This window comes from Trachurus trachurus (genome assembly GCF_905171665.1).
Source record: "Trachurus trachurus genome assembly, chromosome: 5".
Lineage (NCBI taxonomy): Eukaryota > Metazoa > Chordata > Actinopteri > Carangiformes > Carangidae > Trachurus > Trachurus trachurus.
Window position 1 is genome coordinate 20368826 of NC_139896.1, and position 135163 is coordinate 20503988.

At 42.4% G+C, this 135163-nt stretch overlaps 8 protein-coding genes across 12 annotated transcripts; 2 read left to right on the plus strand and 6 right to left on the minus strand.

Moving 5' to 3' along the window:
* The first annotated feature begins 733 nt into the window (after nucleotides 1–733).
* Nucleotides 734–48156, plus strand: ripor3 (RIPOR family member 3). 4 transcript variants are annotated; one of them, XM_083971571.1, is made up of 26 exons: nucleotides 734–1355; nucleotides 16783–16870; nucleotides 28521–28619; nucleotides 30447–30599; nucleotides 30897–30975; nucleotides 31070–31093; nucleotides 31207–31260; nucleotides 31910–32059; nucleotides 35705–35768; nucleotides 35903–35946; nucleotides 36324–36449; nucleotides 36736–36881; nucleotides 38478–38604; nucleotides 40137–40300; nucleotides 40607–40846; nucleotides 41011–41107; nucleotides 41993–42259; nucleotides 42373–42518; nucleotides 42606–42771; nucleotides 42977–43106; nucleotides 43225–43389; nucleotides 43473–43637; nucleotides 44405–44607; nucleotides 45319–45402; nucleotides 45604–45694; nucleotides 46590–48156. In XM_083971571.1, the coding sequence occupies exons 3-26, from the start codon at nucleotides 28522–28524 to the stop codon at nucleotides 46688–46690; spliced, it is 3084 nt and encodes a 1027-aa protein (XP_083827697.1). In that variant the 5' UTR covers nucleotides 734–1355; nucleotides 16783–16870; nucleotide 28521; the 3' UTR covers nucleotides 46691–48156. The 4 variants fall into 4 exon arrangements, with proteins under 4 accessions (XP_083827697.1, XP_083827695.1, XP_083827698.1 ...); XM_083971569.1 differs by lacking the exon at nucleotides 46590–48156 and having other exon boundaries at nucleotides 45604–46264; XM_083971572.1 differs by lacking the exon at nucleotides 46590–48156 and having other exon boundaries at nucleotides 40637–40846; nucleotides 45604–46264.
* Nucleotides 48157–49648: 1492 nt separating this feature from the next.
* Nucleotides 49649–54389, minus strand: blcap (bladder cancer associated protein). Of its 2 annotated transcripts, none has more exons than XM_083971582.1 (2): nucleotides 54317–54389; nucleotides 49649–51671 (listed from the first exon to the last, which is right to left on the minus strand). In XM_083971582.1, the coding sequence occupies exon 2, from the start codon at nucleotides 51396–51398 to the stop codon at nucleotides 51135–51137; it is 264 nt and encodes an 87-aa protein (XP_083827708.1). In that variant the 5' UTR covers nucleotides 51399–51671; nucleotides 54317–54389; the 3' UTR covers nucleotides 49649–51134. The 2 variants fall into 2 exon arrangements, with proteins under 2 accessions (XP_083827708.1, XP_083827709.1); XM_083971583.1 differs by having other exon boundaries at nucleotides 49649–51697; nucleotides 54317–54387.
* Nucleotides 54390–57981: 3592 nt separating this feature from the next.
* podxl2 (podocalyxin-like 2) lies at nucleotides 57982–75154 on the minus strand (the record flags this gene model as incomplete). Its single annotated transcript, XM_083971296.1, has 14 exons — nucleotides 75105–75154; nucleotides 65459–65802; nucleotides 64749–64985; nucleotides 64592–64661; nucleotides 63809–63921; nucleotides 62678–62891; nucleotides 62395–62577; nucleotides 62038–62282; nucleotides 61851–61925; nucleotides 60691–60847; nucleotides 59657–59718; nucleotides 58628–58807; nucleotides 58199–58360; nucleotides 57982–58041 (listed from the first exon to the last, which is right to left on the minus strand). The coding sequence occupies exons 1-14, from the start codon at nucleotides 75133–75135 to the stop codon at nucleotides 57982–57984; spliced, it is 2133 nt and encodes a 710-aa protein (XP_083827422.1). The 5' UTR covers nucleotides 75136–75154.
* Nucleotides 75155–76234: 1080 nt separating this feature from the next.
* On the minus strand, nucleotides 76235–86138 carry mcm2 (minichromosome maintenance complex component 2). Its single transcript, XM_083971573.1, has 19 exons — nucleotides 86122–86138; nucleotides 85002–85195; nucleotides 84740–84912; nucleotides 84334–84461; nucleotides 83983–84121; nucleotides 83794–83891; nucleotides 83576–83697; nucleotides 82797–83139; nucleotides 82498–82689; nucleotides 81885–81978; nucleotides 81702–81780; nucleotides 81143–81314; nucleotides 80928–81054; nucleotides 79169–79281; nucleotides 78901–79065; nucleotides 77977–78051; nucleotides 77693–77875; nucleotides 77041–77196; nucleotides 76235–76885 (listed from the first exon to the last, which is right to left on the minus strand). Exons 1-19 carry the CDS (start codon nucleotides 86125–86127, stop codon nucleotides 76775–76777), a joined length of 2670 nt encoding a protein of 889 aa, XP_083827699.1. The 5' UTR covers nucleotides 86128–86138; the 3' UTR covers nucleotides 76235–76774.
* A 3740-nt stretch (nucleotides 86139–89878) lies between these two features.
* Nucleotides 89879–97804, minus strand: pigu (phosphatidylinositol glycan anchor biosynthesis, class U). The gene is made up of 12 exons (XM_083971578.1): nucleotides 97663–97804; nucleotides 96132–96196; nucleotides 95581–95640; nucleotides 95224–95286; nucleotides 94665–94774; nucleotides 93512–93612; nucleotides 93196–93293; nucleotides 92946–93100; nucleotides 92254–92397; nucleotides 91988–92112; nucleotides 91388–91530; nucleotides 89879–90437 (listed from the first exon to the last, which is right to left on the minus strand). Exons 1-12 carry the CDS (start codon nucleotides 97790–97792, stop codon nucleotides 90324–90326), a joined length of 1308 nt encoding a protein of 435 aa, XP_083827704.1. The 5' UTR covers nucleotides 97793–97804; the 3' UTR covers nucleotides 89879–90323.
* An 847-nt stretch (nucleotides 97805–98651) lies between these two features.
* Nucleotides 98652–105541, plus strand: psmf1 (proteasome inhibitor subunit 1). Its single transcript, XM_083971581.1, has 7 exons — nucleotides 98652–98849; nucleotides 99561–99713; nucleotides 100924–101006; nucleotides 101252–101452; nucleotides 103515–103571; nucleotides 104351–104512; nucleotides 104939–105541. The coding sequence occupies exons 1-7, from the start codon at nucleotides 98721–98723 to the stop codon at nucleotides 104988–104990; spliced, it is 837 nt and encodes a 278-aa protein (XP_083827707.1). The 5' UTR covers nucleotides 98652–98720; the 3' UTR covers nucleotides 104991–105541.
* Nucleotides 105542–116200: 10659 nt separating this feature from the next.
* Nucleotides 116201–118014, minus strand: tmem74b (transmembrane protein 74B; the record flags this gene model as incomplete). The annotated part of the gene is made up of 2 exons (XM_083971297.1): nucleotides 116201–116830; nucleotides 117784–118014. The coding sequence occupies 2 exons, from the start codon at nucleotides 118012–118014 to the stop codon at nucleotides 116201–116203; spliced, it is 861 nt and encodes a 286-aa protein (XP_083827423.1).
* A 5244-nt stretch (nucleotides 118015–123258) lies between these two features.
* On the minus strand, nucleotides 123259–134355 carry rbl1 (retinoblastoma-like 1 (p107)). The gene is made up of 22 exons (XM_083971568.1): nucleotides 134083–134355; nucleotides 132341–132474; nucleotides 131965–132168; nucleotides 131789–131853; nucleotides 131273–131401; nucleotides 130939–131102; nucleotides 130731–130795; nucleotides 130463–130637; nucleotides 129739–129905; nucleotides 129385–129497; nucleotides 129033–129136; nucleotides 128258–128395; nucleotides 127577–127741; nucleotides 127347–127491; nucleotides 126633–126833; nucleotides 126249–126436; nucleotides 125806–125982; nucleotides 125542–125613; nucleotides 125253–125340; nucleotides 124881–125029; nucleotides 124609–124773; nucleotides 123259–123608 (listed from the first exon to the last, which is right to left on the minus strand). Exons 1-22 carry the CDS (start codon nucleotides 134242–134244, stop codon nucleotides 123411–123413), a joined length of 3168 nt encoding a protein of 1055 aa, XP_083827694.1. The 5' UTR covers nucleotides 134245–134355; the 3' UTR covers nucleotides 123259–123410.
* Nucleotides 134356–135163: the final 808 nt, after the last annotated feature.

Here is a 135163-nt window from a genome sequence, read left to right on the forward strand (position 1 = left end):
TACACTTTTATCCTTTCAGCATGTTTCTGTGCAGCCTGAATGAATCTGGATGTGGAGGGTCTGTAGGATAAACAACCAGGACAAGACCAATTTCTGAAAGCCAAATAAAACCAAAAAGTATTTGCATGTTTATTATTTAAAACATTAAAACAAAGAAAAGGAAATAAAAACATGTAACATGCACGCTACAGAAATAATGTGAGTTAATATTTACACATTTAAAACTTCACCCAGACAAACTAAATTCTTAAACTCCTTTCCTGCCGTTCATTCACTTGACTGAGTCGTCCACTTGCTCTCTTGTGCTTTGCTAATAAAGTTTTCCAAACACACAGATGTGACTGAGTGTGTATCCAGTGTGCACTGTTTATTTTCACAGATGTACGTCCATCAGTCGGGACGTGAAGCAACACAGTCACTGATGTACGTCTCTGAGCCCCCGCCAAGTTCTTCAGCTTAAAGCCAAACATGATACTCTCGAAGTGGAGAGGGGGGGAGGGGAGGAAAGAGAAAGGGGGGAGGAGGAGGATGAAGAGGAGGAGGAGGGCTTCAGAGACATTTTCTGTTACTACTGCACTAAAAGGAAAAAGAAACAAAATAGAAAAGGGAAGCAAAGAGAGAAGGAGTGGGATAAAGAGGGGAGCAAGGAGAGGAGGCATTAAGGCGACTGAGGGGGAGGAGAAGGGGGAGAAAGAGAGAGGATCCCCAAGGAAGAGAATAGAGACACAGAGACGAAGGGGTTTTAGTTGAGAAAAAGAGAGAACGATAAGAGGGAAAATGACAAATTAGACATGACAGAGTGAAACTGAAGGAGGAGGAGGAGAAGGAGAGGCATAATTAAGAAGAACAAAAGACAAGAGACAGAGCAGAAATCAAGACAGAAAGAGGAGCAGCAGAGAGAGAGAGAAGAGATGAAGACGACAAACGACTGACAAAGTTTTAAAAAGTTTTTAAAAAAGCAAAAAGAGGAGGAGAGAAGGAGAGAGAGAGGAGGAGAACAGAGGAGAGTAGAAGAAATCGGGGGAAGTTAAGTTTCCACTCTTTCTGGCGTTGTTGTGAAACCCTCTGGAGCTGCAGCACTGAACGCTATCAGGACCGAGCAGGCAGCTGCCAAGCCCACTGACACACACACACACACACACACACACACACACACACACACACACACACACACACACACACACACACACACACACACACACACACACACACACACACACACACACACACACACACACACACACACACACACACACACACACTCATAGGAAGTGAGGGAGCTCCCCAGCAGTGTTGGATATGACTCGGCAGCGGTAGGACTGACAGTTGGAGGAGCCGGTTCTTGTCCTGGTCAGGTGAGTTTAATCTGCTTTTACTGACTCTGATGGATCAGTGAGAGTTTTATTATCTGTTCATTATTTAACTCAGACTCAAAGAGGAAATGTAATGTCTCATTAGAGCAGACAGAGACAGAGTGAGAAGCCTGAAGTTTTATTAAAACGGGGGAAAGTCTGGCAAAACAGTAAAACAGTCTCTACTCGTGGTGTTGTTGTTGTTGTTGTTGTTGTTGTTTCTTCTATCACTGGACTCAAACTACAGTCAGGACATTTGAGTGGTTGCCATGACGTTTAGAGGCAAACTGACTTCACCTGGTGGTGGTGTTTGTTTGAAGAGGAAGATACAGTTTGCAGAGAAGTGGACTCAGTTGTTCACACACACACACACACACACACACACACACACACACACACACACACACACACACACACACACACACACACACACACACACACACACACACACACACACACACACAAAGTGTGGACCTTTAGCCATTTTGAAAATCCAGAAAAGAAAGGTTTCACTTTTACTTCTGCCTTCTGACATACCTGTAGAACTGAAAGCTGCTCAATTGATCACAATGTAGGTACATTGAAATCACAATATGGCCAAGTGTAAAATCCAAATAAAAGAAGCAATTATTTTTTCAGACAAAGGTAAAATGGTTCACAACATTGTCGTCGTGTCCACCAAACGCGCTTTTTGCACTCACAGCGTTTACTTTCTACACAGATCCTCTAAAGTTCGGCGTTCACAGCGCTCAGCGGAAAAATCGCGACTGGTTTTTGCAGCTGCGCTCAGAGCCCTTGGAGTAGAAATCTGTTCAACAACAGCACAGCATTCGTCAATGTCACTTGTCTCACACACCAATCAAAATCCAAGAAGGGGCAGGACATATGTTACCAACAACAATCAATCGGCGACTCTTGCCCAGCTGCTTTCTGGCTCATGCACCCACGCTCGTTTCGAAGGTAGCCTATAGGCCAACCTCAGGGTTTATGTTGAAAGCTGCAGCTAATACTAGCTTATTATTTCTTATGCTCCATTGTATGCAAAGTCAATGTTATGTGGATCTACGTTGAAGTGTTTACATTAACAAGTACGCAGTGTTGGGCAGTTTGTCTTACAGATTTATTGATAGATAACAGTGACTCGGAATCAAGTTGGTTTGATGTTTAAAAAAAAGCTACTTTTGTAATTTTATTGCAGCTAAGTTTGCTACATTTCTCTGGTGGGTAGCTTTAGTGTAGAACGTGATGTGATGATATGTAGCTTAGTTTACAGTAATACACCATAGAAACATATATTCAAGACATAAAGAGACATTATCAAGCAAAAATGACCATTCACACTGAAATCATAATATACTGTTAGTTAGATAGTTCACAATCTGAGGCATGTTGGTACTTGGATTGGACGGGCAGGAAGTCAGACTGAGCTGAACTCTGGGAGACTGAGGGAAGTGGCAGGTGATTATGGGGTTATGGGATGGGTTATGATTGGAGCAGGTGCACAGGTAGACGTGGAGATCAGGCGCAAGAGTGGAGAGGGTTGTAGTGGGAGGGGTCTTCACAATGAAGATCCCCTCCCCTCATCCTCCATAGTGGACCTTTGACTTTTCAAAGTGTTTTCTTAAAGTTTCAGTCTCTGGTTTATTCAGACGTGTGACTTGATTATTTCTGATACGAGGTCGCGTCAACCCTCATCTCTTCGTCCCGTCTCCCCTCCCCTCCCCTCCCCTCCCTTCCTTCCCCTCCCTCCCTGTCGCTCGGCCTTGCTCTCTGAGCCACGTGAGCGTCAGTTTCTCATGAACCCCTGAGCGAGTGCAACTCCAACTGTCGAGCTGCCAGAGAAAACATCAGCACAACTAGTCGGGCCGGGGTCTGCTGCTCGCTCGCCCTCACCCTCACCCGCTCTCTGCACCCCCCCCTTCTCCTCTCACACCATTGGCTCTTCAGTCCGGCAGCAGTTCACGGTTCCCTGAGTTCACGATTCTACTGGGGGTCAGTGAGGACTCAGTGGGGGGGTCACAGGCTCATTGTGGTTGAATTACATGCAAACACATTTCCCCTGAGGAGCGTGTGTGTGTGTGTGTGTGTGTGCATCGACACACTCATAACAATGGGAGATCTGTAGTTCAGCGGAGTGTGAGTCCAGTGTCTCACTAACAAGTTCAGACGTCTCTACAAAGACGACGACCTGATATAAGTGACTGTGACCACAGTCAGATTAATGTAATTTGTCTTTGTGGTCTAATGAAGCGTGCAGATGCTCTGTCATCGTGTTTATGGTTTTATTGTCAGACACACGCTGACTCTGTGTGTGTGTGTGTGAGGATGTATCCTTTGCACTTTAATGAAGTGTGTAAGTGCTTCTGAAAGGCGAATGGCACGGTGGGTTAAGTCTAATAAAACACAGTCGGAAGGTGTTTTGTGTCGACTGCACAATGTGACACATCCACTCTCTGCAGCTCTGATATTTCTATAAGTGTCATGTATTCATTATGTACAGTACAGTTGGTTTGATTGGAATGCACGATCAATCAAAATAATAAAAACAGACGTCCGACCACAACAAACAGCTGAAAAAAAAGCTTTTAAGAAGCACATGAAGCAACAATTGCTACCAAAATATGTTTAAACTTGAGTTTAAACCCTTTAAATCAATATAGTATTCTGCAGGCTAATGGGACAGATGTTTTTGGTTATTCCTTTTGAGATTTTAGGTATTTCATGGCTGAAAATGACACTTTGGTACCTGCAGTGACTGGATCCTGCTGACAAGCTTTGAAGCCTATTGGGGTGTCCCATTTTCAGGCATCATGTTAGTACAATGACCCAGAGGGCTCAACACACTCTAACTTAATAAAACTTCAGCTCAACAAATTCAGAAAACAACTTTATCAATTTGACAACACAAGCTCTGCAAAAACTCAACAAAGGTGTTTCCGGGGACACAAAAAAGTGCCGCAGTGAGTTGAGCTCTCAGGGCCACCATAGTTTTGAGTCTGAAACAGGGAATAAACAGACCGGGGATTTGACCTCTACTGCAGGACGTGTGGGCTAGTGTGTGTGTGTTTGTGTGTCCAGGTGTAACAAGATCTTTGGTCTAATTAATGCTGCTACATGTGTTTACATCAACAGAACCACCACCTCATTAATTCAGATTCATTAGCATAATAGCCTAACTGTAAACAGACAAAAGCCTGCTGAGAGGACTCGTCCTGTCGTCAGCTCTGCTCAGCAGTTCACCTGGACTCTAATGGGACCACGTTCAATAGGAGTGGGTGTCTGTTGTTCACGATGGCAAGGCAAGGCAATTTTATTTGTATAGCCCGTTCTTACAAACAGTTTGTCTCAAAGGGCTTTACATGGCATCACAACAACATCCTCTGCCCTTAGACCCTCACATCGACTGAGGAAAAACTCCATAGATGGTGTTGAAGGGAGGAGATCAAACAGGTGCTGACAGAGAGAGAGGTGGAAAGAGACACAATGACAAACTACAGGTTTAACAGGAGCCACCATCGTCTCCAATATTCCTCGTAAACATTTTTGCAATGATCTTGCATGATCTTTTGTATAGTTGGAGGCTAAAGATTTGACTTTTAACAATAGATAACTTTTTTTTTGTTCGATGTGGCCTATATTTATTGTTCATAAAGTAAACTCTTTGAAAATGGAAATAAAATAAATAAAAGTAACTACAAAAAAGTCTTAAGCCTAGAATATTTTTCTTTACAAGCCTGTGACTCCTACAGCGTTGTGTGGAGCAGAATGTCCAAAAACTGAATGAACATTAACATTATTTTTTATACAGTATTACAGTAAGAAACGTTTAGAGGATGAACATGTTTCCTAAGTTTCTCTGAAGGTCACCATGGAAACAACCTCTAGACCTGGATTGTACTGTTACTGTGGGAACATCAGTGACTGACTCAGGCCTTTGTCTCTGAGATTTCTGACGATACCTGAGGACAGAGGAGGAGCACGTCGTGTGAGACTGTGGACAGTTTAACTGGGTTCTTCTGTGGTGTTGGCAAATTGAACCTTTTAACTGAGGGCAATAGGTTTAATGGTGAAATGTAGACATAAGTAAATAGTCACAAGTTCGTTTTGGCATGTGTGTGTGTGTGTGTGTGTGTGTAAAAAAGTATTTTTATGTTTGTTTGCATGCTTTGTCGGTCCTGTTGCGCAATGTTCAGTGCATGTACCTGCATTTTCATGAGTGTGTGTGTGTGCGGACACTAAAACAGCTGTTGGGTGAATCATCATTTCTTTACAAAAAAAGGTGTGCTGCATTAAGCTGAGGTGGTTACTTTGTGTGTGTGTGTGTGCGTGTGTGTGTGTGTTGCTAAGATTTACATCCTTAGTGATTTATAGCAACAAGTTCATCCTTTCAACAAAGCAGGTCTATTCCCTGGTGCCATCCACTACACACACTCACATACATTACATACACCTTTGCTGCTTCCAATTAGTCACATGACATCATCGGACACACGCACACACACACACACACACACACACACACACACACACACACACACACACACAGCTGATCTCGCCCTGTGACCTACAGGTCCACGAACCCTCTGGAGAAAAAAAGGAATCTGCAGCCAGATGAATTCAGACCAGAGCTCTCGATTCAGGACCTGCACATTTCTCTCTAGACTTCATGTGTTCAGCTGTGGTGAAAAGATGCGTCACAAAGTGATTAATCTACTAACAAAAACATCAGGTGTCTGCTCAGAACAGATGTGATGGCAGGACTGACATGTACAGTAGACGACAGAGGAAGATCCCTTTGGATCTGGGCCAAGTGTTTGTTTAGATCACAATCACACAAGCTGCTCACAGCCCACAGGTAACTCTGTAGAAATGAAGATTTATTGGAGCGGATATTTTTCTCCAAGATAGTGAGACGTCCCAGAAAAGATCTTTGAGCATGTGATAAACATGTCAAGCCTTTCAACTAGAGGTAAAAACTCCAGAGGGTGGGGGGTGGTTTTATAACTGATTTTGACTGCTTTTTACCTCCACATCGTAATATAAATTTTGCTTCTGCAGCAGTAAAGGGCAGCAACAACGATCAGTTACAGCTGGATCATATCTGAAGGATTGCTACTGGAAAATACTAAAAAGTTGTTTTACAAGTAAAAACCATAAACTACATTTAATCTGCATATCCCAGTGCAAGATCAAAAATATAACTGTATTACATCCAAGATGTGCAAAGTATTACGTAAATCAAGAAAACAAGGTATTATCAAGTTCATGATACTTCATTCATCATTTCAACAGAAATGTAACTGATAAATTTCCAACTTAAGTTCCAACTCAGTGTCAACACACATTGGTTTTTAATGTCGAGTCAAAATTTATTTTTACAGATTGGACGGTTAGTTTGAGTAACAACACCTGTGAAACAGAAAATATTCAAAATATCATTCATTTTAAGGATCAAGTCTGTAAAACTTTTTTTTATTTTTGAGAGGATATAAAAACTATCTCAGTCTTAGTTTCACATCTGGAGCTCTGGTAACAAGAGGACAGCCAATCAGAAGAGAGGAGGCTCTGAACCAATCAGAAGAGATTCTCTCTCTCTCTCTCTCTCTCTCTCTTTGTGAGAGTAAGTAGTGGGATTATTTAGATTTGTTACGTTGGCCAGAGTCAGGCTGTTTCCTGGTTTCCAGTCTTTATGTGAAACTAAGCTAAGGTGAGCCAAGTTAAGCGAAGCTAGGCTTACCAACTAGCTTCAGCTCATCTGACTGTGTAGGCTAACAAAGAAATTTCAAACTTCTTTTTTGACAAGTAACACTGACAGAGGAGTAGTCAGATATTCTTTGACTGAAACATGCTCGATTGATTAATTGATGATTGATTAATGATTGGTTATGGTCGGAGACTTGGTGCGATTGCAGGATTTAAAAACCAGATGATGACTGTCCTGATTCTCGGCCGTAAAATCTCCTGTACGTCGCAGAGAAAAATGATACGTTCAAGAGTAGGAGTGAGTTGGAAATCAGATTTTTGGACTGAAACTTTTCCATTGTTTCATGACGGCTGCAGAGAAAATGACAATATGTTTTTGGTTTTTCAGTGGGAGTGAGGATGGAGACAGTCTTTTATTAAACATAAAGGGACTTTTGTATCCGGCCTCTTAGGAACCTAAGTAGAAGAAGAAAACTTCCCACTCCCTTACTGGTTTAATCAGCTCGACTGGTCCTTCAACTGGTCCAAGCCCAGTGAAACAAGTCTGAACACATCAGGATCACTTGACACATTTATACACCCAGGTGCATCATATTCAAAAGCTTATAACAGTGACTGTGCAGGGGCCTCATCTACAGATCAGGGACCAGCTCAACTATAACCAGCTGTTTTTCTAGTTTTCTGTTTTGTCCTTTAAAATGCACATGACAGCTGCTGACTGAGCACAAATCTGAAGCTGCAGTTCCTCTACTGACCACTAGAGTGAGTCTCCAACAGTGAGTTAGTCCCTTACCTGATTAATTAATTCATTAAAATGTCCTACTTAACTGCAGAAATAAACTATAAATTTACTGCCTGGTACAAACAGTTTTGGTCTCTACAGCTCATTTCCTCCTTCATGACGACTGGTTACAGAACGCACTTGTTTACATTTTATTAACCACTGAAAGTATGGTGGGCTGAGGCGCTGCCAAGATGGCAACAGTGGAGCAGCTCACTCTGAGCTTCAGACGCCTGTGGGTGGGTTCAAAGAGGCAGCGTCCATCTTAACTTGCAGTATGTTTTCTGCTCGTATTGTTGGACGACTAATTCTCTGGAAATCCTTACATGTCCAGTCAACGACATAAGGCTTTGCAGGTCAGGACACCAAATTAAAATCTAAATTACAGAAACTTTATTTTATTTTACTTTTGGATGAAACTCGTTCATCTCTGTTTCTAAACCAAACTGTAAGGGCTTTAAATTGAGAGTCTGTGAAAATGGTGTGAAAATAATTGTAATGTCAGGTTTATGACTTCCTGAGTAGACGCACACACTGAGAGACCCTGACTACTCTCTTACAAATTTCCTGCTGCCTAATAAAGCAAGAATGCAGTAGACGTACTGTATTTATGACCCCCTTATAGGCATATATAAGGTTTTTTAGTTCGTTTTTTTTTTTTCTTTGCACAGATTGGGGTGGGGTTGGTATTGTCCCACTCAGACATAGACCTCAGTTATTGCCTGGTTATTACTTCACAATTAAAGCTGTCTTCCCTTCATATGATAATTAGGCCTATACAATATCTATTTCCCAAAGGTGAAAATATTCATTAACATACTGTATATACATAAAGTAAATTTCCTCAAATACACCAAGCCCAGTTTTTCTTGATCTATCTTTACATCTGACCCACCACATCTTAAAGAATATTCATACTTGTCCTCCACTGTGTTCACTTTACAGCTGTTTACAGAAGATTTTTAAGAAGCTCAAAATGTCAAAAACTAAACTAGTGTCTCATTTCATCTCTTAAATCTGAGGCTCCAAAAAGGCAAAAAAAAAAACATCCAGGATTTCACCAAAGTGTAATTTAATAATATGTAAATACAACATTTTGACCTTGTTCTTCCCATTAGTCATTTCACAAACACTCAGATTCATCATGTGAAGCTCTGAATTAAACCCAGTGAAAATATTGTCGTCAGGTAAACCTGACCGCTGCTCCACTAAATCACTGCTCTGTGTTTTCATATTTGGCTGTTACCCCCGTGTTACTCTTCTGTTTTAGTTAAATGTTCACATTTAAGGTTCAATAAGATGTTTTTAATGATTTAAATGATAAGGTCCAACCAGAGACGTGCAGTAGCTCGCCAGATAATCCTCTTTGTTTTCATTTGGCCAGGAGAAATTAACAGCAGAATGTGTTACTGTTGTGAGTTACTGCTGCTGTGTGTTACTACATTTCATTGGCCGTATGTGTTGCAGGTGTTGTGTGGTGTTGAGTGTTTTCTGTGGTTGTGGCTCTGTAGTGAGCAGGCCTCCTTCTGTGCAGAGCATCAGTCAGAGTTTTATTGCTGTCATGAATCAGTCGTAAAGAAATGAGCCAAACTCTAGGTTCTGGACTAACATGTCTTAATTTATTATTAAAACGAGTAACTACAAACTGTGTGTGAACTTTAGAATAAACACTTTCTTGTACTCTCTGATTGATAATGATACTTTGATTTAAGTCCTGAAGATTAACCGAGAAAGCTACATGAGTCACAGTTGATGATCCATCAGGTTTGATGAAGATCTGCCTGTTAAGTTAAGTTGTTTAAATGCAGTTTTGGGCAGGAAAAAGGTTTGAAAGAGATGGTAAAAACAAATCTGAGAACATATATTTTAAATCTTGATCAGATGAGTTACTACAGTTGAATTCGCTGATCACTCTGATCAGGACCCCCCCCCCCCACACACACACACACACACACACACAGTGAGGACAAACACATGATGTAAGTCTGAAACTCCAGAGGGTTCATCCAGGATCCATCGTGATCTACAAGCCCCACGAGTCCAGTCTGACAACGCACACTGCACCGCCTTAAACACAGCGAGCCACCCAGGGTCAATGGTCAAACCCATGTTCTGATCCCTGACAGGTCGGCAGCAGCAACACGTGTTCAGACACACACAAGACACACGGTCAAGTCGAGAAGATGAATGTGAGGGACAGAGTCATGCTGGGGTATTTTAAAGTACTGTGTGTGTGTTCATGTTGTTATTATCAGTTCATAGCACGCATCCTGCTCCCCTGTATGATCACTGGAGCTTCTCCTCTGTTCACTACTGATAAAAGACAACACACCAAAATACACCACTGAGCTGAACTGAACTGAACTGAATGAATCAACAATATACAGCCCATCTGCAAATGAGTCGTTTAGGACACCTGTAAACAACAGCATCTACCAAACATCTGCATGTGAGGCATTCAGGGGACATTTGCACATAGCAGCATCTAGCAAGTAGCCTAGAAATCTAGACGCACCCTAGCGGCAGCAAATATTTGCTCCGTAGGTGGGTCTAGAAACGAGCCATAGGAACTTTTTGAGTCTCGAACACCATTTGTGTTCACCAATCACAGCGCTCTATCTGTTTAGAGAGTCGTTGGGCGGGATTAACGCGATGACGACATACATTTTAATTGGCTTGTCAGGCTAACGACATCCTGCTCTTTGCTCTGATTAATAGTCGTAGCGCTACCCTATTGCGTGCAGAGGCAGTTTGAAAGACAGCCTTCATCCCGCCCCCTGGATTGAGCCGAGGTCTACCGGTCGTTGCCAGACTATACATTTTAATGATATAGTCTGGCTTGTCAGGCTATCTAGCAAGGTGACTGGAGACCAAACTATCAATCAAACTTCCGACATAAAGTTTGATTCATTTGATTCATTTGTAGCACGACACTAAGACATAAAACACAACAGAGAGTAACACACAGAACCACTTCACTGGTCACATCCAGTGGGAGCTCGTCGTTATGCTGCTCGATCACTGCTTCATGTGTTCGAGTGCCAGGACGTCTGTCACTGGTCAGAACCAGCTTTTTGTTTTTATACTACCTGCTGAGGAGAGAGGGAAAAGAAACTCTACACCGCAAATCACTGCTGATCTGTCTGAGGTTAAACACATAATGCTGTATTTTAGGCTGGGGTTTTATGAGCTGTCGCTGAGCCGGGACGCCCCCCACCTCCCCCACCTCCCCACCCCCTGCAAAGTGTCATTTAGTCACAGTAAAACTTTGGAGGCCTCAGGAGGCAGAACAAGAATTTCCATTTCACACTTGGGTGAAAGCTCCAGATTGGCTGAGCTCAGAGCACCGGCCGCATTCAATGGCCAACATTATGCCAAGTGAAGTCAATCATGTGGAGGGAAAAAGCTCCTCACATATACGGCAGGCAGCTTTACATTTATGTTTCAGGCTGTGGGCCGGGTTTTAAAACATGAAAAAAAAACACAAGAATAAATCAGGATATTCCTCGTCCAAGTGGCCTGATAACAAGAGCAACGGGCTGCAGCGATATGTCAGAGCATGTGGAGCGTTCACACTGTCGGACTCTTGGCAGAAGTTTTCATCTGCACTGCTCTGGACCCCCACCGTCCTGCAGCAGAGCTGGTTTGGAGCCAGATCTTCCAAACTGGGCCCTGCTGAGCCACAGGGAGTCTGGTCTCTGTGCTGCAGTGCACATACATGCATCTGCTCATTTTCACATCTCAGGTTTCTCTTCATGAGTAGACGCCGGCTGAACTAATGCACAGTGATATCTGGCTGTTGGACAGAAATGTAGGAATTAAAGCAGCATTATACGGACACAGGGGTTAAAGGAAGTTGAGGGGGGGTGTAGGTCCGAATATAAAGGACAACATCTACAAACCTCAAGTTTCTCTAGATAATCACAGCAGCTCAGCAGCTCAGAGAGATGACAGTATCAATGAGACCTGCAAAGTGTCCTCAGACTTTCCTCTTTAAGACATTAAGGAACAGTTTGTTGTGAGTATTTGTTGTATTGTTATGTGTATTTTGTACCAGTTAACGCATTTGTCTGCTGTTGTAAATGTCCAATGTTGAAGGCGATTGTTTAGACACTTCGCATTAGAGTGTGTTCATCTATCAGTCACTCACATCCTATATCAATAGCTATCAAACATGTCAACAGCGACTTAGAGGACCTGAATTCAAAGACATGGTTCTTTTGATCTTTAAAATGGCTTCATATAGTGGTTGCAGTTACAGGTCATAGTGACCTGCCGCACATGGACCGACACAATGACAACTTTGTGTAGCATTAATGTAAACACCAACTCTGTTAGTTTCACCATTGATGTTGTTCAGCCTGCACTGTAACGACTTTAACTGCGTTTTGTGGATAATTGGCGATTAGCGAAACGATTGAACACAGGATGTGAAACAAAACCTGTGTTCATGGAATAAACTCTCAGCTCGTGTCGGCCATGTGCAGCTAGTAGCAACTGTTCATGCTGAGCTAAAGCAGATAATGTCAAATTATCATCACCTCCAGCTCCCACAAAGGCAGATAACTGCTCACACTGAGATTTTTAATTTTTTTTTTTTCACCGTCAGTGTTAGTGGAGAGCAGGTCTGTGATTAAGCCACTCCCACAGAAAGAGTGGCTGCCAACTGCAAAGGTTGGCTCAAATTGTCATGAGAAATAATATTACAGTGTGTGTGTGTGTGTGTGTGTGTGTGTGTGTGTGTGTGTGTGTGTGTGTGTGTGTGTGTGTGTGTGCGTGCGTGCGTGCGTGTGTGTGTGTGTGTGTGTGTGTGTGTTGGCATATTGTACATTGTGTTTCATCAGGTGGAGATGAGACTTTCTGACTCCTCATTGTTTAACCTGATGTTTCTGAATCACGTCACTGTAACATTTCTGTTTCCTGTTGGTGGCTATTGTTATTTTTCTGTTGACACCAACAACTCGGTTCTTGTGTTTACTCTAAACCCAACTCAGATGTAAACTGCACAGCTTCCTGAAAAAACCACATACTGTAAATACATATGGAGCCACAGGTGTCTGAAGCTCAGAGAGAGCTGCTCCAATGTCACCATCTTGGCAGTGTCTAAATCCACCCCTCACTCCTAAATAAAAAAATACGGGCAAAGAGGAGTGGCCTGTGTGGAACTGAGTTTTCGCGTTTTAGCTTCAGTTCTTCACACCGTTAGTTGTTAAAAAGGTTTGGTGAGTTCAGATGAGTTGTATAAATAGTCATCATGAAAGGAGACATTGTTTTTGTACCAGCTGTGAATGCATCTATTCCTGTTTTTACGGTGGACATTTTAACTTGGGAGTCTTTGGGGACTGTTAGGTGAGTAGAGGAACTGCAGCCTCAGACTTTGGGAGAAGAATAAAACAGTCGAAAACCTGATTTATACTTTTCCAGATACCTTCTTCTACGTATTTCTTTTTCTCTTTAAAGGGGACATGTTATGGAAATATCCGTTTTTGAAGGCTCTTTAACATATATCTGGGTGTTTGTTTTGCCTTCTGACCCCCAAAACGTGAGAATTAACAAAAAAAAAGTAAAGTAATTTGCAGGCTCCCTATAGGTTAAAATCCACGTGGTTTTACAAGCTGTTCTCTCAGTTGTCTTCCAGTGATGTCACTAGGATTCGAATTTGCATAACATCACCCCTACCTGGGACCGGTAGAAGGGGTCGGGCAGGCCAAGCATTTAAAGGGACAGGCTCTGAAACCAGCCGTTCTGAACAGAGCTGTTTTGAGAGGATGAAAAGAGCTGAGATGTTTGATCCTTGGGGTATTTTGACCGAAGCATGTCTTTAAAACACCTGGGAACTATTTTAATTTGTGGAAAAGGGCCATAATATGTCTCCTTTAAAAATGAAAGATTTAAAAATATATATTTGTCATATAACCAGCAAATTATCAGAAATATCAGACTAATAATCCCTAGTCACATCAGGCTCAAAAGACTCATTGCACAAATTTGGAGAGCTCAGGCTGTGATGCAGCGAGATACTTGACAAACTGGACAACCCAGAAGCACGAATCACAGATCTACCATGACCATACAAACAGCGTCCTCTTGTATCAACTGATTTGAAGGGATTTAGGTTGGAGCAGAACTGAAATTAAGATATTAAAATTAAATGTGAAAACTTTATTTGAGTGACACGAACCACCGACCTACTCAGGTCCCATCAGTGACTGTCAGGCAGTCGTTTAAAGCCGTGTGAGTCTCAAACTGCAGTAACAGCTGTGAAACCCTCTGGTACCATAACAGCGTGTCCTTCCTCATCCTCTGCTGAAGCCATCAGACGCTGTTTCCACAGGGCAGCTCAGGTTTTCAAGGTAAAAGTCAAACAAGTGCCTCAGGGAAACTCTGGCCACATCCACGATAAGAGACTCCAGCAGTGACATGTGCTAATATTTAACATGCAACAGTGCAGATTTTAAATACTACTCTGGGACACAGATTTTCTGATAGATTCTGTTAATGTTGTGAGGATCTCAGAGCAAAGTGGTTATGTTTCTGTATGTCTTAGTGGCAGCAGTTGTAAGACACTCAACTCTGAATGGCTGTTTTCTGAAATGTGCACTATTTGTTGGCGTGCATCCACCATGGCACACAGCTGCCTTCAGTTGTCTGCCAGAGCGTGGCCACATCTAATGTTTTGAATGTACTGGTGATGAACTCTGATAAACTGAGGGAAGAGGTTTGTACAAACACTCATTCATCTCTCTGTCAGTTAAACTCATCAATGTGAAAAATGGAGAAAGAGAAACACAGTTGTGGCAGCAGATTGAGAAACACGAAGTCATTCGTAATTTGTACAGCACATTACACAGAACACAGGCTAATGCTAACAAGCTCACACGTGTCCTACTTAGTGTTTTATTGAGTGTGTTTTGAGGGATTCCCTATAGATCACAAACTATTTTCTCTCAGGGGAGACAACGCCATCGTGTCCTTGACCTTGAACTTCAGGTTGAGACCACAAGTGTCTCTGTATGTGGTTTACAGTAATTGTTACTGGGTGACAGGTGTATACAGCATTGGCCTGTAGGGGGCGTGGCTTTTCAGGAGGGATGACAGGCAGGTGAGCAAACAGCTGCGAAATGTACTGAGTTTGCAGATGCCATAGTTTGATCTGACAAAAAGTGAAATAGGATACAAAAGTGTACTATTCTATTATTGGAGCATTTGTGTTCATCTTATATCTCATCCACTTAAATTCTAAGAGGCAACAAATTAAGAACCTCATCAATTTACTTTGTATCTCATCCAATAATGTGGATAGTTTGACTCAGTGAGAGGGGAAAACTGTGGGTATATGAATAGAAATAATGATGCTTGTGACTAGAAATGAAAATCTGTTAGATGTCAGTACCAGCCATCAGGACCTCTGTGACATTGTGATGTCACAACAAAGGAGTCACCAAGTCTACCCACCTACCCGCCTACCATCCAACACATACAGGATTTGTTGTATTTCCCCTGAAGTCTGCTCTATTTTTATTGAATCCTCAGAAAAACAGTCAGCCAATCATCATCTCTTCTGATTGGTTGACAGCTCCAGAAAGAAGCTGAGAGAGGAGATATGAAACTACACCGATTTGTTTTTAAACACAGGAGATGAGGAAAATTAATAACGTTTATGTTGTTGCCTGGCTTTCTGCATATCAGCACAACTCTGTAAATTAGTTTGGAGGTGAAGGTTTGGATGTAAAGTTAAATTGCGGTGCTGCTAATCTCATCTCAACATCGTCGTATATCACAGCTTTAAATCCTAACGAGCTTTCATTCAGTGGTTTAGACGAAGCCCAGTCTGCAGTAACAGGACCCTAAGGTATCGTATCCTACATCTGCTCTGAGCATCTTCTGCTCCAGGTTCGGCTGAAACTATTCGTACCTTAAATCAACAGTTTGATGCCGCAACTCATGGATAGAGAAAAACCTACACATCAACAGACCGAGGTGTTTCAGGCTGTGTCTAAACAGCTGTAATTTAAAGTCAGACATTAATGTCCAATGCATGATGTTATCATCATGTTATTCAACAAAAATCAGGGTTTAGATGCTATTGATTTATCTAATATAACAATCTGAATACTGTAAAATAAATCAACTGATCATCTTCATTACACATCCTATCAAATCTAAATATGTGGTTTATTAACAAACTTTGTTCACTTAATACAATAAGAATATACATACAGGAATCCTGCTGAATGTTCAAAAACAGGATATTTAATTGATTGATAGATTGATTGATAGATTCCGCTGTATAAAGATATTTCTAGAGCTCAAATACAAACCGAGTTGAAGATGGAGGACGGTGGAAAACACTGGACGGCAGAAAAAAGTGCAGTTAATTTGTGCGTGGTGTGTTTGAAAGAGGAAGATAGAGAGAGAGAGAGAAGAGAGAGAGAGAGAGTGTGTGTGTGTGTGTGTGCGTGCGTGCGTGCGTGCGTGCGTGCGTGCGTGCGTGCGTGCGTGCGTGCGTGCGTGTGTGTGTGTGTGTGTGTGTGCAGTCTGTTTGGGGCTCAGTTTAAGCGGTGTTGACAGCAGGGCTAATCGAGGCGAAGACCGTGGAGAGACAGAGTGATTACAAACCCAGAGCTCTCCTCCTCCTCCTCTTCTAAGTTTCCTCCTCATCCTCTTCATCTCACTCACATCACACACACACACACACACACACACACACACACACACACACACACACACACACACACATAAAAAAAACACCAGGAAACAGACAGAAACAAACAAATCAGGAGAGAGGAGGAGAGAGTACTGGAGAGACTGAGTTTAGAAACAACAGAGGAAGAGATGGATGAGGAGACAAAGAGGAAGAGGGATTCCCTTATTCTTTCCTCCAAGATGATAAAATAAAACAAACTAAAAACTAACAAGCTCCATCTCTGTTTGCCTTGGTTTCAGCGTCATGTGAAGAAGAGGTGACACCGGAGTCCGAACGAAGGGGTCGTCACAGCTGTTCATGTTTCATCGCACAAAACACAACAACAGAGTAAGTGCCTGTTTTTCCGTTCAGCTAAGTGGGCGGAGTCAGAGTTTGAGGCCACACCCAAACAGACGTGACGAAAACAGACGTGGTGATTATGACAGGAGTAAAGTGATGTAGACAAAGTCCACGTCAGGAGGAGGTTTGATTCCTGTCTGAAACCAGTTGTCTATGTGGTGTAGCCTCGTAAACCAGCCTCTCCCGGGAATGCATTTCATGTCATTTCACAGGGAGAGTCTGGACTCATTCCCCCTGTAAGCGTTTGGGGTGGGCGGGAGCTGGGCGGGAGTAGTAGCGTTGACAGACAACCCCATTCAGCCAATCAGCAAGTTGGTATATCAAACTTTTGCCAAATCCAGTTGGAATAACAGCGAAAACGTCTTTTCCTTCAAGAAACTCAACAAGTGTCGACTCTTGCTCTCGTTTAATTGCTGTAATGGATGGTATTTCAGTAAGAACTTCCCTTGTTGCTGTTTTTAGGCTGCTACTGCTAGATAGCTCCGCCATGTTCGTTGTGGTAAGAGTCGCGCAGTGTAGTGACGGGGCTTTGCACCAGTCGGTCCCTGATTGGCCAACACGCTGTGTCAATCACAGAAATCTGAGCGGCGACGCTGATTGGCTCGGCCCTCTGAGGGTTTCAGGCCATGGATGAGGCCAGGCCCTCCCTTAGAAATGAAATGAAATGCATTTCCAGGAGAGGCTGGTTTACGAGGCTATATGTGGTGGCCATGACTACCAAGGTGCTGTACACCCGACGTTGTGCCGACAGTAACACTGTGACATCACCATGTTGTGTAATCACTGATCGTCAAGGCCTATCAGAGCCAATCAGGAGCCGTCATGGGCATCGTCATCAGCATCAATGTGAGGGATGAGTTTCATAATAAAAAGGTATCAGTGTGGACACAGACTGAGGACAAATTCCTGCCAGTCTCACGAGATTTTCTTACTGATTATGATGATGATGATGTGATGATGAGTGTCTCTTTGAGTCGTTCTGTGTGGACGCTGCTGCTCTGATGAAACTCGTAAACATAAACAGGCTGGATGTTAGGTGTAATCCACATCTGGATGCCAATGTGAACAGCACATTGCTCACATAGTTCCACACTTGACTGTTTATTGATGAACATAATCAGATAAGGATTATGTTCAGTACACACAGATGTGTACAGTCACTCTGAACCAGCCAGATGTTTCTCATCTTTGTAAAGGAAGATGAATGTGTAAGCAGCGTGTGTGTGTATGTGTGTGTGTGTGTGTGTGTGTGTGTGTGTGTGTGTGTGTGTGTGTGTGTGTGTGTGTGTGTGTGTGTGTGTGTGTGTGTGTGTGTGTGTGTGTGTGTGTGTGTGTGTGTGTGTGTGTGTGTGTGTGTGTGTTGGAAAGTACAGATGTTTGTATCTTTTGAGAAGCCAGAGGAGGTGTGCGTGTGTGTGTAAGCATGTGTGTGTTTGTGTGTGAAGGGCCCAGATGTTTGTATCTCCTCAGGAAAATAGAGACGTACGCTGCGTGTGAACGAGTTTATGTCAATAGATTTAAGAGATTATGTTACCTTTGAGTCTTTTAATCTTTGCACTGGCTTGGCCTGAACACACAGGAACCCTGGATGTCACTGCATAACACAACACACAGCAGGGAGGAGGGGGGGCAGGGGGGTGGGCGCTGGGCAGGGAGAGAGGGGTGAGGTCTGCAGTAAGGGTTAATGCTGTAACAGAGAAAAAAGAGGAGAGAGATAAACGAAGTGATGGAGACGGGAAGAGACCGAGATAAAGAAACCTGAGAGGTTGGAAAAAGAGGAGACTCAGCAGAGTTGAACGACGGCCAGAGAAACATGAAGCCAGAGAAATGACAACACACACACACACACACACACACACACACACACACACACACACACACACACACACACACACACACACACACACACACACACACACACACACACACACACACACACTCTCTCTCTCTCTCTCTCTCTCTCCCTCTCTTCCCTCCTTTAACCTGCTTCTTTTTTTAACATCATTTCCTGTGGAAGAACTGAAAGTTTAGTTTGTGTCTGTTTGACAAACGAGTAAAACAAGCAAGTAAACTACAAAATACAAAACTCAAATCAACAAGTTAAATTAATATTGTTTATAGTTATTAAACTGAGTTGTGATTCACTGCTGCTTCAATAATAGTGTTTGCATACTGCAGCATTTAAATGTTGACCATTCATGAAAAGTAACTGAGAACTTCCCCTCAATTAAATATGTTTATTTTTGTTCTTTATGTGTCAATGTGTATTTTTTTCTCTGTAACTGGTGTGTCAGAGCTGTGACATCAGTGTTGTTGGTATGGTTACACCTGCTACCACACCAATCGGTGTAACTCTCAATATCGGAGTTGCTTAACAACCTGAAGTTGATTTAATTTTACTCTTAATTTCAAAAGCAGGACTTTAAAATAAAAATGACACTGTTTATTATGAGTGAGTATATGAGTATTATTTTGTATATTACAATATTTCTCTTGTGGAATTACTTTTAAATTGAGCTAAATGCTACTTCTGTCTTGAGGGGGAGGAGATATTTTTCTGGAGTATTTCTTACTGTATTGTTTTAAACCCTCTTCAAACCCCAATCGCAACCAATTAATTAAATACTTTTTCACAAAAATGAAAAATGTCTGTCACCTGTGGAACGGACAACCCTGTAAAAACACCATCCAATCATTTTGAATGCCACTAACGAATTCATTGGATCGTGATGCGTCAATCAGAATGCTACCTGGCCCTCCCTCCCCTCTCTGTGCGCTCCCCTCTTCATGCACTTATCGTACGTGTCCTCAGAGTCTTCAACGATTTACGATACAGAAGGTACAACCGTTGAGTGGCGTGTTCCTGTGCTCTGGAGGCGTGGAGAGAAGTCTGAAAAAAAGGGGCTTGGACTTTTGGATCGTGTAGGTTTTTAAAATGTGGCCTTCTCGAACCATTTTTCCAGGATCTCCTGCTCTACCTTTAATGTCTGAAATTTTCACATCCAATGTGCAACAGTTCACTTGTCTGGATTCTGTTTCAGTAGTTGAATAAATAATAATCAATACACATTAAGTAATTGTTGCTCTAGATTGTGAGGAATATCCACTTCCTTGTCATGAATGAAATGTTCGGACCACTACCACCCTCACATCTGTATCATAGGCTATCATAGAGTGGGAACAGGGGGAGACAACTCGTGATTAAAACATCATGTCCTGTTTGTTTGAAACTGAGAAGCATGAAAATGAGTCATTAGAAATATTTTGGCACATGAACAACAAACTGTCACACACTTTGTGCAGATTAAACAAACTCTTGTATTATGGCGTAAACATGTATTAGTGCAACTGTTTTTCAGCATCTGATGTACGGCATGTTCTGCTTTTTCCTCTGATTCAACAAAAATTCTTAAAATATTCTCGATCACATTTTCCCATCAACCCGAGCATTTCACCTCCCTTCCTCTCTTTCTTGAAGCGACCCTCCCTTCTCTCCAATCCAAACTAAATCCAAACATTTTGACAGAGCCGACTGTTGACAGCCGGTGTTAACACAACTGCAGCCCGGTGCCAATTCACACAACTTAAGACAAAGATCGATCCAATGACCTGAAAACAAAACTTCAGTATGGGGTGTACACAGGCACACACACACACACAAGGATTTGTTTTTTGCGAAACCACTGAACATCATTGGTCAGAGTGGGTTGTTGTGTCAGTGCAATGTGTCATCACCAGTTACATAAAAGTTGCTTTTAGGTGTTTGGTTTGTCGAGCAGCCATTTTTTTGGAGGTTCAGGTCACATTTAACAGCAGGTCGACCCCGTGAACTGTCATATATTAATGTCTTCCCTTTGTCCTGTGGTTGAGTGTGTATGTCAGAAGTTGTCATGACCCACTTCAAAACGTCTCCTTGAGGAGTAATAATTTAACCCCCATCCTCCTCTCTCCTACAAAACAGAGACTCTCACACTTCAAACTGAGTCATACCCATTAGACACAGGCAGAGAGATAAACAATAGAAAAGCAGTGATGCAGCATTAAGCTGGATGAAAAAGAAGAACACAAACTTGTTGTCCACACCCTTGTTCTAAGTGTTTATACCCAAACTTCTCTGTGTGATTACAGCAACTACAAAGAGATGCTCACAGGCTTTTGTTTCTTTCAGACCAAACAGGAGTCACAAGGAGGTGATTTATGTGGGTCAACAAAGACCAAGGATCTGGGTTCATGTCTTGTACATTCCCATATGTTGTCCAGTTTAGGCTACGTTTATGTTCAAAATAGGGAAAATGTTAAACACTTCAGAAGTCAATAGATCTTTTCTTGACATGAAGCAGTTCAAGCAAGTTCAACTGAAAACAAACAAGTTAGTGTGTCAATTTATGTTTTCATACCTGATCCAAATGGCCAGTAAAGGTAACACTCCACCACAAGAGCACCTCAGACCAGAACAACATGTCACTACACAAGAAGCACTACTGAGTAAAGATACTGTGAACCCGAGATCCAACCAAAAACAATCCAGGCACAACCATTAGCTCACACTGTGATATGCTCTACAGCAATACTAGCTACCAATAGCAACATCTGGTGACCACATACTGGTCACGGGAAGTTAGCAAACGTTAGCATTGCTTGTGTAACATCACTAAAGCATCACGTCAGTGACACATGGAACAGGTGGAGCCTCTAGCAGCTTGTAGGATCAACTCTTAAGTGATCCACACAGTGAGACTCGGACAGATGTTCAGCATCACACTGATACTCTGACCACACACTCCAACATCACTCAGTACGTTTACATACACAGCTTAATCGAGCTATGCTCAGAATTCAATTTTGGCGTCTAATCAGACTTCTGACCTTCGCCCAGTTTATATGCTACTGAGAAAACCGAATAACCGACAGGAACGTCCTCCTCCTCCACATCAGGTGGCGGTAATGCGTTGTTTCAGCAGGTTAATACGGCCCCTTTTCTGGTTGACCTATTGTGCGCGATTGTGCAGATAAGGTGCATGCTATCCCTCGTGGTCATGTTGACTTCCTAAACCTAAACCTAACTCTAAACCTAACCGGTTGGTTATAACAGTGCTCCTGGGCTGTTAATTACTTGGTGATATCAGATCATGCGACTTTGAGAGGCAGACAAAAACGCCGTAACGCTACAACAATAGCTTCTGCGACTGGCTTTCCTATATGTTTTTGTTCCAGGGTCTTACGCCAGCACGGGGGGTGTGGAGCATGCGCACATGCGTTGTCTAGTTAAACTCCGATTAAGGCGTATACATGCCAGAGAAAGTCAAATTCCAATAGTCGGACTAACGCGTTTACATGCACTCAGTTGTCCAGTTATAGTCGGATTAAGGAAATAATTTGGTTTTCTCAAGTGTCATGTAAACGTACTGACTGATGGAGGTGGAGACACTCATGGGGCAAATAATGGAGCCAGTAGCAGATAAATGACGAATATTCTCCACATGTGAAAGTATCTCCGATTGATTACTTGAGTAAAAGTTTTTAGTTACTTTGACAACAACTGGAAAAACAAAACACTAAACTTCAAACGGACGAATAAAAACTGATGAACCACATCAGACACTGCAGCACATAAACCATCAACTACAGCTGCTATTTTAGGAGTGTGCATGTGTGTGTGCGCGTCCATCCGGAGCAACATAGTTCTTCACCCTGGAGGGCGTGAGTCATCTCTGACCTCTGACCCCTCCACAATGAGCCAATCACATTTGAGCTGGCGCTAAGCCATAAGTGAGGACGGAGTCAGTGATGATCTAAAACTGCAGCAATATGAAAAACACACTTAACATCAATTTAAACAAAGATAATTAAAAACTCTCCCGCACTCACATACCACAGTTACAGTTACATACACAAACACACACACACACACACACACACACACACACACACACACACACACACACACACACACACACACACACACACACACACACACACACACACACACAGTGCTCTTGCTGAAGAATCTCTTTGAGGCGACTATTTACAGCCAATAAGTTTGACACAGACACAGATATGTTCTGTGGGTCGGGCTTCCTTGGAAATTGGACAAAGTCTCCGAGGAGCATTTAATGTAATTAAAGGCGGTCGTCTTAAGAGAGAGAGAGAAAAAGAGAGAGAGAGAGAGAAAGAGGCAAGGGATAGAGGCAAATAAAAAAGGAAACAAAAACAAGAGGACAGATGGGAAGAACACAAGCAAACAAAAACATGTTTTCACTAACAGAGAGATGCAAGGCAGGCTACAAACACACAGACACACACAGTGACCCATGAGACTGAAGATGTTCAGAGCGTTCCTCAGTCTTTCTTTTTTTTTTGCGTTTCACTAAACACACAGAATCACTCAAGTTGTTTCCCATTTGGTCAGTTCACACACTCACACACACACACACACACACACACACACACACACACACACACACACACACACACACACACACACACACACACACACACACACACACACACACACACACACACACACACACACACACACACACACACACACACACACACACAAAGTAAGTTGTGTTGATATGACATCACAAAGTCACAGAAATCCAGAAAGCTGGTTTTAAGGCTCAGTTTCTAAATACAGGCTGTGTGCATTTCTCTGCAGACTGAGGCTTTGATCCTTTCACAGTATTAATATAGAACCTAGAGCTGCTTTATAATCACACTACACATCCACCTTTATACTGTATGGAGCTTTACAGTAATATCAGCCCCGCCCAGACCTGCTGCAACGTCACATATCAATATTATAGACACAAGAATGCAGCAGCATTTCTTTATGTAGTTTTTTATGTATTTTAAACATATTTTAAACAACACACTCTCCACACTTTCCTTCTTTCTCTTTTCTTTGATATTTTTGTCATCATTACTACTGTAGTGTATGTATTGTGTATGTATGCATTGCATGTACAAAGCAGCTTTTACGACGCCACTTGTCCAAGACAAATTTCCCTTGCGGGACAAATAAAGTTAATTTTGATTTGATTTGATTTGATAGTTTCACATCCATCTTCAGAAATATGAGCAGACACAAAGCTATGACGACGCCATGACAACCGCAACATCTCCTCTACAGTGACCAGCATGTGCCACTAAAGAATGTGTTCATACAAGGAGGCGTGCACGGTTTAAGGGCCCCTGACTGTTCAGGGTTTCCCAGGCTCTCTGGGTTTGAATCAACCCTCACCAGGCGAATGTGGAAGTAGAAACGAGGCTCATTATGTGGAGCTGGAGGAGGAAGATTAACAGTGAGACCAGGGAAGCCACATTTGAAGCTCATGGTCACAAGGCTCACACAAGAAGAGAGGAGGGGGAGAGGAAATCAGTTCCTTCTGTCTCTATGTGTGCGTGTGTGTATGTGTAAATGTAAACCTTCAAGTGTATTCTGTGTCCACTTTTGTGCAAATGTGTGTACTTGTACGTGTGTGTGTTTGTCACCACAGATGATGTACGGGCCCCTCATGAGGGTCTGCTGCATGCGAACATCTTTGTGGCCAGACACACACACATACACACACAGGCCCCAACCTCCCGCCTCTTCACCACATGGGACCCCGTAAATCACTTTCAGGTCAAGGCTAATTTTTTAAGAGCAGATCTCACCCCAGCTTTTCTCCAGACACCACTCAAAAACACTGTGAACACTCACACACACACACACACACACACACACACACACACACACACACACACACACACACACACACACACACACACACACACACACACACACACACACACACACACACACACACCTCTCCCACCCAGAGTCCATCACTCGAGGAATGTTCCTCCCTCTTCTCACATTTGAATCACATTCCAGACATTATTTATTTTGTCGTCTATGCATCAGTAAAACCTGTAATTAGATCATTAACTCTCTTATTTACTTTACATCTTATTCACATGTTCTCAGTTGCATTAACTCAATAGCTTCTCAGTCAGTTCTAATCACGGTGAAACAAGAAGACGCAAAGTTTTGAAGCTGCAGCAGCTGCGCTCGGTGACGTCCACACACCTCCGGCCAAACCAGCAGCTAATTAATCACCAGTGAAATCAGCTGGCGGGACACTGCTGGGTTTGCAAGAAATTAAATCTGCACATAAATCGTCAAAATGTCCAGGAATGCAAATAATGATCTTCATGCACAGAGAAAAAGAGAGAGAGAGAGATGGGTGTTAAAGACGGATCGTGTGGAAGACAAATGTAAAAGCTCGTCTGAAGCATCAGTGGAAAGAACTTAAGTGGAGGTTCCAGGCACAGTCGACTTGAACATTTTCCTCTGGTTTAATCATGACCCAAAATCTACAGAGCTTCACTGACCAAGTGAAAAGATTTTCCTGGTTTATTGCACCAGTGCCTCTGGATCTTATTTGTGCCGCCTGGTTTCTGTTGGCTCTGACTCCACACAGTCAAAGAAACATCACAACCTTTAAATTGAGTCAAAGAAAGTAAATATGAACAAAACATTAGACTTTGTTCATATTTCACCTCCACTGACGCAGAGAGACGTACACATGTGTCGTGTGCACAGTTTCCCAGAAATGAAGGACGAAAGCCATTTTGGATGCTCTCGCTATCTCCTAATCAAGTTTTAAGACAGTTTGTGTTGTCTTGTTTGCAACTTGTCCAGAGTGTTACTGGACTCGATTGTGAATAATGCTCAAAACTAGAACCCATTAATGACTCGTGTGGAAAAAAAAAACTGTCAACTTCCCTGAAACTAAATCCACTTTAATGAGGATTTGCCTAAAGTCAGACTTGAAAGTCTGAACATTAATTCAGAGAGCTGAAGCCTAGAGCCGAGCATCTCAGGGGAACTGTCTGAAGTCTGGACAGGGAGGGAGCTGGAGACCCAGACTGGTGAAGCTGCCCCAGAGAACGGACTGGAGACTGGGCAGACGGACGAAGGCAGAGACAGAGGCAGGACGTCCCCTGAGGCCGAGCAGAATGGTGACAGAGATGGAGCACCTCAGGAGGTCAAACAAAAGGCCAGCGGAGGAGACTGAGAAGATAAGGGAGGAAGGAGGAAGGAGAAAGACTATAGAGCACTGATCTGGGATCAACATCTCTGAGACCAAGACTTCATTTTGGGGCTCTGACCCCAAAATACCCATGGTCTTAAGATCCATGATCAGACCCAAAGGTGATCAACTTTGGGGAGCTGCAGGCTCAGGAGCTAGCTCACTGGCTGACTGGAGACTGTTAATATACTGGAGATCAGCATGGTGGAGGGTAGTATGGTGAGGAGAGGCATTTCTAAAGCTCACAGACTGATTCCATTTCCATGTTTTCCTATCTTCCATGTTGCAAACTGTTTTCTTGTCTGCAACATCTGCTGCACGTCTGTAGCAACCCAAAACGTTATAATGGCCAATAACGTAATAATTTTGGCCATTTTAAATGTAATAAAGCCAATTATGTAATAAAACTTAACAAAAACAAAAAGTTATTACATTACTGGCTCAAAGGTTTTATTACATTATTGGCTTTATTACATTTAAAATTATTACGTTATTGGCTGTTATTACGTTTTGGGTTGCTACACACGTTTACCCATCCTGGGTGAGGAATCCCTCCTCTGTTACTCACTCTGAGGTTTCTTCCGTTTTTTTCTCTGTTAGGGTTTTTTTAGGAGTTGTTCCTCAGTCAATGTTAGGGTCTAAAGACAGAGGATGTTGTTAAAGCCCTTTGAGACAAACTAAATGTGCTATACAAATAAATTTGCCTTGCCTTGGATACAGACAAGAAAGTTAGGAGGAGTTTAAAATCTTAGCAAAACATTTACTACTATGACGACTGTGGCAATGATTGTCGTCCTGCTTCTGCTCGTCTGCCTTCTGTCAGATTTGACTTCTTCATCCTCTTTTTCCTTCAGTCTGTCAACATGTAAACACCGGACCTCTCTGTGATCTTAAAACTGGGAGTCACAACATCCAACAACCTCAGCTGCATGTGTGTGTGTGGCCTAGAACCTGATCTGCTGCATTATACGTCTCTGTGTTTACAGTTATTCATTAATTTAATCAGTAACATCTGACCCTCACAACCACATGAGCTGGTGACTCAGTGGTTCAGAGGACCCCCCCCCCCCACACACACACACACATCCTTCTCAACAAACACAAAGTTCAGAGGAAAAAAGTGTAACATTAAACAAAATCCCAGTTTCTTTTTGCAAACAGGTGAGTTAAGTGTCAATGTGACAGTTAAGCAAGTCAAATAGATGCACAATGTGACTGTAGGAAGCAGCTGAAGCTTCTTACGATCAGAGACGGAGCAGGCAGGGTGGAGACGGGCGGAGGTGGATATCGTCTGTTTGATAGTCGATTACAGCTGCTCAACATGGCCCTCGGCCAAGACAAGACTATGTCAGTCTCTCAGCCGACGCCCCCACCCTCCACCCACCCCCTGTCCGGGTCTGGTCTCTCTTATCATCACCGTTCAGTAGTTAATAATAGTAATGCAGCAGTGTGGCTCATGATGTAAATACATGAAACCACATCAGTGCAGCTCTCGTGGTAACGAACTTCCTGTTGTGACAAACAACAACAATAACACAAACACACACACACATATTAAAAAAAACACACACCACAAGCACAGAAAGGAAACACAAAACGTTACATATAATGTAACATACCGGTATGTTATGTTTATTGTAACTAATGCTGCATCAGTCAGATGTAAGTAGCATTACATGGAAATACTTTGAATTGTTTCCCTCCACTGTGTGTGTGTGTGTGTGTGTGTGTGTGTGTGTGTGTGTGTGTGTGTGTGTGTGTGTGTGTGTGTGTGTGTGTTGTGTGTGTGTGTGTGTGTGTGTGTGTGTGTGTGTGTGTGTGTGTGTGTGTGTGTGTGTGTGTGTGTGTGTGTGTGTGTGTGTGTGTGTGTGTGTGTGGTACATTAGAAGTGCTTACTTAGCTAACTTTGGTTCAGAGTGATCGTCCCTGGTCTCCTCATCCCAGTGTGTTGTGTTATGTGTGGTTGCTAGGCGACCATGTTGGTTCTGGCATCAGGACCACAGTGCGTTTCTGGGTCAAACTCCAAACTGGGTTACTCTAAACCACTTGCACTGGCGGCACATTTCGGTTTAAATCCTCATCGTGGGGGTGTTTAACTGAGCGTGGATGGTCTTGGTTCAGCTCGACTGCTGAAGTGCTCATGAGCCAGACGATAAAGTCTGGACCAACTCAGAGTTTTAACTACAGAGAGAACAAACAGGGGGAAGTACGGACCCAGATGTTCACATTCTGCACCTCGTCATCAACACCTGAGCTGCTGAACAAAGACGTCTTGACAGTGACTCTGCTGCACATGCTCCACACTGTGACTATATCTGTCCCGTGTGTGAACTATGATGAGCAGGGGTGTCTGTCTCAAGATCTTTGTTCTTTGTTATGGTCTCTCAGAGACAATGATAATGATGATGCTGGGGCTCTGTTTCCTGTTTTTGTTTGTCCTGTTGATTAAGTGATGGCATGTGTGTGTGAACATATAAGAAGAAAAAATATTTAAATTTTACATCCTTCTCTTCATCAACTCAAATAAGCATCTCTCTCTCTTTCTCTCTCTGCAGGATGTCGGTGAAGCTGCGATTCGACTCTCCATCAGACGGTGGTCTGGTCCACAGGAGCCGCTCCTTCACCGGGTTCAGCTCTCTGACTGGACGACGACGGTCAGTGACGTATAAACACTAACAAACCACTCAGGTTCCTTTAAAGGTGACATATTATTATTATAATTGACCAAAAAATCTGTAATTTGCAGACTCCCAAGGTTAAAAACCATGTGGTTTTACGAGCTGCTCCCTCAGTTGTCTGACAATGATGTCATTAGTTTTTGAATTTGCATAATACCACCCCTACCTGTGAGTACCAAGTGGGGCGGGACGGGATGAGAAGTGGCTAATTTGCATTTAAAGGGACAGGCACTGAAACCAGCCATTCTGAACAGGGCTGTTTTGAGCAGATGAAAAGAGCTGTGATGTTTGATCCTTGGGGTATTTTGACCGAAGCATGCCACAGACACGTCTTTAAGACACCTGGGAACTATTTTAATTTGTGGTAAAGGGGCATAATATGTCTCCTTTAAATGAACTGTTAAGACTTGTTACACCTCTGTCTGACCTCTGACAACACTGTTTCTGTTTCTTAACCGTATCTAAAGCACACAAAGGCAAACTGAAAAATGTAAACTGAAAGGTAACTATGAACCCTGGTCAGGTTTTGCTAGTTATCATGACAGGAACATGGGAAAGTGTAGTGTTGTGTCAACCAAAGTCCTCTACCTGGTATCGCCATTAATGCAAGTCAAAACGTTTTCAACGCCAGAGCGTACTCTGTCTTCTGTCTGAACCAACTAAACAAACAGAAGGACGAAGAAATGAACTGTCAGGACGAGCAACAGGAAGCTGAGTTGCCTGTAACAGATCGTGACTGTGTGGACCTCTGTTTTTCGTTCTGTGAAACAACAAATGACATAAAATAAAATCTGGTGTTGTTGTTAAAGATTTAAAACAATCAAAACTAAAATGTCTCCTGACGTGTGGAGGGAAAGCCTCAGACGAGTCAGACAGACAATGAACGCACCGCAGACTTCAAGATGTTATTTGTGAATGAAGAGAGAGAGAGAGAGAGAGAGAGAGAGAGAGAGAGAGAGAGAGAGAGAGAGAGAGAGAATAAAATGTCATGTCAAAGAAAAAGAGCTGGAATGTACTTCCTGTGTGTGAGAGCACCGAAAAACATGTTTCTACACACACACACACACACACACACACACACACACACACACACACACACACACACACACACACACACACACACACACACACACACACACACACACACACACACACACATATACATTATTCTTCATTATGGAGCATTGATGGTGACAAGAACATGACACAACCCAGCCATACACATATCACTCTCTCTCTCACACACACACACAGTCCATCAGTACAGAAAATGCATTCTTCATCTGAGTAAACGCTGCTGTGAGGAATGTGGACGATAAAACACTGCAGATGTGTGTGTATGTGTGTGTGCCGTGGACACAAACACCCGAGGGACAACTTCAGGATGGACGTATGGTCCAAGCTCATTTACCACACATAAACCAAAACAATGTCAGATCATGAACCTGAGTTATTTGCCAACACTGGTTTATAATAGACTGTGACCTGAGACCCAGGACCACACACACACACACACACACACACACACACACACACACACACACACACACACACACACACACACACACACACACACACACACACACACACACACACTAATGTCAGGCTCAGGCATGACATCTGTAACGTTTTTCAACACCTCACAAGCAGGAAATAGGTAGAGGTGACTACACCACCATCTTCATCGCCCCACTAAGCAGTGTGTGTGTGTGTGTGTGTACAAATCCCCAGTTTGTCTCTGGGAGTGAAATCTATGTTGGATAATCTTAGTGAAAACAATCTCTCTGTCTTCATCTTTTTCAGACCGTCCTCTGCCCGTAACTCGCTCCGCTCCAAAGCCATCACAGGAGGAAAATCTCCCAGGACTCTGTCTCCCAGCAGAGGGGGAGGGGGTATCTGGACTATGCAGCCAGACCAGGTGGACAGGGTTTTTCAGGCGTTACGCAAAGGACTCAAGTACGTACTGAACACCAGTCTGATCCTGTGCCACAGAGTAAAAATACTCTATTACAAGTATCAACAAGTACTGTTCAAAAGTACTAACTACTACCGGATAAGCACTTAGCTAGTTTAGTCCAGGGGGTTAGGCCCCTGCATCTTGTATCAATTTGCACATCTTGCGCATCTTTGTTGTTTGTTGTGGAGGTGAAATATCGAAGAAAAAAAACAGTTAAATGAAACTCTGAGAAGCTGAGAGGGGAAATGTCTCTTTTGTAAAACTGCTAAAAAAAAGACACACAAAAATGTGTGCAGGGAGTACCTGGAGGGTCACCAGGTGGAGATGGATTTCCTGTCGTCACAGCAAAGAGAGACCAAGAGGAACTCCAGACTGGTGAGGACAGACTCAATGTGTATGTGTGTGTCAATTCAAAATATATATGTCAGTATGTATGATGATGACTGTGACGCCTGCTCTGTGTTTCCAGGCCTTCCTCTACGATCTGGAGAAGGTAGGATCTGTGCACCACAGTTGATCCACTCTTCTTCAACCTATTCTTTCATATAGATCAATATATAATGTTATAAACCAAAACTAAAAACTGTCTCAACGTTGCTCTCACAGGAGATCAGAGCTCTGAAGCGATACATCAGACGACTAGAATTTCAAATCAGCAAGGTAAAAGTTTACGCGCACAAAAAAAAACTTGAACTTGAAATGATTTGGTGGATGAGTGAGTCGTGAAGAAGGGATGAACCCAACCATTCACAGTGTTTCTTGTCATGTCAATTCTCAAGTGAGAAAAAACGCTTTCAAAACATTAAGCTCAAATCTGTGAATAATTAGTTTGTTTTGTTTCAAATGAGAATTCCTCATCCATATAAGTGAATTGTATTGTTCTGGCGCACGGGAGCAAGAATGTATATCACCTACATGTGTCTCACTGATCAAAACCGATCAGTTGATTGTCTGAAAAAAATGTCAAATTGCTTATAAACACTCCAATAGTCTGAGCATCACATGCAAAACAATGTGATGTCTGCTAAATAAGTGATTTGATTTTGCTTTTTATGTCAATCATAATCATGATGTAATTTGTGACTATGATAATTGATGAAAAACATCTTTACATAACATTACAAAACAACTTACATACGAAAAGAAAACATACGATAGGGTTTTGATGAACCATGGAAATGTTGTGATAATACAATAGCTCTTAAAAAAAACTATAAACTGTAATCTGCATGATTTAGTCTGAATTTTGACTTTTTCTGTGAGGTGTGGTGGATATTGTTTTGTTATGGTCTTATTGATAACCCTGCAGGTGGAGGAGCTGTACGAGACGTACTGCATCCAGTGGAGGTTGTGTCAGGGGGCGGTCAACATGAAGAGAGCCTACTCGCTGTCCCCGTCCACCAGAGCCTCCAGGGACAGTCTGCTGGAGCTCAACCGCAACCACAGACACAGCCTGCAGGTACGGCACAGGACACAGCATGTGTCCGTGGGACTTTACATGTGATGTTAAAGAGCCAACGTGTTACCATCAACATATATTTATGAGTCCTTTCAAGTCCGTTTCACATCGACAGGTTTTAAATGTGACGTTCACAAATCAAACACACAACATGTTTTATTCTATCTGCTGCTGATTTAAACTATGAATCAGTGCTGTAACTAGGCATGTGTGCAGCAGACCGACGTCACAGACGGACGAAACATAACTAAACACAGTCAGTCACACATAAAATCCTCATCTGTGTGATGAATGCACAACTTCCTGTTTGTGGCACTGCCTCAGAGATTTTATGTTTCAACAGCTTCAGCAACTCAGGAAAGTTCATAAACACCAGTAAGAAAATTGTGCTTACTTTGTATTTTTAAGTCATTTGATGGATTTTAGACATCAAAAATAACTTTGTTTATAACTGCTGGTATTTTCATGTCGCATCTGCTCAGCAGATGAATTCATTGAACACTGAATAACTTTCTGCTGCAGGTCAGAGGTAAAAAAGATTGTTGGTATTTTTCTTGCTGCTAAAAACTTCCAGAGCCTCAAAGCTGCATGGCAACGTTTGGCTTTTATCAAGTGTTTGTTAGTGTGAATGAAAGAGAGGAGAAACTGCAGTTGACTGCTGTCGCCAGCAAGATAAACATTTTTTTCTCTGCCCATGGCTGCTTTACCTACGGCTTATTTTATTTACCTGGAGGTCAGAGACGCCGCCTGTGAGGGGGCGGAGCATTTAGAACTCGAGTGGTTGGTTTTTAAGGCCCTGCTGCCATATTTAGAGTTTCTTGCTGGAGGCGCTGCTACACAGGACTACAATGTCAAAAACATAAAATTAAAAGAAAAAATGTTTTGAATGTCATTTGAATATTCACAAGCATATGCATTAAAAAATACGAACACATCATTAACTAAGGTAACTAAGGATTGTTTAGCTTTAGTTCTGGTGACAAACACAGAGATCTTTGTTTCTCCTGAATTCAGATTGTCACTCAGTGTCTTTACTGTCAACACAGAAACACGGTCCGTTATTTCAACAAACAAATGTCAAAGTGATTATACAAAATAATAATGAATAACACTATTTGAGGAAGGTCACTGGTAGATGTGTAAGAGCAGAAGTGAACTGTGTTTCAATCTCTAGCCCTTTTGTGGTCTCATCAACTGAATGATATGTTCCGATGAAAATCATCAAAAAGTAAAATTATAAAAAGATAGAAAAGATAGAAAAACATGAAAAGATATTTTGTTATTTTGATAATAAGAGTAAGACATGCCATAATGATAAAAACCACTGAAGACAGAACACAAAGAATGATCTTAAAACTGATCCATCAAACAGGAGAAAACCTTCCACATACTGGACAGTGAATAATGACAAAAGCATCCTGGACAGGCTGAACGATGAAGAACGAAACGTAGCATTTTATACACAGAGCAGAAACTCTGTGTCATACTGTGTGTGAACTGGGACACGGCCACTGAGACGTCTGGACAAAGATTCAGACAAACAGTTGGATTAAAAACGATCGGAGAGAGAAAACAGCTGCGCTGGAAGAAGCTCTCTGACAGAGACGAATGGATCTGCTCCGAGATGCTTGTCTGTGATTGAAAAATGTCCTCGAGCTGGACGTGGGCACACTACTTGTCCACCGTCTCCAAATTCGCCCCCGACAGCGGTAATGAAGAGATCTGGTGTGATTGATGGGCGCAGTGTGACCGTGTGTTTGCAGCCGCAGGCTACGAGTCATTAACAGACAACTGAAGACTCATTCACAGACTCTGTCTCTCTTTCTGTCTGTTGTTTATTATCACAGCTTATTATTTATACAACATTTATTCTTGTCCTCTCTTTCCATCTTCTTCTTCCCAAACCCTAACCCTAAACTATTCACTCACTCATCTTTTCACACGGTCACTTCCTCTTTCAGTGTAGAAATCTGTCTTTGACTGATTAACCAGTTTCCTCCTCTGACGTTTTTCTCTCTCACACAGAAACACACATGTGCTATAACACACGCTAACAGACGTGTTTTTGTCATATATGACATATATGTCCATTCAGGATGAAGCAGAGTGCCTTTGTCAGAGAGGTCACCACCTCTGCCTCTAACACTGGCCTCTGTGTGTCTCAGCAGCCACACACACACACACACACACACACACACACACACACACACACACACACACACACACACACACACACACACACACACACACACACACCACACAAGCACCATTTCTAACTACTCCTGCTCACTGAGGAAACTACTACGGATATGGATGAGAAATGTATGAATGTATCATTGTACGCAGAGTTATCTACAGTAGCAATTAATTTGTGTATGAGCCTGAATGCAGTTTGCAGATTGGCTGTGGTAGTTTAAGAGGTTAATTTTATACAGTTACTACAGTATTGATTACCCCGTATGTCGTTGTTGTTGTCATTGTGGTTGTTGTTGTTGTTGTCTTGTTGTTGTTACTGTTTATGTTGTTGTCATTGTTGTTGGTAATGTCGCTGTTTGTATTGTTCTTTTCCTGTCCTGTCTTGTGTTTTTAACTGGACCCAGAGTCTGTACTAATAAATTATCTATCTATCTATCTATTGAATGTTTACGAAATCCTACACCACAATAATATTTTGAAATATATACAGTTTAATTTGTTACATGTGGACCATAGGTAATGAGTTACTATGGACAATGTTCTAATCTCTTTTATAATTTTTGTCTGTGTTGAAGTAAACATAGGGATGAATAACAGCATCAATGAGATGAGAAAACAAAGCTTGACCAGAGATACTTGCACAAAATCTCAGATCAGCGTTTACACTGAGAGTTGTTGACGGCTCAGGAAGCACAGCAGCCATCGGCTTCTCCTCCGTCTCCATAGTGTCAACGGTGGAGTTATCTCAATGCCAGGAGGAGGCTACATGACGCATCTGACCGCTTTAGGCTGGTACAACGTCTTACTGCATCAGAAAAGCTGCCATCATCACGGATCATTGGCCAGTGTGTTAATGAAGAACGAGTTACAGACACAGAGTCAGACTGTAGAGGGAGGAGGGCCGACAATCACCCACACACAGTGCAGACAAACACAATATAAACAACACCTGTCTCCATCCCAACAGGCTGCATTTTAATGAGCTCAGTGTTGGTGGTCCTCATCATGCGGACAGACACTGAACGTATCACAGCCTCTTTAAGGCTCATCAATCGGCTCTTTGTTTCTCAGTTTGGTCGTCTGCTCGACACAAACGGCTCCACCTGCTGTTCTTTGTCATTACTCAAGCTTTTTTTTTTTATCAGGAATTCATTTCTAAAATAGTTTGGGGGGAATAATCATGACCTTTACTTTCATCGCATTAAAAATAAAGACTAAGATGAATAAGAAGGACCATGTTTGTTTTAATGTCTGTAGCATCTGAAGTTACATCTGAATAAGATTTAATTCTTTTTGTCCTGTAAATCAGCCAGGGTAAAAAGTATCAATTTTCACATGTGACACTAACCTTGCCATTAAATCACACAAAAATGTCTGACAACAATAGGAGGAGTTAAGATTTATCTTTTCTGACTAAATTTCCACATTAACCCAGTTTCTCCTCGGCAGGACATGTCTGTGATGGAGGGGGAGTTAGAAATCCTCCTCGGAGAGCTGCACATCAAAATGAAAGGTACACACACACACACACACACACACACACACACACACACACACACACACACACACACACACACACTCCTAAAGCAGGTTACATGTGATCAGTGACTCATTGTCCAAACATCTAAGTTGTGTTTTCACCCACAGGTCTGATTGGCTTCGCTCGACTCTGCCCTGGAGACCAGTATGAGGTCAGATTTTTCTCCTCAGCAAAAACATTTATAAAAACAGAGGAAGACGCTCCAGAAAGTGAAATAAGCACATTTTCAACTGATAACGTGAACTAAATACACAGACCATGATACTAAGCCTTGTTTATGTCACCTGAACAAACTGTGACTCGAACTAAAGACAGTAAAAGTAAACTTGGAGTATCTCGCCATCTGTCACAAAGGACCAAAGTTCAGATGTTTCGTTTCCTTCTGACAACAGACCAACACACTACCTAGTATGTTGATCTGGTTTAAACTAACCCTGAGCTGACTGAGGGACTCACCTGCTGCTTGAGTTGTTAGGGCGAGTCGTTGGTTGGTGATGTCATGTCTTGATGATGATGTCACACGAGCAGGTGGTGGTGCGACTGGGCCGTCAGCGCTGGAGGATCAGAGGAAGGATCGAATCAGACGACACGCAGACCTGGGACCAGGAGGAGATGGTCTTCCTCCCACATATACACCACAACTTTGAGATCAAGGTTAACACACACACACACACACACACACACACACACACACACAATCAATAAAAATAATTGTAATCATCAAATAATAAATACACAATATGTCAAGGGTCACCTTACATAAGTTTAGAGGTATGTAAGGTAATGTGTGTAATAGCACACAGTGTTTCCATATCACTGTTTTTCATGTAACCCTGAACCGCTTTGACACATTAACAATTAAATAGAAAATAAAGGTGTTTACTGTATACCAGTAATGGGATGTCTGCAGGTATCTCACCTGTCAAATCCTCTCTCTTAGGTGACGGAGGCAAAGGGCCTAGGTTGGTTGCTGGTTGGCATGGTAACGTGTGCAAGTGCAGACTTCTTCGTGGCGAGGTCTCAGCTGATGCAGGTGGACATCACGGAGCTGGGAACCATCAAACTGCAGCTGGAGGTCACCTGGAAGTAAGAACACACACACATGTCTCTCACACACACACACACAGACACACGCTCCAATCAACAGAAAAACATGATTTCCTTCTCTAAGGACAGGAAAAGATGAGGAGTGAAGTCAGGGGACCGGACAGTAATTGAGTGTATAGGTGCGGACAGCTGAGTGAGAACAAACATGAGAACATCCTCTGTGAATTTTTGTCCTGACCTCAGACCTGCGGCCTCTCGTTCTGCTGCAGATATCGTATTAATGATGAATCACATGACTGACAGGTGCAGCTGGTTCACACAGTCTTCAGATCAGAGAGCGATACAAAACCTTCTCCTGTTCTTTTTCCATCATGCTCTCTCTCTCTATATCATTTCATTACATTCTGAAATGTCAGCCTGTCACTTAGACACATGTCCTCAGCAGAAACACAACACAGAACAAACAACAACAACATGTGATGTGTTGGGTTACTTTAGATTCAGTGTCTGTGGTTCATCTTTTCTTCAGTCTCTGTCTTGCACCTCTAACCTAAGCCAGCTGCCGCAGAGCTGAGTGAATACAGAGCATACATCACACACATACGGTACACATGCATATACTATACACGTACACACTGTGCTGTGCCCTTTGCACCATGACAGATCACATTTCAGGCTTTAGTGCAGCCAGGTGGAGGACGTTTCATGGATTCTATCCAGAGAGATGGAAAATTTAAGTCACACAGTCACACCTACAGTACAAAACAAAAACTCTGCAGGGGCCTGCACATTCACACAACACATAGACACATCTCTGTGGAGCCTCTTCCACTGGTTTTCACAAGATGAAAAGACTGAGTTTAGAAACAGTGAAAGTACAACTGTGTGGCAGCAGGAGGAGATGAAAATGTGCTGGTTTAAACATCAGACTGATGGGAGGAGAAAATGTGGACCAATCTGGCAAAAGCGGTCGATAAAGAGGATACATGCTATGATAACCAGCCAACCAACCAAAGGCCCAACATGTGAGTTTACAGACACATGGGAAAAAATGGTGATTTACTGTATGCACTGATTATGTGTAAACAAAGGTTGGTAAAGTGAGGAGAGGTGAAGGGACAGAATAAAAACTATGAGAAAAGGCTGGAAACTCACACATGAAACAAACTGCAAATAGCTTGAAAATAAAGCTATAACAACATGCTGGTGTAAAAGTAAGTCAACTAATGGATGGACAGAGTGAAGGAAATGTGTTTAATGGAAAAGATGACTTTCTCTCTCAGATCTAGAGGAGCGACTTTTCCCAGGAAATGGGAGAAATTGATTGCTTTTATCAAAACAATAGAAGATGCTACACATTAGCAATTAAAGACATTGGACATTAAATATGATAATATTATCAACAGAGGAGGCCCCATGTTTTTGTCTGTTTTTTCCCCCTTGACAGCTTGTGGTCAACTTGTTTTCCCTTAAATTGAAAATACTAAATAAAAAGTTTCAAAAAAGAAACATCTGCAAATATTCTACACCAAAATCCATCTCTACAGTCAGATACTTTACAATAGTGTGGGACAGTTGTGACATTTTGTATATTTGTGTGTGACATACAGCATCTGTGTGTGTTTCCACCTTCAGTCCTTTTGACAGTGCTGAGAAGATGAGGCCTCTGTCCGTCAGCAAGCAGTCGGTGTCCAGCAGAAAGAGCTCAGTTTACAGCTGGACGGCACCGAACACCCCCTCCTTCACAGAGAAGTATTTTATAGTGAGTGCACACACACAAATACACACACCACAGGGAAAGACAGACAGAGAGAGATGGAAAGACCGTGTGTTTGTAGCAGCAGAGTTCATCACAGGTCACAAATAGGGTGTGCATTGTATTATGATCATGGGAGGGTCAACTGTATCTCTATGGACAAAGGAGGCCAACAGACCTGTGCAGCACAGACACTGCAAACTGATGTGTTGGCCGCACATGTAATTTAAAATTGTTTAATTATCTGACCAGGTGAAACTGCTTAAGTCCTCAGTGAAATCAAAGAGGGTGTGTAATATAAAAACTAATGTCAAACCAACATACACTTGAAATAATACATCATATCTAATTATAAGATCATTTCCCACTGTCTCACTGGTCATGACTGAGCATCAGTGTTTGTTAACATTAGATTAAATGTGACATTTCAGTGTTTCCCCGAGATTTAGTGATCTGAGCAGTCATTTTCTGTGGCTAGCCAACTGGAGACTGTTTACAAAGTGATATCCTTATTTAATATGATGTCAAGATTATTTGTAACGTTAGCTAACTTAATATAATGCATTTTATATTGGTAATGAAATTAAAAGACACAATACAAGCACTGGTAATATCAGTTAGCTAAGTCCAAAGGTAGAACTATCTAACATTAGTTAGCTAAGCTGTGTTGTCATGTAAGTTAGCCTAATGTGCTTTAGTCAGTTAAAAGAAAGTAAAAGAAAGCTAGCTTACATACATTAGCTAAACTGTAACTTTAGGCTAAAGGTAGAAAGAAACACCGTTTTACTAAACTGTAAATTACGGCAAAAGGTTAAAAAAAAAACAAAAAAAAAAAACAAGTTAAAATCACCTGTGTGGTCCATGGGAGCACAAGCTTGTTTTTTCTTGCACATCCCGGCTTCCGTCTGTGTTTATGATCGAGTCCCCTCGTTTGGCCTGCCTTGGAGTGACATCGCGAGGAGTAGGCTAGTCGGTGAGAAAACATAGGGGGAGCAGAATATAGACATGGGGCACATGAGGAGCAACAAACAAACAAACAAACAAAAAAACTATAACTCATGAACAAATAAACATAGAAACTTCAAATCACCTAGGCTATTATGAACAATCCAGTTTTCTGAGGCTCCACTTTTCGTTCTTTCCTAAAGTTTACAGAGGTCGTGCTGAGTGCTGAATACTGATCCTGAAAATGTGCATAAAATGGGCAGTGAAATCCTCAAATAAAATGTAGCCTATTAATCAAGTTGTGTCTGTGCAACACTTTCAGCATGAGGACAGAGGTAGGCTACAAAGTGAAACAGGCAGATGAGGTGTTAAATAACACAATCATAGAACACAATGCACATGTAGGCTACATTTGTATTGGTGAAACTCTTAACTGCTCTTAAATCTTTATAGGCTATTGTCATTTTGACCATATTTCCATCGGTCTAATCACCGTGATCTATCTCTTTGCATCTAACTGTGAAAGGAGGGCATTGTGTTTCTTGTGCTGTGATCTGCAGTGACTCTAAAGTCTGATTTTGTGTCCTCTGCAGTCGATGGTGCGTGACCTGAAGGATGGAGAAGGTTCCCTCCCGTCTCTGGTGCCTAAAAGTCGTCACAACAGAGGAGGCGTGTCCCTGCTCAGCTACCTGTCCGACCCCTCACACACCTCTGTTACAACAATCCCACACAGCCCCAGAAGCCTCTACACCCCGAGGTATGACATGTAGGACATTTAAGCAAAGATTGATTTGATTTGATTTTAAACAGTGGCCACAACACCAATAAATGAAGTAACTGCTGGTTTTCAGTCATTTTGGCCTTTAGTTTGGCCTGATTGTTTGACATTTTTCCCAGTGTTTCACACGGTTAATTACAGAGAGGCTGTAGCTGCAGTGAATATCTGACCTCCAGGTTGAAAACCTGTATTTTTTATGGACCGTTTTCAGCACAAAGTCATAAAGTGAAAGTTGTCGGTGTAGATTTATGTTTATGCTTCATATGAAAATTGATTCCTCCTCAGTCTGACACGGGCTCATAGCTTCCCCTCCAGCCCAAGTCAGGGCACCAGTCTGGGAGGAAGCCAGACTCAGCTGTCCTACGGGGAGGAGGGATCCCTGGAGGTGTCCATCGAAGAGAGGGAGAGGAGCAAGAGCATGGGTGAGAAGAAGGAAATGGAAGAAGAGGAGGGATGGAGAGGAGTGTTGAAGACTCCCTCTACACCAGTGAAGAGTAAGCCAGGATCCCTGCTGGCCCTGCAGAGGTGAAAATAAACTCACAAACCACTAAAAATAAACTGTAATGTCATTTTATCCAATGACAGTGTCTGTAATTAAGTTTTACGTCATCTCCTCTGCCTCCAGGGCCCTGACATAGTTCAACCTCTGCTCTTTGTTTGTGTGAATAAACATGACATGTTTGTTCCAGGTCCAGTACTCCAGACATCCTGAGGAAGAGCACAGCTGGAGAACCAGATGCTGAGACTCACAGTGCAGTGCTGGGCCAGGACGCTGTCAGTGTGCAGGTGAAACAAAACACCTGAAGCAATCACTCATAACATACTGTACATATTCAGAGTGAGAGCTGAACAGGTCCAGATCCAGGTCCATGGGCCCTGATAAAGTGTCACAGATTAGAGAGCAAGAAAAATCAGGTTCATTGTTTTATACATGTGAGGTCATAGCACGGTGGTTACACCCATGATTAGTACATCCGACCACCCCGTAAGTCCCCGACCTGGTCCTGGTCCTGGACCTAGAGAAGCTAGTGTTTAAGATCTGCATCTTGCACTAATTATAATTTTGAATTTAATTTGTATGGCACTTTCACTTTCAAAAAAATCTAACTGTAATGAATAGTCACACAATAAAAAAAACTGAATATAAACATAAAAATCTCTCCTAACCTCTTCTAATGAAACGATTGTGACAATGTGATTTGTTCTTGGTAGATAGAAGTGTATATCTTGTGTATATCTCAAAACTGATCAATCTCTTCCAAAAACAATATCACTGTGAAAATTAAACCACAATTAACCTTTATAATAGGAATGAAAACAGGAATGTGTCTGAAAACAAAATTATTCCAACTTTATGGGCAACAGTGCATAAAAAAAAATCAGTTATGCCTTCTTTACATGGTCATGGTGCAATTTTAGCAATCTTATAAGACTATTGCATGACACACTATGCAACGTGGATCTAATAAACTTTGGTACGACGTCAAGAATGAATTAAACTCAGAGTTTAATAAGTTTTAAATGTGTCCACTCTCAACTTACTCATCTCTTCATCTCTTTACTCCTCCTCTCATACCTCTTTAAATATCCTCTTTAAATCACTGCTTCTCTCATCAGGTCTGACCCTCATTTCCTCTTTTTCTAAATTCACTCTTGCCTGTTTTTCCCCAGGACTCTCCAGACTGTCAGTCGTACTCTGCCCCGGCCTCACCCACATTCGTCGACACCCAGCCTCCACCTGCAGAGCCGTCCTCCACCACAACAGCCGCCGCCATCACGGGGAGGTCGGGCGTTAGCGGCGCCCAGCGAAGGGCCCAGGCCCTCAAGCTGGGGGCCCTGATGGTGGAGCTGGAGAAGACGCTACAGAACCAGAGTTTGTCTGAGAAGGAGCTGAGGGCCCTTGACCATCAGATCCTGCACCTGGCCACCATCCTGAAGGTAAACAAACATCTGCAGATAAAACAAACATCTGTAGGTAAACACCCGGAGGTGAAGATACTGCAGGTGAGTTTTATCCCTCGTCTGAAGGACTGTGGTGTGCTCATCCTCAGAACGACCTCTCCCTGATGAAGAGCTCCTCATCAGAGGAGACTCTGGCTGTCGAGGAAGTCCTGGGCAGCTTCGACTTCCTCTCACACGACTTCAATGCAGATGATGACACTTCCTGTTTGGGCAGCCTGAGACTAAAAGACAGTGGGTGAGTTAAGTTCCCAGGTGCAAAGATTCGGTGCAGCTGTTAACTGTGGTAAAACCTCACCTCCACCTTTTCTTCTCTGTCCATCAGCATCAGCTCTTTCCAGCAGAGCACGCTCAGGAGCCTCGGCCTCTGCTCCCATGACAGCCAATCAGCTTCTGAGGACGAGTTGGTCATTGCCCCACTGACTTCTGGGAACTGGGGTCTTGACCAGGCCGTAGAGACTCACCTGGATATTTGTCTCATCCTGCTACAGGTACAGGAGCCACATCAGCGTTAGTCTGTCATGTCATCAGATCATACATCTGTCCATCAAATGGACATGTGTCTTCCTTCCTTCCTTCCCTCCTTCCTTCTTTCCTCCGTCAGCAGTTCTGTGACGAAGCTGGAAAACTATTTTATCTTTATTGTTAATTGTCTTAATGAGAGAATGAGACAGATGTTCTTCCACGTCTCCTCAGACGATTCGAACCACAGACTTTAACTCATCTCGGAGGGAGCTGCTGGAGGAGATCTCTCGCCAGGCTGAGGTCCTGGACAGAGTCAGCAGTCTGCTGCTGGAGAGGAACGATGAAGTCTCTACCCGTGACCGTCAGTATCAAAACAACACGTCTGTAGTTGATAAGACATCTACAGCAGGTTTGATCAGCTGAAGCCTGAGCCGGCACTTCACTCGTCTTCTCCTCCTCCTTTCTCCACCCCCCTACAGTTTTCCCTAAAGCCCAGAGAACGAGGGATGTCCTGTTGTTCTGGGATGACTGTGTGAGTGACAGCAGTTCTCCCTTCTGCTGCCACTCCAGCAGCTTCTCCAGGACGCTGAAGAAACGATACACCCACAAGGTGAAGGCCAAGCAGCCGGGCCAGTCAGAGAAAGGTAGGTGAGCACTTTGTTTACACCTTTGTCTCCTGCAGTGCACACTGATTCAGGACTGACCGGACTTCTTCCTCTCCTTGCAGTGTTCGCTCAGCTTCTCCAGCAGGTGCAGACGACCTGCCGCATGGGGCCCAGCCCTCGGCCGCTCTGCAGCCCAGACAGAGTCACCATCTTCCAGCTGTCGGTGTATCTGAAACGCTGGAGCATCCTGGAACTGGGAGAGCACATCTCTCGCCTCTCCAAAGAAGGTACAAACACAGTTACTTGAAATTCAATGAGTAAATGGTTTAAACCTATATTTACGAGGAGGACATTTTTATAGGTTGTTTATTCTTAACTTTAAAATAAATCTATCTAATCCTGTCACATAGCTTCAGTTTTAACATTATTACGTTTATATAAAGGCCTATATATTCATGCAGCAGGAGCACCAACATATATCACTACAGACTACAGCTATATATTTTTTTTCCACTGTTACATATGACAGGTGTCCACAGCATTTGTTTCAGTGTGTGTGTGTGTGTGTGTGGAATGGTATGTTGCTGCAGTTTAGGATTAGAGAGCGTTCCAGAAATTCCAGCATATGAAAGGAATCTGGACCATCTGTCGTCTGAGTGTGTGTGTGGGGCTGGGGAGGGGCACAGTTCTCCTTAAAGAATCTTTAAAGCTTCAGCAGCCACCTTCCTTCCTTCCTTCCTTCCTTCCTTCCTTCCTTCCTTCCTTCCTTCCTTCCTTCCTTCCTTCCTTCCTTCCTTCCTTCTTTCTTTCCTTCATTCCTTCCTTCCTTCCTTCCTTATTGTCAATTATGTTTGAGTCAGTATGGGTGGAATATTTCCTAGCTACTTTCCTAAACTTAAACCTCACTAACGAGGTCAAAGGTCATCATCAGCTCCATGTTCATCAGCTGATGATGACCATGTGATCTGGTTTTGAGCTCAACATCAGCTACTAAATGGACCTTGGAGACTGAGACTGTTGTGTTATTTACTTGTTGTCCCCTGCTGTGTTACAGAGTACATCCTGTCAGCCCTGAGGAGTCCCAAACGCAGACGAGCCTTAAATAAACTCAGGGGGCGGAGCATAGCGGAGCTCCTCCCACTGGGGTGCACGCTGCAGACCCTGGCCGCCCTGCAGATCGACTCCAACCACAAGGTCTGCAAAGCAGCTGCCAGCTGCCTGGGCAGAGCTGCAGGCTGCAAGGCCTTCAGGAGCAAGGTGTGTTTACCTGCGTCAGCACCTCCACTGAAGGTCAAAGTCAGGGGTCACTTGAGGTTTCTACTGGAGATAAAAGCAAACTCAATGCAACATGCAAACATGAATTAGAGAAGTAGCAAATAAAAACTGCCATAAGAGTAAAGTAAAAATTATTATTATTATCACTGAATTTTATTTTTTACTCCTCACTGAAAACATTTTAACCCTGTACCCATCAGTGATCATGTCAGATGTCTATGATCCTAATTCCCTGTTCATGCAAACCACAGACACACAGGTAGTTAGCTCAATTAGCTCAGTTAGCAATTGGTCATTGATCACTCTGATAATACCAGGAAGCATTTGGAGATCAAAGATTTGAGCTGTTTAGTCTCACATTTGACTGGTGCTGGTTTAATACATGTGGAGATGAAGTCAGAACAGGAAGTGGCAGAAAAGTAAGTGACACCTGTCTTAAGTCATGCTGAATTTTCAGCTCATGTTCATTAAAAACTCATTCACACACATTAGTTAAATATATATATATATATATATATATATATATATATATATATATATATATATATATATATATATATATATATATATATATATATATATATATATATATATTTAACTTGGGTATTCCTAAATTACAAGGCCAAACTAAAACATAAATACAGTGGAAATCTTTCATCTCTGACATACACTTCCCCTCCTTCGTTCCTCCAGGCGCTCATTCACTACACAGAGAGTCTGAAAAGCTCCAACGTTCAAATCCAACATGGCTCCTGTCTTGCTCTCAAGTGCCTCCGGGTGAGTGACATGTCACACACAAACCTGCAAGTACAAAAACACAAACACACACACACAGGCCAGGTTCTTATCACCAAATGTGTTATCAGTTCTCTGGTGGGCTAAGATTGTGTATGTGTGTGGGCCACAATTTACAACCTTAGAGGATCTTTTAAGTTTCAGCAGCCACATGATTCCTCTTCCTTCCTTCCTTCCTTCCAGGCGACAGAGAGTGTGGACCACATAGCAGATTTGTGGAGATCAGCTGATGAAGATCTTCGCAGCGCCGCCAGAGAGACCGTCCTCTCCTTTGGTACCAACATCATCATCATCCCTCTGCATTCACTCTCATTCATTTCTGCTTATATGATTCATCCCTCCACACTGGCAACAGCAGCAGTCATATTGTTTTCAGGTTGTCCATTTGTCAGTCCATAGATATCGTTTCCATGAGAATCTGTCCCAGTCTTGTGGACACAATATCTCAAAAACATTTTAAGGGATTTTCTTTAAATTTGGTCCAGATGTTCACTTGGACTCAAGGACAAACTGATTATATGTTGGTGGTCAAAGGTCAAGGTCAGTTCGACCTCACAAACTGCAGCTCCAGTCTTGTTGCTTTATTATGATTTGAGTTGAAAGTGTCAGAGCTCATCTCATTTGACGTCATTAGTGCTGTTTTAAAGAGGAACTATGCAGGATTTGTAGCTTAATGCTACATTGTTACCTTAATTAAACAGCTTTGGAGTAATTGTAATGGTTTAATCAATGGCTTAACTTGTTACGAGGGAGAGTGGAGGCTCTCTGCCTTCAACGTGCCCGTCACTTATTGCATCTCTTGGCTGAAAAACAACTTTGCAAGATCAGCGCCACCGCCCCAGTGTCCCAGCTCCCGTCTCTTCGCACCGTAACCCGTAATCTGTTGTTTATGACATATTAAACTACACAAATATACACGTCGTAACATCGTATATGGATATAACGTTATCTACCACTCTTGATTGATTTCTGGCCGGCTTCATTGTAAACAAATGCACATGGCCAGGACGAGGGTTAGCAAAACAGCAGAAAAGCGACCAGACTTACTGTACATAGTTGCCCTTAAAATGACCTGCAAACAGTGCTATTTTATTTTAACTGCATCCACAGCACATGTTGTTAAAAAAAAAACATTGTGTAAAATATTCTCTGTTGTGGTTTGTGTGCAGGTAAGAAGGGCTTCCTGGCCTTCCAGAGGATGGACCAGCTCTACACCGAGATGCAGGAGGAGGCGTACCAGAACCAGGAGACGGAGATCACTATTCTATAGGAGACAGGAAGAGTCTTGATGAGCCCCGGGTGTCGGGGTGAGAGACTGAGCTTTAAAAAGTTTGTGTCTGAGCCAGATGGCAGGAGTTTATGAACTTGACAGGACGAGGATAACAATGACTTCATTCTGCCAAACTTCTGGTACCGTGGGGCAACCTGATGACGGCGACTTCAGGCTTCATGTGGACGGATCATTCACTCACTGATGTTGAGGTTTTACGTCAAAGACTAAGTTTACAGAGAAGAGACTGGAGTTCTGTTGTCACGGCACCAGGTCCTTATTTAACCAGATTCATTAACATATGCAGCTTTAAAACTCTTCCTGCTTTTCCAGGGACTGGACTCTCTTCCAGCAGCCAGGCTACCAGGCTACTCTATTGGGACATGAAGGATAAATATATTATTATCATTATTTTTATTTCACATAAAAGTCTCCAGTGTGTGTTAGAAAGAAAAGTGCAAAATCATTACACACTAAAACCTGAGGGACCAAATAAATCCTGACCAGCAGCTGCAGTTTACCGATGACAGGTCACTTCCTCCTCTGAGGTGAGGAGTTGAGATGTATAATGATGCTGGAAGACTTTAGAATAAAAAATGGTAACGCTCAACAACACCACACTATCAAACATTATTTAAACATCATTGAATTTGACCTTTTTATGAATGAAGTGTTGAATAATGACCAACAGTGTGCAGTTATCATTAAGTGTTACACAAAAGAAGAGCTGTGGCAGGAAACCAAACAGCACTGAGAGGTTTCATTCTTCTTCTCCTAATTTGCAGCTGATCTGGGAGCAGCTGTTGGAGGTTGATGAACATCTGGATATCATATGCTGATGAACATATGTATTGATTACACTGATTTAGCTTGAAGGCGGGAATATACACAAGTGAAAAACCACACTAATTGCTGACTGATTGAGAATTTGTTGTGTTAATTTGTGATGAGGTTCCAAAACAAGTGAAGGATTTAATGAAGGAAATGAACTCGGTTTAACAACTTCCTGTTTCCACCATTAACAAATCAAGTCCCTGAGTTTATGTGACTCTTAGAATCAGTTTGTTCACATAAACTTCATTAATGAGCTCATTTTAAACATGTAATGTATTTCTTTATAACAATAACAGAATTATATGACAAATTCTTTCCTTTATAGCTTATTTGGTTTCATATAAATTCAGGTGTGAAGTAACATCGTGAAAATGTTAATGAATCATACAAACTCACAATGATTTGTTTTCTTGTGAATGATCACAATGTAAAAACCAATAGATTTAAGTTCACTGAGGTTCAGTTATTAAATTCAGACTAAATGCATCCGTCCTGGTCTGGATGGTGGGAGGTTTTCCCTGGAATGATTGATTGAAAATGTTTATTTTGAATATATGATGAACAAGAAATGATGGAAAAGAAAAAATAAAAAAATAATAAAAAAATAGAAAGATTGAAAATAAAACAGTAACATTGCGTCTCGAACTGTGGTTCCAAGTTTTCTAAACAGGGTTGAAGAAAAGCGTGTAATTCTGGGAACAAGATGCACTGACATGCAACTTTTTGCGTCAGTTGCGTCTGTGTGACGAGTTTTTGTTTTACCTCATCATCCAGTGGTAACACCCTCTTTTCCTCCCTGGTGGAGTTGTGGCCTCCTCTCCTCTGGTCCTTGACAGAGGCAGGTGCTGCCCCCTGCTGTCTGCTCAGGTGAGCTGCTCCGTTGGGAACAGGCCTGTCCTGAGATGCCTTCACTGCCACATAGCAGCTGTGGCTGGTTGCACTGACCTGGGACCTCAGACTGGGATATTTACAGGCTGTTTTCAAGGTCAATAAATAAAAGAAATACCGTGGGAACAAGAGGTTGGTCTGTTTTATCTGCAGGGAAGAAAAAATTTGAGTCAAATGTGTTTTTTATTCCATGATAACTCAATACAGATTGTCTGTTTCTGGCTCCAGTGACTGAGAAACGTTCTACAATAAAATCTCATCATTGGCGATGTAGAAATAAAAAAGCAGAGGTCAAGATGCTCGGCATACCAGAGCTTTGTGTTGGGAACAGATCAACAATCAATTCAGCCGCATCATCAAACTCTCACACGGGAGGTTTTAATGTAGAACAGGAGGGAAGAGAGTGAAACCAAATCATGAACATATCAGAACCAGAGCTGGATCTGAACTGTGTTGCCACATCCTCATCCTCTGCGTCAGCCTCTGATCATCAGTTAAACCTCCCACTGAATGCCAATAATTGTGTTCTAATCATAAGAGTTATTTATCCGTTTTCTAGCTGTTGCCTCATCATCATGTTCACACAGGTGTGATTTTATTTGATTGATTTCACAGCTTCATTAAAGGAAAAAGATTAGGTACAGGGAGAAAAAACAGCTGAGGGAGGCATAGAAGAAAAGAGTGTAAAGGAAAGATGAAATAAAATGCCATACAAAATAAAAGGAAAGAACAGAAAAGAAAAGAGACAGAATAGAAAATTATAGAAGAAGAGGAATAAGGGCACTGGGAGAAAAAAGGAAAAAAGATGAAAACTGCAAGGAAGGGAGAGAAAAGGAAATAAAAGGAGAGAAACGAAAGAAGAGGGGATAGAGGAAGTCAAGATGGATCAATCTGAACAAGACTGAGCCTGAAGTCAGTCTGAAGCTAAGCTACATGCTAACATGCTGACATTTAGCAGGTTGAGTATTCACCATCCTCATTACTTATAGTGGAGTTGCTACTTTAGTGTTGTATAAGCATTTCACTGTCTGAGTACTTCCTCCACCACGCTATTTAAACTGATGCATAAAAACAACACGGGTGTTGAAGACATTTTAACTTGTAGCTTAGCACAGAGCAGCGACAATGTCGTCTGGACACCAACAACAATAAATGACATAACATTGTGAATTTAAATGTTTTTCATTAAATCAAACACTGTGACTGATGTGATACTGAATGACTCGGTTTAACACGTTGAGGAAAAAACTTTATTTAAATTAAAACCAAAGCAACCATGTAGCAGTGACAATGTTCAGCACTGCAACAGAAGGCTACACACACACACACACACACACACTCACACACACACTCACCATTAAGTCGACAGTATAAACACCTCAGCCTGCGTCTCAGAGCTAAACCACTAAACACTTAGAGCAGTGATGCTCAGGAAATCTGTTGCCCTTCTTGTCAATGGAAACTCAAGGCCTTGTCCTGTATTGCTTAGTGTTGCTGGAAATACTGACCCACTGTTACTGTTTCCTTGAGCATCACCACCTTCTGATCACAGAGGAAACACACCTGTCGTAACCAACACAAGTCTTTCATTCACCCTTCCCACACACGCACTCACGCACACACACCCAGATTTTTCTACCCTTTGGAAACTTTCAGCATTTTGTTTAAATTCACTAAAACTTGGGTGTGAACTTAATGCATAAAAAACTATCTGCAACCCATGCACAAGAAAAAAAGAACAAAAAAAAACAAACGAAACAGCAAAAAAGGAAAAGATCAGGTCGTGAGTCTGGTGGGAGGGGTCTTTCGTTTGGAGGCGGATGGGGGGGAAGAGGAAACGAGGAGACGGACATCTGCGGAGTACGGTGGGTGATCTCAGCATCGTCACACCTTTTTGAGGTGTGTGTGTGTGTGTGTAGGTGTAGGTGTGTGTGGGTATGTCAAAAGAGGATTTGTTCACAGCATAGATACTGATTGTCCAGTGTGTCGACACCCCTCACTCATTAACACTACCTGGTGTGTGAAACACGGCCGCCAGTAAAACTCGAAAACGCTTGTGTCCGCAGGTTTCAGTGGCGTTGGGTGATTTTTTTCTTTTTTGGCAGTTTGGCATCAAGAGGAATTTGATTCTGTAGAGATAAAACCCAGGTGAGTAAACAGGTGCGTGGCTGAAAAGACGCCAGAATACTGAAGCAGGTGTTTTGGGGGGGTGGGGGGGGGGGGGTCACTGGGTCGCCATGGGTTCGACCTGTGCTGTGGTTTTGTTTATCATCTGGTTTTCATCCAGATGTTGGAAATGGAAGTTGCTGGAAGTAAAATTGAGTGTTTGTGTGAAGTTGACTCGTGTCCTTCTCCTAGTGTTTCAAGTCTCGATGCCCCTCCCTCCTCCCCTCGCTGCCTCCGACCCCCCCCCCCCCCCCCCCCCCCCCCCCTCTCTCCTCCTACCTCCTCAGATTTAAGTCTGTTTCTCTACAGCATTTCACACCAGCCTCCATCAGCCGGCCCCAGACTGGCTCCTCTCCTTCACAGTACCTCCCCTGGCCGAGTACGCTCTGTATTCGTGGCGGTGTTGCCCCCCCGCAGAGCAGTGCGTCCCCTCTTACAGCATGGCAGTATCGCTCTACAGTAATTCCCCGGGAATGCCTCATCATCAACACCTTCCCTCTTCCCCTCCTCTCTGATATCTCTCCTCCCTATCGCTCTCTCTCTCCCCGTCTCTCTTCTAGGTGCCGACGATGGCGGGGTCGTGGGCAGCGTCCGGCAGCGCGGCGTCCTGGCAGTGGTACAGGAAGCAGTTGCCCCAACAGCTGTAGCAGATGAGGAAGAGGGCGGCGAGGAAGACCAAGGCACAGATGGTGCAGGGCTTCCTCTCCAGCAGGAAGCTGAGCAGGTAGAAGCCCATGAACATGGAGTGGTTGAACCACAGCGCCGGGTTCAGCGGTTTGGGGATGAGCAGCACGGGGAGAAGCCACTGTAGGCAATACATTGTCTCTGTTTGTTGTGGGTGGTGGGGGGCGGCGGTGGGGGCAGAGGGTCTCCGTGGGGCTGGTGCAGTTCAGTCACAGGTTGTTTCAAGGCTGTGAAGGATGAGGATGTGACAGGCTCAGGGTGGGCAGGTGGGCAGGTGGGGCAGGTGGCGGTGGGAGGGGGCGGGGACAGCAGCTCCTAGCAGATGGTGAGACGTGCAGTCTATCCAACGGAGCTGGGATGATGCAAGAACCGGTCGAAGAGGTCAGTTGTTGCTGTCGTCAGGTGGTCCCTGGAGACAGCAGAGAGAGGACACAACTGTTTGAATGTTAATTTCCACAATTAATTGGCTTGTTTTTTTTTCATGACGGTTCCCTATGTCATGTGACTGTGTTATCATAGCATGCTTGTGCACACACATTATCTTCTATCCTTTTATATTGTATGTGCAGTATTTTGAATTTTGATGTTTGCAAAATGATGTATCTTTTTGAATATTGTACACCTACGTGAACATTTTGTCAAATGATCAGTCAGGTAACCCATCGTGTGGGTATAATCAGAGACTTGAATTCTCACCTGTCTTAAGTCTGAGGAAGGGTTTCTGACCCGAAGCATTATTCCCTTCATTCTGTGATAATAAATTATTGCTCTGCAGCTGTTGTTGGTGTGCAGACTTTCCTTTTTCCTGTTTTTTTCCTAATCCTTTGATTCTGTAATCGAATTTAAAATAGTCTCATTGGACAATACAAAAAATCCGGTTATGAAAGATAACATTCCCAAGCAACTATGAAAACAATCCTCAATTGCAACTGTTTACAGGTGCTTAGGCTCTTTTGTCTGTGCTGTGGTTAACTGAGGCTGTGAAACACTGCATCAACATTTTCGCAATAGTTTACGCAGTGACTATGGTTTTGTGTTCTATCTGATAACAGATTGCACAAAAAGTATTATTATGGTGAAGGAACTGTTAAAATATGTCATGCAACTGTTCTGAGTTTGAACCAGCAAAAATACACTGCATTTGTTCATGCATATGCTCTTTATCCTATGAGAGGTCTCACAATATTATCTCGCTAACAGTATCTCACAATAATCCCAATATATCATATCTTTGCAACCTTTTCAGGATATGTGCCATCATCATATCACCATATACTTGCCAATACACAGCCTTGTATTTACTAATAAACATCCTCTCTTCAACATATAAGAGTTAAACTCTAGCACATTTTGCTCCAATGAACCACCTGCCCCCCACCTGTAAATTAGCACCAAAACTGGAGTGACTCTTTTAATAGCAACATGCCTGCAGAACTAGCACAAGCATCACATTAGAGCACATAAATAGATTTTGCAACAGTGTGTATATGGGGGCTGAGAAGCAGGTTAAACTTGTATTGTACACATTGCAGACTATATGCAATGTGTAGGTCTCGCCGAGTAATAAGAGATCTCAGTAGTCTAACTAACACGTATGTCACAGTGGATGCCATTATTGCACATTATTGTTTCGACTAATCGGTGCCACAGCCCATGTTAAGGACACCCAAAAGTAAACCAACTATTTGCATGATGGTCACTTCCTTGTACGGGCCTGATGCTGGCGGTGCAGCCGCTCGGCTAACGCTGACTAGCTGCGTGCTGTTACACGGGTATGTGGGGGGAAACAATGTGTCAAATAAAACAGTGTTGCAGAATCTTTTTTTTTTTTTTTTAAGGCTAATTTAGACCGAGTTAAACGACACAGTGAGGAACATTATAACCGGTGTGGAAATCTGTGCCGAGGGTAACGTTAGAGCTGCTGCCTGGCGTCAACAAGAAAACTGGTTGCGGCTGGTTGAAGGACAAAAGCAGAGTGAGTGTCAGTGACAGCTGCAGGCTCCCCTCCGGCTCATGCACACACACAACCACAACCACCACCACCACCACCACACGGCTGCAGCCCGCCATGGTTCACCGGTCTGCGGCGGCTCGCTGTGACCCAGGCTGCTGTGGTGTGGTCTCTGTGTGATACCCAGGTATATCCAATATTGCCCATTGCCCAAATGCACTGGTGCTTCAGTATATCCACTAAAACAAAACTATCTAATAACTATAGTCTACGTGACACAGATATGAACAGCATACCAACTCAAAAAGCATCGGATTTCAGTAAAAACACTACAAGAAATGAGACTACACCACTGCCAGGCAGGGAGTTTACAACACTGAGACTGAGGAAACTGGAGCTGGCAGTTAAATAAATAACTAACTAACTAACTAGATGAGTTAGATAAACACAGGTTGGTTCCATATTTACTTGATGTCGACGTGGTGATCGATTAATCTTATTGCTGGTTATCAATCGTCAGCCTGCGTCCAGGACCAAACACGGTTCAGATATCTACCGGTTTAATAAACGTCCGGCCGAAAGAGAGTAAACAGATGCATCGGAACAAATCACGCTAATTAATTCAAGAGTGATCAAGAGCCCCCCGTACTTCGGTATACTACTCGTTTACATCAATAATAATATCAACTGTTAAATGTTGTTCAGCCCACACTAGCTCGTGCATCTCAGTGGGCGGTGACGTCAGCTAGCAGCGTGAGCTAGCTCCTAAACTAGAGCACTACAGGACTGTGTTTATCCTCGGTGGTCTAGCTCTGATCATCATGTTTAACATTTCAGGAAGCCAAACGAAGCTATTAAAAGACGTAATAATAATCCAGGCTGGGGCGGAGTTCCTCCGTTTCACCCATGGACTAAAAAGGAGCAGCACGGACCGGAGGCTAACTGGGCTAACGAGCTAGCTCACACTGAAACAAAACAAAAGATTTCAGCCTTGTTGTTTTGAACCGTTGACGTGAGGAAAACTAGTTCACCTGTCAAAGTGACACATTGTTACAGTCAAGAGTCTGTGATGCAAATGAGTATGAGCACACATGTGAACTCACCTGACATGTTTCGGGCTCATCCTACCTCCTCTGACTGCGCACGTAGCTGCAGGCTAGCACCCAGCTAACAGGCATTAGCGTTAGCGCGAAGGACCCCTGGTGCCAGCAGGTTTAGGCGACTGCGGAGCGCCTGAACACATATACTGTATAATGATAATACACCTTTACCTCTGCAGAGTTTACCCGATAATACTAAAGATGCTCTATGATAATACTGTTTAAATCCCTGACTGCGACTGTTTGAATGCTGCTCGAGGAAACTACAACACGTCTTTACAAAGTAAAATATATTTCATTTTATAATTGTATAAATAAAGTAAAGTACATAAAATGTTATAAAACTGCTCAAATCATTGATTAATCATCTAGAACAGTTTGTAAGCAAAAAAAAAAAAAAAAAAAAAGCCAAAGATTCAGATTTCTAAATAGTTTAAACAGTATTTGGGTCTTTGAGTGAAAAAATATTTTTTGTTCTTGATATTTTCTTACATTTTGTGGACCAAACCATTTGTTTTAATAAAGTGAAAATAATCATTATTTACACCCCTGTTTTACCAAACGCACTGGAAGCCTCAATTAGTTTCCATTTACTACTGTCTACTCAGTGGATCTGCCATTTTCATTTTCATCTTTATCACTGAAGATAATGTTATCATTATATCCGGGTCAGGATTGCAGGTTGCAATAAATGACCTGAACAGAACATTTTCTCCAAACTTTATTTTTCACATTTAACTTATTACACTGACAACCAAAAGTGGGACATGTAATTAATGTGTATATAAAGTGACATACAAATAAGATCCATAAGAAGAATGAAAGGAAATTAAATACGTGGGATGAATTAATAAAAAACAAACAGAATGTGGGACGAAAACCTGGTTGCAGATCTTACCAGGAAACTCTTCTTTATACAAACAAAGGGCCATTTGTTTTTTGTTGTTTTTTTGCTACAAATGAATGCCCATTGACTTACACAAGCATTGCTAACAAATGCAAACATACACAAGGCTGTGATCAGACTCTGAACAGAAAAGACGAATTGAAAAGATCACATCTGTTCAGTGGTTGATCAGCTGATTACCAGCAACACAAGTTTGTCTCAAATTTTCCTTCAGCAGACAAAATAAATAGAGGCTGTATGTTTTGTTACATTGATGCTCGCTGCAGTGCTGAAAGCTACATGCTGGTCTGTCTCCCATTGGAGGACATGGGGACGGAGTCCTGCCTTTATCTTGTGCTCTCTAAAACATAATCTACACTGTAGGCAATCAATCAGGTGTTCAAGAGTCCCCGGTCTGTCCTAAACGCTTCATAAATCCTGCTTAGCTGACAAAGTGCATATCAATCAGTATATATTGAAGCCATATACAGTATTGTTACATTGAGAAAAGTCAGAGCAAAAGAGCTGAAACAGGCAACATCTTGATGAAATGCAGATGGCCAAAAACAGCCTGCCTGAAACAGGAGCGGAGGTTGAAGCTGCAGCAACGAAGCCATCCTCAAAAACAGAAGGAAAGGAAGTTGACCAAGCAGCGACTTGAGTTAGTGAATGTCTCTTACTGATTATCAGACACAGTTATCTCAAATATTTCTGTCCATTATTTTGGGTTCATAAAGGGCTCCCACATTTGATTACAGCTCGGCTTGGACATTAGTTAATAAGTCAGACTTTCAAATGACTGAAATATGAAGTTAGTTTTTTGGACATGTCCTCGCTCACTCATGACTGTATGATTCAGGCTGCAGTCGAAAAGTCTTTTTATCTTATGAACGTTCAAATGAGTGAAATGACCTCAAGTATCTGAGCAGCAGCCGTGACAAGAGCTGGACCAGTCTTATCTCTTTAAACTGAGCAAACACTGGACCTTCCTTTACGAAAGGAAAGGAGAAATTCTGTCCCACAGTTCCCTGCTGCATCAACAATTAAAGCAACGCACCGATGTAGTTTAACCTGGGCAGTCTCATAAATGTAGAAACAACAGAGCAGCTGTTTGATGTTAGTGACCTGATCCAGAAATGATGGAAATCCTCGTCTGATCAACTGTAGCCCAAATTCATAAACACACGTGTCTTTAAATGTGTCCATCTAGGGGTCGTCATAGAGACCAAACAGAGTTAATTCATAGTTAACGTCATCAAAGTATTATCTGAACACTAATGCCGATACTAATTATGTCACCAAATCTCCTCCCACAGTGGGAACGCAAATTTTCTACATATAATTATTATGTCATTGTTATTGTATTGTATTTCTTATTGGTCATTTTAATAGCTTAACTTTTTATCTATTTGTTGTCGTCTCATCTCCACATTTCAGTCCTGTTTGCTTTGTTTCTGTGGGGAGGAAAATAACTCATTTATCATCTTGGTGTCTTTTCCTAAGTGCTTAAACTCTCACACACATCAGTCATTCGCCTCGTGATGTTTTCCATCCAGGTTGAGGAGACAAGGTTAGATAGAGGGTTGTTTTGACTTTCCATCTGCACCCGCAGACGTGATCGTAATTTTTCAACCCAAATGTGGATGTGATGTGATTGCAATATGTAACTTTAAACATGACGTTGACATGGCTGAAGTGACTCGGACCATAGCGATTCAGATAAATCCTAGTGACTCGGCCACGTCCTCAGTTACTCTGACTTTGACATTTAACACTGAAACACTGAAACACTGAAGCCTTGGGGCTCAACTTGGACCTGTGGTTCGGAAATTGAATTCAACTCTGTTCATAGTTTTGTTTTCATGCTCTGCCTCTAAATATTGCCCATGTGTCATCGCCTCAAGATTTTAGCCAGGAGCATATAGCAGCCATTCAAATGCTATTGGGGAAAAAAAGCATATTAGGCTAAACAGCACATTAGTATATTGATCACATGACATGTTGTAGAGTGTACGTAAACATCCTCAGCAGTTACAACCATTCCTATAAGCAAAATAGAGAAATTTCAATCACTGTATGTAATACATTTAACATGATGCAGCATTTGAATGATGATAGTCACTATTTCCAAGAGGAATCAATAAAGTGCCAGAACCTTACTTTCAAAGTTGCTACAGGCCATCATACTTCCTGTTTGGTGACTTGGAGGCGGAGCTGGGAGGAGTCGCTGACATGAGACATCAGGTTAAACCCACTGAGCATTTCTGAGGCTGTGATTGTGCTTAAAATACAGTATGTGAACTTATTTTAGTTTCCTGCTCCACTTTGTCAGAGGATTTGGCTTCATGTGACTCAAAATAACAACCAAACTTCACCACTTTACATTTGAGTATTAAGGTGGATTAAGGTGCTTTGTGATGTGATTGTTGCTTGTTTCATGTTTGAATCGTTTCGTGCAGCCACATTGGTAAAAGCTGAAAGCATAAGGCACAAACACTGGGCTTCATGTGATGTGAGTTTACTGTGTCTGTCTATGACGTTTGCAATGATGTCAGTGACTCCCACTCCACTGCTCCTCAGTCCTAACTCCAGTCCGACTGGACTCCCCCTCCCATCAACTACATCTCCTCCCTCCTTTCTTCGTTATCCCCTCTCTATTGAAGACATCCCGTTTTCTCTGCTGCCATCTTCCTCATCTTCTTCTTCCTCTTCCCTCTTGGTTTCACTACATCTATCACAGATGCCCATCCTTCATAACCTGTCTCCTCTTCCTCCTTGTCCATCAGAGATGTGTGTCCTGCTCCTCTTCCTCCTCCTCAGTCGCTGCTTGATTGACAAACACCTGAAAAAAAAAAAACAAGATGAGAAGCTTCAAGTAGCTGCAGAATGAAGTCAGTACCAACTCAACCCAACCCAACCAAAACCAGTTTAAACCAAAGCAAACAAGATCCAACCAGCCCAAACCACATCCGTTCCAACTTTATTTACTGCTGCATCACCTGCCAGCGGCTGCTCTCCTCCCTGCCCGCCTCCCCTCCGCCTGCAAGCCCATTGGTGCTCGGCTTTTTCTCCTGCATCTCCGGTTGGCTGTCGTTGGTCACGTCTAACATGGGGTTGTCGTGGCAACCGTTCTCCACAAAGTGAAGTTCCTCGGCACGAAACTGCAAGATAAGATCACAGCGCAATCGAACAGTTACACACAGTTGCAGAGTAACACGATGAGTTGTGCTGTTTGTGCAGTGTTTCCAGCTGTTACAGCTCAGTGTTTGGTCCCCACCAGGGAAAAAACATCTGGCTCTGCAGCTGTTAAATGCTCCACAATGTTTTGGATTAACTGTCAGTTAGGAGTCCACCTTTATTAACCCTCTGTAGTTTTGTTCCATGGTTACATTTACAGTCACAAAACACCAGTGCGTTGTGTTACTGACCGTAGTCTTGGTGGCCGGCAGCCGTCTCTGCCAACAGATGTAAATAAATCCAGATGTGATGATGACCATGCAGATGGAGCCGATGATCACCAGAACCACAAACAGCTTGCCGTAGTCGCTGCGTGTTTGGCTGGGCCGAGACGGACAACTGCTGGCTGCACTGTAGTTCTGAATGCCGACCTGAACACACACATATGTAAAGGTATACATTATCTTTAATTTATCAGTTGGTTTTGAAAACACTTGTAAACCTTTGTGAGAAAAACCAATAATCTGAGACTGGACCAATATACAGTACTGCCTCTTTCTCAGCATTTTAAACTAAGCAGGAGGCAGCAGAGGAAAAAGTACTGATACATAATAATATTGTTTCATTAGGCCTATATATAAATTAACTGATGTGATGTCCTTCACTTGTCACTTCAGCTAAAAGCATCTGTCAAATTGGTAAATTTAAATGTAAATAATTATATTTTATGTTTCAGTTGTGACTTTTGATGTTATGAAAAATGATGTCCCTATAATTCAAATATTTGGCCAATTACATAAATTAGGTTATTGATACTGATGCATTAATCAAGCGTGTAGCATTTTACTAAGACAAACTTGTTGGAGTATAAGAAACCAAATCATCCTGACCTGTAGGGAAGATTGGAGGGAAGTGAAAGAAGCTTCAAATGGGACATTAAGTGATTCCTGAGAACACTATGGTATGAGTAAATGTTCTTATGTAAAGAAAGGTTGTTCAAGGCCCCAGGGCACTGAGGAGAGGCACTTTGATGAAGCTTGCTCTTGTTTCCTGTCGCTGTCTCAGTTTGGATCCTGCTGAGCTTTTACTAAAAGCCATAATATTTTCAAACTGTGTCAAGTTTAGCTCAGGTTTCTAAAAATACTCAGGAGAGAAGCTGCAGAGCTGCGTCCTCTCTTCAGGCGCGAAGCTTAAGATCCAGAAAAACTTCATGGCAGGTATCACAGAATGGTGTATTACTACTTTGATTTGCTGTGGCATTCATTTAATGTGTGTTTTACCTTAAGCAGACTTATCTTGATCTGTCCCAACATGTTCAGCACTTCCTTGGTTTCGATCACACCTGGAAGACACGACACACAGTTTAACGCAGTCTGACACCTGTGCCTGCAAACACACTCAGAGTTTTATTCACACTGCTATAGAGAAATTACTGAAACACAGCATTACAGTAATACAGGCTACATGAAATGAGAAATGGGAACATAACAGGTTAATACTCAATTATAGAAATTTAAATGTAAAATTGTCAAATAAGCACATGCAATTACTGTTGGTTACAGTGTTTACATACATGAGTGCAGATACGTATGTGCCACTGTTTGTGCAAGTGAGTGTGTCTGAGCTCTTGTACTCATATAAGTATACATATGTGCCTATGTTAGAATTATATATATGAGAGTATATGAGAAAGCACGCTCAGCGCATGAGTTAACGTATCACTAAAACAGCATCTAGCATTAGAACATCTTTTATCTGATCACCAGGCAGCTCGGACTGTAACAAACTTCTTATTGAAACATCTCCCTGATGACTGTTTGTTTTTTTATCTGTTGTTTGCTGCCGATGTCTCAGACTGTTGAAGGTTTCTGCTGCTGAAAATAACTGAGTGATGTCACACCATCTATTTTTGTCTAGTTATACAAATGAATAAGGCAACTGCTCTACACGAGCTGGTTTTATAATCAAATTAAGTGTGTAAGAGATGAGGGGACTCAAGAGTAACCTTTTTTAAAAGCCTGCTTTTACTTCTTTACTTTTATTGTTTCAGGCTGATTTGTGTATGAAGTCTATGAATGATGTTCTATTACTGTCCAGATAGGTTGGTGTTTTCTAGTGCATTGATGAAGAGCTACCTGCAAACTCTACACAGAGGAAAATACATACATTTGATACATTTCAAAATTTAAAAAATAATGCAGTAATCATTTATATTTATAGTGTTGTTCTTTGTATGTTAAAATTCAAACTGGATGAAATTATTTCTATGTTAATCGTGCGTGAGTGTAAATCATTAGTGTGTGTGTGTGTTCACCCTGTTCAGAGGCCACGTTCATCAGCAGCTGGTGTTGCTGGTGTGTGGGTTTACTCAGGTAGAGTACCCAAGATCCCTCAGGGCTGTTCATCCTCCGAGCAAACTCGTGCTCCATGATCTTCAACAACCGCACGCCCTGGTCTACACGAAACTCCTCCTGTTGCACACACACAAACACACACGCATTATCAGATACAAAGGATCTTCTCTTCTGCTGAGGAGGAGATGCTCAGACTCCATGTTGCCATGACAAACGTGAGGTCACTGCAGTGTCGTTGAGGGTTTGTGTTGCTGCCATGGCAACAGATCTCCTCCATCAGTACCACACACATAAAGCCACAGTGCATCTCTGTCTGTAACTCATCTGAAGTCCTTTACTTCCTCGTCCTCGTTCAAAACCAGGACAACGCAGAGTTGAAAAAAAAATCAGAGCCACAGAGAGTTTTGTACAGAACCTGTTTGGGTCACACAAAGTCACACTAACACTTTTGCTTGTTTCATGAGGTTTGTTTGGGCTGTGACAGAAACTCTGGTGTCGACTGAGCAGCTTTGTCTCCAGAGTGGAGGCTGGACGGACTCAGGAGATGGGCTGAGGGCGGCTAGCTGTTTAGCATGCTAACTTCAGCAGAAGGCAAGAAAGACAGAAACAGAAGTTAACCTTGGCACTGATTTAGAGACTTAAGGAAATGAAGTTTGATGCAGAATTTTCTAAACTGGTGAATAATAAACAGCTGCTAATGCTAATGTTGGCTATGTAGCAATAAAGCTCCTTGAATATGAATTAAAAAGCACTTTCTTTTAAGGTAGAGTGCACACATATACTGGAGGTAACCACATGGTCACTGTGTTCTTAACTAGATTATAAAAAAATTAACAAAACAAACTTAGCCTACATAAGATTAGCGTTGACGGGTGTTTTCTTATCAGTCTTGACAAAAGTTCTTCAGCCATTCTTGTCTTTACAAGTCAAAACGTTATAAACTACAGTGACTTGGTATCAAGAAATTAATGAGAGCGTCCACCTGGACCAGACCTTTGCAAACCTCAGGAGAGTTGTGATGAGGAAACAAAAATGCCAACATTATCTATGTAGCAATAGCAGAACCTACAAATAACTAAGTGCAGCTCTTTTAATCTGAATTTAACTTCCTTGTACTTACACAGTTGAGGTTCTGGGCCATGTTGAGGATGACATACCCTCGTCCGGTCAGCTCACTCCAGTCCACACACACCACCTGAGCCCCAAAACCACAACAGCAGCAACATCAACTGTCGTAAACGTGCGACTGTTTATTTCTCATTTCCTGTCGCCTGCTGTGACATCATCATACTGAGGTGTGACTGTACCTGCTGAACTTTCTCCAGCACGTTAACACGACTGACCGGCATGTGGACCTCTGTGACCCCACCGCCGCTGACCTCTGACCTCCGGGCCTGCAGGGGTGTGGTTCTTTCCAGCCAATCCCAGGACGGGTCGGTGAAGCTGATGGTGGGGGAGGGGTCTGTGATGTACCGGAAGATGTGTCTGATCCTTGTTCCCGTTCCCTCTGTCTTCTTCCACGTCTCCTCCTCCACCTCTGCACCTCCGTCTCCTGTTTAACCAGTTGAGTTGGTTTTAACTGATCCGACAGCTACTCTGACTTTTAGTATTGCAGATTCAGTTTTATTCTGTATTGCAATAATTTTGGTTGTGAGCCTTCTCACCTTTGAATCCATGTTGTCGCTGCTCCAGCTCCTCGTCCTCCTCCACGCTGGGCTGCAGAGGCTCTCTGCTGGGAGCCATGCCAACCTCAGGCACAGTGGGGTTCTGGCCAAAAGCACCTGCGTTAGTCAGACCTGTTTCTTCCTCTTCCTCCTCCCTCCTTCGATCTTCATCCTCTGTGTCACCTGTAGCAAGAAACCGGCGGTGAAACATAACAGTTATAATTTAACTGCCCCTCCCTAAAACCTAAAACTCAGCATAAACAGTTTTCACTTCATGTAGGACCTTTTGTGTAAGTTCCCAAGAGCCCAAAGTCTGTGCCGGTGTCAGTCTCAGGTATGGTGGTTCCTACAGTGTCGGCAGCAGTAGAAGAAGATGCAGCAGCTGTAGTAGATGCCGTACTGGTTGTCGTGATGGAGGGGTGAAGGACCCCGTAACCACTGGACTGAACATCCTCCTCCCCCTCTGCCTCCCACAGCTCCCTCTCTATAGGACCCACCTGTGAAGTAGGTAACACCATGTTACACAATGTCACAAACTTTTTAAAATATCGATAACATGCATTAGGGCAGAGTGATATCACAATATTAATAATCGCCATAAAACAAATGTACACACTGATTAGCATCATCAGAAGATAAATTATTTGTCTGTGGAGACTCAGTGAGGACAAAACCTGCAGCTGGTTTTACATTTAAATGCCCAACCCGACACCAATCCTCAGTGTGGTTTCTCACAGGCACAGATGACTTTGCATAATTCAAAATGGGTGGTATAAGTGATTGCAATCATCACTGTATTTATAATATGATTTATTCATATTGACATGCAAACACTCATCTGTGAGTTTCTGCTCCTTTGTAAATCGCAGGTTAAATAGAAATTAAGTGGGAGAAGATCCATTATCTCCATTCACTCAGTCGACAGGGGCCAAAGAAAAAGCACTAATCTCATAAAACAGTTAAGGACTAATTAAATTATCCAGCACAAGGTGAGTGGGTGAGCCCTGGATTACATCTGATTCTCTACCATCCAATTAAAGTCAAACTGCAGCTGAAGACTTCTAGGTTTTATTCTGTCCTTGCTGATTTTCCTCGACCCCTGCGCTTCACGTCTGTATGTTATTAATATTCATAGAAACCTACTCATAAAAATCTACTTAGCAGAAATAAAAAGGAACATTTTCCCATGATTATGCCTCCATTTTGTTAAATGATCACACTTAGAGCTTTTAATGATCAGTGCAGATCCATGGGTGCCCATGGGAAAATCAGAGAACAATTAAATTAAAATGATGCCTATTAAAAATTTTGCTAATAATATGTGAAGTTTAAGTTCCTCTATTTTTGCTGTTTTTTTTATCAAAGTTTTTATGATGACACCGTTTAACTACACAACTAGTTCCTTTGTCGTCACCTCCAGGACCGGGGACGCACGGTGCTCCTGTAGTCCAGAATCATGCACCTCAGCTGGGGAGGAAAGGCTGCTGGGCTGCCTGGAGCTGGAGGCGTGGAAGGATGAACTGTAGCCTGCACGACACAAAGGAACATGTCAGAAACACATGTTAGATTATGTGCGCGTGTGTGTGCGTGTGTATTTGTTTACACTTCTCATCCACAAAACTCTTACGTCATTCTTTTTTTCCATAGTTGACATGTGGTTTTGAGTTTATGTGTGTGTGTGTATGTGTGTGTCTGCAGCAACAAAATGAAGTTTGAGTTATAGCTTCGTCACATTTAGCACAACAACTAGCTTTCACTCATTCACCATAATCCATCCAATAGATGTCGGGGTGTTTCATATGAAACCATTCAAAATGTGAAAAATGTGTGCAGTGGTGCCAGAGGAAAAGTCAGAGGGTAAACAGTTAGGACCACAACTGTCTTTGCTACAGATCCATGCAGGAACATTATTACATGTACATTTTGTTTGTTTTGTTTTGACTTGTTGACTGCAGGCTGCATCCTCAAAAAGCCATTCAAATGATCTTGCAGATCAAATCAGATTAGTCCGTCTGCCCCGAATCAAGGAATGAATGTCAATTATAACCCTCAATGTTTACTGCCAACATCTGCTGACTGCTGCAGCCACAGCTTTCACATCTGCAGGGTCTGCGATGCCTCTGAAGATGCAGCCTCCTCCTGCAGGACGGACCCCGAGGTATTGGTTTAGTTCTGTGAGGAGACAACTGATACTGACCAATCAGAGCATCCAGATCCGGCGTTGTGTGGTTGGCATCTAAAGCGTCTTGATCGCCCATCCCTGCTTTCCTCTCCTCCTCCTCCTCCTCCTCCTCCTCCTCCTCCTCCTCCTCCTCCTCCTCCTCCTCTTCCTCCTCCCCTCTGATGTCTCCCCCCCTCCTCTCTCTGTCCTCCTCTCTCTCCCACTCCTCCTCTCCTCCTCTCCTCTCTCGGTCCTCCCCTCCCTCCTCTCCTCTGTCTCTGTCCTCCATGTCCGTTCCATAGAAACCCGAGGCCTCCTGGGAGGTGTCGCCAGCTCCCGGCCCATTTAGAAGCTCTGTCTCTGGGTCAGCGGCGTCTGGTTGCCCCTCGTATCTCACTGCCTCCTGTGGAGCCACGAGATGAACCATCCTCTGGAAGCAGAGACACTGAGACTGAGACAAAGTGAAGCTCCAGAGCTAAATGACTCTCTTGATGCTCGTGGTGTTTGTAGCTTCTCTAATTAACAGCAGATCAAACAAACGACTCATCATTATTTCATATTGTTTTATGTGATCTCCAGTGGGCTCATTCACTGACTGTAACTGTTGAGTCTGTTTCTGTTTCCTCTTGGAATTAATTTTACATTTAGTTACCTAATTATCCATCAATCGATATATCAATTAATCAACCAAACAGGTTTTATTTCTAAAAAAACTTTTCATACAAACAATGCAACACAAAGTGCTTTACAGAATTAAAGCTACAGTGAGTCAGCATGACTTCCTGAGGCACCGAGTGGTATTACAGGATAGTCCAAGTAAGGGCTAGGATGGTTAGCATGCTAACTTCTACAACACCATACATAGATGGCTTAATCTACGTACATATTTAAATTAACCCGCACCTCCATCTCGTCCTCCACGCCCAGGTTTTCCTCCATGGCAGGAGCCGTCCTGGCTCCGTCCTGACGAGCAGAGGATGATGGGTTCAACTGGGAGACGTTCGCCGAGTCCGTCTGGGCCTGGGACCGGGATATTTCGTGGATCTCAGGCCAGCCCATGTCATGGACTAAGTGAGGCTGGGCTCGCACTAACTCATGGACTGAGTGGCGTTTCGTTCTGATTAATTCCTGGATGAACTGAGGCAAGGCTGGGCCTTCATCGTGGAACAGTCGGGCCACAGGAGGACCAAGAGGTATGACACGCTGAGATGAGCCCAGTCTGAAAGCATCACAGCTGGACAGAAGAGCTGCAGCACAGAGAGGAGAAACACTTTAAAGGTACTGTCCTAAATAATGCAGTACAAACATCTGTGATATTGGTGCATTTATGTAGTTTGTGTGTTGATAAAGCAGGTCTAGTTTCTATATTAATACTATGAAAGTATCAAAGCCTCAGTCCACATGGAAATGCTCACAGCCTGTATTCAAAAACTGAGCCTTAAAACCAAAGTCAAGACTTCTGTGACTTTGTGATGTCACAGACCCAAGCCCCTCCCACCTATACCCAACACCAGCAGGATTTGGTTTCTTTGAGTGTTTTTGCCTTAAATCTGCTCTGTTTTTATTGGATCACGAAGAAAACAGTCAGCCAATCAGTGGAGAGGCCCAGATCTTCCTCTCTTCTGATTGGCTGACACTGTCCATTCGTAGAGCTCCACAGAGAAGAAAATAAGGACCTTTAATAAATGGTATATAATGACCTGTAATACAGTTTGTTACTATGACTCAATAAAAAATAGAGACAGCTTCAAAAAGCCAATACATTATAACATAGTATGACGGATTCGATAATATAAATGTCATTATAGGAGAAACTATAATTATTGATAAATAATGTAATTAACATTTGAAATGTCCTTAATTAAAATGAATTACAAAGTAAGTGTAGAGGTGTTATAGTAATAAATGACAGGAGGTGACATCTTATTGATCTTTTAATTATACACTTATTATACACTCTCTGAACAGCATCAGTGTCGTAATCTAACTCTATAATGGCTCATTAAACAAATGAAAAGCAAAAGAGAGCGAGAGGTCAAATAGACCAGAGTGAATCGACAGATCAAATCGTCAGTCGAGCTAATTCTCTGTCCTGATTTAAAGCAGAAGTAAGTGATATATTTGTGTTAATATAAGTCTTAAATAGTTATATCTTCCGACAGAAATCACTTACATAGAGTGTTTGGACCGAAACACCGTCTGTCAGTCACTCTGCTCTGCTCTGAGCCGAGGAGAAAACATTTCTCGTATCCTACAGTTTTTATCCAATGAGGAGAGAGAACGGCATGCAGGGCTGTGTGTGCAGCCGAGGGACGCCGTGAATGTGGTGACGTAGGGACGAGGACTGTTATGGTGCGTTCAAGGCAGCCCGTAACTGGTGTTTTTCCGACCTGTGAAGTCGTACCAGTTCGATCTGGTACGAGTTCACGGGTCGGAAGTTACGAGTGGCCGTTATAGTGACTTTCACTGGTAAAACAGGTCGGAAAAACACGAGTGGGTTGCCTGGAACGCTACAAAGTCGTAAGTTGTGACTTGAAGCTGTAATTTACGGTTTCAAAAGCCTGCCTGGAACGCAGCATTAGCCAAAACGACCGGATCGCTTACTTCTGCTTTAATGTTGATCTTGTTGTTGTTGCTTTGTGGACAGAGAACAGTGATAACAGCTGTGAGTTGTCTGCATTAAAGTGATTTCATTTACCGTTAAAACCAACATCCACTTACATCCTCAGCTGCTTTTGGAAAGTCACTACAAACCTCTCGTCCTCCATTTAGTTAAAGTTCTATTGTTCTAGTCGACTTATTATTCATCCTCTTAAATTTGTTCATTTCTTTATCCATTTACTGGTTGATGCTGTTTTTGAAGTTTAATAAATAATTTACTTTCTCAGAGTTGAGCTGCAGGAGGATTTTTCTCAATCTGACGTGTTCAAAGTAGTTTCAATTTGCTAGTGAGACATCCCTGAGTCCAGCTATTAATTATTAACATTTACAACCACATAGTTTATCTATTTATTAAACATTATGGTATCATGTTACATCAACAAGCTCTGATTCTGCTGGTAAAGGCTCTCTTGCATCAGTGAATTCAAATATTTTGGTAACATAATGGTACAATGTTGTGAACATGACATAAATGCAAGAACTGCAATTATTATGTTTTTTTCCCCAAATACATTTTTACCTTTTTTGTTAAGAATATACGCATACATACATGTACATATGAAAACAACAAATAAAAGAGCACTCTCTGAAATGAAATAAAATTAATGAACCCTGCTCATCATTACCAATGCATGCTACTGGTTACTTCCCATATGGACCCCACATACTGGCTGGGTTATGCATTATATGGTACAACTAAGGCACACATTCAGTTGGGCAGCACCTCTAAGTTTCTGAAAGAAGAAATAAAGGTTAATTTTCTCAAGTTTTAGAAAAAACATGGTCTCTTAAAGCCTCCATAGCAAGGGCATTTTTACCAGATGACCAATCTGGGAAGTAAATCCTTACTAAAAATGTAGGGTCAGCCAGCCACCTCTGCCATGCTAAGGAATAGCTTCTCTGTAATACGTTCTATTGGTGGGGGATGTTCCGAATTAACAGGAAATCTGGGTGTGGCTGTTATTTTTTCACCAAGGAGTGTTTTGGGTGAAATATTTGCAATCAACTCAGAATCATGAAAACACCTTGTTTGACCCCTCACATTTTGGAATTTTCAAAAATTTGGTTGGGGTACCCCAACTTTGAGCAGTTTTTTAGGGGGTTTCGCACGGGAGTTGAATTTCAACATTTTATTACGTGATATTACACACCTTTCTAAACACAATGGTGAGGAAATTTCTTGGTGAGGACTTACTTCCCAGATTTATGTTTCACTTACTACCAGGAGATGGAAGGATATTTAGCAGAGTGCTAATGCAGTGTACACTATTATATTTTTTGAATATATCAAATACAAGTTTTTTTCTGGGCTTTAGCAAACACCATCTCCCATAAGCTCAACAAACTGGCACATGGCTGTGTGTCATGTGTCAGCACAGGATGTCTGTCCATGTGAAGGGGGCGTGGTCAGGGGAGCAACAGCAGGACCGAGGCGATTGAACATGGCGCCCTCTGTCTGGACCACAGATGGTCGTCTGACCACAGGCCTGACTGAGCTGATTATCATATCATAGCCAACATGTGTCCAACACGTCTGTGCCATGTTAAGCCACCCCCCCCCCCCCCCCCCCCCCCCCAAGTCTGACATAATGACATAGATCCTTCAGCTTCCTCCTGCTGACTGCAGGATTTCCACTAGAAAGAAAAGTGTCTTTCTTCAATTCAAACTCTAGAAACTTCTGTAAAGTCTAGCCAGTGAAGAGATTCCAGCATCTGCACTGTCACATCAGCTGCTCCAGCTGTTTTCAGTCCAGGAGTTTGAATCTAAACACATGAAAAAGGAAATGTTTTAAAGTTAAAGTTTTTATGTTAAAAAAAAAACGTCCCTGAAGGCAACATTTCCATCGTCTGGTGTCAGATGAGGTAATCTGCGTGGACTCAATGGTTGTAAAACTCTTGACTGTCTCCAGCTCATGTCACAACTTTAGGTGACACATTTAAACAACACTGGTTCATGTTCCCCCATAGGATGAACTGAACTGTAACAACCACTAACCCGTCCAATGTTTCCTCTGGCGCCGTACTGGTCACCATAACGTTGTCCGTGGTGCTGAAGTCAAAGATTTAATCTGGACACACACTATGGGCAGTTTTCACCACACCAGCAGCTTCTTCTGCCTTGTTGACATTTTAGATTTTAAAAAAAACTGCTTCAAGCTTCAGCTTCCAGTTTAATCTAATGACAACTGACAACATTAAGGACGGGATCAGCAGCTGTTTTCACACGCACAGTAGCACTCAGATTGTGGCTGACAATCAGACCAAACAGTGTGAGACACAAATCCTGAGCTTTGACTGCACATTGGAGACAATTCACACCAACAGAGTGAGATGGAACGAATTAACAACTTCTCTAAAATACAAAATTGTGCTTCCATCTCAACAGAAACGCTGCATCTGATGTTAGATTGTCTCGTTCTCTCTGTAATTAGCAGTCTCCACGAATAAAGCAGCCATATTGGCCGGTCCACAGGCATCGCTGCTTAAAAGTCTCTATAGATGGGCTGATAGATCTTTATTGTCACTGTGTATGCACAACAAAATTACATCTGTGTCCACTCATTGTTGATAAGGGAAAATAAAACAACAGAAAAATATTATTATGTTATTATTTGATCCAGGGCCATAACAATGGTGCTGCCCGCTTCATATTTCTCCTGAGGGCACTGGTATGTGAAGTCTTCACTGAGGCCGCAGACTTTAAACAGACTTTTCATCAGCTCTGTTATTACAGTTTATAAAGTTTCAGCAGCTAAGGACTCAGAGGACACAGACTAATTACTGGATAAAGGTCCATAACGAGCCCAGTGGCCCCACAAGGCCAGTGTCTTCATTACACGCCAGAAAATAAAACGACAGAGATGAAAAGTGGAGACAATTAGACTCATTAGACTCTGCTAAAAATGTCTGAAAGTAGCTTCAGAGCCACAGAGAACACATTTCACAGTCACACGTCATGTCAACATGCCATAGTGATGAGTCAGCATTATTTCCTGTCCCACTGTTGACAGTAGGACAGTTGTTGAGCTGCTTCACTCTCGACTTCTGCCATCTTGACTGATTTAAACTGAAGTCATTTGATGAACTCAGCTCTCAGTGAGTGACTATGAGCTGCATCTTCTCCATTGGTTCAATCTCACAGTTTTCAATGGTTCAAATGTGAGGATTTGTCATAAATAACCGAAAATTTTTTGTATTTTTCTGATGCTCAGACAAGTGACATTAACTATTTTTTATAGAGGACTTTACTGAACAAAACACTAATGGTTTGTTCCAGTACATGTGATTGATAAACATCAAAGCAAGTATGCTGGCATTGGCACTTAGCTCAAAGCCTATTGGATAAAGACTCACAGCTGCAACATGCAATGAGTCTTCTACTGCATCAATTCAATTTCATTTCATGTGATTTGTTGACAAGAAGAAAAATTCAAAATATGATCAGCCTCATTAAACACTTATAAAACCAGCTATGTTAATTAACTCCCATCATGCATTTCTGCAGACACTTCACCTTTAAAAAATGCTGAGCTGAAAAACCAGTGGCCTGTAAAATGTCCCGCTCTCTGGACGAGTGTTTCAGGGAGGAGACGGGAGACGGACGGGAAGGACGGAGGACGAACAGCAGGACAGAGGAGAAACAGATAAAGTGCTGTGGTTGGTTAAATTCAGGTCGCCTCCTAAACCCTCCACTCAGCTCTGTGCTGATAAAAGTCCACCTTATTAAGATGGACTGTCTGAGTGATGTCCTCTCAGGAGACAAAGCTCTGACTTATGAGAAATGTGAGAAATAAGATGAAGAGAAACAGTTTTGGAGAGTGGAGAGTTCAGAGCCAGAACCTGATCATGTGTTTATCACCAATGATCAATCAGCTATAAACATTTACCCATTGATCTTTGATTTGGCTGAAAGCCCGGCGAGGAAACGCTCTGTGAGCTCTGACGTCTAACCTCAGGTTGTTTGGTGGTGCAGTGATGTTCATGTCCTTTACCTGCAGCAATATTTTGGTGACATCTGAGTGGTGATGGAGAATAAACAGCGACTGAAGTCAGGAACCAGGCAGTGATCGTTGTCACTGACGTCTCCTCTACACCGACAGTGACGTGTTGGGAATAAATAAAGAAGGTGGACATGAGCTTGGTGGACGTTGACGTGCGCAGCCTCCAGACAGGATGAGATCAGCTGGTCCGGTAGAGGAAAAACTCTAAGCTTCAACTTCAGTGTCGTGTCGTGATGATTCCCTCACACAGTCGAATCAACAAGAGATGGATCCACAACGACAGTGATGGCAGTAGCCATTTTGTTTTCCAATCGTCCATTAGTCTGTTCTCATGAAAGTCTTGGACTTGATGTTAAAGTGACTCGATTTTGATGAACAACGGTTAAAGGTGAAGCTTGTGGTGACCTTTCAAAATGCTCTTTTAGTCTTAAGCTTACGAATACGGACCAAATGTAGTAGCAGCACCACTGGAAACCTGTGGGGGGAAGTGTGGAGGTATGTCTCCCACAGTTAGAACCAGAGAAGGAAAACACAACAAAGGCAAAAACTCTTCTGAGGAAAGATGGGAACTGAAGGTGACAGTTTGTGAAATGCCAGTTCAGAGTAACGGTAAGAGTAAGAGTAGCGGAGACACACTGTTTGACGTCCAAACTAACATGAAGCAGACGTAGGAGGATGAGGTCAGTGATAATGTTTAAAACGTGCAAATTGATTTTCATTCTTGAGGAGGGGAAGCATGAATGACACTTTAATATAATTTTCTTTAAAAAAAACAATTGAATTAGATTCTGATGGTCAAAGGTCAAGGGTTAGTGTGACCAAATAAAACACCCTTACTCAAGCATAACTCAAGACTTCACACAGCATTAATGACAAATTACAAATGTTCAGAGAACAAACCTGGAACTAATCTGCGTGGTGGAGGGATACGACCAGGAGAAGGAGACTAGTTTTGTCTTTCAAAATGGTCTCTCAGGTAGACCTCAACTACACCTGTGATCGATTATAGGCCTATATGTCAAGAAATTGAGGTGTTTCTGTTTATTGACGAGCTTGTCCAGCAGAGACAGATACAGTCTTTACACTGTGATGTTGCACCAAACTGTTATCACAATATTAGAGCACATGTCTCGTACTAGCCTACAAACTGAATTCTCTGCTCTGCACTGTGTGACCTTCGTATTTTTGTCTACAAAGGCAGTTTTGCAGCGTAATTACTTCAGAACATCTTCCAACGTCCGTCCGGCCGCAGGGACCGAAGAGCTGAGTTCGCCTTATCAGCTTAACTCAGATAAGCTCCATGCTGAGCTCCACCAGGCAGCCGGAGCCTCGGGGAGCCTGAGCTGAGCAGGTGCTGGAGAGGAGACCACCCCCCACAGAGTTCATCAAACCACACTGAACCTGAGATCACAGATGCAGAGAGAAAAATCCTGCCTGCACAAACAGAACGAGTGCGGCTGTGAATCCGAGGTGTGGAGTAAACGTGGAGGAAAAAGTGTGTAAGAATAGGGGGTGAAACAATAACCCCACCCACTCTGAAACATCGACCTCGATCGATGGTGAATGCATTAATCAAAAATCAAAACATTGATCAGACATTGATATTGTAGGACATGCTTATTTTAAAATTGTAGCAGCTGGAAAAAAAGTCAACCAGGTATTGTCTACTATGGCCTGGAAACATTTTGGATTTTTGAGAAAATGCAGGTCAACTGATCAATCACATGTTGTGTGTAAGCAATGCCTCTTCAGGATTAAATACTGAGGAGACACCACAGGAGCCTGAAGAAAACACAGCATGGACCCTCATCATGCTAGCAGCAGCAATGATAACAAACCAGATGCTGTCTCATCGTCAGCCCTCGGTTTTCCTACTAAAACTAAACCAAAAACAATATGAGCATCACTGCTGCAGTTGCTAAATTCGAAAATTGGTTTGAGACACCCAACTGGAGTAAGATTTACGCAATCCTGCTTTCATGTTTAACAAATAGGAACTTAATGTGCTCTCAACTTTCTTTTGTAGAATGTGATACAGTAATTGTAATGCTCACTTCATACTGAAAATGAGCTATTTTCATTTAGAAAGATTGATTCTCATTTCAATGTCTGGCTGAGCTCAAAAATAAAAATGTCAAATGTCATTTTAGTTTACGGGACTGGGCTGGTGCAGCTTTTGTTGTTGTTTTGTTTGTTGATAAGGTGAGTTACGTTCATTATCGTGTCAATATCACAAGTTTCAGATGTTATTACTGATGTGTACTGTTAGCTTAGCATTAGTTCTTAGCTGGGTCCGTCACTTTTTTGTGTCCCCAGAAACGTTGTGTTGTGAGTTTTTGCAGTGCATGTGTTGTCATAGTGACAGAGCTGTTTTCTGAATCTCGAGCATCTCTGTGTGTCTTTGCAGTGTGTTGAGCCCTCGGGGCCACCGTAGTAAACATCTTCAGTTTCAGTTCACATGGGCCTTCATTTCTGATGCTGCAGATGCGTCTCTCCCTCCCTGGTCTCGAGCTTTCATTTTGGATACAATATGTTATGGGGGAGGGGAGGCAAGGTTGTCACCCTAAAGCCCCCTTCAGATGAGCTTACAGTCCGGGGCCCTCCCTCAAATCCCCCTCACCACGACTCATCCTCACCCTCATGTCTCCTCTTCTCTAATCAGAAACTGAAGATTCCTCCTCCATGTTTTATCATCGGAATGAAAAATAAAAAAAAATTCTTTTGACTCTCATCAGCACCGACACACAGACACATCAGCCCAGACTCACAACAACAACAACAACCAAACTCAACACAAATCGCACAGAAACTGTCAAATCACATAACATTAACGTCATAAAAAAAATGAAAACTATGATTATACAGTGAGAGTGACAATTGATCACAGTTGTCATTAATAAGGCTGAATTCTATCTATAAGCCAATCAATCAACAGATAACTGTTTCAATAACTGATCAAAGCATCTCGAAATGTAACAGTAGAAGGATTTCCTTGCTAATTTTCTGACATTGTAAGGACAAAATGATTGATCCATTACTTGAGAAAACAATCCTTAAATCAGCACATCAAAATCATCAATATCGTCTGCACATGTTTTGAATATTAACTAATTCCTTAAGTAAATATGTCCTGCTTCTCTGGTGTGAGGATTCAGTGCTCCTCCCTTTTTTGAAATCTGAATTATAATTTTGAAATAGAAAAATAAGGAGTTTCATTTTCCAGTCTAAATAATTCATCATTTAATCACACGACTAAGCAATAAATCAACCAATAATGAAGGTAAACATCAGCTGGAACCTTCAATATTGTAGATATTGTTTGTGCCAAAACACTAGGGCAGACTCGGGCAGGCTGCCACATAATCAATAATCAATCACTGGATATTCCATATCCGTGACGATGCAGAAAAAAAAAAATCAAACTCATGTTTTAGCGATGATGAAAATTATTATTCTAGGTGCCATGTCTGCTGCCTGTAGTGGTGTGTGTGTGTGTGTGTGTGTGTGTCAGACACTGCAGTGTGTGTGTCTGCTGATTTAAGTGCACTGCGCGCCTCCCACACATCCAGCCTGAGCTTCCACTTTGCAGAAATTAACCTGAGCGCTTTATCAGAACAAACAGCGTCACTGTCAATAATCAATAATCAATCATCATCATCACTATGAGAGTTGGTGCAGACCCACGAACATCACATAAACACGTGTGGGGAGTTGGAGCCTGAGTTAAAAACTGATCTGGTCTGTGATGTTTCCAAAGTCCCTGAAGATTCATGAACGATTCATTTTCCTGATCTTGATGTTAAATTTATTCCCTGTTCACGTGAACGCCTCTCTGCAGTCACCTGCGCTCGCGCTGGATTGAATGAAATTGGAATAAACAGACTCACAGATCAGCGTGATGTGGAGCAGGCCCGGCATGTCTGCTGCAGTGCTCGGTGTCCCCGCTCCTCTCCTCCTCCGCTGTGACGGACGGATTCAGCCGGGGACGCTCTGGATGTGGACGGAGCTCCTCCTCGGCTCAGGCCGCCTGTCGTGTGCTGTGTGCGGGCTGGCTGAGCGGCTGTGTCCGGTGACTGACGGTGACGGACGGACACAGCTGCGGTCAGAGCGGGACCGAGTTAATGCTGCTGCTGCTGCTGCACCACCGACGCTGGGAGAGGAGAAGCCGCCTGCAGCTGCTGCTTGTTCCGCCTCAGGCCGCCAGGTGTCGCTGCTGCTGCTGCTGCTGCTGCGTTCAAGTGCTGTTCGTAATCGCATTTTTTTAAATCCGAAGAAGCAATTTGAACAGGAAGAAATAAGTTTTATCAATTTGGAGTAAATGGATCAAATATTTATGACCGTGAGCAAACTTTGTATGATCCCAAAGATTAATATCCTCTTTCTCTTCTTTCCTCTATTTTGTTTTGTTTGTTTTGTTTTTTGGTCGTTTTGCTTTGTTTTTTCATAATCTTTAGTATTGTGTCCGCAAATCTTTAATCTAGCTATTTAACTATTCATTTCAATATCTGGATAATTGTAGTGTGTTTTTACTATTTGCAATTGTATGTGCTGGAGGAAGAATAGCCATTACTCATATAGGCCTAATGAAGAAATAGCTAAAGGGAATCCTAATAAATAAACTCATGACAATGGTATTATGAGCTCATTTGGGTTAAATGTTGAGTTACATTGTATTCTCACAGGTATGCAAGATATACATGTTAGTAGGTGGGAGAATACATTTGTGTTGGTGAGTAAAAAAACACAGTTGCCCTGCATGGTTTACTATCTTCAGTCGAAACACTGAGCTCTTAAAACCTGCCGAGAAAGAAAAAAAAGCTGAAACAAGAAAATCATTTCATAATGTGACACACCGAAGGACAAAGAGAGAGGGCATTTAACAAACAAGTTTATTATCAAAATTGACCCATAATGCAACGGTAGAAACATCACATGGGTTACAACTTCTCCAAGTACTTAACTTTTTTTTTTGTTGAAACATTTGACATTAAAATCTGTATTTTTGTCAGTAAAGGCTTGAAAAACAAAACTGTCGTCCACAGGAAAAGATAAGTGAAGCATTGAACCCTGTTTCTACAACAACACAGACATAAACATATACATTATTTACAACCAGCATCACCTGAAGGCAACACAGGAAACACACAGAGGAAGATCAGCTGGTTGACTCATATTATCTATAATCCATTGAATTTATTGATCAACGTATTTGCCGTCAGTCACATCTTCATCATCACACAGCCTCCTCTTCCTCTGCTGCTGCTTTAAGATTCATACTTTTTTATTTTTACACCAGCGCAGCATTTACAGCTCCTGTCAGTGGGGACCCCGCCCCCTCGCCGTCATCAGTGGGTGGAAACCGCCTCCATCATCCAACAGGACAATTTGACACATGTTGAAAAAATCTCCCTCCAGATGTTTTGATCAGTTCAGACCCAAAGGTGACGACGAGATGAAAACTGAAGCATTTTTTGTTTCTTTTTTTCCCCCAATGTCCCATATTTGTGTTCATGAAGTACTAGATTGGGGAGGGGGGAAGGGCAGGGGTGTGAGGATCCTAAAACTGCTGCAGGATCAGTTTCTTCTTGCCATCGTGGTTGAACCTGTTGGAGCGGAAAAGGTCGCTGTCGTAGAACGCCGTCAGGTTGTGGATGTTGATCTGTCTCGCCTGGGGGAGGAAGAAGAAGAAGAGGAGATGATGATTAGATTCTGTAATAAAAGTCGAGTGGACATTTCAGCCCCACGTCTTCATCATCGTCTCTCTGGCAGCTTCATCAACATAGAGAGACGGTGAGACACAGAGACACAGATGAGTCCCGTCACCTTGTCCTGCAGCTCCTTCTCCGGGACCTCGATGGTGTCGTTCTGGACGCCGTAGCGGTTCCTCTGGTAGGCCACCTGCTCAGCCACCAACTGCTTGAGGATGAAGAGCAGCAGCTCGTTGTTGTCTCTGCGGAAGGCGAGGTAACGAGCGAACGTCTAACGGAGACAGAGAGGACAGTGACGTCAGACACTCGGACACCACAGATCAATATTTTCAGAAGAAGTTCAGCTTCTCACAAATCATATTCATTTACACTTCACAAACCTTAGCACATACGTATAATTAATTCATCATTATAACCTTAAATGTATCCTAATGTCATGTCACTTCCTGGCTCAGCTCTACATATCTTATTTTTTGACTGTTGTGTTACTGTTGGTGTGAATAAACCCTCAGGATGAGTAAAGGTGTGTTGTATTTACATGGAAACATCCACTTAAAAAAAAGAAAAAGAAAATCCTTCTCTCCTTTCTGCTGGGCGACAGTAGTGGTAGAAATGACACCGTCACTGAAAACTTGACATGAATTTTCTCAGTCAGGTTCTGTAGCGAGAAGCGGCTTCTCTCGCAGATTTATGGACGTTTAAACTCAATAAATCCAAAAACAACTTTCATGTCAACGTTTGAGTCTCGACCGGACGAGGTCACGAACCTTCCTCATGCTCCTCATCACGCTGAACTTCTGCGTGTCGATGAAGCTCTCCAGCATCACCCTGATGGCCATGTTGACGTCGTCCTCCAGTACGTAGTCCCTCAGGTGCATCTTGGCGTGGGCCTCGGCCATGCGGATCATGGACTCGATGTGACGCACCGTGATGGGGATGCTGCCAGTGGCCTGTTGGTGACACCGAACATGCGTTATAAAAAAAAGTCCTGACTGCTACTGAACACAGCAGCAAACATGTGGCACAGAGGAGGAGACGTTCAGGGACTCACCATGGACTCCTTACGCAGGTCGCTGTAGATACGAGCAACTTTGTCCTGGTCCATCTGGTTCAGTTTGGGATGAACCTGCAGACACCAAAAGATTTAAGAATCTAATATTCACAGTAAAATATTCAACCAATTTAGTCTAATTTCCCCTTCACAGAACTTTATATGTGTCATTGATTTAAAGGAGCATTATCGCAAATCCAAATTCTTAATTCGGCCACTAGATGGAGCCAGGCGGAGCTTATCAGATATAAACAAGTGGGCAGCTGTCAGAGAGAGAGAGCAGCCTCGTTTAGTCCCCCCCCGCCCTCCCTCCTCCCTCCTCCTCCCTCACCAGGCTGAATGAACGTGCAATCGCGGGGAAAAGAAAACTTGCTAGTGGAAGCGGCAGCTCTACGTCGCGCACAACAACGACAACAACAGCAACTGCAACTTCCTCCTCCTTAATAACGCTGAGAGGACAGCTGAAGAAAGACACAGGGACGTGGAGACAAAGTGTTCTACCAGCGATTCAGTGACTGTAAGCAGCCTGACACTGCTACATTACAATTTACTGTTGCATTTTACCGGTTCGGAGGTCGGATTTGCGAGTTCAGAGTGCAATTGAACGCAGCAAGCGCCGGGCCGGCTTGGATCATAACAAAGACAAATGCTGCATTTGCCCCACGGACACTATACTGTTGGCGATTTTTTTTGTAAATTTAGTTATGGCTCCCCCCGACCTATCTTTTGCATATTTCAGCTTATTTTATGCTATTACTGCTGTATTTGCGATAATGCTCCTTTAAAGTGAACTGTTGCCTCTGGCCTTGAGAAATGCAAAAAGTAATTTTTTTAAAAAGCTGCATCATTACGACGCAGATCTGCTCTGACCTCAGGTCTAAATTTGCATTTTGGTTGTTTTAAAACATGTGCATGTGTTCGTACCCGCTCTTTGGCGTAGATGATGTACTTCCTCAGCAGCTCCTGGGGAATCGGCGGCACGTCAGAAGTGTTGTGCAGAACCACCTCCTCCAAGGCCACGCCCCCTTCCTTTTGGCTGGGGTGGTGCTTAATGTGGGAGCTGACCACGAAGCGCGCCAACATCTCATCCTGGTCAGAAAAACAAAACGAGTTCATTCATTCAACTGAGATTTAAAAACAAACATCTAAATTAAAGAATTTAAAGATGATCTGAAGGAGTGTAGATGTGTACCTGCACGGGGTCGACAGTGTCCCGGACGACGCACAACACGTCAAAACGAGACACGATTGGCTCCGTCAGGTCGACGTTCTCGGCGAAGGTGAGGGAGGGATCGTACCTGCCGCCTGAGAGAGAAGAGCAGCAGCTGAGACTCAGGTCAACACCAACAAAGGATGCAAGCAGTTGATTTATGTGAAACCAAATTATCACACTTGTAATTGCTCAATTTTAATAAATAAATGCCAAGTAAAAAACTGTATTATTATTATTGTAAAAGCTGAAAATGAATCTAATATTTTCATCACAGCTCCTTAAAGTTGGAAAAAAAACATCACAAGCTGAACTGGGTCATTCTCAGGATCTAGTTCAAGTCACTTCAATAAAATAAATACTTCAGTTTCCCATCAGCACCTGAACGCACCACACTGTCCAATCTTTCAGTTCTGGTTTTGCAAGTTGATTTTTCACAGTGAAAACTCTCTGTGATGTTACAACGTTTAGTTTCTACTTCAAATAAAAACACTTTAATCAGCTGGTGATGAGTGACGCCCAACTAACTGAGACTGAGGCGACTTGCCTACACGTTTAACCTGTTGCCATCTGGGCGATCGCCCCCCTCTGTTCACTAAAAACAAGCTAAATTCTCTTTTGTGCCTCAGGCTTTTAAATCTCATAACAATCAACAGTACCAGTGCGTAGCCTGCTCAGCTGTCTTGATCAAGTTAAGGTCAAGGTCAAGGTCAAGTTTATTTATATAGCACCTTGAACCAAAGTGCTTTACAGTTAAAACAATTTCAATTACAGTTTAAACATCAGATAAAAACACAATAATAAAAGCACAATAAATAAAATAAACATCAGATAAAACATTGGATAAAAGCACAACATACAATAAAACTGTAATGATAAAACAATCGGTCAAGGGTTAAAAGCCAGGGAAAAGAGGTGGGTTTTCAATAGAGATTTAAAATGTACTAAGTTTGGAGCTGTTCTGATTGGGAATGGCAGGCTATTCCAGAGTTTAGGAGCGGCGACCGCAAAAGCTCGATCGCCTCTTGTTTTTAATCTTGACTTTGGTGTGCTGAGGAGGAATTGGTCAGCTGACCGTGATGTTCTACATAGAGTGTGGGGAACAAGCAGGTCACTTAAATAAAGGGGAGCCAAGCCATTCATGGCTTTGAAAGTCAACAATAAAATTTTAAAATGTATCCTCTGGCATACAGGAAGCCAGTGGAGAGACCTCAACACTGGGGTTATATGCTCAGTTCTCCTAGTACTTGTTAAAAGGCGAGCGGCCGCATTTTGGACTAGCTGGAGACGCTGGATAGAGGACTGGTCTAGGCCCACATACAGGGCATTGCAGTAGTCCAGCCGGTTGGTAATAAAGGCATGCACCACTTTCTCTAAGTCGCCCGGGGGAATGTAGGCTTTTATTTTGCTTATTAATCTCAATTGAAAGAAGCTTGAGCTGACCACAGATGAAATTTGTTTTCTAAATTTAAAAGAGTTATCGAGGTGCACTCCCAGACTTTTCACAGAGTTAGGCGTATTTGAGGAGATTGGCCCGAAGTTAAGACCAAGACTAACATCCCGATACATGAAGTGTGATTCCTATTGATGATGAGTGATACCGTTTTTTGGTCGAACTATTTATGAATTTTGCTTATTGTTTAGTTGATGTGTGATCTTCTACAACCCAATTTCCCCACAGGGACAATAAATTGCTCCTACTACTACTACTACTACTACTACTACTACTACTCCTACGTACCGATGGGGTTGGAGGCGGCGATGACGGTGCACCTGGCCTGCAGCGAGGTGACGATGCCGGCCTTGGAGATGGAGATGCTCTGCTGCTCCATGGCCTCGTGGATACTCGTCCTGTCGGCGTCGTTCATCTGCGGCACAGAGGAGCTCGTTAGACCTTCGTGATTTAATCCGAGTCGCCATCATCGCTACGACATCCTCGAGTCACGTCTCGCTCACCTTGTCGAACTCGTCGATCAGACAGACGCCGCGGTCGGCCAGCACCAGCGCACCGGCCTCCAGCGTCCACTCGCGGGTGACCGGGTGTCTCTGGACGTAGGCGGTCAAACCGACGGCGGAGGCGCCCTGACCGGTGGTGAAGACGGCGCGACTCGCCACCTTCTCCACGTACCTGCACGGGTGGAGAGGTCACAGAGTCAGCTCAAGTCTGTGAATCTAGAACAAACTGGTGCTGAAGCCAGATTATCAACAACAAGATGATCCAGAATTATCATGTTAATTTGCTGCAACTCATTGTTGTTTCTATATCTATATATACACATCTCTTATCTATCTATCCATCTATCTATCTTTTTTTTTTTTAATTTGTCTATTTGTTATGGGACTCTGCATATTCATGAACATACAAAAAATAATTTGCTGTAGTCCCATAGTTCACAAACAGAATTACACTAAGACAAAAACAGATAAACTTATATACACATGTATCCACCTACATCTGTGGTACAGAGCAGAAACTCAGCTGTTCCTACTGTTTTGTCTTTGTGCGTTTACGTACTTGAGGAACTGGGACTTGGCCGTCCCCGGGTCTCCACACAGCAGCGCGTTGATGTCTCCACGCACCTTATGTTTACCACCTGGAGCAGAGAGGAGGGGTCGAGGGTGAGCGGGAGGAGACACTAACAAACATGACGGGGACGGGGACGGGGACGACGGCTGTGAGGGACTAAAGTGTTTGTACCTGGGTTCTTGGGCTCTCCTCCGAACAGCGACAGAGCCAGAGCTCGTTTGATGTCCTCATGGCCGTAGATGGACGGAGCCATGCTGGCAAAGACCTGCACACACACACGCACGCACACACACACTACACATCAGTACAGTAGAGAGCAGAGCTTTTCTTGTTAAGAAGTTAAAAAGAAAATCATTCAAATCATTGTAAGAGCCATTACTGCATTCATATGTATTTGTGTCTGGTTTAATTTTGGTGAATGTTTGTTCATTTTGTTAGGGAGGAACTGCACAGGGAGGCGTGAGGGCTATTTGATTAAAAGCACAGTTTTGCTGCGCCTGCCGTGTTTTAAATGAAGAAATTTGGTTTACAGTGGAAATTTAGTTTAACTTCAACAATAAAAAGTAACAACCCTAAATATTGGTTATCTGTGGACCCTTTGTTTGGACACTTTACCCAGGCACGCATCATTAAACCACCACTGATCAGTGATTGCCTCTTTTTGGGGGGTTTGGAAAGAGAAGGGTCACTACAATCATCTTCTCTTCAAAATAAAAGTTTTAAACTGTTGCTGCTCTGTTCTCGTCTTCTGAGGGACAATCATTTCTGCTGTCTAAGCCCTCACCCTCTCTCCAATGCGCTCATCCTTGGACAGGGCCACGATGGCCTTGACGTCCTCGTCCGTCAGCTCGGCCACGGCGACGCCCTCGTCTTTGCAGATGATGTGATTGGCCAGGATCACCGTGGCGAACACGGGGAAGCCGTTGGCCATGTTCAGAGAGCCGTCGTAGTTGTTGTGGTAGATGCCCGTCAGCTCCTGAGTGGAGAGGGAGGGGGAGTTTTAGTTTCCACTGTGGTGACAACAACCATGTGATCAAAGGGAAGAATTTTACTTTTTTTTTCTTTTTTTAGAAATAGACTCACGATCTCGTCTCCGGGCTTGCAGTGGTCGACCAGGTCAGCCAGCAGGATGGCGTCTTTGGAGCGAGGCAGGCGGCCGGCGGCCACCTTCCCGGGGCTCTCCTGGATGGTGATCCTCTGGTAGTTCTGGTACACCGTCTCCTCCATGTTGATCTCGAACGGCCCCAGGGACTGACACTCGGGGCAGGAGCCCGGCTTCACCTCCTGGTTCTGGGACTGGAAGAACGGCCCCAGCACGAAGTTACACTTGTTACAGTTGTACTTGACCATGCCGAGCTGAGGGAGGACGCCGGTGCAGCTGCTCACGACACCGCTGGTCCGGATCAGCTGGTTCAAGTGGAGCTGCCTGCAGGAGGAGGATGGAGAGTTACTAAAGAGCTTCAGTGAAGCAGCTGAATCTGAAAGTGCTGCTGTGGAGGGATTCATTTTTCTAGACGACTGATGAAATGAAAAAAATGTATTCATCTTTAGTTGAAAGTTTCTGCAGATTTTAAATCTAAAACAAAAAGAATTAATGCTTTTTAGTTTCACGTTACAAATTCAAATCAAAAAATGATAGAAAACCAGAAGTGAAAAAGGAGATCTTACTCACATTTGTCAGAACACTTATCATCACTACTTGTTCAAATTATAGATTATGATGCAACTGACTTTTTAAAAAATGAGCTCCCAATTAGATCCATCACAGTGATCAAATAACATAAAGCTGAAGCAGTTCACTTTAGACAGTCCAGATGTTGCCACAGGTGCAGCAGACAGATGTGGCGACAGCGTCGTCTCACCTGAGGGAGCGGATCTCCTCCACCAGCGGCAGGTTGCAGATGCGGACGTGGATCTCGTGGGCGATGCGGTCGTATTTCGGGTACATGGCCAGCACCACTTCTTTAGCCGCCTCGTCAAACACCTGACGAACGACAGAGACACGTTGTTTGTTTGTTTTCAAGTTTCTTCTCTCTGATCGACGTCTTTCAGCGTCGGAGGAAAAGCCGACTGAACTCACCTTCAACATCTCAGTCGGAGCCTCGGGCAGGAAGTAGGCCAAGACGTGTTCTCTGGCTGCGAGGTCTTCGTAGTTCACCACCAGACTCTCCTTGTTCTCTGTTGGCATGCAAACCGGGGGGATCAGTTAAGTTTCCATGACAACTATTTATTTGTTTATGCCCTTGTATTGGGAAAAATCTGGGGCTACCTTTGCACATGTCGCTGATCTTCTCCTTGAAGACGTTGTGGCCGTTTTCGTCCACATGAGTTCGCAGGAAGTTCTTGAAGCGGTTGTAGATCTCCAGCCTGGGAGCCGCCATGGAAACCCACTCCCTCACCGTGTGGCCCTGCGGCGCGGGAAAAGTGTAATTGAGTTACTAGTACTTTTATTTGTCAGAATCTCTTCTGAAATTTTTCTTGCATCCAAGACACTTGTTCTCATAACAAAAAACATTACAAAAATATAACAAAATGTAACACAAGACAAACATCAGGCATGTGACGTGCTATATAATTAAGCCTCTCTGAAGAGCTGCGTCATCATCGTCATCGTACAAACCTTCATGTCTTCCAGGTTCTCGATGCTCTCTATCATCTCCTCCTCCTCTACTTCCATGCCCTCAGCTGCCCGCTCAGCCAGTCGCCTCCGTCGAGCCGCCGGACGCTCATCATCCTCATCTTCGCTGTCTGGATAATGACAAAATACATAAATTACACACACACACTCTTTTTAATGGCTAGTGGAGCTGTTTTAAAAGACAAATTTTCTTCTTTTTTTTTTTTACACAGAACAGACAAATAAAAGTTTCCATCTATTTATGTCTAATAAAGGCGTAAAAAGCCCTTTAAACATAAACTGTATGTCACACAGTTACCTGTTGTAAACTTAAGTACTAGAAGTCCCAGCATGCACCTGTTCCTCCAACCTCAGCTGCATCCCTAAGTGAAAGCTTCACACCACTCACCGTAGAGGAGTCCTGGCCTCAGGCGCCCTCTGAGACCCTGGTCCCGGTCCCTCCTCCTCATGGCCTCCTCGGCCGCGGCCCGTGCACCAGGTGACATCTCCGACAGATCCTCGTCATCCAGGTCCAGACCCTCGGCCTCGTAGCGGTCCAGCTCTGGGATGGCCCGGTAATCCCTGAACACAGAGGAGTCCGTTTCACATTTAGATGAAAACTTAACCTGGTGTGTAAAAACTCAAAAAAAGAGCCTGTCTCTGTTTCTCACCTCTCCATCCCATCCCCAATCAGCTCCTCCCCATCCCCGTCCTCCTCCTCCTCTCCGGGCAGGGGTACGTCTCCCAGCAGCCCCTCCGACTCATCCTCGAAGGGAGGCAGGTCTCGTCCAGGGCTGGACGTCAGGTCTCCTCTCCTGGAGGCTCGGGTAGGGCTGGTGGCCATGTGGAACGACTCGGAGGAATCCTGATCAACACAAACATTTACTTTAGAGTTTCATTTTCATAAGGAAAATGTGATTGTTTGTTGTTTCTGAACTAAACTTAACCTTGTTTGTATCCAAAAATACAGAAAACTGATTCAGAAAATGGAGCCACTATTTTAAGTGGTGGACTTTTTCTAACGCTCTGTTTGAGCACAGTTTTGAGGGACTTATATATGTCTCAATATATGGACAATTATAGCAGCATAAAGTACAACAGTTGCTAATTACATAGCAACAGTGTATTTTCTAGACAAGAAATAGTAAATGTATTGATTCAGCTCAGCACAGGAGATATAATATTGTAAGTATAATAACCCATGACCCTGGTAACCGCTGCTGTAATAACGTATTGAGATATATAACTGCTCACCTCATGTGGACTATTTTCTATATCAGACAGAATAATGAGGGTTTAAACAGGATCCGTGTGTTTTATCTGTAACTATCCGACATCTGTTAGTTGTTTATGATTTTTTTTTTTTTAATCCAACTTCGACGTTTAAAACCAGCCGGGACTTCATCAATGCCCAGATCCTGACTGACACTTTGTCTTTGTTCAACATCACACACACACAAAGCTGGAGCTGCCACATGGCGGCTCAGCTTCACTCCAACACAACACAAACGCAGACACGGCATGAACGTTAAACATTAGTTTATCGGCGGGTGATCGATCGAGTAGATTGAGACTTTATAAGTATTTTAAAGAGTTTTGTTTTCTGACAGAAACCGTCGGACGTCGATCACGCTTTTCCTTGTGTTGTCGCAGTAAACCTACAAACGTCAAACTGTGTTCACCACAAAAAGTACATCAAGCACGAATCAGTGTTTTCATTAAGCGCTCCATTGCTGCAGTTTGATACGATAATAAGCTCCTTTTTCTCGGGTTTGAACTATTTTAACTCACCGCCATCGCTGCTCGTCCGTTTCTCTCTGACTCTTCTGCAGAAACTGCCTCTTCCTGCCTGGAGTCGCTTTTCGCGCGAAACTTACCATGTGACACCCAAAGCCCGCGAAAACTAATGAATATTCAAACAGGGCACTGACGCTCTAACTTCTGATTGGTCGGTTCCTTCTTAAAGGGGCGGGGCTTAGAGGGCACTGTGTTCGATTCGAACGCCTCCTCGTCGAGGCTCGTTCTGCCGGCGTCATGGTGACACCAGGGTGACACAGAAGAATACAGCGGCATGTGGCGTGAGTTGAAACAAACGCACCCTTCCATGGCCGTGACAGCAGGGGCGGGGTTTGTGACGTATATTTTTTCCCGGGAAAATTTGGGGCGCATTCAAGTCCCCTCAGAGATTCTGTTTACTGCAGAGCAGCTGGGCCCGGCCCCGTACCAATCGGTTTCTCATGTTTAAAATGATTAAATTAACATCTGTAAAACAACACAGAGATAATATAAACTAATAGTGGGGCAGATAAGCTCAAGGAATTGTGCGTTTTAATGACTAAAGCATGAAACTTTCAGCATTTCATCTACATACCTCAAGGTTTAATTTCAGACGTGGAACGACTTTGGTGGCTGACCTTTAGGGGTCTTTAGGGGTCTTTTTCCACATTATTCCCCATTGGAAACCTATGAAAATCTGGGAAGTAAATCATTACCAATAAAATTCTTCACCATTGTGTTTAGGAAGGTGTGTAATATCATGTAATAAAATGTTGAAATTCAACTCAAGTGGGAAACCCCCTAAAAAACTACTCAAAGTTGGGGTACCCGTGCAGATTTTGCGAAAATTCCGTGGCCTTAAATATCTTGTGAGGGGTCAAACTAGAGGTTTTTCATGATTCTGAGTTGATCGCAAACATTAGTTTTTCAGCCAAAACACTCCTTGGTGGAAAAAAACAGCCACACCCACTTTTCCTGCTCATCGGAACCCACTACCACCAATAGAATGTATTACAGAGAAGCTATTAGCATGGCAGAGGTTGTGTTACATAATACTACTAAATACTCAATAATATAACTTATATTCATCGTCTGTATAACGTTGTACAAGAAAAAAGGCTACAGAATATAAGTTATATTATTGAGTAATTAGTAGTATTATGTAACACAACCTCTGCCATGCTAAGGAATGGCTTCTCTGTAATTACATTCTATTGGTGGTAGTGGGTTCCGATGAGCAGGAAAAGTGGGTGTGGCTGTTTTTTTCCACCAAGGAGTGTTTTGGCTGAAAAACGAATGTTTGCGATCAACTCAGAATCATGAAAAACCTCTAGTTTGACCCCTCACAAGATATTTAAGGCCAAATTTAACATCACGGAATTTTCGCAATATCTGCACGGGTACCCCAACTTTGAGTAGTTTTTTAGGGGGTTTCCCACTGGAGTTGAATTTCAACATTTTATTACATGATATTACACACCTTCCTAAACACAATGGTGAAGAAATTTATTGGTAATGATTTACTTCCCAGATTTTCATAGGTTTCCAATGGGGAATAATGTGGGAAAAGACCCCTAAAGACCCCTAAAGGTCAGCCACCAAAGTGGTTCCTCGTCTGAAATTAAACCTTGAGGTATGTAGATGAAATGCTGAAAGTTTCATGCTTTAGTCATTAAAACGCACAATTATTTTTGCTTATCTGCCCCACTATAATGTATAAGACACTGTATAAAATTAAAAAAAGTAAAAGCAGTTTGTAGTACTTGTAGTACTAATACATTTCATATTCTAATATCCACTGATAATAGAAACGGTAAAAAAAAAAAAAAAAAATCAACAATTGATCCGTCAATGAATTCTTGAGGTAAAAATAAATAAATAAATAAATAAATAAATAAAAACAGCATGAAACTCTAATTACATAAACAATTCATAAATACATTTAGCAGTTAATGAATAAATAATGAAATCTATTTGAAATGAGAATATATTCCTGGATTCCCTCTTTAGTCTCCATTTCCTTGATCCAGTTGCTATTCCTTCTTCCAAATAGCAAATAGGTTCATTTAGCTTATTCATGAATTATTAAATGTAGCTATTGTTTATATAATAGGGGTTTTGTGCTGGTTTAGTAAATATATTTTTGAACTATCACACATTTCTTTACATATTATTTTTTTCTTGTATAGAAGGACATTTCTTGTAAATATTTATTTTGTATAGTTGTATGTTTATTTTCATCTCTATTTTTCTTATCTCAATTCTTTATATCATCTTTATATCAGAAGGAACAACTTCAACTTATCATAATTTCCCCCCTTACCAACAAAGTATCTGTTTCTGACTGATAAATGGTAATGATAATTTCCATTCCCTATGAAATAAAAATATGAAATCAAGGGATGTTGTTTCATTATTTCTCCTGTGACATCACTGTGATATTATATCAATAAATAACATTGTAACAAACAGTAGAACTAAACCATCACCTCTGGTTTAATAATCATCATAGCTCATTCATCAAATAGTGTAGTGTCAAATAGCGTAGCATCTTCCCTTTCAAACCCTGCACCTTCATGTAACAAAACAACACATTCATATTTACAATATCAAAAACAGAAAAGCTCCGTCTTTTTTATGAGATAATAAAAAAAAGAAAATAAAGAAAATTAAATCTCTTTGCAAAGTTTTCAGTGCAGCAAAATAAATATTACAAATTACTTTTTACTCATTGGTATCAAAATGGCCACATCAACCTTCTCAGCTGAAACCTGAGTGGTTTCAAAAAAGGTGGATTACAAAGAAACCAACTGTAATAATCTATGTTTCAGTCTGGCAGTTAATGGGATTTAATGACAGGGTTTGATCAGACTTAACTTCAGATAATTATAGAATTTAATTTCAGACTCATCAAAAATAACCTTTATCTGCAGATGCCATAATGCTCTTAGATCTGTTAACATAGAGACCATACGTTAGTATTTTGTGAAATTTGCTGTTAATTAAAGCTATTTTCCCCATCAGTGTCCACTTTATTAGCTTAAACCAGCAAAGGCAAAGTTAAAAAATGCCTCATATAACTTGCTGTACAACAAGGAAATATGGAGGATGTTTTCAGTTTGCATCAACAACGAGAAAATGCAAACAACATTGATTTGCTTGTTGTCTTATTATGAATCCAAACTTTGTTCCTTTGTGGGATTAAATATCACAAAGCTGCAGCTCTGACTACAAGAAGCAATTTGTTTAACTTGATACAATGTATAACAAAAAATCCCACAGACCCTGAACACAGCACTTCAGCTGCTTAAAACATTCAGTGTTGTCTCTATTGAACACTTCATGCTCAGCTGCCTCTAGATACTTGGGAGGCGGCCGAACATGAAGTGTTCAACGTCACAACTAGTGTCATTTTGTCTGTTTATGCACCATCACGAGGCTAGAACTGGTTTGAGTGAGATACAACACTGATCATCTGGATTTTGTTAAAGAGTAAAATGTTAAAAAAAAAAATAAAAAAAACAGGTGGAAGGCAAATGGCAAGAAAGTGAAAAAATAAAGACAAAGAGATGAGAGGACACTTGTAGGACTAGAGGAACAAGGAACCATCTTCCAGTGTCAACACAAATATGATCAAATAATGCAAAACAACACAAATACAAACATGGGAGAGCAGGAGATTATCAGGAGTTAGCACATCAGAGGGAACATTCCCATATTCATGACAGTTATTGTCATTTTTGAAAGACTTCATAATAAAATTCCTCTTAAGGGATACCGCATGAGAGTTCGTACTTCAAAATAAAAGCTGTCCAGGCTGTACGGAACATCAAAATAAAACTCTTCTAGAAAGGCTGCAGGGAAAGAGGAGGCTACAAAATAAAAGCAGCCCCCTCAGGCATAGGTTCGAGGTGAGGCTTCACAATAAGAGCCCTTCAGAAGAGAACACAGAGAGGAGAGTGATGTCAAGTCGTTGTCTCGTACGGCAGGAGCCAGATTTCAACATCTGCGATATCTGCACATGTCTGTTGTGTCGTATGATGCTGTCCTGTAGTTTGCATATGAAGTTGTACCTGACACACACACACGTGCACGTGAGCTACTGTTCGTCTGTGAAAGACTTTCATCTTCAGTTTGTGTTTGTTCGTTTGAAGGACACGAGACCTCGAGCAGGTTGCCCCGCCGTCACAGAGACCGTAGGAGTGTGTGTGTGTTTTTTATTTTAGCACTAATGTAGCCTCAGAGCCGTCTTTCCTCTTCAGGTACAGGCCATAGGTGAGGTGGTGCTCTCTCCTCAGGAAGGCGTAAAAATAATCTGACACCAACAGGATCTGAGAGGGAGTGAGGATAAGAATGAAGATAATTCACAACAGGCAGGAACCTCAGTGATAACACTCTGAAATCACACATAATGTGACAGCAGACAATGTATAGCCAGGTTATAGACATCATCATCATATTATACAGGTGCATCTCAATAAATTAGAAAACAACTGTCAGGTCAGCGGTCTTCTCCGTTTTTGTGTTTTATATTGTATTTGAACATGGATTGTAGTGTATGGGACATAAATTGCATTGATACATTGTAAATATGTTGTATGGACCCCAGTTAGAATAGCTTTGGCATTGCCATAGCTAATGGGGATCCAAATCAATCAATCAATCAATCAATCAATCAATCAATCAATCAATCAATCAATCAATCAATCAATCAATCAATCAATCAATCAATCAATCAATCAATCCATGATAGTGTTGTAGCTACTGAACCAGACTGAGACCATTTAAATGCTCCCGAAACCTTTGCAGGTGTTTTGAGTTAAATGAAAGTTAACGGAGTCAACTTAAGTTCAGGAGCAGGACCACGTCTGACCACTCCCACATCACCTGCCAGCCTACTTAAGCCGTACCTCCTCTCTCTCACTCTGTTTGCCAGTGAACCATCACCCCTCCCTCCCTCTCTCTAACCCTCTTCTCTCGTTTCAGGTCAACTTAAAAAACTTTGAAACTTAACCCTCGTGTGTCAGCGTGGTCCTAGCTAGTGAATTAGCTGATTAGAGTGTGACACCAATAAGTTACAATAGCAAAACGTTTTCACAATATTCTTACTGTTTGAGATACTGAATTTGGGGTTTTTATTAAATGTGAGCCAAAATCATAACAATTAAAAGAAAACTGTTTGAATTTAACTACTGAGATGAATGAACTTTTCCATGACATTCTAAATGACTGAGATGCACGTGTATATACAGTATATTCAGGAGCAGTTTGATTATCCCACCTGAGCTACATTGAACAGCAGAGTTATGGCGTAGTAGAAGTTGGAGTTGGCGCTGCCGGCGTAGATCCAGAGGTGCCAGAGGACCGGGAAGAGAGCGGAGCAGGCCAACAGGACACAGGACACCAAGAAGATGTTCCTCAGGACTGTTGATGGAGCAAGGAGGGAAACCACAGAAACATACCGGTAGATATTCAGTCTTCAACTGAATGATGAACTGACTGCTCATAATAATAATAAACTTTATTTGTATGGCACCTCTTATTCATAAAGTGCAGCTCAAAGTGCTTTATACTTGAAGCAATAAAACAAAACAAAATAAACTGAAAAGAATACATAAAAATAAATTACAATTAATTTAAAATGAAAAGAACAGAATTCAATTTAAAAAAGATAAAACACAAGATAAAAATTAGTTAACTAAAAGCCCTCTGGGAGAGGTATGTTTTAATTTCTTTTTCAAAAATGTCTATAGAGGTTGCTTTGGAAACAACAGTTCATCCATCCACCTCTACCACTGCTACTGCTGCTCCTCTACATTAAGACACGATGCGAACCACGTGAAGAGTGACGCTGGACACTGTGTTTGTTTTATAAACTCACATCTGTGCAGGTGACTCCAGACAGGGAGGAAGGCCAGGTAGAGAGCGATGTCTCCGACTGTAGGGTACGACTTAAAGATGGAGATGACAGCCAGCTGCATGAAGATCAGGAACACTGGATGCTCCCTGCAACACGCACACACACACACACACACACACACACACACATTAGAGCAGCAGAGTCAGAGTTAGCAGCATTAAGAACAAACAGAGCTGAAGCGGACGGACAGATGAAGATGATGGTGAGGATGAGGGGCGAGGACTCACTTGAGTTTGATGGACAGCGGGATGGTGTAGAAGAAGACGTTGATCTGGAATACGCAGAGGAAGAAGAGGCGGAAGTGTTCAAACATCTCGGCGAAGAAATACCAGAAGAGGCCGATGTTGGGCGTCAGGTCTGGTACTGAGAGACTGGAGGGAGGGAAACAGACACCGTCAGACCAGGACAACAAACAGACTGCAGCAAAACACAAACACATTTACTCCAACGAGGGCAGTTAGTATTTACAGTGTCTTTTTTTCATTTAGCCATGAAACTGGTGTTTGTTGCTGTGTTTAAAATCTCTGCGGCATCGTTGTGTAATTGTTGGTGTGAAGCACGTCTTGATTCCCTCTGTCAAAAAGAGCAGGATTTTTCAGTAGAGAACTTGGTTGCGGTGGCGAACGCAGCCTTTGAGGCACAGCGTTTTAAGTCTTTTGGCTGAATAGGTTTTGTATTCTTCCTTATCAAGTCCCACAGGAAAGTGAAAAGGCTTTCTTCTGAGATACTGCATTACCAAGGCCAAAATCAGGTTTTGTGAGGTTCATGTAATCTTCGATGTTTGGCCACCAAATTTTAATCACTTCATCATGAAGCTTGGTACATCTTTAACAAACGGGTTGATAACCTGAAACTCCATTAGGGTCAAAAGGTCAAACACTCAGGGTAAGGGTCAGGCTGCCTTCAGGCTTTAACTCACATGAAGCCGTAGACGGAGGGCAGGTAGTCCCACGAGCCCAGCAGGAAAAAGGAGAGACAGACGATGACGAACAGGCTGCCCAGGTACATGAAGGCGTACTGAGCGATGAACCACCAGAAACTGACCCGCCGAAAGTTCAAAGGGATGTACTGACGCTGGAAAGAGAGAGACAGATTTAGGAAAATATAAACAGACACTGTATACACACACAGACAGTAAACAAACAAAACCTGTAAACACAGACTGGTACCTGCATCAGGTAGAGCAGGGCTGGAGCACACAGGGTGAGGGGATAGATGGACTGATATGTGGCCAAAGACAGAAATATGGCACTGAGCAAAATATTTCCTGCAACACAAACACAGAATGAGTCAAATCACATGGATCAAATGATTAGTGTTTTTACGCTGCAGATAGTTTAGGTAGAAAGATTCCTGAAACTATAGTTTAGCATTTAAAGCAGTAAAGAGCTCATGGAGCAACGGGAGGAAACACAGCGATGATCCTGCAGGAACTGAACGCAACACAATCAGAGCCACGACGAGCCAGAACAATCCTGAACATACCTTTGATGGTGGAGAGGATGAAGAGGGCGATGACAGCGTTGTTCAGACCACAGGTCGACTTGGCAACACAGGACAGGATGGTGAACGGGTTCAACAGATAACTGTGAAGAAAAGTGAAGACATTAAACCTGTTAGTTCATAGAAACAATCGCAGTCGAAGGACTGAAAGAGCAAACTTCACAGCGTCTTCAGGTATCTGTGATGAGTAGTGAGCTGTTACATCACTCATCGATGCAAATCTTAGTCACAGATTCTTCACTCTGTGGTTCATGTGGAGTGATGATCATACAACAATGTTTCCTCTGTGGTTAATAGAAAAGACTAACGAAGAAAAAAATGCATCTTTTCTGACAGACGAGTGAACAAAACGTCACTGAAGTCGCGTTTGACAAAGCTACGTTCATACATTTTCCCACAAGCGTAAACAGCTGCGAACGCTTGCCTGACACTGACATCAGTGGATGAAGAGAGAGACGTTGTGTTATTTATCAGCGGGATGAGAACTGTGCATTGCGTTTACAGCACCTCGTTATTTATTTAATTTACTTAAAGGAAACTTATGTACAGTAAGTCCAGTTGTTTTTTTCTGCTGTTTTGCTAACCTCCTCCCGGCCATGTGCATTTGTTTTCAACGAAGCCGGCGAGAAATCAATCCATAGAGCGGTGGATAACATTATATATCATACACGTTTTGGGTTGCTAACAGGGCGTGTTTGTGTCGTGGTGCCGCCGAGATGAGAGCTGGGTCAGTGGAACTGATCTTGCAAGGTTGGTTTTCGGCCAAGAGACGCAAAGAGGAAGGCAGAGAGCCTCCATTCTCTATTTAACCATCACAATTTCTCTGAAGCTGTTCAATTAAGGTAAAAATGCAGCATAGTTAAAGTGAAAATCCTGCATCGTTCTTCTTTAATGCATTTTAATCATGTTTATACTTACTCTGTTTCAATAATTTATTTATTGCCTATTTTTTGTGGTGTTGTTTTCATCGTGTTTTCAGATGCTCATAATTAAGCCCTGTTGCACGGTTTGAATGACAATGAGCAGGTTTTCAAAGGAGCTGATCTGACTGATAAACACAGTGTTGCACTGCGTCGTCTCATCCCATAATACCTGCTGTGAATGAGTGTCCCGGTTTGAGCAGTGTGGTACTCACAACATGGCCACTTTCAGGGGGATGTAGTACATTTCTTTGGGGCTTCTGATGAGCTCCAAACAATCGAGGGGGTAGCGATCGGCCTCCAGGGCGAATTTCTGCTTCCTGAACTGAAACCAAAACAACAAAGCACTGTTACTAAGAGAACAGGAAACACAACACACAACGTAGACAAAAAGACACGCACAAAGACTCAGAATTTCAGTTCATTCCTCCTTTCTTGTCTACATATGTGAAAACAATTCATGTACTTGCAATATCTTTTATTTTATTTAAATGGCATCCATAGTGAATTTGTACAGATTGAATTATGAACAGATTATTGCACATAATAACCACATAAACTGTCCAGGGATTAATCAATTGTTTAACTGATTCTCATAGGGAGAGTTGAACAGGTTGACGGTCATCATTAGGAATGATTTTCTGTGGTGCAATGTGGGGGAATGAGTCTCTGACGTACATGATGGTATAGCCTAAATTATATTGTATCCATGTTCTATATGTCAAAAAATGTCCCGATTATTTAATCTGCACATTTTTAAAATTATTTTCTTACCACTTGTTTGTTGTAGTCCTTCACAGCCATGTAGAGTGCCACAGCTGTGATCACATCCGCCAACTGAAGAGAGACAACCACAGAGAAACAACTGAGTCTCTCAGATGTAACAGTAATAAAAAAATAAAAACCCAGACATGCTCTTCAAATCGCTGCAGTTTAACCACGTGTTGTTCTGAGCTCTCTTCGTATTTACCAAAGCTAATCCCAGGGATTTGCATTTCATTTGTTTGTTTGTTTTTCCTTTCACCCGTTTCTTTATTCCATCTTAGAAAAGAGCTGCTCCCACTGGATCATATGAAGAATGTTCTGGCTGATGTGTCACCGATTAACACATGAGACAGATGTTTCACTCACCATAAATGTCACCTCTGCGTAGTCCACCACAAAGTGGAAGAGGTAAATGATGAGAGGAGTCTGAGGAGAGAACAGAAACATTAATTAATCAGAGCAGAAAACATGTTAATGGGTCAGTGACAAATAAGGATTGGCAATATGAGCAGTTCAGAAATATCTTAGAAATAGTTTTAAAAGCATCAGATTTATTCAAATGTAAATTGAACAAAACTGAATGCCCTGAAAATGTCAAATGGTGTAACCATAAAAGATTGATAAATACTTATCTTATATTTTATTTTATCCACCTACACTGGATATAAGTGTACTTATAAAAAATATACTTTCTTCTAAAAACAAATTGTAATAAAATTGAATTGCTGTATTTCTGTTTAAATTCTAATGCATTTTGGCAAGACTGAGCAGGACTGATCGTAAAACGACCGCTTTAAACAGTAAGCCTGTGGGACAAATAAGATGGTTCAAGACCATCAAGTAGTGATGTGTGTTGTCTATGTGTGTGTATGTGTTGTCTATGTGTGTGTGTATGTGTGTGTGTGTGTGTGTCTCACCTCATGGAAAACATCTCCAGAGTACGGTGAGACTCCCAGATCGAGCAGAGCCAATCCTTCAACCACTGCAAACAAAACAAAACCACATGTTTTACTTCACCATCCAGCTGTGGCCGCCCGTCACTACATCTCTGCTCTGTCAGAACAAACAGCTGCAGCCTCTGCTTTATTGATGCAACTTCCTGCTGCAGCTGCATAATTAACAATTCATGAAGAGCTGTAGTGTGTGCGTGTGCGTGCGCGTGAGTGACTGAATGAGCGTGCTCGTGAATGAGTGAGTGAGTGAATGAGTGAGTGAGTGAGCGAGAGAGAGAGTCTGTACATACAAAACCTTTATTGTTCCACAATAAACAGTCATAACTTCACCACAGCTGAGTCTCACTGTTGGTAATCCCTTTCAAGTGTTGTATACAGCCTGACCCAAAACCAGAGCTGTGAAGTGAACTATGGATCTAGTGAACCTTTCCATTACTATTAGCCTAAATAATGTCAGACTGTTCCTCTCATAACCAGTTGGCCAGTGAGAGTGACAGAAGTGATTCAGTTGCATCTGCCTGTCCATTAATCATGTCTAAATCCTTTAATCCTTTGATTTTAAAGGATTGGAAAAACACCTCTGTTGGTTAATGTGATTGCATTTTTAACCAGTGCTATTTAAAAAATAAATGAATAGCCTAAATCCATCTACATCGTAACTGAGGTTTTTTGACACCATGTTTTCACTGTTCTAACACTTTTGTTTATCTGAATTTTTAACTCCTATACAGTATGCTGCTGTTTTACCAATTAGGCTTTTGATGACAGATAGATAGATAGATAGATAGATAGATAGATAGATAGATAGATAGATAGATAGATAGATAGATAGATAGATAGATAGATAGATAGATAGATAGATAGATAGACATCAGAGTCTGCCTTGTGCCCAGGGTTAAATAAACACCTAAACTGTTGTTGTATACTCATATTATGATTTGTAATAACGTACAACATTATTCTCGAAGCTCCACACTACAGATGTATGAGCCTGAGCTTGTAGATGTCGCTCTGGCAGGTGTGGTGTGCAGTTGTCAAGTGGGGGACCAGACCATGGTCCATGACCTAAGTGGAGTGAACCCGAGGCTCGTGTACAGGACAGGTGGCTGACAGAGGCTGTGTGAGAGGTTTGGGTCAGGGTGAGATGAGTGAGGGGTTGACCGGTCTCTCATCTCATCTCATCTCAGCCCAGTGCAGGTTTCCTGTTGTGCCGCCGATTGATGCAGCAACAGAGAACCGGGGACACAGCGGAAAAAAACAACAACCTCCATTATAAATAATGATAGAAAACGGAATACCTCACAGGGCTCCTCGGGTTCACGTTTACATTTACCGATGTGATTAAACGCTGATTTTGAATTTAGCAGTGAAACCGGTTTGACGCTGCTGACTTCATTCAATTACCGGCTGACAGCGCCGAGCTGCGGAGGCTCCCGGAGCGGCGTGTCGGCGACAGCGACGGCCCCCAGGCAGAGCCCCCGGAGCCCCGGCTTACCTCTCTTCCAGGCGGTCAGCGGCGACACCACCTCCACCCTCTCCGAGATTAAGTCCGTCAAACTGGACCTGAAGAGAGCGGCGCGGACCGTAACAGCTACAAGCAGGAGTAGAGTCAAAGGAGCCGCCATCTTGACAGGGAAGTTCTCTCCACCCTGCGAGAGGGATGATGGGAAATGTAGTCTTTTATTGAACAAGTGAATCCGGATGGTATCACACGACAACAAACAAATAAGATAACGATTACTAATCGTTGTTGTAGTATTACTATTATTTTTTATTAAGTTATGCAGTTGATTTTGATTTTATTTTTCCATAGACATTTTTTTTTTTTATGAATCAGTGAACTGTTTTTTAACTTGGATTTGAGAATTTGTGTTTATTTTCTTCTCTGTGTTTAGGGTTAGGGTAATGTTCGTGCAATCAACTGACCAATGTAATCAATTCATTATTATTTATTAGTATCTGTTCCTTTTTTTTTCTTTTTTTCAAAACGGAACTATATGTCCTAGGCATGCTTTTGTCGGTACTCATTGCGTGTTGGATCAAAACACAATTAAACTTTGTAAAGTGAGACACAGTAAACACTGTTTTCCGCCGGGTATACTTTTCTTTTATTAAAACAAAATTCCCTCGTGAATCAGAGTAATAAGAGTCACAACGAAATTTAGACATGTGCATTAATTCAATTATTTCGCCTTATTATCTGTAGTTTGTCTTGCCTTATTTTACTAGTTTACAATGAAAACCTAGTCAAACCTCATCGAAACATGAATTGTCGTTGCAACAATGGTTAAAGCCCACTATTGTGCTCAAAATGTAAACGATTTCCTAAAAAAGCGCCATGTGGTAGGGCTTTTTATGCTTTATGAACGCTGTTTCTGTGTAGCTACATTTGGTTGCCGTTGTTGTGCTTTTATTCTGAAAAGCGCAGACAGGAAGTCGTCGCCGTTGCGCGTTGCCGTTAAGTTATTGACACTTTCGTTTTCATTTCTCCGGCAGAGACCGATGTTGTTGTAGCCGCAGCTGTCTGACAGAGCAGAGCAGAGCAGAGCAGACATGGCAGGTTTAGAGGTGTTGTACGCCTCTGTAGCGGGCAGCATCACCTGTCCACAGGACGCCGTGGTGTGTTTTGTGCACTGGGAAATGATAAAGAGTGGATTCAGGTGTGTCGGGTCCGGAGACGTGGTGAGAACAAACCTAACCTACATTATATTAGCTGCATCTAAAGTGGTGTGTCGATGAAACAACGCCACACCAAACTCTGTTTAAAAAAACAAAACAGCAGAGCAGTTTAGGGCTGAGTTTGTCGCTGCTTATTATATCACAGTAGTTACACAACCATGGATTAAACCGCTACTAGATTTCCATTCAAATAACTGCTGTTTGATAAATATCCATAAACCGAATTGAAGATTGTCTCCTAGCAATGCACTCAAATCACACCGATCTGTTTTTAGACAAGTTACTGATCTGTGTTTTTGAGAAAGAAATTAAAATAGTCCGTTTTTCTAACAGAGATCTGCTCTGGCTAACTTGATGTCAGTTAATGTTAAATTAGCGTTAGCATCGTGTGTGGGCTCCATGGATGTATTATATTAACGGTGGGCTCCTCCTGTATCTATCTGACTGTCTCTACTGAGCTGTGCCAGGCTGACAAACGTGTTGTAGCTTCGCTGTAAACAAGACAGATCGAGTTTGACGCATAATCAACCAGCATGTGTTTTAAAATGGAGACGTGACTACGAGCTAGAGAAAAAAAAACTGTCATGTCATCTTTAGCTAGCTAACCCCGGTTACACTGTTGTGCACCGCCGCTGTCCTCCGTCTTTTCGCCCTGTTTGTCTTATTGTCTCTCCGTCTTTCTCTGTGTGTCTCCCGGCCTCCTCCGACCTCCAGGCCCTCGGCAGCGATAAGAAGTCGGAGCTGCTTCCTGCAGACTGGAGCAGCAACAAGGAGCTGTACAGTCTGAGGTATAAACCCAAAGGCGGTGACATACAGCTGCTGCTCAAAGCCATCTCAGTGGACTCCAGTCTGATCTTCAACCTGATGGTGAGAACTTCATTCAACGGGGTCCAATGTGTTTGTAGATGCATTCATAGACAGTTACTGCACACTGTTGGCACGGACAGATGGGAAATACTTCACAGCACAACAAAGTGGACACCAATAACCACTCACATCCATAGAGGTGCAAAAACATGTCCCTTCATGTCTTAAGAATATGATTTGTCATTCAGTGCATTCTCGTAGCAACACAACACCCATGGTGCTGACAATGCACAACTACAGTATGTTGTGACACATTTTACCTTTATCAAAATATGCCATACCCATTGTGATTTGATTACATTGAAATCAAGTGTAAAATCTAGTAACTACGGAAAAAAGAAGCTCCTAAACTTTCTATGAAGATTCACAGGCCTCTGTCAGCCTGGTCTTACTAGTAATCATTAATTGAAATGCAGTAAGATTAAATGAACTAAATGGAGCTAAAATAAGGTAAGACTTCATTCATCCCTCAGTGGGGAAATTTAAAAGTAACAGCAGCTCAAGCATACAAGCTGGAACAAAGAGAGAGATGAATAGATAGGAATAATTACAGAATAATAAAGGTATAGTACAAAAAAAAAAAAAAAGGTACTTACACAGATTATATACATAATATAAACCGTTTAATTAAAATTTGGGACTCAAACATGAAATGTACTTGTAAATTTGAAAGAGTATTATATCAGGTAATACTAATGATGTTTATTAGTCACATATAAATAGTGGTGATGGTGGAAAAAGTTACAGTGACCTAAAAACAGGGCAACGTGGTGTTGAGCAGCTGTGCAATGATGCTTCATTCATGTGGAGGTTTAAGAAGCTATTTGTTGTTTGTTCATTTGAAGCAGAAGTGTGCTGGTTTCAGTTAGATTAATTGTGTTTTGAAAAATCATCATATTATGTTTCCATTTACATTTTACGCATGCATCAAATATAAATCTAGAGATGAGGAAACATTACAACGTTAGGATGTTAAATGATTGTATGACCCAGTGCCACATCAAGGTGATAACTTACACTGACCACCAGAGGTCAGCACAAACAAGACATTCAGGTGTTGAGCTGAGTTTGAATACTATCATAATCTGACCAGTTTGATCCTTGTGTTGAATAATATTTCAGCGTCTCCTTTTCTCAGATGTTTAACTGATTTAATGATCCACTGCTTGTGTGTTTTTGTCTCTGTCTCCTGAATCTACTGCACATAAAGAACTCGAGCACACAGCAGGTGTCGGACCTGACGGTGAACATCAGCGATCACGTCAACACCGAGCAGCTGCAAACATTCGACAGGTTGGTGGGTGATTTCTTTAGTTTTTACATAATGATTCAGCAAATCGATTCAACAGCTGCAGGGAAAACTGAAGAGAAAATCCTCAGGTAAATGTCACGTAGGTGATGAACAGTGTTGGGTGGTGTGTTTGCTCTCTTAGGTTCAGGTCAGGTCGGTGGTCACTGCTTTATTTGCAGTAAATGCATTAACATAGTCGTCAGATACAAGGAAATATTACAAAGTTCTGTTTTTCTTTTCCATCCAGTGTGTACAAAGACACAGACAGTTTGTCAGAGAAGGTGAGGACTCAGCTGCTGCCGCCTCAGGACAGACCAACGGGCCAGAGGCCTGAGAGGACGAGGAGGAGGGATGAAGAGGCGGAGGAGCAGAGAAGAAGCAGAGAGGACAGCGACCCGCTGCGTCTCCCCAGCAGACATCCTCCTCGCCAGGGAACTCAGCCACACTGGTGGGTGATGATAAGACACTGATTTTAATGTCAACTGTCTCTTCATGGTTTATTTGTTAAACTCCCAGATCACATCCACACAGAATATTTCATTATATCTTCTGGAAACAACATTAGTTTATTTAATGGATTTGCTCTTTCCAGATACTGTAGCTACATGTACCGGTAGTTTAGTCAGTATCCTCTGATTTCAGATCTGTGTGTTTGCAGATATCTCACTAGTGTTTGGAACAAATAAAGTCAAAAGTAAGAAAACAAAGAATCTGAATTTAGGAATATTTATACCCACATATTCTAAAATAATGAGTATGATCCATGTGAATCCACTGCTACCTGTGTTTACTCCTCATCTCCCATGATGCTACAGTACAGGACAGACGTTGATTTAAGTCTCTTATAGACAGACACAGAGTCAGACTGAGTTCATTTGTTTGAGAAGTTGGAAAATGTTAAGGTAACGACATGAATCCAAGATATTATATTAATAGACAGATTATGTCTTTTAATTACTGTACAATTAATGACTGTAAACAATAATTAGATCTTGATGATGATGATGATGAAGAACACAACAGCAGCAACAACTAAACACAATCTCTCTCTGAAAAGTTAATGCACTTCTATAAAAACTAAAAATCTGAAATGCTTCATGTACATAACAGAAATGTTTGGGGCTTTAACTATTAATATCGTCATATAAGTCAGATTTATTGTCAACGCTTCTGTAGCAGCAACTTGAGCCTCCACGTCCTCTCTGAGTCTTCACAGCTCTGCTCACCTGGATCTGTTGTTCACACACACGGCGGTCTTTCCGTAGTTGAGGAGACACTTTCAGTCGAATCTAAACCAAGTCCAAACCTCAAACAGCCAGAAACTCCTTAGTCCTTAGAGTCACACTGGTCCTCACAAAGATAGATGTACAAGCACACACACACACACACACACACACACACACACACACACACACACACACACACACACACACACAAACAGTGAGGCACGTGCTGAGTTTGTGCCTTTTACAAAGTCTAGACAGAGAAGCTGTTGGTCGACAACAGCAGCAGAGAGCAAATGAGGGCGGGCTGTGTGTGTGTGTGTGTGTGTGTGTGTGTGTGTGTGTGTGTGTGTGTGTGTGTGTGTACTCTGCAGTATCCTCTATTCCATATTTAGAGCAGGGCAGGAGAGTTACAGAGGAGGCTACAACTGAAATGTCACAGAGAAAGGAGAGCAGGCAAGCTGCAGACCAGATTCAATCTCTGCCCCACCTCTCCTCCTCCTCCCCCGCCCCCCCTTTAGCCGTGACCTGATCAGATGAGATGCGAAGTGATGATGTCAGCACTTTATCGACCTCACTGCTGTCGCCTCCTCGTCTCTGGGGAGACACAGAGAGAGGAGGGCTGAGGGATGGGTGAGGATGGGTTCAAAACAATGACAGATGGGAAGAAAGTAAAAACCTGAGAGTAGAGAGAGTAAGAAAAAGGATTAAGACGGTGAAAGAGGGAGAGGAAGCTGGAAGAGAGATGAAGATAAATTGGACGACAGCAAGTGAGTCAGGCTGCTGGGGGAGGGGGTTGGAGCGCTGGGGCAAAGAGAGAGACAGAGAGAGAGGACGGGAACAATCCAGAAGACTTGATGTTTAGATGGATGAGTCAGAGCTGGTTCAGACAAAGAAACACACACACAGTCTGTGTGACTCACTGTGAATAATCAGATTAAGTTTAGATAAATTCAGGTTCACAGAGAAAATATTGATTGATTTCATTATTGATGAAACAGTTGATGATTCTCCTGGTTTGGTCCTGAAGCTGACAGACACAAAGAGAAGCAACGAAAAGTCACATGAAAGCAGAAAATAAACAGAACCGTGTTGTGATTCTTGTGTTTGTTTGTTTGTTTGTGTACAGTTGTTTACAGACTCTGTTAAACTCCCTCAGTCTTAAATGACGTGTTGCTGTGGCGTCTCCATGGCTACAACAGTAATGGTGCTAAATATACACAACTATATGTCCTGTGATCTAGAAGGTGCACTTAGAGTTTGTGTGTGTGTGTGTTTGTGTTTCAGGCCCGACCCCATGGTTCCTCCATTTGCAGCTGGAGGAGCAGATCTGGATCCCTTTGGGTGAGTCAACACCCCCCCCCCACGCACACACAATCACAAACACACACACCATCTCTATCCCGTCATAGTAAAAATAATTTTCCTGATTGAAAATCTGAAAATTATTTTCAGACACATTTCCAAGCATCGCTCTGGTTTTGTTGTAATCTGGGATTTGGGGATGAACACACACACAAACTCACACAATAAAAAGACAGCAGTGGATTACTTGTGTTACACGTGTGTGTGTGTGTGTGTGTGTGTGTGTGTGTGTGTGTGTGTGTGTGTGTGTGTGTGTGTGTGTGTGTGTGTGTGTGTGTGTGTGTGTGTGTGTGTGTGTGTGTGTGTGTGTGTGTGTGTGTGTGTGTGTGTGTGTGTGTGTGTGTGTGTGTGAGTGAAGCGCCAAACACCAAATGACCCAGGACCTTTAATCTCCTGTCAGTTTCACATCATCAGCCTCCTGTATCAGATCAGGGTCAAAGGTCAAACATCATTCAGATTTCTTCACTGCATCATATTAAGTTAAATGGATCAGCACTGTAGCAGTAAATAATTAGACTGAATCAGATTGAATGGTCTGTTGGAAGGTGAATATTTCACCACCTTGTGACATTAGCTGTCCTTTCTTCTCTTTCTTATTCTTCATCTGTTTTTAGGTCAAATATCTGAAATGTATCTTTATGTTCTTCAGAAAAACTAATAAAAACCTAATATTAATAATAAACTAAAGCCCTGGAACTGAAAATAAAAAGGAAAAAACAAGAGCTGAAAAAAGATTCAAACGCTCTCTGTGACCTCAGGTCTCGTGGTGGTGGTGGGATGATCGTCGACCCCTTGAGGTCGGGGTACCCTCGCTCCGGCTTTGACCCCTCCAGTGGCATCCCAGACATCCTGCCTCCAGGAGCCGTTCCCCCGGGGGCTCGCTTCGACCCGTTTGGACCCGTTGGACGTCACAGACCAGGGTGAGACAAACACTTCAAAATAAAACTCTGGTCCACGTGTAAACAAAAAGAGGACAAAGTCTTGGTCCTGATCCTGGTTCTGGTCTTGGGTCACTCTGTATCCTGTATCCTTGAGTCACCCTGTATCACTCTGACCCGTGTTGCTGTCGTTTTTTAATGTTATTTCTCCTTGTGTATTCTCCTTGTGCAGCAGCAGAACAAATCAATGACTGATTGATTAAATATGTATCAGATGCACTGAGATAAAAACTGCAGCCACTAAATTTGGCAAAATTAATTTCCCACCAGAAACGTGAAACTGTCGGTCGTGAATAATTTACATCAAAGGCTGGAAACTTCATCTGCTGCTGCTTCACCACTGTCAAACCAACTGTGACACAAAGTGATCACATGACCTACTGACCACAGGGTGTGTTTGTTTTCTAGGCCGGACCCCGACCACATGCCCCCGCCCGGCTACGACGACATGTTCATGTAGGTTCCTGCTGCGTTCACGATCACTTCCTGCTGCATCCGCCTGGGGGGAGGGGCTCCATCCAGTTCAGTCACCCAAGAAAATTAACAGTTTTGCTTTTTTGATTTTCTCCTGGGGGGAAGAGGGGGGGGGGGGGGGGGGGGGGGGGGGGGGTATTTTCTAATAGTTCAGTTCATATAATTAATGTAAAGCTCCTGTAAATAATTAAATAAAGAAGAAGAATTCTGCTCTTCATGTAAAACTGATGACACTGACTTCGACATCAAAGATGTTTTGACATTGAAGTCAACATGAAAATAAAACTTTATTTTGACTTCAAGTTTAAAAAACACACACAGCAACATCTGAACATGTGAACCTTATTTTTGAGTCTACAGTCATAGCTCCTTTACCCTTCAAAGTAAAAGTCCTTCCTGTTATTTGAATTTATAACAAAGAAAGACATTTTCATTTTTTGTGGATGTAAAAATCTGGTAATTAACAGGTTTTTATTGTGTTTGTTGATTTAACAACATGGTTGACAAATGATTTGACGCTTAAATAAAAATCTCTTTCCAGTCATGTCTATGTCATTTGTTTGTTCCTGATAAACACAACATGACATGTTAATACTGTTAAAACAGAGGTCAAACTTCGCCATTTATGAATCCATCTAATGAAACAAAATCTGACCTCCCTACGGGTGCACTCACACTAGGGCCAGTTGTTCAAGCACGGTGCACTTGCACTCACATTAGCCATAGAATCCAGACTTCAGGGGGCAAATGTGCTTGGTCACAGTATGATTGCCTAGTGTGCGTGCATCCTTAGTGAGCTGCTTTTTTATTTAGACTTGTTCATATTCAGACAATGTGACATTCACTTCTTCTCTCTAAAGCTGCAAAATGAAATATTCATTTGCTAAATGTGACTCATGTTTGTCTGGTGCATCTCTCTCTCTCTCCACAGTCCCTGCTCCGCTTCCTCCATCTCCTTAAAACGCATCCAAGTACATTTACTTTACTTTAGTATTTGTGTACTTACATTTGATACAAACTTAAATTCCTACTCCATTTTCATTGGAGGAAAATAGTATATGTGGTTGTCTTCAGCTTGTAATTATATTGTGTGTCTTTGTTGTTGTTTTAGTCTCTTGAACTAGCAAAGAATAAATATTTTGTTAATGTGAACTACATTTACCACTGTAACTGACAGGGGAACATAGACAAGGCTTGTGGGTATAGTATTTAGATCCTTTGGCCAACATCATTTATTGGACATGAAATTGAATATCACAAATGAATAACATTGTCTGTGTTTGTGTTAAACCACATAATGATGATTTAAAAAAACATTTTTTATTTCTTTTTATTTTATTTTTTAACACAGTCTTTGGTTGATAGGCTACACATAATAAGGAAACATAAAGGCCCCGTCCACAGGGAGTGAGCTCACAACGGTGCTGGTTTACTGATGCGCTCAAACCATGGATGTATTATAATAGATCCATGGCTCAAACAGGGTTGTGTTTTGCCACTGAGCTGTGTACAAGGTGGTTGGTTGCTATGGCAATTCCAGAATATGGCAAGTGACAAGTGACACAGTTGTGTGTAGCTTCTTCTCTGAAGGAGGGTCTGGCGAGCAAGACCAGTGTGTAGCTGACTTTCTGCTCATTGATAAATATCAGGTGAGCATATCAATATGTTAATGAAAATTATGCTGATGTGAAGTTTAAAGAGAAATAGAAAACAAAACACTGCATTAAAAACAACAGCAAAACAGAACTTTTTATTGGTCACGTTAACAAAATCATAGTTAAAAATCAGCGTCATGTTACGAACAGTACACAGCTCCTCAGTATGCACAGGAACAAGGCATCGAACCTTTACAGCGTCACACAAACAACATGCAGCTTCATTAAGCAGCGTAACTGTGGGGGAATGGATGTTTGTTTCATTAGGCGACTTTCTGGAAAGACAAAATAATTTCTTCAGTTCAGTTATTGAACATTTAAAACTCCTGACATTCATCTTTATCTGAGGAATCGGGGGATTGTTTATCTCCATTGTGACTTATAGGTTTGTAAAATCATCACAAATACCAGGTCAGACCATGACATGGAGTCATTTCAACAACTAACTACAGTAACACACTGTTCACAAATCACTGTGCTCTTCACACCATTAGTCTGCGCAGCTGAAGACGTTTCAATTAGACTCTGATTGTTCTTCTATCAGGACGAAAAACAGAACAACAGATCTGGAAAACACCATTCATCATCCACTCAAATACAAACTAACTAAAACAAGAGTTTCTCTCCACTGACTCATGTCTAATCCCAAAGTACAAATTAGGTAAAGTTGTGTTGTTTAAAATGTGGCTCAAACTAACGAGCATCCTGGTTTCTGCTCATTACGGATTCTGAGGAAACACTCCAACATATAGAGGCTTCAAAGTCCTCATATACACATTATCGTGGAAAAAAGAGCTAGTGGGCTCCTCTATTTTGTTTCACACCTCAGCTGCACCAAAGCTTAGTTCAGGCTGAGCAAAGACTGGCTGATTTGCTTCACAACGAGTGGCTCACTCACAAGATGTGCGGCCTGTGACATTCAATCATATTCATGCAGATGTCTTTCGGATGCTATAGAGACTGTGAATAAAGATGGTGACTAGTCTAGCCCCCAGTCCTTCACACCTTAGTATCGGTGTAAATAAAGTGTTAACAAGGAGGAAAGTAGCTGTAGAGACTGAACTGTTTTGTACCAGGCTGTAAACATGTTTATTTTCTGCTGTAAAGTTGGACATTTAAACATGTGAGGCTGTGGGGACAGACGGGACAGACTCATTAGAGACACACTCCAGTGGTCAGTAGAGGAACTGCAGTCTACTACAGCGCCACCAAGAGTCCTTGAGTGGTAAATACTGCACCACCTTGGTTTTTTTCCAGTATAATGTGACCCAGATCAATTCTTGTTACAATTGAGTGGATGATTTGGTAAATATATTTTTCAAGATTTTGCAGCTCAAACATCAACACAATGTTAAAACAAAAAAATAAGTAAACTACTATTAAAACCCTTGTCTGCTTTAAAACAGTCTGGAGACCCTGGTTCCACTCAAGTTAAAGGGAATATGCCACTTTTCTCCAGTTATACCATTTAGATTTAAGCTTCCTTATATTAAGTCTGTCATTCATAAATACTAAAAGAAAAACTGACGAAGAAAACCCCTTCAAAATAAAAGTGACACATCCCCTTTAATGTTCATTATGCTCTGTGCTCATTGTTACTTTCATTGTCATATACTACTGATTTCAAAAGATTCACAGACAGACACACAACATCTTTCTCAGGCCACAGGAAACAAGTTTCATACATTTCATAGACTGTAATATTCATCACTTCATTCTGGGATGTATTATTTATTTATTTTATTTTTTTACATTAAACATTTAAAAATTCAAAGGCTACCCCATACCATCTATAACTGTCTTGTTGCTTTTATTTTGAAGTATAAAAACTGTCACTGACCACACTCAGTCTCTTTACTGTTAAAATTCCCCATATTCACTTCTGTTATTATCGATTCTGATAATTAATACTCTATAAATAAATTTAAGAGGCAATAAGTGAGTTTATAATATTTAATTTAATGTTGTAATTTTATGTTCCCCTATGTGAAATACCGCTTTATTAAATATACATCTTAAATATACCTCTGTACCTTCAGGACAGAATAAAATAAAACAACAGGAATGTTTATACACTGAAGTCATGTGAGTGTTTACACCAAGTCATGTGAGCGACGTGTGTGTGGTGATGCTGCGTGACACGGCTGCGACGGCGCCACCTCCTGCATCACGGCATTAATTTGTACATTCATTGAGTCTCTGAGTAAAATGCTACTGCTGCGTGTTACGTCTGTGCATATTATATCTGTACATAAAGGGAAGCGTCCAGCTCCGGCTGTGAGGCGAGGGGGCAGTCAGTGCGGCTGTGTTTAGTGGTCCTTTTATTGTTGGCGGTGTTAAGTCAAAAACTGTTGTTTTCCTCTGTTGTTGTTTATTTTATGTACCGTCAGTTTCAGCAGGAGCTTGTTTCATGTAACGAACTTCACTCTCTCTGTGTTTCTGTTGTGCAGTGATTAATGAGTTCACACTCAGGGCCAGAGCCTGCTCTCTGCTCAGGTGTCCTTGAGTAAAGTCCTGAATCACAAGCAGCTGTGGGAGCACTGTGCTGCAGCTGACCTCTGATCTCCGACCCCTCAGAGTGAAGGAGAGAGACGACGGGTTGTTTTAGTGTCTCAGAAAAACAGAAACACAGTGAATTTTCTTTTAACAATGATGAGGGAGTATCACTGTGACGTCACGTTAAAAATGGGATAGATCTGAAAAGTACTTCATCTCTTTAAGCCGCTAAAAACAACTTAAACTACCGTTTCTTTGCACAGTATCACCCACAGATAGCTGATGTAGTTTCTAACTGAAGGGCTGGATGACAGCAGGTGACAATTTTCAAAATAAAGTGCACACTTCAACCTTCCACATCAGCTCCTGCTGCTCCTCTTAACCATGAAAGTGCTGATCTGCCTGTAGGTAAGAATCTCACACAACCACAGGGTTTAGGATTAGCAAGCCAATAAATAATAATCAGGGGTGTGGGTGTGGCTGAGATGGGAATAAATGCCTGTGTCTCCTACTGAAGCAGACAAAATAAGAATTAAACTCATACTGAGTTTTTCTAGATGATCACAGCATTAGCCTCCTCCATCACTCTTACATCCACACCGTGTCTCTTTGAATTAAAGGTCTGGTTTTTGTTTAATCTCCTCCTACAGATAAACAGGACTAAACCCACTCCTCCTTTCTGCTGACTATGTCTCCTCTGTCTCCTCTCTCATGTCCTCACAAGGACTTTCCATGACACCCGAGAACCTCTTCCAACAATCCTTGTTATAAATAGCCCATTTCTATGGTAACAGAGTCATTGTGCCGCCGACAGAATAAAGATTGATTTTCTTCTGTGTGTCTTTGCTCGGTCTTGACATTCAGACACGTCACAGAGGAACAGAAACTAGTTTTCGCTCTTTTCAGACTCACGACTCAGACTCTCAAGTCCCTCAAGCTCCTTTGTCCTCCTCCATCCTCCTCTGGTTTCTAGTTGACTCCACTCATGCATTTATTGTCTTTTTCTTATAGAGTTTAAGTTTAGACTTAAAACATTTTCTCTGTGTCTCTCTGTTCTGCCTCTCCTCCTCCTCCAGGCTAGGAACACCTTCAATCTGATGGCGAGGATAAATATGGTCGACACAATGGGATCAGTCAGAAAATCACACCTTCAACAGGATGTGGACAAGGTGGAACAGATGAGTGTTATTCAAATCAGCAAAAACCTTATATAACTTACTAACATCTGGTGTAATGGACAGAGATTTGCTTTATTTCCTCAGGTTTACTCTGCCTATTCACAATACAATGAGAGTGAATATAATATCAGTATAATTCTATCAACATGACCTGTGTCGTTACCCTGAAAAACCCTCAGATTTGGTTTATTGGACTCAATCTCTACCACAGAAATCTTGTCTCTCTAAACTCTTAAACTATTTACTACTTCTAATAAGCTGCTGTTGAATTTTTAAAGCATTAAAATGTTGTTGTTTTTTAATCAATTCTGTGTCAACCAACCATTTAATTCAGTTCATGTATTATTGAGTTGCTCATGGTTCAAGATAAACAGCCTAAATTACTTGTGTTGTTTGCCACAGACAGTTACTCAGTCTTCTTTTCCACTGGTCAAAAAAACCTGCTGCAATATCAGCAAAGTCAGGATTTTATCTGGCAACATTCAGCATTAACACCTGGGTCACGTGACTCTGCAGTGGTCAAAAGTATTTATCAGTTCTGACTCTGATTGGCAGTGATGTACACAAAACATGCTGTTGGATCAGAAACACGGAGGCTGCACTGCACTGAGATGAAAGAGTGAACTGCAGCAAAAAACAAACACATCGACACTGACAGGAGCAACAAACTGAAGATGATTGTTTTTTTACGGTCACTCTCTCCTACAGGTGTGTGTCATCTTATGTAAACTCATCCGGCAGTATGAAAGCAAATTTACCTACATTTAAAACAAAAACACAAACCACTTACACCAAAGTGAAACTGCAAAAGGAAAAAGTGAAACTTGATACAAACAGCAGATCTGGAGCGGGTGGAATCTGTTGACTTATCTCAGACTTGTGGCTTTTTCCACTCAGTTCCTCGTAATTACAGTTTAACAATGTGGCTTCAATGCAGCGTTACCAGAGGCAGCTGATGGAGCCTGCAGCAAATGCAGCATATTAGCACAGTTAGGCTAAATGCTGCATTAGAAGTTACACTCCGACACTCAGACTCAAGTTGGTCCAGGTCAGTTTTTCTTCGTGTTTCCTCATGACCTGAATCTATCGATCCGAACCAACTCTAAAAACCCTCCCAGACCTGTTTTCTTCCAGCTCTGTGCTCTGTGAAATGAACCAACAACAACAACAACAATCACTGACTGCTTCTATCATGTTGTGTTTCTGCTGCTGTGTTGGTTCCCTCTAACGAGGAGCAGCAGGTTAAGGCAGATTCTTGTCTTCTTGTTAGAGGTGGGGGAGGAAACTGCTGTGTCCCCAATGTCTTTCAAAGTACTTAGCTTCCTGCAGAGTCACTGTTCGTCTCCCCACAAGATGAAAAACTATCTCTTCAAGAATCAGCCCACGTCATCCAGTAACCCCGCTGCTGCTGCTGCTATCCTCACACATCTTAATTTTCATCATCATCACCCTCCTTCACTCACTCAACATCACCAACCCACTGCAATTCAAATCATAAAGGGACACGTTTTTTTTGGTACAAGACCCAACAAACGTCACATCATCAGTTTTGAGGTGGCCGCCCCATGTAGAGGCTACAATCCTCAACGCAGGCGTCCCCGGTTCGAATCCCGCGTCGGGCAGACCTTTCCTGCATGTCATTCCCCTCTCTCTGCCTCCCCCTTTCCTGTCTATCTCACTTTGTGCTATCAAATAAAGGCAAAAACGCCAAAAAATATACTTTAAAAAAGTGAGAATGAAGCAAAAATAATGATTCACACTAAAATCACAATATCTGCCCACAGAATCACAACATGATGTTTTTTCATCGTGTGCAGCCCTAGTTATCAGCACCTGAACACACAGACTGTTCATGTTCACTGAACAACAGCTGCAGCAAAAACAAGTCAGTCAAACCTGTACATCATGAACTGTATCACCACCACAAGAGCCAATCGGATCTTAGTCTCTGTCCATCCAGACACAATGCAACCCCACATTGAGCTTTTAAAATAATAACACAGCCTCAGGAGTTTCAAAATAAAGTCCTGCAGAGTCTCTAAATGTTTCCAAGAGCTCTGCAGCAGCATGAACAGCAGGTGTACCGCAGAAGAATAAATGTGTTTGAAAATGATTAAAAATGTGAACATAGCCTGAGAACAACAACAGTACCGCTGACTTGATCTCTGTGCTCAGACCATCAGTGAAATCACAGCTGCAGGTCTCACAGGCTTTAAAGGGATTTGAGAGTTTGAACCTTGTTGCTGAGTCAGAGGTGAAGTGTTGAATCATCAGTCAACACGACTGAAGCAGCAGATTTGTCAACTTTCTGAAAACCAGATGCTGAGGAGGAGTCGTGTCAGTTGCTTTCCAAGTTGTGTTGACCCGTTACCAGTTACGAACAACAACTTAAACTTCAAAAGGTCAATAGTGGTTCTGACTCACAGACACATCAGCAGAGAAACAGGGACTGAACCACGTTTTTCTTTGTGACACTGAATAAACTGAATGTTAAAGATTCTGATAGTTGGTTGAATAAAACAAATCATAATGAAAATGTCAGAGCAGGCATTACAACTATTTTCTGACATTAGCCAATTAACCGGTTATTATCAAACGTCAAATATCATAAAACAATTTTCATAATTATGATATTTCTTAGAAAAAACTAAAAGAAAATCTGAAAAATTCACTGTTTCCAGCTTCTAAATTTGTTTTTACTCAGTTTCTCTTATTAAACTGAATAATGACTTTGAATTTTGAATTATTCATCAGATGAAACAAGCTTGCAAGCAAGTTTGAATAAGTCAGCTTGTGCTTTGGGATTTTCTTTTCAATTCATAAATTCAGTTTTCATGTATTTTATGGACCAAACAAACCATTAAGTTCTGGAAATAATTGTTAGTTGCATCTTGTTGAGGTGAGTTGTTTGTTATTTGATTAATCTCAATGTGAATGAACTATTGTTAATCTGCTGAGTTTCTCCTGACGCTTGAGTTTCATTTCTTCTCATTAATAAATCGCTGAAGTTAATCAGCTGCAAACAGGAGGAAACTGGTTCAGCTCTAACGAGGATTTCCTAACTTTGCGTACCTGTGTTGTGTATTTTGTTTGTGAGCGTTAGCTTCTGCTGGTCGTCTACATCCGACGCGTCTACATGTTTATTTACAGTATATCTGTACTGTGAAATAATAACCTGATACATACTTTAAGATTAGCAAGACGTCAGTGTGTGTGTATGTGTGTGTAGCTACATTACCCTTGGCTAATTTGCTCACAATACAGACCTTAACACATTAGCATAATAATATTTGCGTATACACAATTTACAGTGTGTGTGTTTACTCATTAAGGCATATTGTATCCTCACATGACATAAATAACATCTGTTTACATATAATACAAAGAAGTAGGCGCTGTGTCATTAAAGGTTCATTCCAGTCAAAACCAGTCTCTCCAGATTGAGAGCTGCAGTCAGTTAGAAAAAGACTCAGACAACACCTCATATTTGTTCTTTAAACTGATTAATTGCTTCTTCTTTTTTAATCTACAGTATAAGCCCCTTTTGTAGATTTTAGTGTCTGTCCAGTTTCAGATTCCGTTCAGCCTTCAATCAACTGGAAACAGGAAGAGACCTTTATATGTCAGATAAAATACAACTATCCATACATGTGTGGGAGAAGGAGCTGCTGTCTGTGGGTATTTATTTGCAGAAACAGATATCGCTGATGATTAACAGGAGGCAACAGTTTTGGACAAAGCAGTGTCAAACTCTGGATGTGTAACCTGGTACCCGTTTTGTCATTGTGATGTTTGATTTGCTGACAGAAATATTTCACGTGTTAAGGAACGCAGTTCACAGCCTTCAGCCTCCAGTGAAGACATTAAAGAAGTGAGAGGCTGCTGTCGGCGTTCACGCCTTCACTTCACAGATTTTCTTGTCTGGCTCTGTCACTTGCAAAATTACACGTCTCTCTCGGTGCTGAGGATAAACTTCAAACACATGTGTCACATGTAAATGTCTCAGAAATGGATTTAGACTTGAAAACACCATCTCCATGTTTCCCTTCATCCAGTTCCCAAGGTGAAACACTGTCAATTTGCACCTGCTCAAAAAATCTTCTTCACACCAACAAGTGATGGAGAGGAAAAACTCGAGAGGACAAGGAGGTGAAAGTGAGTGACAACATCAACCTGACCCGGCTTTCGAGTTACTGATGCGAGGGCTGCAAATGCATTCTGGGTAATCTGTGTCACTCTCAGCAGTGACTCATTTCACTTCTGCAACTCTCAGTCTAACAACTCCCTCATTCTCCCTCCCTTTGCATTTCATTACAGTTTTAAACCATTTGGGCAAATTGTGGAAACAGTCTTAGCATTTTGTAAACTGTGAGTACAAAGGGGGCGTCGCGTGGCGTAGTGGTTAGAGCGGGCGCCCCATATAGAGGCACAGTCCTCGCTGCAGTCGGCCCTGGTTCGAGTCCCGCGTCGGGCGCCATTTACTGCATGTCATTCCCCCTCTCTCTGCCTCCCCGTTTCCTGTCTGTCTCAACTGTACTATCCATAAAGGCATAAATGCCCAAAAAATATACTTAAAAAAAAACTGTGAGTACAATGGTCACATCGGTTTCATGGTTTCATTGATGGTCTCATTTAGCATGTGATGCTCAGACAAAGGATGTGAAGAGTTTGTCAATTTCACTTAAAATCACTTTGTAGAGAACTGTTTTTTTTTTTTCTTCTTTTGCACACATGTGTAGAAAACAATGCAGTTTGCATGAGAAATTTTGATCTGTTGTGAAGTACAAAGGTGATTTATGGTAAATAAAAATGCTTTTCTCATTTGAGAATTGAGCCAAAGCAAATGAGAAAAACTGTAAATTAAGTTTATCCTTTCAGAAAAATAATTTCACATGCTTTAAGATGTTTTGACCACAATGAAGCATAAACCTTCAGGCCCCTACTGGATACAAGGCACTGCTCAGTTAATCTGCAGGAGGACACTGCTCACTGTGGAGTAGGGTTAGTAAACAGAAAATAGAAACATGACTTATTTGTCCATTATCTGGAGTCTGGGGTTTTTAGACTGATGACAAATTATCAGTCAAAAACATTGCTTAATGCAGGTTTAAAAAGTTTTTTTTCTTGTGTCCTGCAGGTTTGAGAGTGTGGCTGCTGTGTGGTGACACTGATGGGTTTGTTATTAGATTATTTTATCCTTTATCTTCTGGACTGTTATTGTCCATTCATCACTGATGTTGGTGGTGAGAGCAAACGTCAGACCAGAGTGAAATGTTACTGTCAAAACTGTTGCCTCAGTTAATTTCCATCATAAATCATTTATCATCAACCTCCATTTCGTGTCCAGTGATATTCACAAGTCAAGTGTCCGTGTTAATCTTGTGGTTAGGATTTAAAATGCATCTAAATCTAAATGTTGAACATCTGTTGTTTGTGTGATAATAATTGAGAATCCACACCAAACTTTCTCACTTAATATAAATCTTACTATCTGTGGTGGAAACTAGCCTCCAGCTCCATCAGACACAATGTGCTTTTCACGGTAAAACTCTGATTAACTAGGATTTATATTAGAGCTCTAATCTTTGAAAAACAACCATGCTCTTATCCAGGGGCTTACCTCTCATCTTCTACTGCACCATGCCCTCTCTCATTAAGTCATACATCCCTCATGATGTTAGAATAAATATCCCATAATCTCGGTTTACGTTCATCCCAAACTGCATCGTTAAAGCTGGGTCGCTTCAGCCCAAAGCCTTGTGCTCTAGATACACTTCTCCTGTCAGCACCAATGGGGACCTGCACCATTGTGCATCCCCATTCTGCGACGGAGGGCTCACTGAGAGGAAGGCAAAACTGTGAGACAGCTAGTTGACTCTGTGTGCAGCAGCTGAAGAAGAAGAACAGGAACCAGCAGCACCGGGAGGATGCCTGCTCGGCCCTGGTTCTGGTTTCGAGTCCCGGCTCGGACCTGGCTGTGTGTTATTTCGAGTCTCTGAATGTTCCACCAAAAACTCCTCACCTCCATCCCCACCCTCACCTCCTTCCGCCTCTCCAGTCGCCAGCTGCTTCATCCTCAGGTTGATGGAGCCATAAGTCCTCTTGGGTCGCACGAATGCCGCCCTGCGTCGGTACATCTCGCCCCGACAGATGGACACCATTAGCAGCACAGACAGGAACATCCCCCCCAGAGTCAGCAGGCCCAGACCTGCAATGATGCACTTGTCCAGGTGGGAGCCCAGCTGGGCGTAGTACATCTCCAGCTTCTCCATCTGCCGGGCAGACACCGAGTCTGGGTCGACTTTGGCCTCCCGGGGGATGGTGTAGGCGATGACCACCAGGACAATCCCACTCACCAGGAACACCAGGGCAAAGATGAAGCCGTAGTCTGCAGAATGGTCTTCGCCCGGGGTCAGCTCTGTGAAGTCCTGGCCGTCCTCCTGCCCCCCACCGCCTTCCTCCTCATCATAGGGCCGCGGAGAGAGCTCCTGATGCTGATCCGCCTGACAGAAAGAAAGAAAGAAAGAAAGAAAGAAAGAAAGAAAGAAAGAAAGAGTCATAAATATTCAGCCAGCTGGGCTTAAGGTGTTTGATGTCTTCCTTTGATTGATACCTGGGGTTCAGGGTGAGCTGAGGTTTGGGAGTTTAGCTGCTGACAGTGCAAGGTCATGAGGAGCATAGCTTCGTATATTTTTGGGCAAGTTTTTTTAGTTTGCAACAAAAATAGGCAGGATAGACAAAATATAATTCTTGCTAGAAATGCTTTTGGATATTTTAGTATACAGAAGTAAACTAAAAGTTGATATGACTGCAACCATTTTAATGCCCTGCAGTTTATTCTAAAGATGTGACTTTACTGCAGCGTAAGGACACATTTCTGCATTGCCTTCTCCATTAAAGTGTGTTATTACATCTATTCACTCAAAGTATTCTATGTTATAATTTATCATAAAGCAAATAAAATGCCCAAGATCTGGTCTGCACACTTCACTCAGGGTAAAAATAGGCTAAAAAAAAAAAAATAGGCTAGCTGACTCCATAATTCATACTCAATACAAACTTAAGTTACTGACATTCCTGCAGTCAGATATTGTAGCAATACCCACAGCCATTTAATCACAAGAGAAAAACAAACATTATTTATTCATTTAACTGATTAACTCATCTTATCAATAGGGTTATATTAGTTATATTTTCCCTGGTGAGAATTAGCTAGCTAGTAGAAGGACTGCAGTTGCTATGGTTACCACGCTGATACAGAGGGCAGTAGAAATCATGACCCAAACAATTTGATGTAGCTGCTAAGTTTTTATTGTGAGAAAAGTGTAAAATAAAAAGCATAAAATAACTCAAAAGTTAATATTACTGAGATTCCAGCTCCTCTCTTTTGGAAATATGACCTACGTTTGTTTAAATTTAAACTCATGGAAGTGGTCCAGAGCTAACTCACCTTGTTGTTGCCTGATGTAGAGGGCCGACAGCCGGCGGACACGGCCGCTGCCGCCGCCTGCTGCTGGTTCAGCTCCTCGTCCTGCTGGTAGGAGGCGTTCTCGAAGCCCCGGCCCACGGAGCCTGCCGTGGCCGCTGTCCAGGGCGCTGAGACGGGCGTCGGGGACACGGCTCTCCGGCCTCCTCCGCCCCGCAGCTCCCGGAGCTCTACGGCGTTGAAAGAGGACTCCATCTCTGCTCATGTCTTCACCATCCTCCGGCCTGCACTGTCCTCACTAGAGCAGATGAGATGAGTGAGTGGACAATGAACATAACCAAACATAGTAGCCTACAGCAGAATCACTGTTACCTAATCTCTATTCATAAAAATGCTTATTATTTTTCAGTTCATCAGTATGCTGCCAATATACTCTCTGCAAGATGATAGCCTACCATAAAGGACAGTAAATACACACCAAATGTATTTACTTTCAATGCAAGAATTTCTCTGATAACTATGTAAACAATACCAATAACACATTTTCAAAACATTAACAAGTGAAAAATCACACAGTTTTGTTGTACAATGTAATATCATCATGCAATTATGGGCAGATTTTGCTTCATTTTCTCTTAAAACGAATATTTGTAATGTGATGTTTGTTGGGCCAAACAATGTCCCTTTACATCTCGACAATATGGTTGGCTGCTGTTCTCTGCAGCACAACAATGGTGCCAACAATGACCAACAATGTTATGAAACATTCACCTTTGCCAAAAAATGCATCTCCTATGATCAAGATATTGCGTTTTGCCATATTGCGCAGCCCTATCAATCACACAATGAGAGAGAGTCATCTCACCTTGGTAGATCTTATTTCCATTTTTTTCCTCTCATCATCATTTTCGCTGACTCTTCTCTCTGTTGAGGCCAATGGAGAGTAAAAGTCAGATTTTGCATATTTAAATCCTCAAACATCTATAAAGCTTGAACATCAACCCCAGGGCCCAAGACCTCTACAGCCCCCAGCCTATCAGCTTGTAGTTTAGTTGATGAGTCAGTATCAGGTGAGTTGTCACATATCTTGAGAGCAGCGTCCAGTGTTTAATTTAAAACACAGATAGAAAACCTGAGATTAATATTCCAACATCAGTCTTGTATCTCTGTGATCTATTAATCAGCCTCACAGTTCATTTATAGTTTTAATATTCTCGGAAATAGTCAGTCTATAGCTAATATTCACATTTGAGAGACTAACTGATGCATGCTCAGTAAAACTTAACTGCTTCTCTCTGTTGATAAGATAAATAATTGATTCATAATTTCTGCTCTGTCCTGGTAGTTACTGGGTGTCTAATGAACCTGCCTGTGTGGTGGCAGGGGGGTCACATGGCCTGATGGGAGGGTAATTCAACCCTGTGCACCACACATAGGCTACACACACTGTGAAAAGGGCAGCACAGCTAGAGCCGCCATATTGTCTCATTCCCATGGACTCTGTATCTCAATGAGACTTTAATAGAACATCTTCAAATTCAGATTGGGGGTTAAAAGTTCAAGGGCATGGTGATCTCAGAATGAACACAATATCTACAACACCTTGAGTAAATTCATTTGGCAAAAACACACATCTGGACTTGAGGATACAGTGATTAGATTTTGTGGGTCAAAGGTCACTGTGACCTCAGAAAACACCTTTTAGCCATAGGCCTATATCAAGACAATTTGTTAGAATAATTGTGTAAATATGACACATTTCTCAAAAAATTGTTTCATATTTTCTCTGACTGAATAATCCTGGAACGAAACAAGAAGAGAGAATGTGATGGTTTCTTGAAAGGAGGTCACACACAGTCAGTCACCTCTCAGGGTCCAGACATCAGCTGCTCTAATCACACACCAGTGTGGATATGAATAGGCTATATGATAATTGCCACAGTCTGCAGGACTCCACCAGACTGTGATCCATCATCCTGACACCTCAGCCTCTCACCCCTCCCATCAAACCTGCACATAGCCTACTTTCATCTCATTTCTCCCTCAGCAAAACGCAACGTTTCACAGTCTCTTCTGCACTGGCCCGTTAATCTCCCGGGAGCTCCTGGTTAAAGTAGCCCACTGACACAGTTGCCGTTCATCCTCACATCACCCCCAACACCACCGCCGCCCCCCCCGCCCCTCCCCGGGCTCCGCCGAGGGGAGCCGGAGCCGCCGGCAAGGTACGTGTCGGTGTCACATCCCCCGCTGGAGCGCAGCGCCGCTCTGACCTTGATGCGCCAAAGCACCAGAACCTGGACCACTTCAGCCCGGCTGTGCGTGTGTGTGTGTGTGTGTGTGTCTATGTGTGAAGCTGTTTATGGGAGTGTGAGTGTGTGCAGGAGAGATGATATCAGGGTGAGCCGGGGCAGATAAGCGCCACCGACTCATTCATTATCCGACCTGACGGCGGGTAACTCGGCCAGAGAGTCGCTGCGTTCACGGCGAAATAATAAATTACAACCCTGAGATAGAAGAAGAGATTCCTGCGGGGGGAGGAGGGAGAGGTGGGGGGTGGGGGGGCAACGGGGATGGAGTCAGTATCCAGGCAGACAGGGGAGGCAGCAGCACCCACCCCGCGCTGAGCCCGCACAAACATCGATCATCTGCGGCGGGGATATCGATGAGGAGGAGTCGATCGGCGGAAGTGATCGGAGTCTTACCTGGAGCTGACGCCGCGGCCCGACTGTGGAGGATCAGGCGGCTGTGGACATCCGGAGAGGATGCTGCTGCTGGAGGATGTGATGAGAGGATGCAGAGAGAGATGGAGAGAGAGAGAGGCTGGGGACGGAGGGAGGGGTGAGCATGCGCAGAACAGACCTCTGGTTCCTCCGCTGTTGGTGGAGCTGATAGATGCAGGTCTGATCAATTAGATCAATCAGTGAGAAGTTATTCAAACTGAATTTAGTCGCGCTTGCAAAAACTTAGGTTTATGCGTTTCAATTTATCAAAACTAAATAGGCCTACGTAAAATATACACAAAATACAAAAAGTTATTCATTTATAAATTAAACTTCAATGATCAATAATAAGCAATAAAAGTCCGTAATGTAGGCTAAATAATAAAACAGTCCTGATCTATAGTCTGATTAAATGTTGACATGTCTTCCCCTGTCTTCCTTCTCTAACACCTGCTTAGGTAAAATGAGTGTGAAGATCAGATGGTGGGAATTAAAGGGACACATACTACATTAATTTAAAACCCCACAGACTGATGTCCCAGCAAGATACAGCTTCAACAGTTATTTAACTCACAAAACGTCTTTTATCAGTACAGGAAACACCTGCAGCGAGACTGTGAAACGCTAAATAATCTGATGTCACAGCAGCGAATTATCAGCTCTCACCTTGAGGAGACATGAAGTCGAAGGACGTGAGACGATGATGTTCACAGACCTATGACCAACACCGGGATAATTATAGATCAAACATCGAAATCCCTCCAACAGGACGGAGGGATGATGATTATAGCCACCGATACACAAGGCTTTTCGATTGATTTGTTTCCACCAGTGTTTTACCGTGTCATTATATTTGTATATTTGTGTCACTCATGTGCAGGAAAAGTGACTGAGGAAATGGGCCGCTGGGTGCAGACCTATGGTGCAGACAGGTCAACAGCCCCTAAAGCCTCCTGCACATGTGGACATACACTATATTACCAAAAGTATTCGCTCACCCATTCAAATGATCAGAATCAGGTGTCCTAATCACTTGGCCTGGCCCCAGGTGTATAAATTCCCTTAGTTCCAGTGAAAGGAACTTTGAATGCTTCAGGTTACCAAAACATTTTGGACGATTCCATGCTCCCAACCTTGTGGGAACAGTTTGGAGCGGGCCCCTTCCTCTTCCAACATGACTGTGCACCAGTGCACAAAGCAAGGTCCATAAAGACGTGGATGACAGAGTCTGGTGTGGATGAACTTGACTGGCCTGCACAGAGTCCTGACCTGAACCCGATAGAACACCTTTGGGATGAATTAGAGCGGAGACTGAGAGCCAGGCCTTCTCGACCAACATCAGTGTGTGACCTCACCAATGCGCTTTTGGAAGAATGGTCAAAAATTCCTATAAACACTCTCCTCAACCTTGTGGACAGTCTTCCCAGAAGAGTTGAAGCTGTAATAGCTGCAAAAGGTGGACCGACATCATATTGAATTCTATGAGTTAGGAATGGGATGGCACTTCAGTTCATAGAATGAGTAAAGGCAGGTGAGCGAATACTTTTGGTAATATAGTGTAGCTTCAACAGTCATATTAATAATTCTGTCGCCCACTTTCTTCAGATTTTCACTCTCTGTACTTAAGGTGAAACACGGCCCAAACATCAGCTGACAACACAAAGAAAAAAACAATAAACCCAAGCTTAAAGTAAATTTTATTGTACAAAACTTGTAACTTTGTAGTAAATACAAATGTCCATGAGAAGCAGAGGCACCGAGCAGGAAGCAGCAGAGACACAGTGAGAGTCTCATCCATTATTGTTTATTTACAACGGGTGGTTTGTTTCTGACTCTTCCTGCTGTCGAGCTTTTGATGAAGTTACAGACTGATTCCTAACAGCAGTGCTGTTGTATTAAATGTTTAATAAAAGAAGTGTAGATACTACACACTCAGGTACCAACATGCCAACTCAGTGCAGCACCTGTTATTAAAACTGTTATCAAACCTGTTATTACAGCATCTATACAACATTTAATGGTTCAAAACCACAACAAGGGAAAACAATAAAGGAAACAAAACTGATTAGTAGAAAGTATAAAACTTTTCTGGGCAGTAAAATCTCCAAGAGAAGTAGAGACCTGTAGTGAGGGCGAGTTTAACACCTATAGATCCTGATTTGTCAGATCAAGTTAGAGCAAACTATTCACACCAAAGGTCAAATCTGTTCAGCCACACAACTCAATATGTAATGAAAACACTTGATGACATTTTAATCCCTGATAGTTGAAGTGGTGTTTCCACATCAGTGAGACTTTCTCTTCACTGCATGGACATTAGTTCTAATACTGACATTTATTTTATGAAGCTCCTCTCTGGCCTCGTTTTGGTCTCATCACAATGAAAAATGACAACAAACAGATGAGGTCATAACTCAGAAAAAAAAAGCTTATAATGAATTTAAAGTGTTGAATTTTCTGTGACACCTGAACTCAGTCACACTGTACTGACCTGTACAGTTAATGCGTGGTTGTGTGGTACAAGCGTTGGCTTGTGTGTCTGAGACCAGAGGGAAAGTGAACAAGATTTTTTAACCTTTTGATCTCAATAATTCAGAAAATCAGTGCTGTGTTTTTCTCCTTTCCTTCCATGGAAAGTGAAGTGAACGACGGTCCGTTCACCTGAGCTTCCTGACTCACCTGTAGAGCTCAGAGTGAAGAGGTAGATGAACGTCGTTAATTGTCCTGATGAGGCCAAATGTCATTTTTCTGACATCATCGCTGCAAGATTTTGGAGGTTGTGAGAAACACTAATTAAAATTTGCTTTGGATAAAACTAAGGACTCGGTCGAGGACACTCACATTCTGTGACCTCGGGTGATAAACAGCCAACGTCTTTGTTACCTGCGGCGTCTCTAACTGACGAGTTTCTGGGACGCATTGTGTTGCCCATCAGCGGCTCTGACGCTCGGAGACGACGTCCTGCAGGCGCTTCAGCAGCACATCTGGGCTGCTGCCGTTCTCAGGACACGCCCTCTTGCTGGGAGAGTCGCACACTGCTGATGACATCATGACATCGCCCTCCATGGTGAACGCCCTCTTCCTGCTCACACAGCCCTGCCTGATCATCCGGTTGATGTCCGATAACTCCTGAAGGGTACAAGCAGTCGAGGTTTAAAGTGACATGTGATGACGATTTAATACTGATTCATATGCAGATGATCATGTTAATTAACTGTTTAGTCAACAAAACGTAAAACCTTCTAAAAACTTCTACTCAGTTCGACTTGATACAAAGAAACTGGAGCTTTTCAATCAATTGTTTATCAGTTGTTGTTCACTGTAAATGTTCTTAAGTTTCTGAACCGTAGCTCAGACAAATATGATGCAGAGGAAATAAAACATAACAAAGCTACGTCATGTTCCAGTTTAAGTAGACACACACGTAACGTGTCCACAATCTACACTTTCCTGTTACACATGACACGACACACTGGTAAATCAACTACAACTGGAGTAGCAGGGTCAGGTGATGCTTGTTAAAGGAGCATCAGTTAAACCAGCAGAGGGCACAATTAGGAAGTCAAAGAACTGACTCAACTCAGTTTTGATGAAAAGGAGAAACTAAAATGTTGAATCATATGATTGTGACTGTGAAAATAATATGGTACCTCTTTTTAAATGGGACTTCTTTCATCCCTCAATTGGGAAGTTAAAATGAATAAGCTCAACCATACAGGTAGAAAAATAACACAAACTATATACATTATACGGTACTCAACTTAAATGCATAGATGGAACTTCTCTATTTTCATATTAACCCAATGTAAAAGGTTTGGCTTTTCATGTTCATAAAGTTGATATTATAAAACACTAACATTTACCAGAGCCTGCTACTGCAGAGTCTGTGTTTATGAGCCGACGTGACTGACAGGGCCACAGACGGGCCACTGCAATGAGGTACGTGCTCCACCAGGTGAACTACGGCCCGTTAAACTTGATTCATGAAGACAAACAGATGAAACATGCAGGGCTTTTACACTTAACACAAACAGGAAATAAGGTCCTGGTTCTTTCTGCTGCTGATGTGAATAAAGGTCATGACCTCAACCTGAGAATTAACCTCAGACATGTCCAGGTGTGTGTGTACCTTGGAGGGGCTGCTGTTGATCCTGTAGGTGTAGGAGTTGGGTGTGAGGCAGCCAGCAGAGTTCTTATGGGGGGAGACGTACAGCGAGTGTCTCTGGGAGACTCGGCGAGGAGACAGCGGCTGCGCCCGGACTGACGGGAACGGAGAGAGGGGAGGGACGTCCGACTGCAGGATAGAAAACAGTTGAGTCACTTTCTATCTGAGGTGTTTTTTTATAAAACTGAACCGGATTGTCTGCTGAGTTACAGGAAGTGAGAGCAACAGTGTCGTACCCGGTTGTCATGGGTGGCGTATCGCAGAGCAAAACTTTTCATCTTCAGAACAAAGACGTTGTTGTAAAACTGGATGAGGTCACCGCGCTCCTCCACGCCTGATTGGTCAGAGTTTGCCTCTCCTGAAACTTGATTGGTTTTCTCAGCAGCTGAAGAAACAGATCATTAATTGATTAACCAAACGTGTCAAAGGTCTTAGCAAACAGGAAATGAAGAAAACGGTTCCTGCTGAGTATTTAAGGTTCAGTCAAGTTACATCTACATACATCACTCACTAAAGTTAAACTGAAATATGACATTTATTCAAATGAGATGGAAGGACAAACAGGTGAACTGTGAGCTGCAGGTTTATAATCACGCGTCTGATCTTACATTCACCACCAGAAACTGGATCCACCTCCATATTTTCATCAGCCACCGGCTCCCGGGGAGTGTGTTGCAGCAACACACTGCGGTACACCTGTACACACACAAACACAGTATGTAAATAAACTTTAAAGTTTCTCTTGTGTAATTTCTGTAAATAATTACACATCAAACATGAGGTCTTAAATTATAAAAAGAAAATTTGATCATTAGGTCAGTTTATATTATATTATATTATATTATATTTTTACTATGATTGTTAGTTTGGCTGGTTTTGTGTGTGCGTGTGTCTCACATGGCTGTTGGCCTGTGGTTGGCTACGGTAACACTTCATGATGTCCTGGAACGTGTGAGTCTCCTTGGTGATCTGCAACGAAAACCCGAAACAACCACACAGTGACAGTTATGATGGTGTCTTATCTATATCCATCTCAGAGTGTTGCAGACATACACACATTTTCTTGTCACTTCATTCCCTCTGAGGAGACTCTGACCATCAAACTACAGTTGTCTGTTTTCTTCATTAAATGAATAGGATTCTATGAACTAGTTTTCTCACTTTGGAGATGATGTAGACACAACAGAGCATCAGCTGGTCCAGGTGTCGGTCCTTCATCAGATCAGTGCAGTGGACCAGACAGTGTTCGAAACATGTCCAGATCTTCCCACGTAGCTCAGAGGAGATGTCCAACCTCACACACAAATCCCTCAGACGCACACTGGCCAGGTGGTACACCTGAGAAACAGAAGACAAAAGAGGTTGGAGTGAACAAAACAAGAGTCCAAAGTGACAAAATGACACGTTTACTTTTGTTGGACGACAGAAGGTCACTTGTTTGGCAGAAAACAGGAAGGTCAGACCCATGAGATTTATGATGCTAATGACACTCAGTAGATGAATGTTTCAGCAGACTTGTGAGTTCATTTTCTGACATCAATCATAACAAAGACACTGTTCAAGTGGAGGGATCACGACACGTGAACGTCCAGCCGAGCTCCTACCTTCCTGAAGAACAAGGCAAGAGAGCCTGTGCGTCGCGGCCGTCTAGCTCCTGTCTGGGCGTCAGAGGTCATGGGAGCAGCTGTGACTCGGCTCGGGGACGCAGTGAGCAGGAACTGAGCAGTGACGGCACCGGAGGAGTCACATGGCTGAACTGGGATCAGCGTGATGGTGCGGTCGCTAGTCACACCTGGTGACATTCACACACAAATATAACTCAGAGTGAGAATGGCTGATCCGAATGACTTGTTTGTGTCAGAGTGTGTGTGTGTGTGTGTGTGTGTGTGTGTGTGTGTGTGTGTGTGTGTGTGTGTGTGTGTGTGTGTGTGTGTGTGTGTGTGTGTGTGTGTGTGTGTGTGTGTGTGTGTGTACGTGTGTGTACGTACCTTGCACTGGGATGCTGAGGACGGTGGTTTGGGTGCCGATCTTTAAGGTGCTGCTTGAGGTGAACGTCAACCTTTTGGCTGGAGATGACATCGGGCTGATGTTGGAGGTCGGAGGGTCGTCTCCAAAGAGACGACGTTTGGCGCTGCCGGCAGCAGGTGAACTGTACCTGTCGTGGACCGACAACGGAGAGGGAGGAACATCTGGAGGAGGGAGAAAGAGAATAAAGTAAATTGAGGCATATCAAGTGTAATTAATTACAGTCACAGTTTAATTAGTCAAACATTTGCATTTTTATGGATATGTTTTCTGCCTCTTGTTTTGGCAGAAGAAAAAAAACATGGTACTGAATGGACACAATTTGTGAGACTGAAGATTTCAGCAATCGGTCAGGACTGTGTTGGGTTTTGTTGTGTAGTGCTTGTAGCTTGAAAACTAGGGCTGTCAGTTAAATAATACTAGTATTAAGTATGCTGCTATGCAAATGTAACCTAATTGTACAGGAACAAATAAACAACAACAGAACCAGGGACCCTCAAAAGCATCGCTGCAGTTAGCAGAGATGGTTTAGCTTGGGACTCCTGCTGATTCATTTCCGGCAACTGACTCTAACGTGTTAAAAGCCGTTAAAACAAGTGCTGTTAAAAGTATAATTAACATGAATACGGTATCATAATGTTAACTTTAACACACAATAAACACCAGAACACACACACCTTTGCGGGCACTGCCCAACCCAGATCTGAACTCCCTGATGCGGGGGTGGATGATGGGAGAGAGGGCGAGCAGAGGCAGGTGAGGCTGACTCCCACCTGCGGACGCGGAAGAAGAACCGGTGTCGAGACACGAGGAAAAATTCACCTGAGGGGACAAAGAGAAGAGGTGATGAACAGATATGGAAATTTGTTTGATATGAAAAGTGTGTGTGTGTTTGTGTTGAGCTGACCTCCTCCACCGTGGGGACTTTGTTCCCAGCAGCCTGCACGGCGATCCACAGGGACGAGTCGCCCATCCATGCTCTGCTCTCCAGAACCTGCTCCTCGATGGAGTTCAGGTGTTTGACCATGTCTCTGGACAGACCTTCCTCTGAGCGGATAAACACCTCAATCACCTGTACACAACCGCACACACATACCGCACACTTAGCTCTACTCATACAAGGCAAGGACAAACTGGACGACTATGTCACAGGATTCATGGGAACAGTAATGGTTGTGATCATGTGACCAGCTGCAGGAGTTGAGCGACTCTTATAGACGAGTAGGGCTGACCCGATTATCATATTTTGATAATCGAAGCTTCGCGGACATAAAACCGATTTTAATAGAAGCTTCGGCGGCCGGCGGGGTGCACGATCGTAACGTCTGACGGGGGGCGGCGGCGGCGGCGGCGGCCGTGGGGGGGGGGTTGCGCGAGCGGAAATAAGGAAAGTAATGGCAAACAAACACTGCATATCTCCAAAATCAGGCAGGTTTCCAGGATGCCAAGTAGCCTACTCATTTTAATGTAACAATTGCCTATGAGAACCGGTGTCAAAAAGGGAAAAAGGAGGGGGAAAAAAATCTATCACGAATTCGAATTTTTTGGGTCAGCCCTATAGACGAGTTAGTGTTTGTGAGTTTGTCACCTTGAAGAAGTAGAACGGGGGCAGTTTGAGGATAGTGATGATCCAAGGGAAGGTCCTCTGGGAGCTGTAGGAGAACAGCACCACCTCCAGACAACAGGCCATCAGGGAGCAGTGGAAGATGTCCTGCTCCAACAGCACCTGACACCATCAACACACCACAACATTTGAAGTTATATTACAGATAATAAAAAAATAATTAAAAAAACTTTTTTATATTCAACAATGGAGAGAAATTTGAGAAAGAAATAAAAAAATGTTGATCACATCACATTGGTAACACTTTACTTGAAGGTATCGTCATAAGAGTGACATGACACTGTCATAAGACTGACATGACACAGTCATGAACGTGTCATAAACATTATGTCAATGTCATAACGTTGTCATTAAGTGTCATTTGGTTTTTGTAGGGTTAGGTTTAGGGTTAGGGTTAACCGAATGACACTTAATGACAACGTTATGACATTGACATAATGTTTATGACACGTTCATGACTGTGTCATTTCAGTCTTATGACAGTGTCATGTCACTCTCATGCCGATACCTTCAAGTAAAGTGTTACCATCACTTTTTACATTTGACATAAACAAACTGAGAACTGAGGGTATTAAAATTAATGATCTTTGTAACAGTGTGTGAGTTAATAATCAACTCCAGCTGATAATTCAATGAAAAACAGAATATTGATTATAGCAACATAGAAAAAAGAAAGAAGAAGAACATAGAAAAACTAAATCCCATGACAAGGTAGAAAAGTGCTGTGGTTGCAGCTTACACTCATGTCTTTGCCTTGCAGACGTTTGGTCTCCTGCACCATGACGTTCTCCAGGATCTTGTAGTAGAGGATCTCGGCCAGTTTCAGACGGTTCTCTGCAAAGTCTGGAACAAAATGCCACAGATTTACTTAATACTTAAAACTTAATTGGTACGCTACTGTTTATCTCAAAATGTGTGATGCTGTTAATAAAAAAAAATAATAATCAGGTCCAGGGTGATCCCACTATCTCCCCTGTTTACATCTGTGACAACAGGTCAATTAGCCAAAGCATTTCTGTATCTGTACAATGAAATTTAATTCAACAGCAGCACAACCTAGTGCCGCTGAAATTTCTATAAACGTCCGGTACCTATGTGAGACCCAGGTGTGTCCTCTGAGTCGTTGGTGTAATGTTCCTTAAACGCCTGTCCCAGTGTCTTCACTCTGGACAGTATGGTGTCTGTGGGATTTCTGGTGCACGACCTTTAACAACAGGGAAGGACAAGAGCGCTGTTAGAATAGTTTATTATATACAGACAATATGAAACTATTTCAACTGAAGACATGTATCTGAACAGCTCTGTCTTTTTTATTATTATTGAAAAGGATCGATGAGTTAATCACTAACAAAAAAACACTTAAGTTTAACAGCTGTCTGTAGTGAATGTGATTCTGTCTGGATGACTAGAATGCAACAGGCAAAGAGGCAACAAGAGGAACTGACTTGAATATCTGCAGCAGGTGGTCGCTGGGGGCCGTCCTCAGCCCGGCCACCATGCTCTGCAGTCGGCTGACGCTCTGTGTTGCCGAGGAGACAGGCGTGACAAGCAGGTCCTTCTCCTTCAAGTAAACCCGTCCGGTCAAAGGGGTGGAGGGGGCGAGGGAGCCAGACTGGACAGACAAAGAGAAATGATCACTTCCTGTAAAACTGTATTTCTAAAATCTGTGAAAGTTGAGTATTTGATGCTGTTGACTGTTTGTTGTTTCTGCTCTGACCTGCCTCAATAATAAGAGGTGCTAAATAAACTTTCCTAGCTTTAACATCATCAGAACTACTGACCAGTGAGGTGAGTTCATGGCTCAATCAGAGACATTCATGTTTCCAGCCAAAAACTACAGTGCACAGCTGTTTTAAGAAACGACCAAGCCATTTTTTAAAGAATAATAATGAACTATAATAACTATAAATAATGTAGCCTTTATTTAAATTTTATTGAGAATAAGGATTTTATTTTTATTTTATTATTCATTTTAACTTGATAGGCTACACATTTACTAATGATCCAAATGTATGTTGTTGTAAAAAATAGAAGACTGTGTTCAGTTGAAATATTTGGAACACATTTCCAGAGCTGTAACTGCAATACCACATTTTTGCTCAAGGTTATCATACCGTCAGAATCTCATACCAGCCCATGCCTAGTGTCTATGTGTGTGTGCATGCATACCTTCTCGACATGCTGCTGCAGCTGGTTCTGAGTGGTCGTCTGGCTGGCCGATGGTTCCTGAACAACCTTCCTTGGGGTTCCTATTTCCTCGTCTGCGTCAGCTCCCAGAAACACTCGTTCATCAAAGTCTCCCACTGTCAACACATACTCCTCATACTCCCTGTTTATGGCTTTACTGAAGAGAAGACACACCGTTTTCGACAGTTACACTTTATATCAGATAGGAAAGAAGGAAAGTCAAGTTAATCTTTGGGCTTGTGTTTCTTACTTGTTATCAATAAAATTCTGAGGATCCATCAGTTCTGTCAACAGCTCCCCGTTGCCTCGAAGGATCTAATCAGGAAAAAGAAAATCAGACGGCCACGAGTTAACAAAGGCAGATTGATCAAACAATCATTGAGTGAAGAACGAACGACAGGATGATGAGTGAGGTGATGATGGAGAAAAAACAGTAGTAAACCTAGACGGGCGTGTACCTGTTTCTCAAACAGTTTCTGAATGTATGGTTTGAAGTAGTGCTGTTTGATGCCCTTGGCCTCCACCACCAGGCCGTCGTGCAGCTCACACAACCTCTCCAACACACACGGAGGAGGCTCGTCTGCTGAAATGTGACCGTCGGCACGGTACAGAGCGGGCAGGCCTGCACACGCACAGCAGACTTGTAAATACATGGGCTTGATAACAAACACTGTTGTATGTACATACTTTTTAAAATCACTTTTAATGCCTCTTTAGACCTTTATGAGCAAAGAAACGTCCCACAGCAAAACACATCTGTTTTAGTCTGAACACACCCACACACACCCCTACCTCTGAAGGTCGGGTTGATGAGGTCCTTCCTGTTGGCACAGAGCAGAGCGTTTCCAAACACCAGGTCCAGACAGCAGAGCAGCAGATGGTACGAGTTTACCAGGTCATCGCCGATCATACGAAAGTTACCTACACACACACACACACACACACACACACACACACATCGTTGATATACGCAGTGCACTCATATCAAATTTGATGCAGAGGTAATACAACTACAGGGTTAAAATTATTACTCATTTAGATTTGCATCTCGGATTTTAAGCTTCTAAAATGTGCAGATTTTCTGCTCCTCTTTGTAAAAAATAAGTGTGAACCAAAACCAAATCTCTGGGTATTTTCAAAGCAAGACAAAATGATTAAATATTAATCAATCATGAAAATATATCTGATCTTAGTAATTAAAACATTTTTTGTTCAAATGAGTCCATAATGAGAACTAAAATAAACACTACTGTCAACAACAACATCAGTGTGTGTGTAGCCGCTCAGTCGTCTTCCGTGTCTTTGTACCTTTGGTGTAGACAAACAGCGTCCAGCAGAACTTGAACACATCACTGATGTGACAGGGCAGACGCCTGTGGAGTCAGAGAGAGGACACAAACTCAGTTAGACTGGGTGAGGATGAAATCTCTCTATTTAGGTCTCAAGCTTTAGGACTTTCTGTGTATGTATGTTGTGTGTCGTGCCTGTGCTTCCTGCTGCGTGGTTGCCGTGGCCGCTCCCCTCCCTGCGGGTTCTGAAACATGTCCATGAAGATGGGCTCAAACTTGCGGAAAATCACTGTTGAAACCTCAAAGTTGCGCTCCAGCCGCTCCATGCGGAGCCTGAAGTCCTGCGGTAGGTTGGACATGTCAGCCCACTTCCTCATCTTTGAGAAGAACTGGATCAGGCTGAGAGAGCCAGGAGAGAAGAGTCAGGAGGAACATGCAGACGACATCACCACGATACATCAGCAGGTTTCACGCATACAAACGTTAGATATTAAAACCTCCTTCCTTCTGATGACAGTGATCATATTTAGTGGCAGATTTCATTGCTTTGCAGGGCACATTGGTGACTGACCTGAGTTTGGAGGAGCGAAGGATCCTGGTGAGGGAGACACAGTTTCCCTCCATCAGCCCTTTACCCACTGTGGGGGTACATCCCTTCCTGCAGGCTGCGTACAGCGAACAGGCCAGCCAATGGACCACCTCCCCCTGCAGACACAAAACACCACATCACTTTAACAAACACTGTGTTTTCTTCTCTATACAAGTGTAAATAGCTTGTAAGTCACTGATCCACTAACAGAACACCGACCAAAACCTATGGACATTAACAGGGACATGAAAAGCTGCAGGTACATGAATATATTAGTACATAAATGAATCACTATACAATTCAACTATTGTTTGCAAGGGTTTGTTCTTTTGTTGTCCAGCGCAGATTGTATATCGCACAATAATGAGAAAAGATGCATTTTATTTACCAGAAAAAAAAGATATTAGACTGCAAAAACCTCAGCATTAACATATTGTGAGATTTACTCACAATTCAACTTACTTCAGCTGTAGATTTCACTTGCTTAGTGTATAACTATTCTATTAGCCAATACAGGAAAATGAATAGCACTTTTGATAAATATATCACTGCCTCCTTCCATGCAAACTTGCTAAATTACCAGATTGTTACTGTGCCTCTCCCTGCCATATACATCACTATGAATGAAATGTGTGTACATGAGAAATAAGCAATTCAACATTTCACTTTGAACTCTACTAAGATGTGATCTGCCTTTTTTATTTAAACCGAATTAATCATTTAATCAATAAAGTAATCGCTGCATCCAGTCAGTGAATACAGTGTTGATTGAATAGCATGTGAATGAAAGTGTTATCATTCTTTAAAAACAAATACTTACCATACAATAGACTTGAGTAGAGTTAAGATTTACCAAAAACCACAAGGAAATGTGCTCTCAAAGTTTTTCATTCTGAGTATAATGGATTGTTTTGACTATTCAAGCTGTGATTGTCACTTTGTAGAGTAACACAGGACCAAAGCAGCTGTTTGGAGGCCGGATGAATGACGTTGTATGTTATTTCAAGTGTCATTTAACCAGCATGTGGCAGCTGTTGGTCCCTCCTCTGACCTGTCACCCTGAAGAAAAGTTGTAATTAATGTCAAGGCAGTAAAGTCTTGCGTGTAAAGCATTTGTGGTGATTTATTCAAACTATTCATTCTGTACTTGTGATGTGGTGTCAACAGGTCATATATCTTTATCTTTGCTCTGCTTTGTTGTGTGTGTGTATGTCCATCTCCCCAGACAATGCCATAGGATCGCCTATATTAAATACCTTTACAAACTGAAATCAAATAAGCTTAATCATTAAAGATGACTTTCCCAGTTTATCAAATGTATAGCCTATGATGTGTTCAATGTCACAGATCACCAAAGCTCAGTGGTGACATCATCACAATGTCTTGTCTCGTGGTACAAACAGTGAAAAACGAAATATTCTGTTTGTTTTCAGAGAACACTGAAATCATCTGTAATTCAATACATATAACAACTATTCAAAGAAACCCACTAGCAAACTAGCTGACAGTCAGTTTTCTGTTCAGCTCGGGCCGACCGATGTAAACAGTAACGCTAGTTTGAATCCCTTTAACTCGGTGTCTGTGCTTTTGTTTTTAGTCTTGTTGCGTGGAAGGTTCACGGTTCAGTAAAAGTTAAATACATTTCAGTGTGTGTGGCTGTGGGTTTGGGTCAAGACGAGATCACTAAAGAGGCACAGAGGAGGTTGTTTTGAGGACTTGTTTACCTCCAGGGTGTATGTATTCCATATGGCTGTGAAGTTGTCCATGGCCGCAGCGGCGGTTTGTTCGTCCATGTTCAGCTCTTGACACAACGTCTCCAAACTCCTCCGGACCGAGCTCTCCTCCATCCTCCCCGACTCCGAGTCCGACGACTCTTCGCCCCGCATTCGTGTAAAACTCAGTAACACTTTTGGGCACAGTTTCAAATTTAAAATCGCCCCCCTCGGAAGTTAAGTTGTAAACGCAACAACACGACGCCCCTCCAGCCGACCAGCCTCCTGCTTCCCCGCAACCGGTGTACTTCCGCTCACCATCCCCACAATGCAGCGCGTTGGCGCGAAAACTGCAGGCCAGCGACCAATCAGAAGCGAGGACAGCGTCGGTCGGGGAGAGCCCATCCATGCGCCCAACCCCCTTCACCGGCGGTGTGCGGGGACTTTGGTGCACCACCAGCCAGCGATCTGCTGCTACCAGCCAACCGTTACTAAGCAACGGCCCCTTCTTTTTGCCATAACCAACGGCTGCTCCGAAACTCTCAGCTGGTGTTTAGTCCAGAAGCTCCACAGTTTTAAATGTGTTTTACACACAAAGCAGCCCCACTTTCCTAATCGTGTCTCAACGATAGACAGCTGTAGGCAATTGGAACTTTAATTTCTAATTTATTAAATAAAGAAATAAAATAATAGTGATTTACTCTAAATCACCTCCTTAGAAAAAACATCCTGCTCTTCTCTGTACTGCCACATAAAGACAAAACACACTTTGGTCAAAACTGAGAACCTTTTAACATCATAGATGTAAATCACTGGAAGAAAAAAAACAGTTGTGCTTTCTGTGACGGTGACCACTTGTCCTCGACTAGCTGTACTGTACCCCTCACAACTCAAAACTAGACCAACCTTATGAAATTGTGATCAAATGTATAATATTTAGGAGGGATTCTACTGGCTAGTGGCCCACTGCTTACAGACAAAATGTAGTTTTACAATATACAGCTCTGAACCAAATAACCAAACCACTAGAGGGAGGTACTCAGCTGTTACTGCTTAAAACCACACAGAGAAGTGTTCCTGAAGCAAAAGTTTA

Coding starts and splice junctions, on each gene's coding strand:
- rbl1 (XM_083971568.1), bottom strand. CDS start 134,244: ATGCGGGGCGAAGAGTCGTCGGACTCGGAGTCGGGGAGGATGGAGGAG. Junction 128,396..129,032: donor TGCAAGGCAAAGACATGAGT/GTAAGCTGCAAC, acceptor TGATGGTGTCAG/GTGCTGTTGGAGCAGGACAT. Junction 125,983..126,248: donor TTGCCTTGTTCTTCAGGAAG/GTAGGAGCTCGG, acceptor TCTGTTTCTCAG/GTGTACCACCTGGCCAGTGT.
- pigu (XM_083971578.1), bottom strand. CDS start 97,792: ATGGCGGCTCCTTTGACTCTACTCCTGCTTGTAGCTGTTACGGTCCGC. Junction 96,197..97,662: donor GCTGACCGCCTGGAAGAGAG/GTAAGCCGGGGC, acceptor TTTTGTTTGCAG/TGGTTGAAGGATTGGCTCTG. Junction 91,531..91,987: donor CTGGAGTCACCTGCACAGAT/GTGAGTTTATAA, acceptor CTCCATCAACAG/TCCTGAGGAACATCTTCTTG.
- blcap (XM_083971582.1), bottom strand. CDS start 51,398: ATGTATTGCCTACAGTGGCTTCTCCCCGTGCTGCTCATCCCCAAACCG.
- psmf1 (XM_083971581.1), top strand. CDS start 98,721: ATGGCAGGTTTAGAGGTGTTGTACGCCTCTGTAGCGGGCAGCATCACC. Junction 99,714..100,923: donor GTCTGATCTTCAACCTGATG/GTGAGAACTTCA, acceptor CTGCACATAAAG/AACTCGAGCACACAGCAGGT. Junction 101,007..101,251: donor CAGCTGCAAACATTCGACAG/GTTGGTGGGTGA, acceptor TTTTCCATCCAG/TGTGTACAAAGACACAGACA.
- mcm2 (XM_083971573.1), bottom strand. Junction 79,282..80,927: donor CGCCGCCTCCAACCCCATCG/GTACGTAGGAGT, acceptor CTTCTCTCTCAG/GCGGCAGGTACGATCCCTCC. Junction 77,197..77,692: donor TGATGAGGAGCATGAGGAAG/GTTCGTGACCTC, acceptor TGTCTCCGTTAG/ACGTTCGCTCGTTACCTCGC.
- ripor3 (XM_083971569.1), top strand. CDS start 28,522: ATGTCGGTGAAGCTGCGATTCGACTCTCCATCAGACGGTGGTCTGGTC. Junction 40,847..41,010: donor TCCCTGCTGGCCCTGCAGAG/GTGAAAATAAAC, acceptor TGTTTGTTCCAG/GTCCAGTACTCCAGACATCC. Junction 41,108..41,992: donor AGGACGCTGTCAGTGTGCAG/GTGAAACAAAAC, acceptor GTTTTTCCCCAG/GACTCTCCAGACTGTCAGTC.